General features: G+C 29.3%; 7 protein-coding genes across 7 annotated transcripts; 6 read left to right on the forward strand and 1 right to left on the reverse strand.

Annotated features, from left to right (window-relative positions):
• Positions 1-5,359: 5,359 nt before the first annotated feature.
• Positions 5,360-15,952, forward strand: LOC135958356 (protein takeout-like). The gene is made up of 4 exons (XM_065509263.1): positions 5,360-5,516; positions 14,206-14,443; positions 15,049-15,294; positions 15,366-15,952. Exons 1-4 carry the CDS (start codon positions 5,432-5,434, stop codon positions 15,562-15,564), a joined length of 768 nt encoding a protein of 255 aa, XP_065365335.1. The 5' UTR covers positions 5,360-5,431; the 3' UTR covers positions 15,565-15,952.
• Positions 15,953-27,413: 11,461 nt separating this feature from the next.
• On the forward strand, positions 27,414-58,165 carry LOC135963553 (uncharacterized). Its single transcript, XM_065515469.1, has 9 exons — positions 27,414-27,545; positions 29,099-29,315; positions 29,378-29,517; positions 29,583-29,873; positions 33,951-34,167; positions 34,230-34,345; positions 57,234-57,468; positions 57,538-57,677; positions 57,741-58,165. The coding sequence occupies exons 1-9, from the start codon at positions 27,482-27,484 to the stop codon at positions 58,040-58,042; spliced, it is 1,722 nt and encodes a 573-aa protein (XP_065371541.1). The 5' UTR covers positions 27,414-27,481; the 3' UTR covers positions 58,043-58,165.
• A 14,961-nt stretch (positions 58,166-73,126) lies between these two features.
• Positions 73,127-77,198, forward strand: LOC135958366 (protein takeout-like). The gene is made up of 5 exons (XM_065509273.1): positions 73,127-73,245; positions 73,327-73,410; positions 76,453-76,603; positions 76,663-76,802; positions 76,863-77,198. The coding sequence occupies exons 1-5, from the start codon at positions 73,182-73,184 to the stop codon at positions 77,162-77,164; spliced, it is 741 nt and encodes a 246-aa protein (XP_065365345.1). The 5' UTR covers positions 73,127-73,181; the 3' UTR covers positions 77,165-77,198.
• Positions 77,199-83,616: 6,418 nt separating this feature from the next.
• LOC135963562 (protein takeout-like) lies at positions 83,617-88,584 on the forward strand. The gene is made up of 5 exons (XM_065515482.1): positions 83,617-83,680; positions 83,756-83,839; positions 87,860-88,010; positions 88,075-88,214; positions 88,283-88,584. The coding sequence occupies exons 1-5, from the start codon at positions 83,617-83,619 to the stop codon at positions 88,582-88,584; spliced, it is 741 nt and encodes a 246-aa protein (XP_065371554.1).
• A 614-nt stretch (positions 88,585-89,198) lies between these two features.
• Positions 89,199-102,220, forward strand: LOC135963582 (protein takeout-like). Its single transcript, XM_065515505.1, has 7 exons — positions 89,199-89,208; positions 89,582-89,732; positions 89,816-89,955; positions 90,087-90,389; positions 100,637-100,871; positions 100,934-101,067; positions 101,856-102,220. The coding sequence occupies exons 1-7, from the start codon at positions 89,199-89,201 to the stop codon at positions 102,152-102,154; spliced, it is 1,272 nt and encodes a 423-aa protein (XP_065371577.1). The 3' UTR covers positions 102,155-102,220.
• Positions 102,221-111,699: 9,479 nt separating this feature from the next.
• Positions 111,700-120,193, reverse strand: LOC135963593 (uncharacterized). Its single transcript, XM_065515516.1, has 3 exons — positions 119,538-120,193; positions 119,103-119,479; positions 111,700-112,259 (listed from the first exon to the last, which is right to left on the reverse strand). The coding sequence occupies exons 1-3, from the start codon at positions 120,191-120,193 to the stop codon at positions 111,772-111,774; spliced, it is 1,521 nt and encodes a 506-aa protein (XP_065371588.1). The 3' UTR covers positions 111,700-111,771.
• Positions 120,194-121,992: 1,799 nt separating this feature from the next.
• RpS27 (ribosomal protein S27) lies at positions 121,993-123,066 on the forward strand. Its single transcript, XM_065509284.1, has 3 exons — positions 121,993-122,131; positions 122,616-122,835; positions 122,911-123,066. The coding sequence occupies exons 1-3, from the start codon at positions 122,126-122,128 to the stop codon at positions 122,937-122,939; spliced, it is 255 nt and encodes an 84-aa protein (XP_065365356.1). The 5' UTR covers positions 121,993-122,125; the 3' UTR covers positions 122,940-123,066.
• Positions 123,067-139,180: the final 16,114 nt, after the last annotated feature.

Here is a 139,180-nt window from a genome sequence, read left to right on the forward strand (position 1 = left end):
ATCGTGACAGGATGCCAAATTAGGCCAAAAATAAGTGGACACATTAAGAAGTCTTATGAATGGAAGCCTACTCTTTTATAAACATTCCTTGATGTAAATTTAGGAAATTATAGAGGCCTTTGTAACAAATGATTGGCTTCTTTTGCGGTATATTGCTTGCCATACCAAGAACTTCTGGGGAAAATTTTCTGCTTTTGAGTCCTAAAATTTTCTTCAACATTCCCTCCAGCATCAGCAATATAAAAATTTTGACACAGAAGCTGAGAAAAATCTGCCAGAACATACGTTTCATCATCCATTACGCAGCAGGTATTTTTTTTGTATAAAATTTAACTTCAATTTCCGAGCTCTGTCTTTAGCTTCTAAATTTTTAGCAGAGTTCCTGTCAGGAACTTTTTGAATCTTGTATGTTATTAACCCTGCATTGGCTTTAACTTTTGGTACCAAATAGTCCGAGTACTGAGCTAACCCGACTGCTTTCCTACCGAATGTGTTGGATGTTCTTTTGAAAATGCTTTCAATTTATTGGCTTTAGAAACATCATGTGGACCATTCCTTCTACCTGAACCAGGTTTTCTATCAATGGAAAAGTTCTCCCGATAATGTTTAACAACATTGGAATCAGTTTGACGGCAGACCTTTTATGGTTTGACCAAATTTTTGTAGGACCAAATATTAAATAACACTGTGTGTAATTTTTTGAGTCATGAAAATATAACCATTTACGGACACCACTACGTTATTAAATACAAAAAAAAGACCCGTGTGTCCCAGTTTTGCCCAAAGTCATGCACTTTTTTTATGGGGTCCCAAATATTTGGGGCCTAAGTGTAATTTTTGCAAAAAAGTGATAATATTTTTAGCCTCATATCTTGCAAACAGTTCGGAATTATGATTTACTCTAAGACTTTCGAATTTTTTAATGTTTTTTGCGATTTTGATCTTGAAGATGAAGTTTTTTTGCAATTTGTGTTCTTATGACAAGGGCTACAACTTTGCCTCAGAGAGTAAATCAAAATTCCGAACTGTTTGCACGATATGAGGCTGAAAAAATTATTGCAAAAATTACACCGAGGCCCCAAATCTTTGGGGGACCATTATAATCAGATTAACAACAAATGAACATAATAGCTGACATGATTTACAAAGGTAACTTGATCAAAAAAAAAAATAATAATTGGGTTAAAAGTTTTAACGAAAACCGTGTGTCAATGTTTTTTCGATCTCAGTCCTTAATAATTTCATCTGCGTATATGACTAGGGTGTTTAAAATTCGTTTTCTGTCTAATAAAATACTTCTACTTAACATTTACAGGTACTTTCGATTTTTACGCAAACTGAAATACACGTTTTTTCATACACAAAAACCGAATAACAAAACATTTTATATTATTTTTTTCAAACAGTTTCTAAACGATTTGATAATATTGTCTGTATTGTACGCACAACATATTCATAATGTGCTTAGCACCTTAGAGGTATGAGGTTTCATATAAATTGAACATATTAACAAATTAATTATATGGTTTTTCTACCAGAATTTAACAATTGTTTTAAAAAATATATGTACATTTCAGACGGTTTTTAAAAATGTCAGTCGTGAAACTTCTTCAATATATCACGATAAATATAAATAAATAATTAGAATATGACCACCATTGTATGCTTTTAAATTTAAAAGTAATCAAAAAATATACAAAATTTTTTTTAAAAATCGTGACCACAAATTCTACAAAATTTTTATAAACAGAGCACACATTCTGAGCATGAGCACACAGACAGACTTCTGTGTGGAATACAAAATTGTTCAAAATTTAATGAAATTTAAATATTTTTTTATTTAAATTCATTTGCTTTTGGCTGAACATGCAAGGATCCAAATTGGTGTTTTATTTAAAGTCGCGTGCCATTGAATTTGCACTGAAACAATGAAATTTATGACGATTTTTTTTAATGATTTATGATGGTAATATAATAAAACATTTAGCCAAAAGGTTAATATAACCATTTAACAAAAAAATAAAAAAATCTGTTTAAACGTTTAATTAATGGCAATTTTAATCGTAGAAAACATTAATAATTAAGAGGATACAGTAAGTGGCAATGCAATGAGTACCAGCTACAATTTATTGAAAATAAAATTATACATGGGTTATACTCGTAACTTGCAAAAATAATGGACTCACTCTCATCTTAAAGTATTCCAACCTTATAATCAAACTACAGGTCGTAATTTTTAAAATGACCCAACTATATTTGTAATGAAATTAATAAATGGACATAGCTATCACAAAGAGTGAACAAATGGTTACATAAACCTGCTGCTGATATTTTTGAATATAAATAAAGCATACAATTAAATGGTTCAGGTAGAAGGAATGATCCACATGATGTTTCTAAAGCCAAAAAAATAGAAAGCATTTTCAAAAGAGCTCCGGTAGGAAAGCAGTCCGGTTATCTCAGTACTCGGACTATTTGGTACGAAAAGTTAAAGCCAATGCAGGTTTAAAAATATACAACGCTCAAAGAGTTCTTATCAGAACTCTGCTAAACTATTTAGAGGCCATAGACAGAGCACGGAAATTGAATTAAAATTTTATAAAAAATATACATGCTGCATAATTTCTCAGCTTCCGGGTCAATATTTTTATATTGCTGATGTAGAAAAGTTTAGGACCCAAAAGCAGAAAATGTTCCCAAAAAGTTCTTGGTATGGCAAGTAATATGCAGTTGCGGCAAAAGAAGCAAAACATTTGTTATAAAGGTCTCTATAAATACCGAAATTTATATCAAGGAGTGTTTACAAAAACGGATGTTTTCATTCATAAGACTTCATTATGTCATATTGTCATAATGTCCTAATATTTCACAATGGTTTTTATTGTTTTTCAAGCAAAAAATGTCCTAAAATAATACTACTCTGTATGCTATGTTTATTGTGTTATCGTAACCAACCAGCAGAACCCTGCGCCGAATGCCTAAGCTGCCGAATCGTGATATGCCGAGCTGCCTAATCGTGATATATTAGGACATTATGACAATATGACTGAGACCATATGACGCTTTGTTGGCACAAAATTCGACATTTTCGAAGCAAAAAAAGTTTTGTTGTTTACACTATAATGTTCAATAACTAAGTCAGAATAAATGACAGATATTTACCCTTCAAAATGATATATAAGTTATTAAAACAGATACGCCATATATTACATATCCCGCATTTTTGAGAAATACCAATCGGCTCAGTAGTTTCGGAGTTATAAAACAAATAGTTTCGGAGTTATAATAACAAATTGAAGCAAAAAATATATTTTTTACATGAAAATAGAATTTTTTTTGTTTTAAAAAAATCATAAAAAATCAAAGAAGGTAGCAATTGTTCAGATTTATTGCTTTATCGCAAAGCCGTATATAATAACAAAAAAATGAGATATCAAAGATAAAAATCGATGGATTCATTTCGAATTTATTCACAATTAAGTGAATTCGCTCATTTTCACAAAATTTTACTTTTTTGTTTGATTTACATAAAATTGTGTAGTTAATGTTCTTCTTTCGATTGATTAAATTTTGAAAACTTTTTCCCCATGCTATGTACAAATTTTTACATATATATTGTGTTTTAATGGACTCAGTAGTTTCGGAGTTATAATAACAAATTGAAGCAAAAAATATATTTTTTACGTGAAAACATAAATTTTTTTTTGTTTTAAAAAAATCATGAAAAATCGAAAACTGCAGAAATTGTTTAGATTTATTGCTTTATCACAAAGCCACATGTAATAGGAACAAAATCAGATATCGAGCATAAAAACTGGATTATTTTTGAATTTATTCACAATTAAATGAATTCGAAAAAAAATTAAAAAAATTTGTTCACCAAAAAATATTTTCAATCTTTATCTTAAAGTATACTTTCGTTAAGGGTGTATAAGATTCATCGGGGATAATTTCTGATTTTTACCCCCTTGGATCCCTGCCAGTGTTAATATCATAATCCTCTTCCAGCTCCTAAGAATTTGACCAGATACTGTACTTTTTAAAAACAGCTAAAAAATTGCATGCATTTTGTTTATGTAAACAAATTTGTTCATCTTCTAAATATGTTCTCTTTTAACAAATTATATATATTTAAATATTTGGTGGACTTTGTTCAGCATCTGAATATAAATAATAGTCAATAACTACCGTAAATACTGAAATTAAATTAATAATTATTTTAACAAAAATTCAACATAAAGAATAAAAGAAGAAAAATAAAAACTAAACAAATTTTTGATTTAGAATTCTTTGTGAACATAGTTGGGCTTTAACAATTTACATATAATTTCGTAAATGATCAAACTATTAACTTTTTTTATTAACGAAAAAAGAGCTGCTAACAGGTCCCAAACTAATTTATATGTATGAAAGCGAACTTATGATAATGAACCTGTGAGACTCGATGAAAATGATGACGAAGACAATTTTTGAAATTGATTTTTTTTTTTTTGTTCATTTTGTATTGAAAATATTTTACCGGTAAATAAAAGTGGAGGAATGAATGGGTATGTATGTGTTCATTTTTTTATAAGAATAATAATGCTAATAATATGTTTAACTTTTTTTGTTGTAAAGTCTACCCAGTCAGAATCGAATCGAACAGAACAATAAAAATTTCGAAAAGGAACTGAATAACAAACAAAATATCAAGCGACTGCAAAACACAACGCAGGCGACTACGTCGGCATGACAACTTATGTGTTCATACTACATACTTTCCTACATGCATATATTAACAATGATGACTAAAATAAATAAATAAAATACAACAAATTATAATCAATTTAGCAAAGATTGTACAAAAATAAATAAATAAAAGTTTTATGGAGAAATAAGAGAAGCTAGCAAAAACAACCAAAAACTAGATGAATAGTAAGTAGTAGAGTAGTTACCTACGTAGTAGCAGTTGTAGAATCTTGTACAACATTTTGTAGCTCTAGCTAGAAGTTGTCAATATTAATGATACGTTGTTGACCAAAACAAAACAAAAAAAAAAAGAAGTTTTCGTTTTCTAGCCAAGCTCAACAAAACAAAAAATCGCCAATCGAATAAAGAAAAAAAATATTATAAATGCCAGCGTAGGTCTAGAATTTAATTTCAGTTTAACATTGACATTGGTTCAGACATTGCAAAAATTAAAGAAGAATTTTGTACACTTCAAAAATCCTTCCTCAAAAATCATAACAAAGAGAATTTAATAATAAAAAAAATCTGAATTTTGTTGTATGATAAAATTATAAATAAATAATAGTAAAAATAAACATTTGTATTTGTAGTGAACCAATATTTTTTGACATTTAAAAAAAAACGGTTTAAAAAAAATTGCCTTAAAAAGCAAAAATAACTTAAAAAAGATTGAATTATAATTGGTAAAAAAAAACATTAAAAAATGTCTAATTTCGCGTTTTTGTGTCTCGCAACTATAAGTTGCTGCATGTTCTTCTTTTCAAATACTAAAGCTGCCTCAACATTTCGTAAGTTTTAATTTAATATAATTATTATAATAATAATAAATAACAAACATTTAATAAAATTAAGTTTCAATAATAGAGCTTGAATAAAAAAAAAAAAAACTATTGCATTTTTTCTTTTCAAAAAAAATGTTGCAGTTTCAGCCGTTTGCTCTTTAAACTAATTTTTGCCCTGCTATCTCATTTTGTTGCTATTACATGTGGCTTTGCGATAAAGCAATAAATCTAAACAACTTCTGCTGTTTTCGATTTTTCATGATTTTTTTAAAACAAAAAAAATTATATTTTCACTTAAAAAATATATTTTTTGCTTCAATTTGTTATTATAACTTCGAAACTACTGAGGCGATTAAAACACAATATATATGTGAAAATTTGTCCATAGCATGGGGAAAATGTTTTCAATATTCAATCAATCGAAAGAAGAACATTAATTACTCAATATTATGTAAATCAAACAAAAAAGTTAAATTTTGTGAAAATGAGCGAATTCACTTAATTGTGAATAAATTCGAAAAGAATCAATAAATTTTTATTATCGATATCTAATTTTGTTGCTATTATATGTGGCTTTGCAATAAAGCAATAAATCTAAACAATTTCTGCAGTTTTCGATTTTTCATGATTTTTTTAAAACAAAAAAATTTAATATTTTCACATAAAAATATATTTTTTGCTTCAATTTGTTATTATAACTCCGAAACTACTGAGGCGATTGAAAAGCAATATATATGTGAAAATTTGTTCATAGCATGGGGAAAATGTTTTCAATATTCAATCAATCGAAAGAAGAACATTAATTACTCAATATTATGTAAATCAAACAAAAAAGTTAAATTTTGTGAAAATGAGCGAATTCACTTAATTGTGAATAAATTCGAAAAAAATCAATCGATTTTTATTTTCGATATCTCATTTTGTTGCTATTAAATGCAGTTTTACGACGAAGTAATAAATCTAAATAATTTCTGCTGTTTTCGATTTTTCATGATTTTTTTTAAACAAAAAAATTTAATATTTTCACATAAAAATAAATTTTTTGCTTCAATTTTTTGCTGAGGCGATTAAAATGCAATATATAAACGAATTAAAGGTAAATTTGAACTTTTCTAAGTTTACTTCAATAATATCGAACTAACCCTTTTTGAGTTATCATAAATTATGTGCAGAAACATCTAAAAAAATTCAAAATTTTTAAAAAAATGTTTTTGGTGCTCTTATTTGAGTTTTATGATCTAAGCTTTCACGGTTTTTATTTAAAATAATCTACAAACTCACTTCTATTCTACATAAATAAGACCAAAAACTCTCAGCTTGTTTAAATTAAAAAACAACATTGAAAGGTTTTTCACTTTTGAAATGCTTGGAATTTGAAGAGTATTTCAAACCAACAAAATCAATTGGACATGTCAACTGTCATGCTTGAACAGATAGGAAGATCTAATTGTTTTAAAAAAATAATCTTTGATGTTATTTTTCATGAAGTTATTCACTTTGTGTATATTAGTTAGAATGAATGGTCAAATCAAATTAACAACAATTAATCTTATAAAAAGACTGCAAAGAATTGAAAAGCAAAAAGAAAAAAGAAAAAAATCGGTCAAAAATAAGTTGTTCCTCACTTGGAAATGCCTTTCATTTAATATCCATATTGTCTATTTACATCAGTTTATTTTAATTAATTAGAACTAATTTAAATTAATTAATTCAATTTAAGCTTAATTCCCAAAAATCTTAATATAGAATATAAAAAATGTTTGCAATTCATTCCATAAAACAAATCTCAACAAAATTAAATATTTAGCTTCATTCAAATAGAATTTATAATAAAATTGAACAATGTTTTAACATTTCGTTAATTCAAATCTAATCCAAATTGAATGAAAATATTTTTTCTTTATTCAATTTGTTTTCAACTTGTCTATAGTATATTTGTAATTGAAGACAAATTAAATCATCCTAGGAAAAGCAGTTCCATAAGAACGCATACATATAGCCTGAACTCATTCTAGTTTGGCGTTGCTTTTAAGAACATTTCTAGAACTAGTTCTTCCCTCATTGTTTTTTTATTCAAAATTGTAAAAGTTGGAACCAGTTAAGGACAATTTTCGTTTATTTCATTACATTACAAAAAAAGTATTTTAAAATGCCGTCTTATCAATTTTTGGATCTATGTTCATTCTAATTTGGCATTGGGACTAATGATTATTGTTTGAAATTTTTAACTTCGGAACAAGTTCTATGGAGTTCCTTGGAACGTTTCTGGAAACAGTTCTCTAATCAATGATTTTTGTTTGAAATTGTCACCATCGGAATCGCGATATATAGCTAACACACCTTCTTCAGAACGTTTGTAGAACTAGTTCTTCCATCATTATTTTTCGAATTTGTCATACTTGGAACCAGTTCTGGCAACCAGTTAAGGACAATTTTCGTTTATTTCATTATTTTACAAGAAAAGTATTTAATCTATTTAATGTTTGTTGCTTTCATTTTTATAAATGCCCACGATTAATGCTCTTAAAAAAATATTTTGAAAAAGAATCGATGCAAATTGTTTTCAATAAATAACAAATTTTATTTGCTTAACGTACTTATGCAATTGGATTAATATAACCATCCAAATTCATCGTATGTTCCATTTTTGTTCATCAGTATTAAAGAACAACATTCTTTTAATGTTTTTCCAAAACAAAATTATTTTTTTTATATTTCCCTGAAGTTCTTTCGTAATTAGTTCCTATTAAACTCTATATAATATCTTATGAATCACAAAATTATTCTTCAGAACTTGTTGCGATATTGTTATCAAAGAATCTGAAGAGGTTCTGGTTATAGTCGTTCTAGAACTAGTAATTTTGGAACAAGTTCTAAAACTGTTCCTGGAATTCAATAACTTTTTAAAGCTAATTTGTAATGGATTTGAATTAAAGAATCAGTGCCATATGGAGTTGATTCTATAAAGAATGAGTTGTCAAAGGAATAAATTCAAAACTTTTGAAGTCTGTACTACAGAATTAAGCCTATTAATTAATTCATACTGAATTCTTTAAGGGAATAGTCAAGATTATGTATTAAAACGATATTCATTAATATGAAATTAAGATATAATGGTCTATTCATTTTATAAATTTCCTTTTAATTAGTCAAATAGTTTTGAAGATAACTAATATTAAAAATCAATCGATTTTCTACTCCTAGTTTATTTAATTCTTAACCCCCATTAACAATTAAGTCTTAACCTTTAGTTAGCACTAATCGCAGCATTATTACATTATTTTAGCTACCACTAGCTGTAGTTAAATTTAAATACAATATTTATTATAATTAAATATTAAACAGAAACTCTTTGAAAATCACTTAGTTTTCATATAATTTTTCAGTATTTTTCATATATATTTAGACCAAGTCTAGAATATTTTCTGACAGGCTATTCTAAGGTTTATTTTGAGTCTTTCGTAATTTAGATTTAGATGCTGTTTCGATTATGACATTCGCTGTTTCTAACTTAGTTTTGGATTTTGATTTTTTCTGCACCGTTCTCTTCAATACGCTTTTCATATCCTGTTGAAATTTATTTAAATATACTAATGATGATCACCCCTATCGCGAATCAATATTTCCAATGAAATATTTTCCCTTTTCATTTTTCGATCATCAACTTTGTTCAGGTGAAAAAATTCGCCTTGTTGTGAAATTTTTAAATGGAATTTTGTAAACAATAATCAGCTGTACGAACAAAATTAACTATTGTGAATGAAAAGTTCATGGGAATATCACGATAGCAATTTTCCCTTCGAGGGAAATGGATATTTCATGGGAACAAAATTTCACATAATTATTAATTTTCACTTGTTTAATTCCTGATACAATTAAATCAATTTAGAATCATATTTTGAATTACTGCCTCAAAAACTATAGAACTCATTATTGGCTTTAGGAAATTTTCAAATATTAAAACTAAAAATAAATGTAATTTTTAAATGAGTGACAGAGTAATTAAATTGTGTTCCCAATGAATTGCAATTTTTACATCAATAAATTGATTCCAATTGTCATTTCAAACTTTATTATTAAAATATCGTAATATTTATTAAACAAACATTTTGCGTATGTCTCAGAATTCATATGAATTTTTTAAAAATTCAGATAATTCATGGAAATATTTGTTTGGAATAAATAAATGAACTGTCATTCAGTGAATTAATTATTTATTAGACAAATGTTCTAGGTTTTTTTCTTAATTGATTTTCTCACAATTAAATACTGTTATTAACACAATAAATATTGAAATAATTATAATTAGTTTGAATGCTTTTATTTGTGGGCTATTAAATTTTAAAATACTTAAGTGTTTAGAAAATTAAAAAGCTCATTAACTTGAGATTACTTGAATAAAAGTGGAACTGGTTAAATAAGGTGTAATTTTAATAGTATTAAAATGATTTAAAAAATTTATCTAGTCTAATGTTAAAAAGTTATTTTTGCATCTAATAACCCCCTTAAAATCAAAAACTTCATCTAAAGTTAGCACTAACTATAACTCCCTGATTCAGAAATACGTATGAAAATAAAGTTCGAAATTATTGTATGAAATAGTCAAAACTTATATGAAAACTCAGTGATTTTCTAATAATTTTTCAGGCCTGAATCAGGTCTGTAGTTAAATTTAACTACAAGTTAGTGGTAGCTTAAATAATGTAAAATTTATTCGTGAAAATGTTCAATATTAGTGCTGTGATTAGTGCTAACTAAAGGTTATGACTTTATTGTTAATGGGTGTTAAGAATTAAATAAACTATTGTCTAATTCACAATCGTTGTATGTCATAAACATTTTTCAAACAAAATTTTCGAAACAAAAATAAAAGAATTTACGATATACAACGATTGTGAATTAGACATTTTCTACAAATTGATTATACTACGGTTATTTTAGATATTTAATCTGTTTCATAATTGAATTTCCAATTTTTCTCATGATATTAATACTAATTTACTAATTGTGTTATCTACAAAAATATTTGCAAACTCACAATGACATTTTACTGAATTTTTATGCTTTTAAGCATTTCTTTCTTTCTAACCTTTATAGATTTCGAAATTGCTTTAAATTAGTATGCGCAAATTTCTATTTTAAAATTACAACAATGAAAATTGTTGTTAAAAGATGTGCAAATATTTGCTTTAAACTCAAATAAACGATTTTTTTAACTTTATAGAAATAACTTTGGTAGAAATAAGAAAACGTAGTTATTTTAAAATGAATTTGTTTATATTTTGGACACTCAAATTATTTATGTAAATAAATAAATTATTTGGTAAATTATACACATTTTTTTACTGCTGTTCTTAAAAATTTCAACTCAAAATTTGAGTGGATTTCACAAAAATGTATGCCGCCATTCCTCATCGTTCTGTACAGATTTACATATATGAAATAATTTCGTTTTAAAAAACACCACAGAAGTTTATAATAGGTACATTAAAGGTTTGATGAAAAATATTCTAATTTTATGGTTGTATCATGCAGTGATTGGTTTAACTTCACTTTGAGTAAAAATACTCAACTTTACAACTTCAAAATTGGAAGCATTAACTATAGTCATTCAGTGTAGCGCTTCTAGATTGTTTTTTCCTTCTCTGTATAAACTTTTATATGTCTTTGATTCAGACTAGATTGGGGATATGATCAAAGATATCCTAAGGACTGAAATTCAAACTATTTGGTGTGCAGTTTCTCCTGGTTTCTCTATAGCGTATTCATTATAGATAGCAAAGAATAAAACGGGTCTCACAAAAATGTGTTGAGCTTGATGTTGTTCCCAGAGTGTTATTAAAGATCAGATATCCTGAACAACGTTAAATTATTGTGCTTTCCTAGTAGGTTCGGAAACGAAACTACCGAACTCATCTGTAACGATGATGATGAATATCCTGTACTTGTCTGTCTGATATCAGAGAATCTTTGTACCCCTTAAGCTTTTCCTCCAACTTTCTCTAGAGTTTGGACTCTAGATTGTTAGGTCAGTGATAAATTACGCCACAGTATGGTCATCTTCGTGTTACTTAGTGGAGGAATTGAAAACTAATACCTTAAGTACTGTTATAGCCTGCATTTGGAAAATTATGTACTCCCAGCCATGAAACATAATGCTGAGTTGACAGAGCAGTTCATACTGGGATGTAATCGGAGCTGTCCTCCAAACTATAACATCATACAGTTGGAGCCTAACCGAGGCATGTCAGGAAGCACATTCGCGTGTACGAGAACATACAGATGCATGAGTAGAGTGGAGCTCGACATCCGAGGCATGTTAGAAAGGATATTAATTTGTACGAGAACAAACAGAGATATGAGTGGCGTGGAACGATCGATATAATTCCTTTTTTCCGCAGTCTATAAATTCAGAAACAATTATAAAACTACAAAGGACAAAATCAATAAGATCTAGCTCCAAATATACTTTAAAAAAAGGAAAAGGGAGCACTGTTCTAGAGTAACTGAGTTTGACTTATATTCCTGCCTGGAAGATAGACGGAATCTTTTAAAGAATAATGCCAAGATACTTAACATCTTCATAGAACTCAGATTAGAAACCTATTCCTTTTTGAGAATGAACTTGTAGTCTTTAGGATGAGTGGTTTTCTAAATTATGCCATTCACTGATGCTAAGCTGGTTTTACACAATTATTTTTTCTCTGGCGGAAATCGAACCCGCAACCCTTAGACTGATAGTTCAGCATACTATCATCAAGTCTATCAGGGCATCATTCTGCAAAGTCCTAGCTATTGTTGCACTTCCAATGATATCTCGTATATTTGTCATGCACACTTTTAGTTTGTTCATATTCTAAAGGAGTTCGAAGAAAATTAGTCGTCGTGTAGCAAATTCGACAATTTCTTTAGCACTATTCAACTAAGATGTCTTGAACTATAGTTTTTTTCTATGGAAGCTTCTTCGCATTCTATGGTGGCCACACGATGGGGAGAATCTCCTTCTACCGGCAATACTGGAGATTTGCAAGCTGGCGAATGGGAATCATGTACAGACACAAAAGAATCTAGGCTATCAGCTGTCGAGCGTATGTACAATCCTCAGAGGTCGTTTAAGTAACTCCAAAGATTTTCTTTCGGATATTATAGCCTGCATATCTATGTCTTCCGGGACATTATATTGATGAGCAAACATACGCCTGTCTCCTATGGCTGGTTTCTTTTCTGGCTTTTTGGTTTCTATTTAGGTTTATTTTTCATCATCCAAACTGCGTGCCTAAGTAATGATGCTTCGATCGAGTTTTTTCCAAACTACTTGACTTTCCATCAATGTTCTTATGATGTACTACAGGATCCCTCAATATTTTTATTCATTTCCTGGCTCTATGCTATTTTTTTTTGGTGACTTTATGATCATGTCATTCTCCGATCCTCAAAACTGCGACTGCGACCCTCATCAAATATAAAACTGAATTTTACCAAGGAATTATCAAGATTTCCGGGAGCTTTAGCTATCAAGACATGATCTTCGGCTCTGCTTTTGAATTCGGTTTCTATAATTAGTTTGTCTTCTTCGGTCTTTAGAAGAATTTTTGTCTTCTGGACTTAACATGGTAATAGTTTGCTTCATAGCTTATTCACACAAATTTTGTTGTCTCTCTTTACGCTTGGCTTCTGTTTCTTCCTGGATTTTACTCTTATCCTTGCTTAAACGACGTGTTTCTACAGAATGTGGCCTTTATTTGGGGCTTGTTTTCTTTGCTTTTCCACCATCTTTCTTAATATCATCGGCACTAGTTCTACGTGATTCTGGACGAGATCTTGATAGTCCAGTTTTGATTTTTATACCTGTTTCCCCAAAACCCAAATCTTAACCGGTGCTCTCAATACTGCTGGCTCTTGATACTCCTGGAGGAGTCCAATCTCTAAACTTGTATGTTAAATGGTCTCCAATCTTGAGTTTCATTTCTGATTTATTATACTCTTCACCTTCGTGAGAAGAGTATATATAAGTTTGTTATTCCGTTTGCAATTTCCACAATATAATTTTCCGACCCTATAAAGTATATATATTCTGGATCCTTATATATAGCGGAGTCGATTAAGCCATGTCCGTCTGTCTGTCGAAATCCATTTTCTGAAGACCCCATTTATCTTCGGGATCCAAATCTTCAGACATGCTTTCGAGAAGTTTCCTATTTAAAATCAGCAAAATCGGTCCACAAATGGCTGAGATATGAGGAAAAAACCATGGACAACCTCGATTTTTTACCTATATCTGGATTACTAAGTCATTAATAAAAACAATATGGATATCTAATGATAGATATTTCAAAGACCTTTAAGCTCTGCTTTAAGGTTTACGTTTTCAGAGGATTTCAATACTAAAGAAACTTGATTTTCATTTGAAACACACATTTTTTAACAAATTAATTTAAAAATTTTCAACTAAAAAACTGAAAGAAATATTTGAAAATATTAAGTGTAACCATTACTATTATTCTGATTGTAAACAAACAGTTGTAAGTTTTTTTTTGTTAAATTTGTTCATCTTTTGGAATAAGGAGACAAAGTAACTAAAACCTATATTGTGCAGCGTAACCATTGCTTTTTTTTTATAAATTTATAAACATTTTTGGCAACATTTTTTTTGTGTTAAATGTTTTTTTCTTAATCGGTTTCTTTTTCATTTTAGCCGCTGATATACCACGCTGCCATCCGGGTGATACAGATTGTGTGGTGCGTACCTCTTTAAATTTAATACGTCAACATGCGCGCAATGGTTATCCGGCTGCAGCATTTCCCACTGTTGAACCATTCCATTTGAAACAATTCGATATCTCAGATGGTCGTGGTGGTTCGTTAAGTTTAAAATTAAATTTCCGCGATGTTGATGTTGTGGGCCTGTCTGGTGTGAATTTCGATCGTGCTGTGTAAGTATTTATTTCAATGTATTTTATTTATATTTTTGGGTGGATTTTTTTTTGTTTGTTTTTTTTTGGAATATCAAAGGCGGTTTTTTTTAATATGTGTATGTTTTTGCTTGGGGAACAAAAGTATCACAGTAAATTCCTGCATTCTTAAGATTTTAAGGAATAAGTTAAAGAGTCTGCGGCAGCGTATGGAGCTTGACAACAAAATTTAATTTTAGAATTTTATGTTGGCTTGGGTTGCAAGTAGTTTTTTGTTTTGAAAGATATTAAGAATATAAAATGTGTAAAATAAAAGGCTTCTCTAACTCTTCCTTGTTCAAACCCAAAATATTCAAAAAATTAATGTTTTTTTTCCTAATAAACAAAATAAATTTTTATTTAAAATGAAACCTAGTTAGAAACATAGATAAAATATAAATAGAGCGAAACGTAAAAATAATCACGAGTGTGATTCTCACATTCTCACCATTTCGATTTTGACAACTTAGTTGTTTTTGACAGGAGAGTTTCCGATCTATGGTTAGAAATATCAAGAATAAATGTATTTACTATTAACATTCCATTAAAATTATATATTAATTTTCTTATTTCCATTTTCCTTTCAGTGGTTTCGGAGCTGATCCTTCTACCTCCAAATTTGAAATGTATGGCAGCTTCCCAAAAGTCACCATACGTGGCAAGTACACAGCCGATGGCCGTATTTTAATTCTGCCCATACGCGGTGATGGCAATGCTGACATTACCCTAGAAAATTCTAAATTCTCGGTTAAATTCAAGCCCTCTGTGCATCCCAAAAATGGTAAAACTTATTTGATGGTAGACAAATTGAAAGTGTTGATTGAACCCACAAAGTAAGTTAAACTATTAATAACTAAATGCCATTTATATTTATAATTTTATTTAAATTTTTCTCATTTAACAGAATGACCATACAATTGACCAACTTATTTAATGGCGATCAGGCTTTGGGCGCTCATATGAATCAATTTTTGAATGAAAACTGGTTCGATGTTTGGTCCGAATTGCAGCCCTCTGTCCACGTGGCCATTTCCGAGGTCATGAAAAGTATATTGACGCCCATTTTCAAGAAGTTCGCTTATGAAGACTTGTATGAGAATTAAATTTTATATTAAAAATTTTGTTTAACTTTAAGCTTGTGGAAAAAAAACTGTGAATTTGTTTTTAAGTTAACATTTGTGTGGTTTATTAGTTTTTAAATGATTTTCATTATTATTATTATTTTTTTTGTTAATTTTAAGCGACAATTTATAATTTCCGTATTTGCAAAAAAAAAATTATCAAAATACGGAAATTTGTTTATACTCATTTATAAATAACTCATAATTATCATACCACAATTATATAATTATAATATTAGTATTTTTTTTTTTAGTTTTTTATACATTAATATTAAAAACCATCTGTTGAATAATAAAAATATTGAATACGAAAAGAAAAAGAAATAAATGGTTATCGTTTAACATATTCAAACAAATCAATTTAATATAATTGATGTTTTATGTTTATTTATTTAAAAATATATTTAAATGACTGAAAGGTAAATGATTAAACATAGTTGGTGTGAAAAAAACGGCCAAATTAGATGTTACCCTACAATAAGCAAGTTTAGTTTATTTAACGGTTGAATACGATGTCCACATTATTTTGATTTTCAAGGATTGGGACAGGAAGAACGAGCTTCCAATAACGACACCGAACTGGCTGTGCGATATTGGAAGCTCGTCAATCAGCTGTAGATGGAAGCACTATCATTAGAAAACCCTCATACTTCTAGGACTCTTAACTAAAATTCATGGAAAAATAACTGGTACACAACCAGCTATCATCCTAAATAATAAAAAATAAATGTTGTTTATCAATTCGAAAGATTACGGTAACGTTTATTTGTATAACTTCGGTAATGATATTTTAACAATAAAAGTATCATCAATTTCAATCAGACTTAAATTACACAGGTCAACAAATAAAGAAAACAATTTTGGTGTCAAGATACAGCTAATGGTCTTGTATTAGGTGTTCATTGGCAACAACAATAATGTTTTTTATAGGGTATATTGATTATGTCAGTACGTTTGTAACATATCAAAATATTTGTCGCAGACCCACATTAGTATATGGGAGATTTCATGTCAAGTGAACCAATTTTTAAAATCGATGTCTTCCGATCGGAATGAAATTTGCACCAAGATTAGACCTATTGGATAGTAATTCAGATACAATTTTTCAACAAGATCGGTCAAGAACTCTCTGAGTTGACAAACATGTGTTTTTTCTCATCCATGTAACTTATTACCTATTGTTCTTAGCAAAATATGCCCCAAATAGTTTAGATAGCTATTTCTTCAATCTTTCAAAAAAAAATATTTAAAAATAATAAAAAAAATTGAATATTTTTTTGTACGAAATCAAAAACTTTTTTGACTTTTTTTTCAAAATGGACCCTTTTTTCTTAAAAGAAATCTTTGATATTTTCCTTGAAGACCTATTTGGTTGCTTAGTGGGATGCGAGTTCGATATCTATCAAAATGTTTTGTAACTCAAAACAAGCTATTTTTGACTTTTTTTGCAAAATCAAAAACTTGACATTTTTTTTTCAAAATTAGCCCTTTTTTATTTTTTTTTGCTCAAAAGAAAGCTTAGGTCTTTTCCTTGAAGACCCTTTTAGTCGCTTAGTGGGATGCGAGTGGGATATCTATCAAAATAAATATTTTGTAACTCAAAACATAAAATTTTTGAAATTATTTTGCCCTTTTTAAAATTTTTTTTCGCTCAAAAGAAAGTTTATTCCTTTAAGAGGGTTTTAGTCGCTTAGTGGGATATATATCAAACTAAATGTTTTGTAACTCAAGATATACAATTTTAGATTTTTTTGGCAAAATCAAAAACTTTTTTGATTTTTTTTTTTACAAAATGGGCCCTTTTTTCTATTCCTTTATGAGCTTTTTGGTCTCGTAGTGGGATTCGAGTGGGATATATATCAAAATAAATGTTTTCTAACTCAAGACGTACTATTTTTGAGTTAAAACATTTATTTTGATATATATCCCACTCGAATCCCACTACCATTGGTTCACTTGACATGAAATCCCCCATATATATTGTGGGTCCTCATAAGATTCGAAGACGATCTGGCTACAGTGGTGGCCACCAATTTAAGACAAATACTTGAATTTTTTTCATCAACTGAATTTTAAGTGCGATAGAGCCAAAATAAAAGGACCTCTAAGGGTATGAAATTTATTATTAATGTTTATAGTTTCTGAAAAATGTTTGGAAAAATCGGTAAAACATATATGGACAAAGATATGTGGAAATACGTTGACCCACCTCAGCGAACATCCGCTGTTAATAACATGATATGACCGAAACTTCAGCATTTGTATATAAAACAAAAGCAAATTTTTAAAATGTTTGATATTTTGTTTTTCCTATCCACATACATACATAAATATCACTTTGGTGATGTGATTTACAAAATTAGGGCATAAATCTTCCTATTAGAGATAAGCGATCCCGTGAAGAACGTCGTAACCAGTGAACGTGATTTATAAATCACAGTGACCGTGATCATAATGTTAAGATGTATTCTTTTTAACATCATTTTTAAATTTGCTCTTATGTTAACCAAAAACTATTGTGTGTATGACTTAAAAATGTGGGATTTTTTAAAATTTTTAGCTTTTATTTTGAAACATTTGTACAATATAAATTTGCTATGATCTTTCCCATCTTTCTGGCAACATATGGATTCCGAACCAAAAGAACTGCTCTTCTTTTGAGGCCAAGAACAAATCACGCCAATTTCGTTGTCATGTTGGAATATTACTGTTTCATGTATGACCGCATTCTCGAAGATTTCACTATGCGACAAATAGTAGGGTGAGTAATCGGGTTCTGCCCACCGAGAAATGTTAGATCGGTACTGAGGAACTTCGGTTTCTCAATCCCATCCAGTATGGAACCTGTTGATAGGGATAGAGAGGGCGGTGGTGTATACATTCCTGCGTTCGGAATAAGAATATCCTTTAGACTCCCAAATGGATGCAGCATCCTTCAGGCCGAGCAATTAAATACCTGGTAGGTATTAATACAACATCGAATATGGTCCAGGAATGCCGGACATCCTTAAATGAGATGGCAAGACATTCGACAGTTGTACTCACATGGGTACGTGGACAATGAGGGCAATTTTATTGCAGATCACTTGGCGGGATGACGAAATAGACTTTTTTTGTGGAATTCCGTTGTCAACTTGCAAGGAACTGATACATGACACATATTACGAACTTGCCCAAGCAAGGTGGGGTAATGAATCCACCTGTGCCATTACGAGGATGATATGTCCTGCGTTGGACTGTAAACGCACGTCGTATCTACTTCGACTACAACGAATACTACTCAGCAACATGGTGGCGATGATCACAAGACTTGGGTTACCTTACCACGACTTCTGCAGAAGTTGTCAGAATGAGGAAGAAACCATCCCATGATGGTCTGCGTTAAGCTACGTTTCCGCATACACCGTAATCGGCACCGAAAACGAAATTCCATACATTTGCACCGAAAAAAAGTTCGTTTCAGAACGATTACGGTGTATGCGGAAACGTAGCTTTAGTGGAATTTTAACCTCTTTTCCTCCCATTTCTATATATAGTCAACTCTTGCAAATTTCACTCTTACTCAATCTATAGACTTCCCTTTTCTCCAACTTCTATTTCTCTTTTCTTTCTGTTTTCATTTTCTTCTTCAGGTATCACAAAGGGAACGATTATCACAAGTGAGCTGCACGAGACGAAGGTTTTGGACGGCCGCCTAATTACCATACCATGGTACACAATTGCACTGCTTTTGGGTGAATCCTGCTGCTCGGAAACGTTTTTAAATTGCTGCTTAAGTAACTCCCAATAATTTTGCAAGCTCTTGTTGAGTTTTACAACAATCTTCATGGAGTAATACCTCCAATTCTCAGTCTGTCTGTCTATCCTGGGCGATCTTTGTCTTCCGTATCAAAATCACCACTTTAGAACCGCACAAAGCATCTCTCTTACTTTCAAAGTCGGTAAAAATAATTCGTAAACCGAATTTTTTTCACAAATTCATTCGGCCCAGACGACTACAGCTCTCTTTATTGTTTTAAATTTGTTTGATATTTAAAAAAATAGCTGTGCTTAAGGACAGTTGTGACATAACTTTTTGCAAAGATTCCCTGATCCTATTACAACAGGGAAATATAGTTTTATTTTCAATTTATTTTATTCATTAAAATATATTAAATATAATAATGTGTTTATCAAAACAAAACATCATTTAAATAAATAAACAAATTTGTTTGTTTTTGAAATTAGTCTTAATTTATGTATGTAAATTTCTTTTTTTTACAACTTTGACGTCAATTTGAATGTTTCTTTATTAAAGAATCAAGAAATATACATAAATAATTGAAAGGTTCATCTGAAGCTTAACATTTAAAGCTTTCTCTCTTTTAAAAAATAGTAGCTTTGATTAAGCCCAGATAGATGTCCAAAGCCTAAAATGCTAAATATTAGAATTGACATACCAAACCTGTAACAGTTGATACTCTTTCCTAAAGGAATGCAGAAAATCATACGCCTGAATATATTCACAAATTATTTTCAAACATTAAAGATCAGACATAAAAATAAACAAACAAACAAAGATATGGCTAAAATATTATGATAATAAAATAAATGAAATATTTTATCTATTTTATTATTATGATTCAGTTTGTTATTTAAACAATCAATCATCTTTAATAATTCACTTCGTCATCTTGTACTTGTATAGTAAGCAGAATAGAATTGACTGGTTAAACAGCCAAGTATTTCAGACTCTTCTAAAATCCCACCAACATGATCAATAAGTTTTTGTGAATAGTTTTTAACTACAGATCAAAGTCGTTGAATTAAGAGACACATGCTTTAATTTGGCAAACAATTTGTTGGCATTGATAGCTCGTTGACTTCTTAATAGTCATAAATACTTATTCGAGTATTATTTTGTTTAAGTTTTGCCATATTCTTGTTGAACTCTATTATAGATTTCATTAAATTGTACAAAGTGTTTATTTATATGTATTTATATATTTATTTATTTATATTCATGTATATTCATGTATTTTATTTTACTTTGTTTTGTTTATTTAAATTTCTTTGCTAATTTGTTAAGGAATTCTGAAACCAGAAAAAAAAATTATCATAATTATGATATTTTTTTTGTTTAAATCGATCATCAGCTGGTGTCAAGTTTAAAGAAATTTCTAGAAGCTTTAGATTTAGAAACGGCAGTTGTAGTAGTTTTTTAATGGTAGTTTAAGTTTTAAGCCTGTTTTATTGCTTCTTTTAAATTTTAAATAGAATAAATTACAATATATGTATAATTATTGTGGCACAGTGGGACAAATTGAGAAATAAAATGCCTATTTACAAAAAAGCGAATATTTATCAATCAAAATCTTGTTACTAAAAAGCTTATTCAGAAAGATAAGGAAGGCTATAGCCTTCGAAGTAGTATTGTGAAATTTATGGAATGCTTCTATAACGATAGGTTTGAAACAATGTTTGTATTACAATACATTCAAACATCTTCAAAATTATTGTAAAGTATTGGGTGTATGACTTAAAAATACGGGATTTACAATATATGGCGTATCCTTTGAACGCGTTTTTTGTTCTTAATAACTTTTATGGGCAATTACATATCATCGTACGTGACATTTGTACGCCTATAGAGTGGAATAGATTTTACAAAAATAAGAGTATCTGAAAAATAATTTGGTCTTTATGTCCCATTCAGAGGGTACCATATTTTAAAATAATAAAAAGTTCTTTCGAAACATTGTTGTCCAAAATATTGAGCGAAATAAGGGTATATCGTACGTGACATAAAACGGAACTCATTTTGAGGTACATACATATAGAAATATGCGAAAATTTTCGAATCGTGAGAGGCGTTATGTTTTCTTTTAATTTCTTACACTAAACGAAATATTTTTCCTTAATAATCCGTCATATTTAAATAAAAACAATCTTCGGATGATTTTATAATAAATAAAATTTAATATCGTACGTGACAGATTTTTCTCTCATAATAAAACACTATATATTCTGTAAATATATGTATACAAAAACTAAAAAGTGAATAGAAAATATACATTCGGTTTCAATAAATAATTCTATAATAGCTAATAAACAATCAGAGTCAAATTAATTTCATACTATATGCTAATTGGGAGCTTAGTTTTAACGGCAATTTTAGCCTAAAACATGTCAATTAAATTAAAAAATTAAATATAGTCAGTTTAACCTATTATTTTTGTCAATAAAATGTTGTAATAAGCTCTAAATACTTACACAATATTTTAGTGTTTTCTCCTATTCAAATCATCTTGAAAAAAAGTTTCAAGGGTTTTTGGGTTTTCAGTCGTGGTAGTCATTCTCATGGAATTGCCCATATGTCATTTTGAGGGATACATATCTGATACATATTTATTCTCATTTGGTTATTGAGCATTATAGTATAATCAAACAATTTTTTTTTGCTTTGAAAATGTCGAATTTTGTGTCTCGTCATATGCGGGAAGTTATGCTTTACTTATTTATGTTAGGCTTATGGTGAATGTGTTCCATATGTTTCCATGTTCAGAAGTGGTGATCAAGAATTGGATTCATTACTACATGAAAATCATAAAAATTAAATGATAAAAATCATTGGGAGATACTCAAGCACCAATTTTAAAGCGTTTGATTCATCCAAAAGCAGGCAAATTGGGTACCATACGACTTGAAGACGAAAGACCTTTAAAGACGATTTTGCTTGACCGAAATGATGCTTGAAAACAATAAAAGAAAATCATTTTTGCGATGAAAAATGGATCCATTACGTTTATGAAGCCCGGCCAATCAGAATCAATACTAAAGCCAAAACCATGGCGCTAAGGTAATGAATGCTCTGTATTTGATAAGATCAAAAGCGTGGTACATTTTATGAACTGCTGAAATTTGACCAGAACATCACACGGAACCTGTACCGAACACAACTGATTCGTTTTAAGCGAGCACTGGCCGAAGAAAGCCCAGATGCGGCCAGACATGAAACCGTAATATTCCATATTCCTTAGTATTCTACATGTGACAATTCCTGTTAAAAAGTATTTAGAACAAATTCATCCGGCTCGTTTGCTGTTTAAAATCGGTAAAATCGGTCTACAAATGACTGAGATATAAGGAAAAAACCAGGACAACCTCAATTTTTACCTATATCTGGATTACTAAGTCATTAATATAGACAATATGGATATCTAATGATTGATATTTCAAAGACCTTTGCAACGACGTATATAAGACCATAGTTAGTTGGACCTAAAATGGGTCGAAATCGAAAAAAAAAAATTTTAACTCGAATTTTTTTTTGAAAAAAAATTTTTTTAATATTTAAAAAAAAACAACTAAGAGAGCTATATTCGGCTGTGCCGAATCTTCATCAAATTATACTTTAAAATAAAAATTTTAAATATTTTTAGGAAAACAAAATTTAAATTTTTTTCCAGTTGTTTTTTCGAAATTGTTTTTTAATTTTTTTTTTTAAATTTTAAAATTTTATTTTTAAATTTAATAATTTTTTTTTATTTAAAATTTTTTTTTTTTTTAATATTTAGTGAAAAAAATTTTGGTGAAAAAAAAAATTCGGGTTAAAAAATATTTTTTCCGATTTTGACCCATTGTAGGTCCAACTTACTATGGTCTTATATGTCGTTGCACAGGTCTTTGAAATATCTATCATTAGATATCCATATTGTCTATAATAATGATTTAGTAATCCAGATATGGGTCAAAAATAGGGGTTGTCCTGGTTTTTTCCTTATATCTCAGCCATTTGTGGACCGATTTTCTCGATTTTAAATAGCAACCGAGCCGGAAGAATTTCAGAGATATTGATGTATCATTCGTGTATGTAAGTTATTTGGGGGCTTCAGAAAGTTGATTTCAACACACAGACGGACATGGCTATATCGACTCCGCTATCTATAAAGATTCAGAATATATACACTTTCTGGGGTCGCAAATGAAAAATGTAGAAATTACAGACAAACTTATATATACCCTTGCCACTCATGGTGAAGGGTATAAAAATTTAATTTAAAAAAACAATTCGAAACATTTTTTTTTCCAAAAAATTAAAAAAAAAAATAATTTGTAAAATTCTTGTATACAAATCTTTATGATCAAAGCTTTTAAAATAATTTAAATTGCAATTATAACTTGTAAGATCAAAGTGTTATCAGCATTAATAACCGTGAAAGAAACAATTAGACAGTTTTAAACAACGGTTGTGTCCACCGAAACCGGTTTCTTCAGGCCAAAACTTAATATTAGGACAAAAAATCCATATTCTACCTAATCCGAATTAATTTTTTTTTTATCAGCCTCTGAAATAATTTAATTATCAGAGTTTTAGATTATAGTTCAGCCCACCTTTTACATGAGAGTTATTTTATCAATTCTATCTTGTATCTACTTCATCGTTAATAGAAAAGTGTTCTGTGGGTGATTTTTATTGATATCTATTTGTTTTCTTAAACATTTTACAATTACATATTGTTACCTTAATATATAAAGGTGCTAACTCGTTTTTTTTTGTAAGCCCAGGTTTTCGTTTATTTCGATTAATGGTCAGCTCATATCAAATTTAGCAAAAAAAATCTCGACTTAAAAAAACACGAGTTAGGGCCTTTCTATATTAAGGTAACTTTATGGATCCTTGGTTTTGAGTTATGATATTCTAAATATGTTTCTCCATTAAAATTCGATAATCTAGGTTTTTTTCTTAACAAAAGTTTTGGTATTCGGCCAAACTTTTGCTCGTATACTAGCCATAATCTAAAACGAAATATTCGGTCGAACTCCAACAATTGAACAACTTTATGATATTGAATATCTTTATGATAATCAGTTTAATTAGCTATCTGCAATTATTCTTATTTTAGGTTGCTACTTTTAGCGTTTTTTTTTTCAACAGTTCTAGCGATTTTTAAAGATTTGTCTGATGACTTTAAGTACTTAAAAAATGTTGCACAAAATGTTACACAAATTCGCAACATTTGGTTAGTAGGTTGGGCCTTATTTAGGCTATGTTAATAAAAATTACATTAAAAATAGTTTTGTATATCATTTACTCATATATGTTTAAATATAAAAATTGTTTGACATTGTTAACCTATCATAATTTGCTACCAAAATAAAATCATAAAATTTCATGCAAATCTCAAAATTGTTTACAATAAATTTCAAAAAAATTTCGAGCCTAATAAATCTGTTTACGATAATTTGAATTCCAAAACGCTTAACGGAATAAAAAAACGTGGGTGTAGCCAAGGAGTATTCAAGTTTAAGTTATTAAAATGGGCCCTACAAATGCTACAGGGCAGCGCTATGGGGGCTCAAAGTGGGGTACTTTCGACATGTAATTTTATTAAACATGTGCCATTTCTTTGTTTCCCATCCGATTTCAAATATTTTTATATTTTTGGAAAGCGCTAGGCTAGGTCTGCCGCTAAAACTATTTTTTAAAATTGGCATATTTTTGAATCTAATTGAGATATTGACTTGAAATTTTTTTTAATGTGGATTGTTCCTAATATGTGCAATTCTATTGATATAAATTTTAGTTTTAGAAAGTCAATAAATATGTAATATGTAATAAAATCTTTATTTATTAACAGAACTCAATTAAATTTTCAACGTTTTTTAAATTTATCATTCTACATAACAAAGTATAAAAAACTTGTCAAAAGGTCAAAGGGAATACCACAATTCCTAAAAATTCGAGCGAAAATCCCGAAAATAGTCACCCCTATCACGAATCAATATTTCACATGAAATATGTTCCCATTTCCCATTTTTCGTTCATAAACTTTGTTCACGTGAAAAAATTCCCCATGTTGTGAAATTTTTACATGAAATTTTATAAACAATAAACAGCTGCTACGAACAAAATCAACTATTGTGAATGAAAAGTTTAGGGGAATATCACGATAGCAATTTTCCCTTCGAGGGAAATGAATATTTCATGGGAACATAAATTTCACATGTTTTTCACGGTAGGGGTGAGTATTTTTACAATTTTGCCCATGAGGTCCACATTTCCTTCTAGGCTGGGAAAATACTTTAGGGATAAATAGGAAACACATCAAGGTTTCTAAAGCTGCTTTCCGTTTTCTGATCCCAGCTTTGGGATTTAAATATGTGGCCCAAATTTGAAATTTTTATAAAAAATAGGTCACATTCCGAAAGGCTTAGGAGCGACATATTCGAAAAATAGGATATCTTTTTTATACCATAATGTTCTTTGTAAATATACCTTACAGAAAAACATAAAATTGTTATATGTTCTTAAAGAAAGTTTTTTTTAATAAAAAAAAGAGTTAAGTCACCTTTTCGTCCAAAAAAACAGCAAAAATATACTATTTTCTTAATTTTTAAATTGAAAATCGTTTATTTTTGGATCCATAATTGATATTGCTCTGAAATCTTTTGTATATTATTGGTCCATTAGGTTTAAAAGTACAACCTATATTTTAAAAAAATTGGACAAAGGAATGGCAAAATTTTAAAATTTAAATTTTGAAATGCCTATAACTCGGAAATTATAAGAGATAAATAGCACACACAAGCGATGTTTTTTCAAGATCTAGCCGAGCGCTTTCTCAAAATATAAAATTATTTGAAATCGGATTGGAAACAAAAAAAATGCCACGTGTTTAAAAATTTTACATGTCGAAGGTACCCTAATTTGAGCCACCATAGCGCCGAATACTCATTGGCTATGCCCACGTCCCGATCGGAGGAGCCGTTTCCAAAAAATTTTGATTCTGCCCCACTGTACGCTATAAAGAAAATAATTTTTGAACCGAATCATTACTTGCGATGAAAAATGGTTTCATTACGATAACCCGAAGCGTATGAGGTCGTATGTGAATCCCAACCAGCCGAATCGCCAAATATCCATGCTGCTAAGGTAATACTCTGTATTTGGTGAGAGCAAAAGGGTCCTGTCCCTTTCCTGCTGCTTAAATCTGGCGAGACTATCACAATAATCGCAACATATTCGTTTGAAGCAAGCATTGGCCGCTTCAGACATGAAACCGTAATATTCCATCATGTCAACGCTCGACCACATGTTGCAATACCTGTTAAGAACTATATAGAAAGAAGTGGTTGTGAAGTTTTCCCTCACCCGCCTTATGGTTCAGACCTTGCTCCAACCAACTACTCTTTGTTTTTATCAATGCAGAATGCTCTCTCTGGGATACACTTCACTTCAGAACAGAATATTCGAAATTGGCTTGATTCGTTATTGGCCTCAAAAGATGAGCATTTTTTTTGGCTAGAAATTCGTATGTTGCCAGAAAGATGAGAAAGGGTCATAGCTAACAATGGCCAATGCTTTGAATAAATTTATATTGTAAAAATGTTTAAAAATAAAAGCTAAACATTTTAAAAAATCCCGCATTTACACCAATAAATCAAATTTAAAATGTATTTCTTACAATGCAAAACCCTCTATCTAAAACAACTTAAGTGTAATTTTAAAATTTTTCAGGAAAGCGCAAAATCTGTTGAATTGTTCGATAATTATTTTATTATTTGTCCTTAAATGTTTTGAGATAAATAATAAAGTCCTTCTACAGTTCTAAAGGTCTCCTGAAATATTTAAGAATTACACAAAAGTCCACAGATATATCCCTATAATTTTGTATAAATATTTTTCATCAAAAAATATTGTTATCTTTGATTTTTACGATTTTTGTAATCTGTTGTTTACATTTTGATAGCACTGGCACAATTAATAGCATTATTAAGTATTGATATTGCAATTAAAACGAAATTATTTCAATATAAATAGTTAGAATTAGGTTGCACATAAGAGTAATCTGTGATTTCAAATTGAATAGAAAACACCCAACAAACTGTGTTAAAAATAGTTTTGCAAAAAAAAATAATGTTTAAATCCTATTTATTTATATTATTGTTGTATTTCACAGCGATCGTGTGGTGTAAATTACGTAAGAATGTGTATAGTGATCATATTAAAACTGTTATAAAAATCAGCTCGTAATATGTGAAAGATTTTTGAAGATAATGCAGTTAGTTTATAGTTAAATAGAAAAATAAATAATACAGGTCAACAGCAAAAAAAGGCTTCACTAACCATTATATAGATTTGATGCATTATGGTTACCTAAGTACAAAAATGGTTAATTTTTGAATTCTATGGATAGATTTCTTTTAAATTTTTTTTTCTAAAATTGTGAATTTTTTTAGATGTTTCTCCATATAATTTATGAGAAACAAAGGGTTAGGCCGATATTATTGAAGTAAACTTAGAAAAGTTCACGAGTTTTGTTTTTGTTAAAAATTTTGTTACAATAAAAAAACACATGTACAATTTACACTCAAAGTACACGGTTGTAAGCATATGCAATTTTTTGAAAATGAGTGAATTCACTTAAATGTGTATAAATTCGAAAATAATTCATCGATTTTTATGGTCGATATCTCATTTTGATCGTATTACATATGGCCTTGCGACAAGGCAATTAACCAGAACAATTTCTACAGTTTTCGATTTTTCATTATTTTTTTAAAACAAAAAAATTTTATATTTTCACATAAAAAATATATTTTTTGCTTCAATTTGTTATTATAACTCCAAAACTACTGAGCCGATTGAAACGAAATATATATGTGAAAATTTGTACATAGCATGGGGAAAATGTTTTCAGAATTCAATCAATCGAAAGAAGAACATTAACTACTCAATTTTATGTAAATCACACAAAAAAGTAACATTTTGTGAAAATGAGTGAATTTACTTAATTGTGAATAAATTCAAAAATAATCCATCGATTTTTATGACCGATATCTCATTGTGTTCCTATTACATGTGGCTTTGCGATAAGGCAATAAACCTTAACAATTTCTGCCGTTTTCGATTTTTCATGATTTTTTAAAACCAAAAAATTAGCTATTTTCACATAAAAAATATATTTTTTGCTTCAATTTGTTATTATAACTCCGAAACTACTGAGCCGATTAAAATGCAATATATAAACGAATTTAAGGTTATGTAAATTTAAACTTTTCTCAGTTAATCTTAATAATATCGGACTAACACTTTTTGAGTTATCATAAATTATGTGGAGAAACGTCTAAAAAAAATACACAATTTCACAAAAAAAAATGTAAAAAAAACTTCTCCATAGAATTTAAAATTTGGATCATATTTGTACTTTTGGAACCACAATACATCAAAATTGTGTAGAGGTTGAAAAAGCCTCCAAAATTTTTTTGATATTGTTGCCCTGTGTAATTAATAACAATATTTTTGGCAAAAACTGGAAAAAGAGGAGTTAATAAAAAAATCTGCGAAATATTGCCGAGAAAAAATGAAATTTTCTTTATTACAATCATAAGAGTTTTGGTATACAATAGCGTCTCAAAATACCGATGATCATCAGCACTAACTAGCATATTTTAAGCACCCCTTTAGATTCTTTAATAAATTTTTAAAAAAAAATCTAAATCAAAGAGCTTTAAATTTAACTTTGTTTTACAGCAAACGATATTGAACAATGTCCAGCTGGTGATCATAAATGCATTATCAATAATATCAATCATATTTTCCAAACGAAATTAAATGGCGATGAGGATTTGGGATTGGTTAAGCTTAAACCAATGGATGCTGGAACTTTGGTAATAAATCAGGGCATTGAATTGGTAATTAAAGATACGAAACTTGAGGGAGTGGAAACTGTAAAAGCCATCAAAATAAAGTAAAATTAATTAAAATAAACAAATTATTGTTAAGTTTATTAAAATATTAAAATATTTTCAGAGGATTTGGTTCAAATCCCGAAGGAGTACATGAGATTACTTTCAAATCTCCGGTATTATCCTTATTGGGCGATTACAAAGGAAAGGGCAAAATTCTTATATTCAGCTTGGAGGGTGCAGGCAAAGCTAACTTAACATTGGGTAAGTGAATTTAATTTAAAAAAAAAATAACAATTAAAAAATTAAAACAAAAATTTATATTTCAGTTGAACCCGTTTTTAAACTAACCATCAGCGGTAAATCTTTAACCAAAGATGAGCAAGTTTTTCTGGATGTCACCTCAACTGTATGGGAATTGAAGAATAAAAAAGAATTCATTGTCTATTATAGCAATCTATTTAATGGTGATAAATTTCTAAACGAACAATTTAATGCCTTAATTAAACAAGAATCAGAACTACTGGGTGCTGAGTTTATACCTCCCGTTTTGGAGGCTGTTCAGAAGGAAATTCACAAGGCTGTTAAGAGTGTTTTTAGAAAAATTCCATACAATGAAATATTTAAAATCTCCGAATGAATATATAAAATTGTTAATTTTATTCTAAAAAACAGTAGATGAAAAAAAAAATTGTAATAAATTCTTTAAATTTTAAGAAAAATTGTAATAATAGTCTGTTTTATATTTAAGTAAGAATAACTCCTTATATAACTACTTCCAAAATGCTTTAAACTAAATTTAGGAAATTTTATTTTCAAAAATTTTGAAATAACTACTAATCTCATAATATGTGTAATAACAAGGATTTTCAATTATTCTAGTTTAATTTGAATCGAATAAAAATGTATAATTTTTCATTATTAAAGCGATCAATTAATTTTTTTAATTTCATCGATTAATCGAACGAATAACGAATAAAAAATATTCGAATAATTTACTAAAAAATATTTAAAACCCGAAAATTTCTAATCATTTGTTTGAAGAAAAATACAAAATTAATAAAATAATAAGAACGCACGGCCCGACTCAGCTACTTCTTTATGACTTTTTTTTCCTTTTTTATATTAAAACTTTTAGATTTTGGGAGAAATATTCCACTCCCCCTGTATCCGCACCTAAGCATCTGGAATCTACGCAAACTCTTTAACTGATCCTCATATAATTTGGTCAAGTAATCACCCCTGTTCTTTAATCGAGTGATTTAAAAAACGGGCTATTTTCAGCAACGAATAATTTGCTCGATTTTGTACATTAAAACTGTTTTTTCATTACATAGTTTACTATGTAATCATGAGTTATAGACAACGAATTTGTGCCAAAACAGAAATTTCATCACATTTTCTTAAAAATTGTGTTCTTAATCCGAAATTTATGAAAAATAAATCTAGAAATTAGTTTCTATCAATACTTTCAAGGAAGTTCTTTGTTTTGCATTAAAAATTATTGGATTTTTCATATTACATATGGGCAATTCCATATCATCGTACGTAACATTTGTACGCCAATAGAGTGTAATAGATTTTGCAAAAATAAGAGTAACTGACAAATAATTTGGTCTTTATGTTCCATTCGGAGGGTACTATATTTTAAAATAATAAAAAGTTCTTTCGAAACATTGTTGTCCAAAATATCGAGCGAAATAAAGGTATATCGTACGTGACATAAAACGGAAGTCATTTTGAGGTACATACATGTAGAAATATGAGAAAATTTTCGAATCGTGAGATGCGTTATGTTTTCTTTTAATTTCTTACACAAAACGAAATATGTTTCCTTTATAATCCGTCATATTTAAATAAAAACAATCTTTGGATGATGTTATAATAAATAAAATTTAATATAGTACCTGACAGATTTTTCTCTCATAATAAAATAATATATATTCTGTATATATGTATATGTATACTAAAACTAAAAAAATTAATAGAAAATATACACTCGGTTTCAATAAACAATTTTATAATAGCAAATAAACAATCAGAGTCAAATTCATTATATACTACAAGCTAATTGGGAGCCTAGTTTTAACCGCAATTTTAGCCAATTAAATTAAAAAATATAATATAGTCAGTTTAAACTAATATTTTTGCCAATAAAATGTTGTAATAAGCTCTAAATACTTACACATTGTAATATTTTAGTGTTTTCCTATTCAAATCATCTTGAAAAAAAGTTTCAAGGTTTTTTGGGTTTTCAGTTGTGGTAGTCATTCTCGTGGAATTGCCCATATGTATGTATTTTTCTAATTTATTTTTTAAAATTCTATTGAAAATAAATTTATTCGGTTATTCGATTATTCGACAATTCAATTCATTCGAATAACAATTATTTTTTTTTAATCGACTATTCGAATAACAACCCTAGTAATAACCGATAAGCTCATTAAATAGCCTTTAAATTTTATTCATTCGAATAAAAATTCTTTTTTAATCGATTATTCGAATAACAACCATAGTTATAACCGATAAGCTCATACAAATGCTATAAAATGTCCTTCTAATATTTGTTACACACGTAGTTTTAAACACACGCGAATGTATCAATACGTCTAACGATGTAATTAATTGATTTACATATTTATGGTTATACATTTTCGAATATTCGCTGAATCATTGGCAGAAAGGGTAGTTTAAAAGGTATGAAGTAATATGCTTTATTATTATTACTAGTATAACCCGGTGTACTTCGCTACCCCTACCCTAGTAAAATTAAAAAAATATGAATGGATTTCTGATAAAACCTAACTACATACATACATACATATACAAAATATTGAGAATCTCTCAATTACAGTTCACTTGATATTCGAAAATCACTAACTAATTTGGTATGGGAGATACCCCTCCACTGCTCTGATCCCACCCATTTTTAAACCTTTTATGTAAATATGAAGCTTTACTTTAACTTTCCTTTATAAGGTATGGTTAATTCCTACTAAACTTCGAACAGGAATCAGGAATAAATTCATTTTTAGCTCACCTCCGTAGAATAGTAATAAATTGATTGATACAGAGTTTAAATACTTTTAGAATTATAGTTCTCCAGATATTCAAAATTTATTATTTACTTTGCCCCACGACCACTAATGCAATCCCGACCATTTTCAGCCAATCTATGTAAAATGTTAAGAGAGCTATGCAGACAAAGTTTGAAGAACCTTGCAATTATTACTTTGTATGATAGTTGACTCACCTCCTTTTCCGACCTCTTCCATTTTGGTACCCCAGATATTCGAAAGCTATATTTACTCTGTATAGGAGGTGCTACGCCCTCTAATCTTATTCTGTCCCACTATTCCAATCCCGAAAATTTTCAGTGAAACTATGCAAAATGATAAAAGAGCTATTAAGACAAAATTTTAAAAATCTTGCAATTATAGTTCACAAAATATTTAGAAATAACAATTTACTTTGCATGGGGGGCGACTCACCATTTGTACCCGTACCATTTTTGATTAAACTTCATGCAGTGATAAGAAATTTATTCGTATGAAGTTTGAAAACCGTCACAATAATAGTTCAGCAAATATTATAAAATAACTATTTACTTATGTACAATTACATATTTACCCCCATATGCAGTTTTTAAATTTGTCAAAGGTTTATAAGAACAATTTTGAATGGAAATTTTGTTTTATAAACCTTTGATAAATTTAAAAATTGCTTATGCATATAGGAGTTAGTAAATAAAAAAAAACACCTTCAAAATATGTTTTTTTAAGTGACTTTAAATTACTAAAGTCTTCTTCTTTGTTTTCTATAACAACTCTCACTTAAAACAGAGCGAAATCAATACTGTTTAATTGTTTCTCTTATTTATTTACAACAACAAATTGGACAAACATGCATTGCTTTTTTGTTTACTTTTTAGCTTAAGGTTCACATGTACACGTTTTTGCATATGTGTTAGTAACATCTTTAAACGCTTATAACTCCTAAAAAACTGAACCGATTTCAATAAAATATATATTCTGCACTTCTGTGAATAAATCCCTTTAAAATGGTATATATTTTGCCGAAATTGAATGTATAATGAGAGCGTAAAAGGGGTCTAAAGAAATCGACTTGCCTATTAATATTATGATGATGATGATGATATTGTCTAGCTTTTGGATACTTCTCTACCAGTCATATAACTTGTGCCTGAGTAATAGAGTCCTTTTGTATTGAGTTTTAATATTTTATATAAAGAGCGCCACTAACTTTACATGACGTTGTCATTAAAAGAGGTCAACCATTTCCATGATCTTAGATATTTCTTAAATTTAATCTTAATGTATGTACTTGCCATGTGATTATTATTGTAATACTAATCGTGCAAGAGCTCAAGTTTTCAATATAATTGCCTATCATTTACTTCACAATCATTTACATTTTCAAGTGTTTTCAGACATATACTATTAATAACTCTAACATTTTCCAATCGATTCATCCTTTTGCAGCCAGCTCTAATAACTTCCAAAGATGCGAAACAAATTTTTAGCTATCAATGTGTGTAAAAATTAAATAATTTGTCATCTAACAACTTATTTTATATCCACCATATATAACATTTTTATTACTTAAAATTTAAATTATTTTCTAAAGCATACTTTAGGGCTGCACAAAAAATAATAAATCACCTCTTTGTTTTACAGCAAACGATATTGAACAATGTCCAGCTGGTGATCATAAATGCATAATCAATAATATCAATCATATTTTCCAAATGAAATTAAATGGCTATGAGGAGTTGGGATTAGTTAAGCTAAAACCAATGGATGCTGGAACTTTGGTAATAAATCAGGGCATTGAATTGGTTATTAAAAATATGAAACTTGATGGAGTGGAAACTGTAAAAGCCACCAAAATAAAGTATAATTAATTATAATAAAACAATTATTCTTATGTTTACTAAAATATTACACAATTTTCAGAGGATTTGGTTCAAATCCCGAAGGACTACATGATATTACTTTCAAATTATCGGCCTTATTGTCCTTATTGTACGATTATAAAGGAAAGGACAAAGTTTTTGTATTGTCCTTGGAGGGTGCAAAGCTAACTTAACTGTGAGTAAGTGAACATATACGGCACAGCCGAATCTTGTAAATCCACCATCAATATGTGAAAATGAAATATTTTTCTGATATAGGGGCTATATGGTGGGTAGGGTCAATTATGAACCGATCCTCACAAAAGTTGTTAGAAAGATTTAGGTTCATATAAAACTTGTTTATGTCTAATTTCAAGTCACTTTCTGAGTTGGACCTTGTATGGTGAATACGGCCAAATGTTGCCCGACTTTCGCCATAATTTACTGTTTAATTTCAGAATACTTAGAACTAATTTATGCAAAATTTTTATGAATGCGCAAACAGTATTCCCGGAAGACAATTGAGGAACCGCAGATCAAAAGGTACTCTTTTGAAAATTTATAAATTTTGGGAATTCGATTTTTTCTAGAAGATTTCAACCCAAATATTATAAAAATACCAAAAAATCTATTTGTAAGAAAATCCGAAAAAGTACCTTTTGTTCTTCCTATTATACCCTTCACCTTCGTGAGCAGGGTATATACATATATATGTTTCTCATTCCGTTCGTAATTTCCACAATATAATTTCCCGACCCTATAAAGTATATATATTCTGGATCCTTATAGATAGCGGAGTCGATTAAGCTATGTCCGTCTGTCTGTCTGTTGAAATCAATTTTCTGAAGACCCTAGATATCTTCGGGATCCAAATTCCAAATAATTCTGTCAGACATGCTTTCGAGAAGTTTCCTATTTAAAATCAGCAAAATTGGTCTACAAATGGCTGAGATATGAGGAAAAAACCAGGACAACGTCGATTTGTGACCTATTTTTGACCTATATCTGGATTACTAAGACATTAATATAGACAATATGGATAACTAATGATAGATATTTCAAAGACCTTTGTAACGACGTATATAAGACCATAGTAAGTTGGACATACAATGGGTAAAAATCGGTAAAAATATGTTTTAACCCGAATTTTTTTTTTTTTCACCAAAAAAAAATAAAAAAACTCAAACAATTTTAAAATTTAAAAAAAAATTAAAATTTAAACAATTTTAAAAATCAATTCGAAAAAAACCAAAAATTTTTTTTTAAATTAATTTTAAATTTAAAAAAAATATTAAAATTTTTTTTCCAAAAAATGAAAAAATATTTTAAATTTGTATTTTGAAATATAATTTAGTGAAGGGTATATAATATAGCTCTCTTACGAATATAGCTCCCTTACTTGTTCTTAATATTATTATATTTTTGAGTTCATTATATTTCAAATATATTTCTGCATTGAACTATTAGCAGTGTATTATTTATTACGCATGATTTCAAAACTTCATATTCAAATCTCACAATTTGAATATACTAAACAATTTGTTTTAAGATTGAAAGAAGCTGGCTGTTTTTACATATTATGTTTAGAAACTTATAATACTTAAATAAAAAAAATGCACTCAGACGGATGAAATCATCTCCAATTAATTACTATTGCTTTTAATAGCGATATAAAACATTGTCCATTTCAATTAAACAAGTTTTAATTCGCATCAATAATTTAAACTAGACACACATAAAAACCAAGGCTCCACAAGATTTTTATTGATTTCTTATTAATAAATTTCCCAAGAATCATTATGATAACAATTATCGTTAAAAAAAGCTCTTCATAAAAGCAAATCCAGTATCAATAGTTTAACACTAAGATGGAACTTTATATATTTGTTGCATTATGCGTAATTTAAAACTGATCTAGAGTAAATTAAAAAAAATATTTTAAAGTCAATAAACTTTGGTTGAGTTAATTTTATTGAACAAGAACTGTTGTTAATGTTAATGCATTTTTCTACAGATTGTTCAATATGGCAGCACAGTGGGATGCAACAGATATCATAATAAATATGATTTGTTTAAGCGATTATTTCTTAGGATACGATTTCACAGCCAAAGCAATTTTCTATGTGTGGCAAAAACAGAAAAATGTTTATTTAAAATAGGGAAATTAACATTGCTAGCAGGTCGACTTAAATTTTAACCCCCATATGCATAAACAGTTTATAAATTTTTTTAAAGATTTATAAAGCAAAATTTCCATACAAAATCTGTTTCATAAACCTTTGATAAATTTATAAACTGTTTATGCATATGGGGGTAAGTTTTTAAAGGAATTATTAAGATGCTTAATATTTAAACTTCTAAGAATATTTGTATTTAAAGATTATAATGACATTAATACTAGTTTAGATTTCAAAACCTTTTCTTTTAAAACGAATTACGGATTTTTTAATTTAGTCCGAGTTCTTAAATATTTTAAATTTTGAATTTTGAAAATTTTTACAGGTTTTTAGATTAATTTAGTATTCGAATATTTCCGGGATTGAATAGATTCTTTAAATTTTCTCTGCAAGGGAAAGGGTCAGGAACTCCATTAAAAACGCTTAAATTAATTATATTTTAATAGAAAACCTTGAATTTATCTTAGAAATATATTTATTTTTGTTAATAGGTCATGTTTTTGAAAACTGAAATTACGGTATATAGTTTTCAAAAAGTTTCCATTGTATTGTCACTCACTGTAAGTGTTTTAGATATTTTTTAAAATTTTTCTTTCAATGGAAATATACGTTTCCTATTAGATTGTATAATTAACCAATTATTTCCTTTTGTAGCATGTGAATATGATTTTTATAATTATAAAATAAATGTTAATAATTGCAAGATTTGTTTCCACTGTGTTGACTTAATTTTTTATTTATTTTTTTTGCTTTTTCACTTTTATAACAAAAAAAACATATCAAATTGCTTACTGCCATACAAATTAATGAACTTGAAAACACTGATATGTAGAATCAAATTGAAGGTAATCCAGTTTACAGTTAAACACATGCTGTTGCAAACCACAACAGAGATTCACAAACGTCTTATAATTGTTCCAACAAAATTCCAACTTCAAATAATCATTCATCTTGCAAAAAATAAAACTAGGAATTCCAAATCATATTGACAATTCCTTAGAAGTTCACGACCACGCCTAATTATGCCGAAATAAAAATTCTTCGTGATTAATCTTCGCATTTTGAATAGTAGACCGCACTCGGAAAAAAAGTGGTAATAAATCTGTATCTTCTAAACTACGGATATATTTTTTATACCCATCACCTTCGAGAGAAGGATATATATAAGTTTGTCATTCCGTTTGTAATTTCCACAATATAATTTTCGGACCCTATAAAGTATATATATTCTGGAGTCGATTAAGCCATGTCCGTCTGTCTGTCCGTCTGTCTGTTGAAATCAACTTTCCGAAGCTCCCAATTAACTAACATACACGATTCATACATCAATATCTCCAGAATTCTTCCGGATCGGTTGCTATTTAACATCGAGAAAAATCAGTCCACAAATAGCTGAGATATAAGGAAAAAACCAGGACAACCTCGATTTTTGGCCTATATCTGGATTACTAAATCATTAATATAAACAATAGGGATATCTAATGATAGATATTTCAAAATTTGTATTTTGAAGTATAATTTGGTGAAGGGTATATAAGATTTGGAACATCCGAATATTGCTCTCTTACTTGTTTTTCTATATATTAGGATTATTATACCTGATGTCTTCAATATATACATATATATATATATATATATATATATATATATATATATATATATATATATATATATATATATATATATATATATATATATATATATATAAAAAAATAGCAAACTTTTTTGCCCATTTATAATAGCAAACATTTCTGAACGCTAATCAATATCGGATACTCTGTTCAAAGTGAAGCGTATCCCAGAGAGAGCGTCCTACAATGATCGAAACAATTAGTAGTCGGACAGGGCAAGGTCTGGACTATAAGAAGGCTGAGTCATAACTTCCCAACCACATCATTCTAACTACTTTTTAACAGGTATTGCAACATATGGCCGAGCGTTGCCATGATGGAATATTACGGATTCAATATTACGGCCGCATATTTTGGGAGTTTTTCGGCCAATGTTCGCTTCAAAATAATCAGTTGTGTTGTCTGGTCGGATATCAGCAGCTCCTAATAGATAGGACCCTTTTGCTCCCACCAAATACAGAAAATTACGCCATGGATATTTGGCTTTGGAGTCGATACGGGCCTCACATACGATCTCTTACGCTTCGGTGCAAAAATTATTTTATTTCGGACGTGCACAATAGTCTTTCAAGTTCTCTCGGCTTCAATTCGATGAAACCTGCTGCTCGCAAACGTTTTGAAATTACTGCTTCACAATTCACAATTTTTGTTCTTTATGACAAGGGCTACAACTTTGCTTCAGAGAGTAAATCAAAATTGTTTGCAAAAATGACACCGAGGCACAGTGGTTTCCCTTATATGAACAAACAGTCATAAATCAATATCTCCCAAACTAAAAAAGCGAAAATATGCAAAAACCCGCGGCCACAATATTTTTATACCCTTCACCATGAGTGGCAAGGGTATATATAAGTTTGTCATTCCGTTTGTAATTTCTACATTTTTCATTTGCGACCCCACAAAGTATATATATTCTGAATCGTTATAGATAGCGGAGTCGATATAGCCATGTCCGTCTGTCCGTCTGTGTGTTGAAATCAACTTTCTGAAGCACCCAAATAACTTACATACACGAATGATACATCAATATCTCCGAAATTCTTCCGGCTCGGTTGCTATTTAAAATCGAAAAATCGGTCCACAAATGGCTGAGATATAAGGAAAAAACCAGTACAACCTCGCTTTTTTGACCTATTTTTGACCCATATCTGGATTACTAAATCATTAATATAGACAATATGGATATCTAATGATAGATATTTCAAAGACCTGTGCAACGACGTATATAAGGCCATAGTAAGTTGGACCTACAATGGGTCAAATTCACTAAATATTAAAAAAAAAAATTAAAAACTAAAAAAAAAAATTTTTTTATATTAAAAAAAATATTAAATTTACAAAAAAAAAATTTAAAAACAATTTCGAAAAAACAACTGGAAAAAAAATTAAATTTTGTTTACCTAAAAATATTAAAAATTTTTATTTTAAAGTATATTTTGGTGAAGGGTATATAAAATTCGGCACATCCGAATATAGCTCTCTTACTTGTTTTAATTTAAAGAGGGGAAAAAATCTACAATTTGATGTATAAGAAGTTGTGGGCGGATGAGGTCCAAATATCTAAAAGTCTACGTGAAAAAGTATTTTTTAAAAAACGTGTTTTTTGTAAAGGTCTAAAAAGTATTCTTCAGGGATTTTTTAATGGGTTTATATTTTTGCACCTTTTATTATTTAATTTGGTAGAAAATAAGTTAAAATTTAATGTTTGTATGGTTTTTGGAGAATATCGCGAATAACTTTTTAGATAAACTTATGTTTTCTTTTATTAAGTTTCCTTATATGGTTATATTTCCATGATTAAAAAAATGTTATTAAAGACAAAAAGCGTGTTCGCATGATATGCCATCTCTTGAGAATCGCGCATTTTTAAGTTATACACCCAATATAATGTTTGTCCTTTCCTTTAGGCCCTATCGTGCCAACAACAGACGAACGGACATAGCTAGATCGTCTTAGAATTTTATAAGGACTCTTTTTGGTTGTACAACCAATATTGCGATATGTTACAAACGCAATGACAAAATCATATTTTTGGTAGTTAAAATTTTTCTCCAAGATGTTAAAAAAAAAATAAAAAATATTTTTATTATAGACTCTTTAAATGAATTTTTAAAAAAATATTATTCATTGAAAACAAATAACAAGCTCTTCAATGTTTTGCATAGAAGAGGTGGTCTACTTTAAATTGTAAGAAGATCGTCACAAATTTCATTTTCGGAAAGCTTATGTAATTTTGCAATCGGGAAAGTAATTTAGAAGATACAATAAAAATGTATCACCACAGTGCAGTGACACGAATCGGAGACATCATATTCTATTATTAATTACCATATTTCTACTTTGCATTGGTAGCAATTAAACTGAGTTATTCAAAACAAAAAGTCAGTTTTCAACTTAATTTTTACTCCCAAAATTTTCCACCCTTTACTTATAATTTATTTGTAGTTTTTTTTTTTAAAATTCCCCTTGATTCAAGTTCTAAATATTTAAATGAAAATCTTTTTATATGTTATAACTACTTTGTTATAACAACCTTTGATAATATTCTGTTATAAAAAAACAAATAAATTTTTAATTTCAAAACAATATTCATACCACGGGATTATATGTAAATAATGAATATTTTAATTAAAAAATAGATTTATTTATGAACAAATCTTGCATTAATAACACAGTGCAACAGTGAAAAAAACACAAGATCATGACTATATAGGTTCGACTCTACTACCAAAGTGTAGTAAAACCCTATACTCAGTTTGTCCATTTTGGTGACCAATTTTTTGTTATGGTCCCCCAAAGTTTCTGAAAATCAGTGGGGCCTCTAAAAAAGGTGTCATCAATTTTCGGTTAACAGCTAATTCAGACTTTGTGATACGGCTTAACTTCATATCATAATATTAATAGGCAAGTCGATTTCTTTAGACCCCTTTTACGCTCACATTATACATTCAATTTGGGCAAGAAATATACCATTTTAAAGGGATTTATTCACAGAAGTGCAGAATATATATTTTATTGAAATCGGTTCAGTTTTTTAGGAGTTATAAGCGTTTAAAGATGTTACTAACACATATGCAAAAACGTGTACATGTGAACCTTAAGCTAAAAGGTAAACAAAGCAATGCGTGTTTGTCCAATTTGTTGTTGTAAATAAATAAGAGAAACAATTAAACAGTATTGATTTCGCTCTGTTTTAAGTGAGAGTTGTTATAGAAAACAAAGAAGAAGACTTTAGTAATTTAAAGTCACTTAAACAAATATATTTTGCAGGTGTTTTTTTTATTTTCTAACCTCCATATGCATAAACAATTTTTAAATTTATCAATGATTTATAAAACAAAATTTCCATTCTCCCTGGTTATACCTGATAAATTTTTATCATGATAAACTGGTTGTCTTGATAAAAAAATTATCAGGTATAGTCTCCATTTATTAGTATTATTGCTTCGTTATGATAAAATAGTTAGTGCTTTTGCTTAGACAACTTTGTCTTCGCAACAAATGTCATTTATTGTTATGATGAATATTTGTCAAGTATAGACAGGGGGTTATAAACCTTTGACAAATTTAAAAACTGTTTATGCATATGGGGATAAATATGTAATTGTACATACATAAGTAAATAGTTATTTTATAATATGTGTAGAACTACCTATAATTGTGACGGTTTTCAAACTTCATACGAATCAATTTCTTATCACTGCATGAAGTTTGATCAAAAATGGGACGGGTCGAAACAAATGATGAGTCACCTCCCATACAAAGTAAATTGTTATTTCTAAATATTTTGTGAAATATAATTGGAAGATCGAAATGTTGTCTAAATAGCTCTTTTCACTGATAATCTTCGGGATTGGAATAGTGGGCGTGGCACACCCAATACAAAGTAAATATTTAATTTCGAATATCTGGAGAACTATAATTGTAAAAGTGTTTAAACTTTTTACGAATTAATTTCTTATTACTGTGTGGAGTTTAGCTGAATATAGACGGAATTAGATTAGAGGGCGTAGCACCTCCCATACAGAGTAAATATTGATTTCGAATATCAGGGGAACCAAAATGGAAGGGGCCGGAAAAGGAGGTGAGTCACCTCCCATACAAAGTAATAATTGCAAGGTTCTTCAAACTTTGTCTCCTCTGCTCTCTTACCATTTTAAAAAGATTGGCTGAAAATGGTCGGGATTGCATTAGTGGTCGTGGGACGAAGTAAATAATTAGTTTTGAATATATGGAAAACTATAATTCTAAAAGTATTTAAACTCTGTATCAATCAATTTATTACCATTAAACGGAGGTTAGCTAAAAATTATTACTGATTACTGTTCGAAGTTTTAAAGGAAAGTTAAAGTAAAGCTTGATATTTACATAAAAGGTTTAAAAATGCGAGAGTTCAGAGAAGTGAATTTTCGAATATCAAGTGAACTGCAATTGAGGGATTCTCAATATTTTGTATGTGTAGTTAGGTTTTATCAGAAATCCATTCATATTTTTTTTAATTTTACTAGGGTAGGGGTAGCGAAGTGCACCGGGTTATGCTAGTGACAATAATATAGCTAAGAGTCCGCCAAATAAATTTTGTTAAATTTTTTTTCCCAAAAATTGCTTTTTCGTGCACTTATGTTGAAAAAATATAGGAAGGAACATTTTTTTTTTACTTTTTTTAGAATAACTTCCAGGGTCTCCTAATTTTTCACTAACAATATTTAGCAAAGTTGTAGCTACGGTAAAGTTGAACAACTCTTGAGAACATATCAATGCATTCTGAACGTGTATAGTCACTCTAAATAGCACATAAAGATCACTTTGTACCTTAACAATTTTTGTTTTTACTATTTTTTGACTCTAAAACAAAGATTTTTTGTTAAAATAGTATGATCAAGTCCACACTTCTATGTTGTGCTGTATTATTTACTCGGTTGAGGTGTTCGGAATGGGGATCAGTGAGTGGACCCTCAATGTCACACATCTCTTTTAGTTCAAGAGATATTTAGGTTTAATTTTTTTTTTAAATTTTGCTCGATCTTTTTTTTGTATTTTATATATGATGGGCCTACGAAAGTTCAAAATTTGTTTTTTATATACGACGTATATTTGCGATAAAATTCTAAAGAAAATAAAATCAACCTGATAACAATTATTTCGTCCCTATATAAAGTTACACGCATCCAAAGTTGAAGCATCTTTTTATATATTTCAACTTTGTATGCGTGTGTTTTTTAAGTTTTTTCCCAAAAAATCCCCATATTTTTTCTTTTATAAAAAACTAATTTTCTTCGTGACTATATACACTTTTCTATGATCTGGAAAGAGAAGTTAATGCAAAAACGTATAAAGTAAAATTTAACTAACTTAAGCAGACATTGTAGCCCCCAGCCCTATCCAAACTTGGCCAATTTTGAAACAAAATTTTAGGTTTGAGTAAAAAATTCTAAAAACGCAAAGCACCGATCCTCAAAAACTTCATTTCACTAAAATGTCAATCTACAAGTCATAAGGTTTCCACCGATATCAAAAACTTATATAAAAAGCTTATATTTACTCTTCAGAAGCTTCACATACCATGCCCACTTTCAAAAATGTTAATGTTTTTCATATCTTGCATCAAGCCGGTCTTGCGTGATCAAGATTGGATAAAGTGATGCGCCCGGATCATACCGATAATGATTTGCCCATTCTTCGTTATTCCAGCACAATAGAGAAGTATACACTCGAACATAAATTTTTAACAAAAAATTTTTGTTTTAGAGTCAAAAAATAGTAAAAAAATTAAATTTGTATGCTACAAAGAGATTTTTGACAGCTATTTAGAATGCCTAGATATGTTCGGATTGCATTGATATGTTCACAAGAGTTGTTCAACTTTACCGTAGCTACAACTTTGCTTATTATTGTTATTGAAAAATTAGGAGTCCCAGGAAGTTATTCTAAAAAAAGTAAAAAAAAAAAGTTCTTCCTATATTTTTTCAACAAAAGTTCACGAAAAAGCTATTTTTTGGTAAAAAATTTAAAAAAAAATTATATGGCAAAGTCTGAATTAGCTGTTAACCAAAAACTTATGCCACCTTTTAAGAGGCCCCACTGATTTTCAGAAACTTTGGGGGCCCATAAAAAAAAATCGGTCACCAAAATGGACAAACTGAGTATAGGGTTTTACTACCCTTTGGTAGTAGAGTCGAACCTATACTGTCATGATCTTGTGTTTTTCCAAAAGTCTTCATTTGTTGCATAGTGTAATCAATTAGAAATTATAATTAAATACATTATGTCAATCAGTTTTTGTTCTCAGACATTAGTTTCGTAATAGTTATTTACCGCTCTTAAACTGACATGCATGTAATTAGAATCAAGAATTCAGGGAAAAACCTTAAAGTAATTCTTAGTGAATTACTTTCTAGTCGCTTTACAATTGGAGAGAAATGCTTAGTTAGTTGTTCTTTAGAAGTAATTTATTGTAAAATCTAAATATTTTTTGGCTTTCTTGGAATTTCTTTTGAGCTGGAATTGGATGAATCGGTTGGAAAATATATTATATCGGAGTAAATGAATACACTTATTAATCTTTCCATTGATATATAGAAATTCCTCCCAGATTATGAATAGATTGATTCCATATCAAAATTTAGAAATATTGTATTAGAAAAGCTATCGACGGTAGCTGAAAACTTTAGCCACAATCCAAACTATCATCTTTAATTTAATTTTGTTTAGTTTTCAATATTGTTACATAATAAAAAAAATGTTGGGCCCTAAGCTTTTTTACAACATTCCCTCGGGCATCAGCAACATACAAATATTGACCCGGAAGCTGCGAAAAATTTCCAGATCATTATGCAGCATGTATATTTGTTTATAAAACTTGACTCCAACTCCCGTGCTCTGTCTTTGGCCACTAAATTATTAGCAGCGTTCCTGTCAGGAACTTTTTGAATCTTGAATGTTTTTAAAGCTGCATTGGCTTTAACTTTTCGTAACAAATAGTCCGAGTACTGATGTAATCGGGGTGCTTTCCTACCGGATTTTATTGGCTTTAGAAACATCATGTGGACCATTCCTTCTACCTGAACCAGGTTTTCTATCAACGGACAAGTTCTCCCGATACTGTTTAATAACATTAGAAACAGTTTGACGGCAGACCTTTGATTGTTTGACCAACCTTTTGTAGAACCAAGTTGGGTTTTGTTGAAAATATTTAATAAATTTAGACCTCAACTGGGCGTCCAGAACGTTCGGCATCTTCCGGGCTTTTACGGCCACAACGAAAATCAGTAAACCGCTTATTTATCATTGAAATTGATACTGCAGTTCCCATAGTATTTATCAAGCTGGTTCTTTTCTCAAAATGAGCACACGAAACTCACAACTTTTTGGCAGTCAATCTCAAACAAAATGACGCAGCTTGTTCAAATTTTGACAGGAGTTAACTGACAAATGCCTGTTGACAGGAGCAATGGCAGAATCAAATTAGAAATAAATCTGGCATAGAAATAAATCTGGCATTTCTAAAAGGCTGGTCCGATTGGGATAAAATTTTAAGGACGAAGTTTTAAAGTGGCATATTTTTGAATCTAATTGAGCTATTGACTTGAAAAAAATGAAAGACCAAAAATTCACTTATCTAAACAAAAAAATTATTTCGGAACAAATGTGGATCAAATTGCTCCTAATATTTGCAATCCTATTAAAATTTTGATACAAATTTTAGTTTTAGAAACTCAATAAATATGTAATATGTCATAAAATCTTTATTTGTTAACAAAACTCAATGAAATTTACAATGTTTCTTTAAATTTGTCATTCTAAATAAATAAAAAAAAAGTTGTCAAAAGGTCAAAGGGAATCCCGCAATTCCTAAAAATTGGATCGAAAAATGGTATTTTTTTCAATTTTGCCCATAGGGTCCACATTTCCTTCGGGGCTGGGGAAATAGTTTGAGGTAAATAGGGAACACATCAGGGATTTCAAAGCTGCTTTCCGTTTTCTGATCTCAGCTTTGGGATTTTAGAACATCGGGCCCAAATTTGAAATTTTCATAAAAAATAGGACAATTTCCGAAGGAAGTAGGGACGACTATTCGTAAAGTAGGACATGTTTTTATACCTTTCACCTTCGTGAGAAGGGTATATATAAGTTTGTCATTCCGTTTGTAATTTCCAAACCATAATTTTCCGACCATATAAAGTATATATATATTCTGGATCCTTATAGATAGCGGAGTCGATTAAGCCATGTCTGTCTGTCCGTCTGTTGAAATCAATTTTCTGAAGACCCAATATATCCTCGGGATCCAAATCAATAATTATGTCAGACATGCTTTCGAGAAGTTTCCTATTTAAAATCAGCAAAATCGGTCCACAAATGGCTGAGATATGAGGAAAAAACCAGGACAATCTCGATTTTTGACCTATATCTGGATTACTAAGTCATTAATATAGACAATATGGATATCTAATAGATATTTCAAAGACCTTTGCAACGACGTATTTAAGACCATAGTAAGTTGGTTTATCCCGAATTTTTTTTCACTAAAAAAAAATTAAATAACAAAAATTTTTTTTTTAAATTTAAAAAAAAAAAAATTAAATAACAATTCCAAAAAAAAAAATTTCCTTAAAATGAAAAAAACGACTTTGGAAAAAAAAATTTTCCGTAAAATGAAAAAAAGACTGGAAAAAAAATTAATTTTGTTTTCCAAAAAATGAAAAAGACGACTTATAAACGACGATAATTTGGTGAAGGGTATATAAGATTCGGCACAGCCGAAGGGTCCATTCGTTTGAAAAATAGCCCTATATTTTTAAAAAAGTGGACCAAGGTATGGCCAAATTTAAAGATTTCAATTTCGAAATGCCTATAACTCGGAAATTATATGAGATAAATACACACGCACACGCCAGCAAATTTTTTCAAGATCTCGCTGAGCGCTTTCTAAAAATATAAAAAAATTTAAAATTTTTACATGTCGAAGGTAGCCTACTTTGAGCCTCCATAGCGCCGTCCCTGAAGAATTTACAGGGATCATTTTAATAACTTAAACTCGAATTCTCCTTGTCTACGCCTACTTCAAATGTTATCCCGTTACAGATTTATTTCCACATTTAAAGTGTTAAACTCAATATAACAAGTGGCTACCCCCCAGGAACTAGTTACGTAACTAGTACAGAAGGATCCAAAAGCCAGACAAAATAATAAAGCATATTACTTAACACCTTTTAAACCACCCTTTTTCCTAATGACTCAACGAAAATTCGAAAATGTATGACCATAAATATGTCAATTAATTGAGATAGAATTTTAAATAATTACATTGTCTGTCGTATTGACACATTCACGTGTGTTTAAAACTACGTGTGTAAGCAAATATTTAAAGGCCACTCACTAGTCATTAATGCAACACGTTTTTTTTTTGCCATTTCAATTTAAATCTTCTAATGATTATTGATAAGATACTTGATACTTAATACATAATATTTACTTATAGTTCTTTGATAAATCACAATTATTATTCTCGCCAATCCAGTTTCGTAGTTTATCATTATTATTAAAGCAAATCAAATAAACTTTATTCATAAAGCCATTTGTTTCTAGTATTTAGAAGTTTTTCTACAGTGTGTGTATTCTTAAATTTGTATACATATGTACGTTAAACGTAATAATTTTTCTATAAAAACTCTCGTCAAGTGTTTAACCAAAATTAGTTGCTTAATTAACGTTCTGTTGTTCTACACCAACATAAATAAATAATAAATAAAAATAACTATTTTATTCAGTAGTTAAAGTGTTAATTTTGTATTTATCACTTTTTAATTTTCTATCGGCTGTCGCTTTACAAACATGATTCGCTTTTGTTTAATATTGAGTGTAACGCTTTGTTTAAGTTACGGTGTAAATGCTAAGTTTCGTAAGTTGAAATTGAAAAGAAAAAAAAAAAAATAATTTACAAAATATTACTAAAAATAACAAATGTTTATGAAGGATATTTAAAGTGTATATGGTGACAGTATTGGAAATATTTTCAATCCTCTTTTCATTTTATTCAATATTCTTTTATTTGTGGAAGAAAATTAAAAAAAAAAAAAAAAAACCGAAATAATATTAATTAGTTTTTCGGCCAAACAAAATCGGTTGCGTTCGGTACAGGGTTCCCTGTGATGGTCTGGCCATTTTTCAGCAACTCATAATAGATAGAACCCTTTTGCTGCTACCAAATACAGAGAATTACCTTAGCGCCTGGATATTTGGCTTTGGTGTCGATAACGCTTCGGGTTATCGTAATGGATCCCTTTTTCATCGCAAGTAATGATTCGGTGCAAAAATGATTTTCTTTTCTAGCGTTGAAGCAGCATTTTAGGAAAGCAAAATCGTCGTTCAAGGTCTCTCTGCTTCAATTCGTATGGTACTCAATTTCCTGCTTTTGGATGAATCCTTGATATTTTTGCTTATTGAGTTTGATAACAATCTTCATGGAGTAATGCCTCTAATTCATTTTTGGCTGGCCTGGGCGAACTTTGTCTTCTGTGTCAAAATCACCACTTCTGAATCGCTCAAATTATCTCTCGCACGTTGAAACCGATGAATCACATCCACCATAAGCTTTGGTGAGCAATCGATGTGATTCAGCGGCACTTTTTTTTGTTTGTCATTCTGTTTGTAATTTCCACAATATAATTTTCTGACCCTATAAAGTATATACATTCTGGATCCATATAAATAGCGGAGTCGTCTGTTGAAATCAACTTTCCGAAGCCCCAAAAAACTTACATACACGATTCATACATCAATATCTCCGGAATTCTTCTGGCTCGGTAGAAAACCTCGATTTTTGATCTATATCTGGATTACTAAGTCATAAATATAGACAATATGGATATCTAATGATAGATATTTCAAAGAAATTTGCAACGACGTATAAAAAAATTTTTAACCCGAAAAAAAAGTTTTCACCAAAAGTTTTTTTCGCTAAATATTAAGAAAATAAAATTGAAAAAAAATACCAAAAATAAAATTTTTAATTTAAAAAATTTCCAAATCTTTATACCCTTCACCAAATTATACTTTAGAATAAATTTGTTTAAATTGTCTTAGGTAAACAAAATAATTTTTTTTTTCCAAATTTTTTTTTTTTTTTTTTTAAAAAAATTTCACAATTTTTTTTAATTTAAAAAAAAATTTTGATGAAAAAAAAATTCGGGTTAAAAAATATTTTTCCCGATTTTGACCCCTTGTAGGTCTAACTTACTATAGCTTTATATACATTTGTAATGGACTTTGAAATATCTATCATTAGATATCCATATTGTGTATATCAATGACTTAGTTATCCAGATATAGATCAAAAATAGGCCAAACATCGAGGTTTTCCCGGTTTTTTTTCTTATATCTCGGCCATTTATGAGCCGATTTTAAATAGCAACCGAGCCGGAAAAATTCCCGATATATTGATGTATGAATCATGTATGTAAGTTATTTGGGGGCTACGGAAAGTTGATTTCGATATACAGACGGACAGACGGACATGGTTATATCGTCTTAGCTATGGAATGGGATGGATATTACTTATTTTTAAAATCGTGTATGCCTCGATGTATTAAGGAAGTTATGCTAATTTTAACGGTTACACCTGGAGGTTTACCTGGAAACCGATTTGAAATTAACTGATTTCGAGGATATTTAGTTTGTTCATAAATTGGTTACAAATATTTCTTTAAAAGATATTTCGTAGACTATTTAAAAATTTTGAATTTAATTTCACGATTTTGTAATTTTATATTCCAAAAATACTAAAAATATTTAATTTATTTTACTTCAAGTGGAATAAATACTTATATTATATCATTAAAGTATTTTTTCCCTGTACGCTTAGGTTTTTTCCATTGGGATTATTGCTTAAACTTTACATTTGAAATGATAATTGAGATATTATATTTTTATATATATTAAATAATAAAAATAAAACACACAAAAGTTTTATAATTCACCTGATGTGCATACAAATTGAAGGGCATTCCCCATATACCACATATAAACGATCAAATTTCAAATAAATTTTGGAGAACAAAATTTAAAAAAAAAAATAGTTCTTTATATACATATCTATGTATATGTAATATAAATAATATTTTACAATAAGCAAATTGTTAATACTAAAGTCATAAATTTAAAGATTCTTTAAAATCAACAATTTGATTAGTAGCGAAAAAACAGTTATGAAACCCATTCTAGGCAAACGTCAAATAGTATTTTAAAAACGCACATATTAAATAAACATTTTAGTAATTTTTTTAATAATATTTTTAAATAAAGAAATTTCAATGCAAACCAGCAAATAATGCCGGTTAACCGGTATCAATGACGGAATTATAAAATTAAATTTAAGAATCAGCATCAATCAGCATGATTTTAATAAAATTTCGCTGACATTTGAAATATAACTGCCTCTATAAAAACAATACAATTGTGAATACTCAGCTACATAATTAGCGATTTTAAAAACTTGTTCCTAATGAAAAAAATTAAATGGAAATATGTTAATAAAACCAACAACAATAATAATAAGTCAAGAACTTGACCTAGACCAATTTTTTTTTATAAATAAATAAACAAATTTTAGCAACAACACGAGTAAAGTTAAAATATACAAAGCAAAGTTTCGTAAGAATTAATTCTTAATTCCATTTTCAAAATCAAATTATTATATTATCTCTTAATCATTCCGTTAATGGATAGACTTAATTCCTTAATGCTTAAAATTTTTTGGAATTCATTCCTTTGAGAATTTATTCTTTATAGAATTAATTCCTTATTGAATCATTAAAATTTTCTTAAATTCAAATCTATTACAAAATAGCTTTAAAAATGTATTGAATGATTAAATTTTTCTTGAATTCAAATCTATTACAAAATGGTTTAAGTCAATTTTGTAAATGATTAAATGCAAAACAAAAACAAAACTAAATGAAGAAAAAATAGTTTAATTATGCTCTACACCACCATAGCGCAGTGCACAGTGGGGCTGAATAAAATTTTCAAAACGGCTGTCCGATCAGGATAAAATTTGATGTGAGCGAGTTTAAGTTATTAAAATGGGCCCTACAAATTCTCCTGGGGCGCACAGTGCTTTGTTCAATGGACAAAAATCAAAAACAAGATCATGTCTTTGATGTTAACGAAATTTATATTTTTCAATAGACAACTAAATATCTCATTCGTGTAAAAAATACTTTTTTATAAATATCTCTTTTTGTAGTCACTAGAGGTCGCTAAAGTTAGTATATTTTCAACATAAATTTTATGGAGAAAAATATTTTTTTTTTAAGGTTAACTAAAATCATTGTTAAAAGTTCGTTTTAAAAGATATAAACTCGATATTGACTGCAAATGAAAGAATATGAATGTGGAATTATGGAAAATTACTGTTTTTGTCAAAAAAGGTTTAACAGTTTAATCTGCGCAATTTTTAATAATTAACATTTTTTTTATTGTAAGCCTGAAATTCTAAAACTTTGTTGGAATATTAGTAAAATACGTGTTAATCTATTTCGATTATGTTTTACTATAGAATAGCCATAAGTATTATCTATAAGAAAATGTAATCATGTGTTGTCCTTTCGTATGAAAACTATTAAATTTTTGTTTTTGTTTAAATGTATAAATTACCATTTCGAAAATATTCAATTTGATGGTTTGGGGAAATAGCTCCAGATTTTTGAATTTTTATAAAATAATACCGTTTTTTCTTTTAAATAACTAAGAAATATTGCATTATTTAACAAAAGTAGTTTAATGGCATAAAGTGCATTAATAGGTCTTTATTTGGTTCTTGATGTTGTATGTTTTTTTGCTGAAGTCAAAAAAAAAACCAAAGTTTGATTAAATTTTGAAAAAAAACATGTTAATCAATTTTAATTTTTCTTTAATTTTATCTAATGCCTATCTCTTATTTATTATAATGTGAAATCATTATTTGTCCGTTTTGACTAGAACTTTAAAAAAAAATTGTTTTTGATGGCACCCATAAATAATACATTTTTACCGTAAATGTAAGTAACTCAATAATTGAATATAACCTACATATCCTTATATTGAGATATTAATATGAGCTTCTGATGATATTATGAACACTTAATGTATAATCCAACATCCAGTTTCTAATATTACAGCTGAACCATAAGGCTATCAACATTTGAAAATGTCCGTCCATCCGTCCTTCCGAATTTAGAAAATATATAAAATATTTAAGTATTTTTTTTAAAAAAGGATATATGACAGTTATGTAAATCCTTGCTAGAATTGAAATGTTAATAACTAAATTAAGCTGATATTATAAGAGAACAATAATTTCTGAAAATAAATAATTTTATTCAGGTTTATAGGTTTTTTAAGGAAAAATATGTATGGCAGCCACCCGAATCCTTGCTGCGATTGTAATACAAATTTTCACAAACAGCAATGACTTTATTAAAATGATTATAACCAAATTGGTTCCAAAATAAGAAACGATTTTTACAAATTTAAAAAAAAAAAATTAGATGTTATGCAGGATAATGAAATCTTGATGTCTTGGAATTATGAATATCCTTCCGATAAAATTTTCATAACTTTGCATCTAATATTATAAGAGAACAATAATTTCTGAAAATTAATAATTTTATACAGGTTTATAGGTTTTTTAAGGAAAAGGATGTATGGCAGCCACCCGAATCCGTGGTGCGATTGTAATAAAAATTTTCACAAACAACAATAACTTTATTAAAATGACTATAACCAAATTTTAAAATGTTAGGAGTATAACTGTGAATTTTATTCAAAATTATATGTTCAGGATATATGGGAGGTACCCGTGTCCTTTCACGGATTTTTTCAAGAATTATATTTTTTCTTAATCTTACCAAAAGGTAATATTCCACTAATTTTTATTCGTCTGCAATAACTCCTTCTATTTTTGTCCATTGCCTATATGAAAACAAAGCACTGTGGGGCGGCGCTTTAGAAGTTCAAAGTAGGGTACCTTCGACATGTAAAATTGTTAAACACGTGTAATTTTTTTGTTTCCATCTGATTTCAAAGAATTTTACATTTTTGGAAAGCGCTCGGCTAGATCTTGAAAAAACATGCGTGTATGTCTCTTATAATTTCCGAGTTATAGGCATTTCAGAATTGAAATTTTAAAATGTGGCGTATTCTAAAAATATAGAGCGTATTTTTGGACAGAATTTTGTTAGTTAGACAACTAAATTCATAATAATATACAAAAGATTTCAGAACAATACCAATTATGGATCTAAAAATATTGATAACTTTTGACAATTAAAAATTCATGGAATACTTTATAGAAAAATATGACAAAAAATGTTTTATATTGAATTTTTGCATAGATACAAATTTTTCGAATTGAAATTTAATTTTTATTTATAAATAGTTTTTAATGAAATTTCACAGTTATGTAGATTTTTCTATTTAAAATGGAAAAATAAAAACCAAATTTGAAATTTTTTCCCAAAAAAGTGTTGAAAAATTCCAAAAATGGTAATTTTTAGTTTTTTGGCTATAATATCCATACCAGCGTCGGGGTTATCGGGACTCTTTACACAATAATTAGAAACATATTGAGCCACCTATAATCCGTTACTATATTTTGATATCGGATACGCGATTTGAGAATTTTTGTGCGATAACTTAAAAAGAAAAAAAGTACTTTTTTCCCAAAAAATTTGCGAAAAATCACTGTTTAAAAATTTCTTAAATTCAAATGCATATAACTTTGGACTTAGTCACTATTTTTAAACAATTCTTTTTCCATTTGACACATACATGTGTTGTTAGTCCAATAATGGAAAATCGGGAAATATTTGGATACGCTGTTATCAGAAAACAGGAGTAGGGTGGGTAAAAATATTGAAAATTAAATTTTCAAATGCGAATATCTCTTAAGCTATAATAGATAATTGATAGCTAGGACATTTTTTGTAGTGCTCTATGAGAAGATTCTACATGTATAATGTTTTTGAAATCGGAACTCAAACCAAGAAATAATATCGTTTTAAAAATGTAGCATACCCGAGGTGTCCTACATTGAAGGCTCTTGGTCGCGACCCTGGTGGGCCCATGAGGTCCACGTTCAAAACTTAAACTCGAAAACACTTCGTCTTTGCGCATGTGAAATTTCATTCAAACCAATCTAACCATTTAGAAGTTACAGATTTATTTCCCTCTTTTTTTTCTATACCACTGTGTGTCGCTTACGATAAAATTTGTTTACTGTAAAATATAAACATTGACTTACGATAAAATCTTACCCCCTATATTTTTGATGTTATGAACAATATTGATATTCTGAGAACGCTAAAATATCAGTCGGGCCATAAAATTTTAATTTCTGCAATAAAACAAAAATTTTAAAAATGTCGCTTACGATAATTTGGCGCTAAGGGCTCGATATAACAATTTTATATTTTTCTGTAAGGTATAAAAAACATGTCCTATTTTTCGAATATGTCGCCCCTTTGGAGACTAGGTCCGCTTAAGTGATCCAGATTTTACTTTGCACGCTTATGCATTAAGTTCTGTTTTCGGATCATATAAAAATTGTATGTAGTCCCAAAGAAAATTTTTTAATACACAAGAAAAAATATAAGGACTTTTTCTTGGGAAAAAGCGTAAAAATACGGTTAATTTTACATGATCCAACTTTGGATGCATGTAACTTTTTGTAGGAACGAGACAACTGTTACCAAGTTGCTTTTATTTTATTAAGAATTTTATAGCCAATATAGCTGTTTTTTTAAAAAAAACATATCTAAAAAACCAAAAAAGATCGAGCAAAATTAAAAAAAAAACAAATAAGAGAGCTACATATATTCGGCTGTGCCGAATCTTATATACCCTTCACCAAATTATACTTCAAAATACAAATTTTAAATATTTTAGGTAAACAACATTTATTTTTTTTTTCAAAATTATTTATTTTCTAATTATTTAAAATTTCAATTTTTTTTTTTTTAAATTTAAATTTTTTTTTTTAATTTAAAAAAAAATTTTTTTCCAAGAAAAGTTTTATAAAATCTAAAGAAAAAAATCTTTTAAATTATATTTATTTTATAAAAGATTATTTCAGAAGATCTTACTAAAACCCTAAAAAACTCACACATCGCTCATTTGCTGTAACAACGTCATAATTAAAAAAAGTCGTTTCGAGAAAAATGTCTTTGAATATTTTATGATATTTTACTATTTCTTAAATAAATTTTTACTTATCAAATATACGAGAAAACATGAATTTTAATTTTGATGTATACAACAAAAAAACACTCTCATACAAAAAATAATTCACTTTTTTGAAAACTATATGAAAGATTATAGAACAGCGCATATTTTGTATTACTCAGTTCATAAAATACGGATTTTTTGTTATGACGTTGTTGCAGCAAATAGGCGATACGTTTACAAAAATGATCTCAAATACCTTATTTGCTGTTTTTTATGTTTTTGTACACAAAATTCGTTGTTGTATTCTCAATTTAAAATGAAAATAGAAATTATTCGGTTAATCGAATAATTTTAAATTAACCGATTATTAACCGAATAAATCTAAACCTGGATTAATTATTTGCTCCATTAACCGATTAAACCAGAAACCCGATTAATTGAATACCCTATTAGATATCCATATTGTCTATTAGTAATCCAGATATAGGTCAAAAATCGAGATTGTCCAGGTTTTTTCCTCATATCTCAACCATTTGTGGACCGATTTTGCTGATTTTAAATAGGAAACTATTCGAAAGCATGTCTGACGGAATCATTGAAGATTTGGATCCCGAAGATATCTGAGGTCTTCAGAAAATTGATTTCAACAGACAGACATGGCTTAATCGACTCCATACGGATCCAGAATATATAAAATCGTATAGCAGAAACTCAAGCTACGGAAAATTCTAAGAAAGTTTCCTCAAGAAACCATAGGTCTAAAATCAAATCCTATCTTGCGCATTTAGTCTTTTATCCAATGATATTTCCATACATATTTTATTTAATAATTTTTTTATTGGATAAAAACGAAATGCGCAAGATAGGATTTGATTTTAGACCTATGGTTTCTTGAGGAAACTTTCTTAGAATTTTCCGTAGCTTGCGTTTTTGCTATACGATTTTTTACTTTTTGATCGTCCATACAAATCGACCCGGCCTAATATACATATATGCTTTATAGGGTCGGAAAATTATATTGTGTAAATTACATACGGAATGACAATGGTATTGTTACGAAATTGTACTTGAATTCAAATATAACGATTTTACCGGCTGATTTAAAAGTAGCATAATGCTTTCAAATAACAGTGCTGTAAAGCTGTAACATATCTGTGGGCATTATTAAATAAAAGCTTTCAGTTGATTTGATCGTAAGTTGGCAACGCTGTATTCGATTTCGAATATTCAGTTAAAGAACATTGTAGAAAGTACACCACAGATGGCGTATGTATTAGAAACCTCTAGACAGTTAAAGAGCTTTCTAGATGGTAATGCAGTGTTATAAATAGTAGCAGTGGTTGCAGTCGTTAGTGAGTTTATCAGAGACGCTTTTCGAATAAACATCAACTTAGTGACTTAAAGTGTGTTGTGTTTTGCAAGTAAATTCGTGTACATTATAAATTGTGTCTGTAATTCTGAGAATTTATAAACGTGTATAAAAAAACAATTTTGTTGTTGTTGTACATTTTAAAGAAATAAAAAGTTGTTACAATTTTCAAACTACTAAACGGCTTTTATTTGCAATCAAAAGTATCCGGTTTATTTAAAGGAAATAAACCAAACGTTTTGAAAAGGTTAAAACGTAACAGTATAAATAAATAAATCTAAATATCTCTTGAACTTAAAGAAATACATACATGTTATTGTAGATCTTTTCAAATTTCATCTCATTAGGATCATAAATGAGACCCGAGATGACCAACTTTCAGAGGTCAAAGACTGGTCTCCATTACCTCTAGGAAGCTGAACAACTGTAAATCAACTCGAAAACACCTCAGCTCAAACAATGTGCTTTCATACAGGGTGATTTTACAGTCAAGCCTAAGTTTTGAATGCCTGACGACTAACCAATGCAAACTAGACGCTTTAATATTTAAGAAGTCCAGTCTTTGGAATAATACTTTACAACGTGCTTAATTTACTTTACTATACTATCTTACTTATATAACTTTAAAACTAGTAAAAATTTTGTTTTTAATAAATTACGATTTTCTTTTAATTTTCTTACAGCCGAAGATCCCAAACCCTGCAAATATGGTGATAGCGAATGTTTAACCAAAACCATTGAGTATTTTCTACATGAAAAAAATCAAGGTGATAAATCGATAAACTTGGTGAAAATTGATCCATTGGAAGTGAAAAAGATCTCTATGAAACAAGGTGCAGAAAGTCCAGTTAATATTGATTTGACATTTACAAATAGCAACATATACGGACTTTCCAATGCCAAAGTTACTAAAGTCAAGTAAGTGCCGATATTTTAAAGTATTTGAAAATTTTACTAATTATAACCATATATTTTTTAATTTAACAGGGGATTTGGCAAAGACATGACACAAAAACATGAAATTACTTTAAAATGTGAACAACTTGATCTAGTGGGGGACTACAATATTAAAGGCAGAATTTTAGTGTTGCCCATAACTGGTACAGGCAAGAGTAACATAACAATGCGTAAGTTAAATTTGCTAAGTTTTTAAATAAAATGTAAACTAATAATATTTTCATAAATTCCAGTCAATGTCGAGCTCATTATGAAATTCACGGCCACCCCCATGGAAAAAGATGGCGCCACTTATATGAAAATCAATAAATTTCAATTGCAACCTGAACCCAAAGATATGATTTTCAAAATCGATAACTTGTTTAATGGCGACAAAGCATTGGGCGACAATATGAACTTGTTTTTGAATGAGAATTGGTCTGATATTTATAAGGAGATAAGTGGTTCGATTGGTTCAGCATTTGGTAAAATATTCCAAAGTGTAATAGGTCATGTTTTCACCAAATATCCATATGATCAATTTTTAATTGAATAAGTATTTCACTCAAACGCTATGACGTTGAGATAATTGTTTTATTTTTTAGAATTGTTTTTATATTAGAATTAAGTATTTGCAAATATGTAATTAGAATTAGCTGTGATGTATGAAACTAAAAAGAAAACTATCATTGAATTTAATAATAAATATACATATAATTGTATATATTTTTCAAATTAATTGTACACATTTTACAAATTAGTTAATAGCAAGTAAAAATGGTTTTTATTAAATGGGGAAAAAATGTTACACCTAAATTAATTGCAATTAAGGAATTTCTTGGAAAAAATGGGGAGAAATTATTACTAGTGTCATAAATGTAGCAGAAATAATCATAAAATTCAGATTTCAGAATAAATTTATAAATATTGTTACGAAATTGTACTTGAATTCAAATATAACGATTTTAAGGGCTGATTTAAAAGTAGCATAATGCTTTCAAATAACAGTGCTGTAATAACAAACTGTGGGCATTATTAACATTGAATAAAAGCTTTCAGTTGACCATTGATCGTAAGTATGGCAACGCTGTTTGCTGCGACCGTATATTCGAATTCGAATATTCAGCTAAAGAACATTATAGAAAGTACACCACAGATGGCGTATGTATTAGAAAGATCTCGACAGTTAAAGAGCAATCTAGAGTGCAGATGGCAGTGTTATAAATAGTGGCAGAGGTTTCAGTCGTTAGTGAGTTTATCAGAGACGCTATTTGAATAAACATCAACTGAGTGCCTTATTTTTGTGCTGTATTTTTCAAGTGAATTCGTATACATTATAAAGTGCCTGCATTTCTGAGAATTTATAAACGTGTATAAAAAAAACATTGAGCGACTATTTAATTCTGTTGTTGTACATTTGAATAAATAAAGAGTTGTCCATTTTCAAACTACTAAACGGCTTTTATTTGCAATCAAAAGTATCCGGTTTATTTAAAGGAAATAAACAAACGTTTGGAAAAGGTTAAAATGTAACAATATACTTACACAGAAAAAACTATTTCTTAAACCGTTTCAATTCAATAATTTTTGAATTTAAAGTTCAACCAATAACGAAAATTGTATATTCAGTTGTCAAAATTATCAAATTCAAAACTCAAAATTCAATAGAAAATATCAGAAAATTTTGATTTTGATTTAATTATGAAATAATTGAAACCAGTTCAATATGGGATGAATGTTTCAATTGAAATATAATTTTTTCTGTGTACGTACGAACAGTTTTCTGTGTTGCTCAGTTCATATACCACAATTGGATGAGTTCGTCTGGAAGAACATTTATTACGTCAAAATCGGTATTAGGAACTAGTTCGCCAACTTCATAAGAACACTCACCAAGAGGAAGAATCGAATTTTTTTGGAAATAATTCTGGCATTTTTAAACGGCTGGTCCGATCGGAATGAAATTCGACATGGGCATAGCCAAGGAGTATATTTAAGTTATTAAAATGAGCTCTACAACTACTCCAGGGGCGGCGCTATGGGTGTTCAAAATATGGTGCATTCGGCATGTAACATTTTTATCGCTCGGCTAGGTCTTGAAAAAAACATGTTCGAGTGTGCTATAATTTCCGAGTTATAGCATTCCAAAATTTAAATTTTAAAATTTTGCCATACCTTGGTCCGCTTTTATAAAAATATAGGGCGTACTTTTTTTTGTTAGTTAGACAACTAAATTACCAATAATATACAAAAGATTTCAGAGCAATATCATTTATGAATCCAAAGATAAACGATTTTCAATTTAAAAATTCAAAAAATAGTAAATTTTTGCTGTTTTTTGGGCGAAAAGGTGACTTTTTTATTAAAAAAAAACTTTCTTTTAGAACATATGTATAACAATTTTATGTTTTTCTGTAAGGTATCTTTACGGAAAACATTTTGGTATAAAAAATTTGTTCTATTTTTCGAATATGTCGGCCTTACGCCCTTCGGAAATTGACCTATTTTTTTATAAAAATTTCCACTTTGGGCAATATGTTCTAAAATCCCAAAGCTGGGATCAGAGAACGGAAAGCAGCTTTGGAAACCATGATATTTTCCCTATTTATCCCCAAAGCATTTTACCCGCCCAAAGGAAAAGTGGGTCCTATGGGTAAAATTGGGATTTTCGCTTAAATTCTTGAGGAATTGCGGGATTCCTTTTAAAAAGTTTTTTTTACACTTTGTTATTTAGAATGATAAATTTAAAAAAAAAACTTTGAAAATGTCATTGAGTTTTGTTAACAAATAAAGATTTTATTGCATATTTATTGAGTTGCTAAAACTAAAATTTGTATCAAAAGTAATTTGAATCACATTTATTCCAAACAAATTTGTTTAGATAAGTTAATTTTTGGTCTTACAAAAAAAAAAAAATCAATTCCATATCTCAATCAGATTCAAAAATATGCCACTTTAAAACTCGTCCTTCAAAAATATTCGGTCCAAAAGTACGGATTTGTAGGGCCCATTTTCAGTCGCTTAGAAATGCCAGATTTATTTCCAAAAAATTTTAATTCTGCCCCACTGTGCATTGTAATATCGATATAACAGTGAAATATAAAACACAATCACTTGAATTTGATACACTGCTATGATCGTAACTCAAAAGGATTTAAGTAGCTCTTGTAATCTTTAAGAAAACGAATCTCTTGAATCTCTTTCCTTTAAATAAAATTCAAATTTACACAACAACGCTTTAAATAGTCTTTACATCTCTTTATACAAACAGACATTTATAATTAACAATAATACACACACTTAAATTTACAGCGCCTATGATCAACTAACCACCAACTGCAAGCGCTGCCACTATTTATACACAGTGCCATCTACCTTCCAGTAGCTTCATGAAAGTTATATTTCTACAATGATCCACTCAAAAGCTTTTATTCAATGTTGTATGTTTCATAGGTATGTTAATAATATCCAGAGATATGTTAATAATGTCCACAGTAATATGTTAACTGCTTAAACAATTCCAACCGAGAGTTAGATTTGTTGTATCTATTTGGTGAGAACAAAGTAGATAATTAATTATTTGTTACACGAAATGTAACAAATAAAATTCAGTTTTATATTGATTAGTAGCTATCCAAAGAAATTGGAGTGTACTTACTTATTTGTTGTGCAATTCTAAATGAGAATAAAAAGGGGAGATTTTTGTAGAATTCAATGTAATTGTGTTTTATTTTTATTGTGGTTTGTTGAAATGTTTGTTGTTTTATTTAATATAAATGTTTGTTTTTGTATAAATGTATGGTTTTAAATTCAATGTTTTTTGTTTATAAACTTTTTTTTATTTAATATAAATGTTCGTAAATGTTTTTTTTGTTTAATATAAACTATGATTTTTTGTGTATTTATATATGTATAAATGTTTGTTTTGTTGATGTTGAGTTTTGGTTGGAGTTTCTGTTGATTTATTTGTTCGTTGTTAATCGACGACTGGACTTTTGTTCTTCGTTACCGCGTAAGCCCGGCTTGAGCCGGTTTTACACGGCTGCTGAATTAGTGGCCGATGCCACTCAGTCGAGGTCGATCAGAGGGTTGTCACCCTCATTTGAGGATCGATCCTCGACACTGCTATTAATCGGCCGGTAAACAACATTGTCCACAATTAGAAGTCTCCAGAAATAGAAATGTTGAGAAACATGATGCAATAATGAATAATTAATCCAGCTATGGATTACTTACTCATGGGATGCGAATACATTTCTAAATTTGGAACATTGCTGTTTAACACTTTTTTGAGATCATTTCAATAAAACCTATTCCCACGATCCTATTGCAAGTTTGGCCTAATGGTCCAAATATCCAATAGACATGATTTCTAATGGAACGACTATGAATGAAACACAGGTTTTTGGATAAAAAATTATTTTATTTTTAAGCATATCATCCTTTGGCTCTATTACTTTGGCCTGTGTTTCTCAAATTTAGTTATTCCATCCAAAAAATAAGATTTATTAAGGTCAACCAAATAGGTACTTTTTGTGAGATTATTTCATCGTTGGAGTAAAATCTGATTCCGCCGAGCCATGATGCAGCTGTTAAAATGTTGACAAGAATTAACTGACAGATGCCTGATGAGCTCTTAGTTAAGAGGAGGGAAATTAAAAAAGTCACGGACTTATTGACCCGCCGTAAGAATTAGAAAAGGATAAAGAATGGAGGTTTACAGCAAGCAAGAACAAGCAAGCATTAAAATCGAACCTATTCCTAATAGCTTGGTAGATCTGCTCTATGGTTACCTGGTTGCCTTCAACAACCAAAAGTTATCTTAATATAGTAGGCACAATCTTTATAATAGAGCGGGTAAAGTGGCCGATATTAATTGGAATTTTTTTTAAGAAGGAATTTTTCCAAGATTGCTGCCATATTATTGTCTCCAACAGTCGAGAATTTTAAAATCCAGTTGTCTGGTCTATCATGTATCAGAGACAACATGTGAGTGATGTTTATACCAAAGGCTTGTGGCAAGTCTGAACAACTACCAAAATCCTACAGTCAAAGTCCTATCAGTCTTAGCTCGATTTTCCAGAAGACAATGGAGAAACAACTAGACAGTTACATTATTCAATACATTGTTTTCAGTTTGCTTATCAAAGTTAATCGATAATGATCTAGTTGCTTATTGTTTTGCATTTAAGAATTCTAGAAATCTTTAAGAATGACCCTAGTATTGCAGTATCACCATATTACATATTTTGCTGTTACGCAGGAACTTTGGAAAAGAGCGATTTGAGAATACTTAGTAGATTATTTACCGGACATTGTTGTATTAGATATAACCAATTTACTTTACAAAATAGTGCAGATTGTGCGAGCTGCACGATGAGACCTCTGATTACGTGCTTTATGACAGCCCAATGTTGGCGATCAGCAAAGTGAAATGGCTTGGTAGGGCCTTAGGGGCCACTGGTGATGTTTTCGTTTTTTTACATAACATAATAATTAGCTTCATATGTAGCCTACCTAAACCTGTCCTGATGAAGATAAGGTCTGCACAAACGATTCTATGGGCCACAGAACTTGAAGCAACACTTGAAGCCTCAACAAAAAAAATAAATTGATTAATAGTTCCATGGTGTTCATGGAAACAAAATCGGTGAACTGGTTTACTGCTTCGATCACTCAAAGTTGTTACAATTTTTCTTTGAAATACTTTCTAAAATAGTTTTGACAAACAACATCCTATCATGGCGTTGTTATCATAATTTTGAAAATTTTCCAAATTTTTGGAAAAATTTAAGATCACACTACATTTAAAGTTAATTTAAAAGAGTACTCTTTACAAAAGATACACTGGTATTATTTATAACTTTGTTATGGAAATTAACCCCAGAAAAACCCTACAAAACAAAACAATTAAAATACTTATTTTAATTAAATAATTAAATAAACATCCATTATTTTGCAATTTATTTGTATACCCTGCACTACCAAAGCTGTAGATTGTTATAATTGTAATTCCAAAGGAATTAGAATCACTTGGGTTTAGCAGGAGCGGAATAAGCTCCTAAACTTTTAAGGAAGCCGTACAAAATAATTGACGCACATCAATGTAAATTATTACTTACATATTCGCAACTGATGCCGGCTATCAAATGGTCAACTTGTCCGACTATATTTTCTTAATTGTTATTATTTTCTCACATCATAAAACCTGTAACAAACCCTAATTATAAAAAAAAATAACAAAACACCTCAAGAATATTGTTGATCTATTAATCGTTTAGCAAACAGTGAAAAACATTAGTTTATTATTGTTGTAATCTGATAGATTGTGAATAGATAATTATTTATTTATTAATTAATTATTTAGTGTGCGGAATTATTAGAAAAATGTTGTTTTTTATGTAGTGCAAAACATTGTTAAAATTCGAGAGTCGCATGATAAGTCACTTAAATTCTGCAAATGATTTCCCAACTATTTCAAATAACTAAGAATTTATGATCTATAATGCCCAATATATGTATAAATTTCTTCTGGTTACTCACTTTCCGGGTTCATTGCCATTTAATTCAACTCTGAATTGTATATGGTTACTAGGGTGACCGGATCTCACAAATATGTTGGACCCCACAAAACGATTCCCCTTTCCAGATATTGAGATAGCCGAAATTTGAGCTCGATTAAACGACGCACAGTGGTATGGGAAAAAAAGATGGAAATAAATCTATAACTTCTAAACCCTTAGTCCAATTTGAATGAAATTTCACATACGCAAAGAAGAACTGTTGTCGTGTTTTTAAGTTTTGAATTTGGACCTAATGACCCCACAATGAGCGGGACCAAGGGTCCCTAAAGTAGGACACCTCGGGTATGTTCAATTTTAAAAATGATCCTATTTATTCGTTTGTGTTCCGATTTTAAAAAACTTACATATATAGAATCGAGCACTACATAAAACCTCGTCGTAGCTATCAATTATCTTTTATAGCTTAGGTGATATTGGCATTTGAAAATTAAATTTTCAAAATTTTTACCCACCCTACCCAGTTTTTTGATGACCGCGGTTCCAAAAATGTCCCGATTTTCTCCACTTTTTTTCACAGGATTAACAACAGATGTATATATGAAATAAAGAAAGAATTGGTTAAAAATCACGGCTGAGTCCAAAGCTACATGCATTTGAATTTAACACATTGACTGCCAAGGCACTTTCACCAAATAAGATGCTGGGGGCCATAGCATTTTCTTTGCGTAATCTCTTCGAAAACGTCAATATTGGAATTTAGGCTACTGTCAGTAATATTTACTACTTAGAAACCGATTTTTTATAAAGAGGGTCTTACGAAATGGCGAAAAGGATTTTTTTATGGGATACTGAGTTAGAAAAAATACTCAGTACAAGTTCAGAAAGTTATGAAGAATGTGAAGATTACAGTTTTGATGAGGAACTTCCAGACAACATCGAAAAAATTCTTAAAATCCAGCACTATTGTCTGACATGGCTAGAGAGAATAAAAGTCGTGTCAGACATATGTGACCAACGTGGCGTAAACCGCATAGTGCGGTGTCACACACATGTGTCCGACGTGGCATTCAATGTGTTAAAAAATAAAAAAAATGCGATTTTTCGCTATTTTTTTGGGGAAAAAGTACTTTTATTCTTTATAAGTTATCTAAAAAATTTCTAAGATGATGTATAATGAATTTGTACTTTTTGAAAAGCTAACTTTACATCAAATATTTTAAATGAAAAAGCAATTTATATTTACCGAGGGGACCAGGTAAAACGCCTATTTTTTCTGTAAAATTCAACTTTAGGGAAAAAAATTCTCAAATCGCATAGACGATATCAAAATATTGTAACCGATTTCAGATGGCCCAATATGTTCTTAATTATTTTGTAAAGGGTTCCGATAACCCCGCCCCTAGTATGGATATTATAGCCAAAAAACGAAAAAATCCCATTTTTGGAATTTTTCAATACTTTATTGGGAATTGCGGGATTCCTGATTACAAATTTCAAAATATGTTTTTATTTTTCCATTTTCAATAAAAAAATCTATATAAGTATAAAATTTCATTAAAAAATATTCATAAATAAAAATTTTATTTCAATTTGAAAAATTTGTATCTATGCAAAATTCAATAAAAAGCATTTTTTGTCATATTTTTCAAAAAAGTATTCCATGAATTTGTTAATTGTCCAAAGTTATATACATTATTAGAAAGTAGACAAAATCCTCTATCCATTGATATATAACATGTCTACCTTGTGTTTTTTACGTGGCAAATTAATTAGGAAAAACCTAACAACTCGCTGAGAATTTACCTTTTTGGAAAATTTTAAGTTAATTTAAAGGAGTACCTAGTCTTTACAAACGATACACTGGAATTATTTATAAATTTGTTATGGAAATCCACCCGATCAAAATCATACAAAACAAAACAAATCAAAACAATTAAAATAGATATTTTTATTTACTAATTAAATAAACATCCATTATTTTTTAATTTATTGTTATACCCTACACTATCGAAGCTGCACATCCTTATGTTTGTAAAAAAAACTGTCTTAAACTATTTCTTTTAAATAAATATAATTAATTATTCCAATCGGACTAGAATCACTTGGGTAAACCGATGGATTAATTGACAGTATGCAAAAAAATTCTAAAAAAATATTAGCAGTTTGGGTTTGGTAAAAACAGCTTCAATAAGTTTGGTCCAAGGTTGGCTACCGATTCGAAATGGTAACGGTTTTTTACATAATATGGTTAACGATATTTGAGCGGTATTTTTCATTAACAGCATTTTATAATATTTCGATTAAGGTAAACCGTTATTATCTTTATTATAAACTCTTGCAGATTTCAAAAAACTTTATTTTTGAAAAAAAAAAAAATATTTTTAAGTTTAAAATAATTCCAGAAAAACGGTGTTTAGTGGTAACGTAACTTTGCGGTAACGGAAGACAACCTTAACTTTGTCTAAAAGTCTCTTCTCGAAATAGAGCTCCTTAATATTTAAGGCAAGCGTATCAAAATAAAAGCGGGCCATCTATGTAAATTATTACTACACAGAGAAAACAGATTCGTAATAGCAATAGAAAATCAGTGGATAAAGCAGAATTTCGGTTGAAGCAATCACACTTTTGTTACCACTTCTAAAATTTTGTATTCAGAACTGTAAAATTCGGTTGCTATTACGAATCTGTTTTCTCTGTGTACATATTCGTAACTAATGCAGGGTAACAAATGATCGACTTGTTCTTTTATTTTACTTATTATTATTTTCTCGCATCATAAAACCTGTAGTAAACCCTAATTATAAACAAAATAACAAAACACCTTAAGAATATTGTTGATCTATTCATCGTTTAGCAAACAGCGAAACATTAGTTTATTATAGTTATAATCTGACAGATTGCGGATAGATAATTATTTATTAGTGGCAACTAATAACGCTGTTTTTTATGTATTACAAAATATTGTTAAAATACGAGAGTCGCATGATAAGTCTCTTAAATTCTTCTAATGATTTCGCAACTAACTATTTCAAATAACTACGAATTTGTTATCTACTATGCCTAATCTATATATACACACCGTTACAAAAGTATACATACGATCGACTTATTGGGCTTTTTTTTAAACATATATATATTTAAAAATACAAGGCCTGACTCTTTCATTCACTGACTCATCAGTGAGTGGGTGAGTGAGTGAATGAATGAGTCAGGCCTTGTATTTTTATATAATAGATAGTATGTATACTTTTGTAACGGTGTGTATATATAGTATATATTATATACATATAAAGAAAAGGACGAAGACAATGTCCCACTCATGTTGCTGACCCGATTTTCTTCATTTTCTCCACAAAATTTTTATTCAATTAGATGCTTTTGAATTTCGACCTTATCTTATATAGAAATGAAATGGTCCATGTATGTAATGGCATCACGTGAGAACGGCTGGAGCGATTTGGCTGATTTTTTTTATTCGATTCGACATGTTCAGGAGATGGTTTGTAAAAAAAAATTTAAAAAAAATTTAAAAAATTCCTGTAATAAAAAAGCAGTACAAATTTATATTTTATTTGCAAATAAATTAGATCAGGCAGGTGCATGTAGGTTGGAGAAACTTGAAGAACTAACATTAGTAAATGCTACCGGCCAAAGCCGGGGCGGTCAACTAGTAGAATATAAATAAAGCGTCATATGCGGGAAATTTTTCTTTACTTCTTTAATTTGAAAAAATGTGCCGTAAGTACACCGATTGCTCAACAAAAATTATGGTGAATATGTTTCATTGGTTTCAACGTGCTGGAGATGGTTTGTTCGGTTTAGAAGTGGTAATTTTGACACGGAGGACAAATATCGCCCAGGCCAGCCAAATTAATTGAAGACCAGGAATTGGAGGCATTACTCCATGATTATTGTTGTGAAACTCAACAAGAGCATGCAAAATCATAATAGATAGGACCCTTTTGCTCCCACCAAATACAGAGCGTCATGGATATTTGGCATCATTACTTGCAATGAAAAATGGATCGACTGCAATAAACCGAAGCGTAAGAGATCGTATGTGAAGCCTGAGCAACCAGCCGAATCAATGCCAAAGCCAAATATCCATGGCGCTAAGGTAACGCTCTGTATTTGATGGGAGCAAAAGGGTCCTATCTATTAAGAGCTGCTGAAATCTGATCCAACCATCACATGGAACTTGTACCGAATGACACTTATTCGTTCGAAGCGAGCATTTATCGAAAAACGACCAGAATATGCGGCCAGACATGAAACCGTAATATTTCTATAATGAAAACGCTTTATACAATACGTGTTAAAAACTAATTAGAATGAAATGGTTGGGAAGTTTTGCCTCACCTGCCTTATAGTCTAGACATTGCGCCGCCCGACTACTAATTCTTTCGATCGATGCAGAACTCTCTCTCAGGAATACGCTTCACTTTGGAAAAGAAAATCCGATATTGGCTTGATTCGTTCTTGGCCTCAAAGTATGAGCAGTTACTTTGGTTCGGAATCCATACATATGTTGCCAAAAAGATGGGAAAAGGTCATACCTAACAATGGCCAATACTTTGAATAAATTTATATTGTACAAATGTTTCAAAATAAAAGCTAAAAACCCGAATTTTTAAGTAATACACCCAATATAAATTACTATAATGATCGCAAAAGCTGTAGCATATCGTGAAAAAACAGAGTCCTGTATAAAAGACCGCTTCAAATACATGTTGAAGTTATGCTTAATACATGTTGTAGTTTGCCAACTAGGGAACGAATCATCATTGCAGCGGAGGAAGTGTATAAATGACTATAATGCCAGCATTTGTTCAAAAAGCTGTAGCAAGTTATGTAATAAAGGTAGTTAGCAAGTATAATCCGGCTCACTTCCATATCCCTAGTTTGCCAACTAATATAATCCGATAGAGCCGTTGGCTGGACAAAAACGAATTGCACAGCATGAAGAGGACAGATAAGGACTTTCACCGACTCTTCCTCATCATGACATGATTTATTTTCCTCGTGGACCATATGGTGTAAGTAGTTTCCGTTCTAAATATAACTTACAGACTGAGGGAGGAACTCCAAAAACCATTTCATTAATAAACATTCGGCCTTCATAAACCTACCTAGATGTCGTATAGACATCCGTTAGTGATTTAATTGCTGACTGATTATCGGTTCATATCCTAATATTCTTACAACTTTTTCTGTATTACATCAGCTAATGCCCGGTCTTTTAATGGCCGGCAGGCAACTCGAATTTCAACCTCTTTCGAAAAGCCAACACCTAAACAAGTGAATTTCAATGACACAAATCACAAAAATATTCTGCATACTCGAATCCATCCGTGTCACAGTAGTCAACATTCACAGGAACACTCGTCATACATACCAATAAAATCGCACGGCTATTATCTCCGGTTTTTATGCTCCTTCATTACTGAGCCTGACCGCCGTATTTAGAGCCAAACATACTGGTTTAATGTTAAGTCAAACAGTGCTTACGAGAAGCTGACTCCTCAGCAACTCGCTGTTACTATTTATACACACCGAGTCATCTTCTAGTAAATTCCAGTATTATCTATTTCTAAAATGATCGCCCAGAGCTTTTAAGGCTGATTTGCAGTTAATCAACATTGTTTATAATTAAAAGTTTCAAACGATGGAAATATTGATAAACATGATGATTGTTGCAATCAGCAGTTACAGATTGTTAAATTCAAATTGATAATACGAATTCGTAACAATATGTTATCCTGTACTTCCTCTAGAAGAGTACATCGTCCATTTTGCCATCATTCAATGCTGCTGTAGTAACTCAGTACATTTAGTGAAGTCTATAAGCAGCAGTTTCCCAAATACAGCCACTACGACCATATTCTTACATCAGAGAGTTAATTGCAACGTTCCTAAGAAAAGCCCCTCCTATGTCTAAAGATAGGGTCACATATGGCAAATATTTGCTCAAAAAAGTGTAACCAAATTAGTTTGACGTGTTTACTCTTACAAGTGTTCTGTAAGATCAAACATCATCAAATAAAATAAAACTAAATTTTTTGTTTTAAATCATCCTAAGTTTTTCAAATAAATAAAAGAATTCAAATGTATTTTATTTAGTGGTTACGTCTTTTTCGACAAATATTTGTCATGTGTGACCCTACCTTAAGTATGATTTTTCCACGTCTTCTACGAGGAATGCAGTGCAGTCTCTATAGATTTCTCTTTCATTAATGTAGCAGTGTTGGGAGCCAGAAAGTCGGTACGGATCTATTGACGAACGAATAACAACATCAATTATCCTTTTCATGATTTTCAAGAGCAAAGGCGACAGTTATAAAAAGGGTTGTTATCATCTGATACTTGAATTGAATTACCATACTTTTCAAAAAAAAGTAATTGTCCAAATCCGGTTTATTTTCTGAAAAGTTATTTTGGCAATTTGGACTATATATAAATGTTAAAATCACATCACTGATCCACAGTAACTATACCCTTCCTGAAAGTGAGAGAAACCTTGTGGTGGTGCATAGATTTAAAAGCTCAAACAATAGATCAATTTAATATTCGCTTTTGAAAAAACAATTATTCATAAAAGTTCATATTTTGGAAGAAACTTTAATAGAATTGGAAAAGAAAGTATTGTAATAAAAAAAAAATACCATGAAGTATCCGCTTGAATTTTCACTCACTTAGGACCATATACGCTTAATTTCATATCCATTATTATAGAAAATTCAAAAAGTACCATTAGAATATATAAAAAGTACCAAAAAGCAGCCACTTGTGGATTCCCACCCACTCGGGCCCATGTAAGCTTTATTTCATGTTTCTATGTTCATTGGTGAAGAAATTACAAAAACTACCATTCGAATAAAGAAAAAGTACCAAAAAGTCTCCCCCTAGAATTCTCACTCACTTAGTACCATATATGCTTAATTTCATGTTTCTAAGTCCATTGTAATAGAAAATTCAAAAAGTACCATTAGAAGAATGAAAAAGTACCTATAGTTCAGTTCTCACATTTTGGTACCTAAATATAATCCCTTATTTCTAACACTAACTTCACTCAGATACATATCAGCTATCTTTAATGTCGATAAGTGAAATAATTTAAAATATTAAAAAGGTACCATTAGGAGAAAAGTATCAAAGTACCTTTTCCTCCTTGAACACCCCTCAAGTTTGAAATTTAAAAATATTCCATTTTGCAAAAGTTGTTTATGCTACAGACATGTCTCAATCGATTAAAATCTGTGTTAATGTGCCCAATAATAAATGTGTTTTAAAAAAAGTACCAAACTGTTTACCCGGATTTGGCCTAAAATACACCATGGCACTCGAGTTCCAAATAACAACCTGTTAGTTAATTTTTGTATGAATCCAGGAACCAATGTTAAAAAAATTATCAAAATCGGCTTAATAATTTGCAATAAAATGTATTTTACCGATTTTATCCCCTTTTTGGTACCTTTTTTATCCCCATTGCGGTGGTAACATATTACTAAAATAATTTTCTGGATCATGGTGGGAGCTCATAAATATTCGAATGTGTATTTCAAATTTTAGAAAAACATATTTTATGAAAAAGTACCAAAAATAAACACAATTTTTATCCCTTAAAGGTTCGAATTTCCAAAAAGTACCAAACTTATATTTTTTATTTTTTGATAAGTAAAGAATACGATTTAAATTTTGTTTCTATGTTTATTGGTTTAAAAGATACATAGGGTGCCAAAAAAGTACTAAAATACAGTTTTTACCCATTTTCTCCCCTAAAAGGTTCGAATTTCGAAAAAGTACGAAACACCTGTCAGCTTATTTTTTAAATGGAGTAACAAGCAATTTCAAGTTTTTTTGTATCTTTATTAGTTTTGAAGATATAAGATTACCGGATTTACCCGTTTTTACCCTTTTTATCCCCTAAATGTTCGAATTTCCAAAAATACCTTCTTAGTGGATCGTTTTGGGGAGGGTGGAACCCACAGTTAAAATTTCATGATTCTAGCTTCAGTCGTTTGGGCTGTGGGATGATGAATCAGTCAGTAACGTTACTCTTTTATATATACATAAAGACCAGCATCATTTTTTACGCCATTTTAAAGCCAAATATATTGTCCCTAAAATGGTGACTCGATTAGTTCAGGAGTTATAAAGAACAATGTTAATAAAAGTACGTTTTTTCATATAAATTAATTTTAATATGAATTTAGGTGTCCTCATACCGCGTTCTTTGTTAATTTTTTAACATCGCGATCTTTGATATTTTGACCTTTAACCTTTTGGAAGTAAACTATTTTATTCACACCATTTTAAGGACAATATGGTAAATCCGACTGCTGTCCGCTTTCACATGGATCTTCCCTACTACGTCATTCGATTTGAAATAATTTCACTTAATAATTTTACTTATTAAATATGTTAATATTGATCTATAATTTTGCAAATATGTACTTAAATTTGTATCCTCGTATAACAATGTTTTCCAAGTTTTAATTATTTTATTATTCGGTTCATTTTACAAATATGTCTATGTATCATTTGATCAATTATAAACGATGTTAGTTACAAGTTGCTTTTTAAAAATAAACAAAAACATACACTGAAATACAACTATAACGAACTTCCTTAGTGTCTCTACAAATAACACGATATTATTTATTTTAATATCTTTATCTTTCTTTCTCAGTTGAAATTGGTTCAAACGCCAGACCCAACGCTCTGGAAAGACCCGAGTCTCAATTTTCCCCAGGAAAAAACTATCGACAACTTTGGAACAGTTACAACAAAACCTTTAAAGGATCTCGAAAATTTTTTTCTGTTTCAGAAAACTTTGTTAATCATGGGATTTTTGAAAACATTATCAATTCACTATAAACATATTTGACTGTTCCTCTGAATCTCAGCTGTTTCTTGTAATATGCCAGTTTTATTTATGTAAGTAAATTGTTAGAACTGTTTATTAATTAACTAAAAGGTACGAGTACATCACAGTAATATTGTATATTTATATTTAGATGTCAGTGGATTAAAACCATGATATCAATACGCAAATTGTAAAGGTTAGTCTCTTAATTCTCAATTATGAAAACTATATAAGAGCGGAAATTGTTAGTAGTTAGTTTAGTTTGCTGCAAAAGGGAAACGCTAAGTACTGCATTTGAAATTAAAATGTCTTGGAATATAGTTATAATTCTAGTGATCACAATATGTTTGAGTGTTAACGCAGAATTTCGTAAGTTGCGGCTAAAAGTTCGGAAATAAATTTTGAAATAAGTGATAATGTAAAAAAATCTATTTTTCCTATTCTATTAAGCTAATGATCCTAAACCCTGTAAATATGGAGATGGGGAATGTGTTAGAGATGTAATAAATGTTCTGCTTAAAGATAATATACAAGGTAGGTAAAAAGCTAATGGTGCAAAAATATGTGATCATTAGATCATTAACAGAAGACCGATCCTGACAAAGCAAAGAAAATAGTGTTAAAAAATCATTCTCAGGATCGAAAATCAACTGAAAAGCAGAGTTTTTTCAAAAAGTGCAAATTGTAGACTTTTAAAATGAAAACACGTTAAATCTTATATAGTCTTTATCAACGTATACTTTAAGATAAAGATTGAAAAAAATTGTAAGTGAAAAAACAAAATTTAATGAAAACAGAACTTAAGATAATCTATATATATAAAAGAGTAACGTTACTGACTGTCTGACTGAAGCTAGAATCATGAAATTTTAACTGTGGGTTCCTCCCTCCCCAAAACGATCCGATAAGAAGGGATTTTTGGAATTTTTTTTTTTTTAAAAAAAAGAGAAGTAACACTCAGGCAATTAATATGCCTATATATAATTGTGTTACTTTCTTTGGAAAGGGGATAGAGAGTAGAAGAAAAGGTGGTGAAAGGAGAAGAAAAGCTTTTTAATTGACAAATCTGCAATTGCGCGTTATGTTTATTATTAGTGCTGGTTGCAGCGCCTGTGGTGGTGAGATGGCGCATTAGTCAAGCCAACAACCTTTATTTAATTATTTTACTTCGGTGGCGTTTTAGTGTTAAACCACCGTGTTATACCACCATTTAAAAAATAAGCTGACAGGTGTTTCGTACTTTTTCGAAATTCGAAACATTTAGGGGAGAAAACGGGTAAAAACTGTATTTTGGTACTTTTTTTGCACCCTATGTATCTTTTAAACCAATAAACATAGAAACAAATTTTAAATCGTATTCTTTAATTATCAAAAAATAAAAAATATAAGTTTGGTACTTTTTGGAAATTCGAACCCTTAAGGGATAAAAATTGTGTTTATTTTTGGTACTTTTTCATAAAATATGTTTTTCTAAAATCTGACATAGACATACGAATATTTTATTATGATCTCCCACCACGATACAGAAATTTATTTGAATAAAATTTTACCAAAGCAATGGGGATAAAAAAAGGTACCAAAAAGGGGATAAAATCGGGAAAATACATTTTTTTTGAAATTATTAAGCCAATTTTGATAATTTTTTTAACATTGGTTCCTGGATTCATACAAAAATTAACTAACATGGTGTTATTTGGAACTCGAGTACCAAGGTGTATATTGGGCCAAATCCGGGTAAACAGTTTGGTACTTTTTTTAAAACATATTTTTTCATGTGCACATTAACACAAATTTTAATATTTTGAGACATGTCTGTAGCATAAACAATTTTGGCAAAATGGAATATTTTTAAAGTTCGAACTTGAGGGGTGTTCGAGGAAGAAAAAGGAAATTGGTACTTTTCTCCTAACGGTACTTTTTTAATATTTTAAATTATTTCACTTATCGACATTAAAGTTAGCTGATTTGTATCTGAGTGAAGTTTGTGTTAGGCATAGGGTACAATATTTAGGTACCAAAATGTGAGAACTGAACTATAGATACTTTTTTGTTCTTCTAATGGTACTTTTTGAATTTTATATGACAATGGACTTAGAAACATGAAATTAAGCATATATGGTCCTAAGTGAGTGTGAATTTTAGGGGTAGACTTTTTGGTACTTTTTCTTTAATCGAATGGTAGTTTTTGTAATTTCTTCACCAATGAACCTAGAAACATGAAATAAAGCTTACATGGACCCGAGTGGGTGGGAATCCACACGTGGCTGCTTTTTGCTACTTTTTCTATATTGTAGCGGTACTTTTTGAATTTTCTGTAATAATGGATATAAAATTATGAAATTAATCGTATATGTTCTAAAGTGAGTGAGAATTCTAGGAATAGACTTTTTGGTACTTTTTCTTTATTCGAATGGTACTTTTGTAATTTCTTCATTAATTAACCTAAAACCATGAAATTAAGCTTATATGGGAGTGAATGGAAACCACAAGTAGTGGCTTTTTGGTACTTTTTATATATTATAATGGTACTTTTTGAATTTTCTGTAACAATGGACATAGAAATATGAAATTAGGCGTCTATGGTCCCAAGTGAGTGAAAATTCAAGGCCATACTTCTTGGTACTTTTTCTTTGTTCTCATATGTACTTGTACATATGTACACTTGTAATGGACCTAGCGTTTCCAAAAAACCGAAGAATTTCAAAACCGCGGTTTCGTTTTTTTTTGGGTTTTGTGATAATTTTAAATATTAATTGTTATAGAAACAAAATTAGTTGATAATATAGGAAAGGCTATACAAATTTAAAATTCAAACTTGACGGGTTATGGTTTAGTGAATGCGAATTCAAAAGAGATAATCAATGGTACTATTTGTTTATTGCAATGTTACTTTTTTAATATTTTATAATAATAAACCTAAAAATTTAAAATTAGGCACACATGATTCTGAATGAATTTGAATTCACAAAAGGTGACTTTAGTGGTAACTTTCTTTTGCATTTTCTATAATAATGGACCTAGAAATATGAAATTATACATTTACAATTAGATTCACAAAGGGAGACTTTATTCCAAAAATTTTCGTTTTTCGATTTTTTCCGAAAATCCACCCATTAAAGATTTTATAGTTGCTTTCGTTACCTTTTTGGGTAACGCCAGTAACTGCCAGTACATAAGTTTCATTCGAGTTTCGAGTTCGGTTTTAACAGCAACCACGTTTTCAAGCCCTAAAACCGAAAACGTAAACCGACAATTATAATTCGGTTTTTACTTTTAAACTATTTTCATTAGCAAAATTTAGAAAAATTTAGAAACTACCAGTATATATATTTCATTTGAGTTTCCAGTTCGGTTTTAACCGAACTAAATATGATATATGAGCGGATTATTTATCGAAATAAACGAAAACCTGGACTTACAAAAAAACACGAGTTAGGGACTTTCTATATTAAGGTAACGATATATTGATATATTGAGAATTTTGGAATTTTTTAAAAAAGATAAAATATTTATCTTTTATACAGATTTATATATGTATGTATTTTACTAATATTTGTCTCTCTTTTTTAACTCTAGGCGATGCTTCAATAAATCTGCCATCACTTAATCCATTGAAATTCAATAGCACCCGCATTCAACAAGGTGAAGATAGTCCAGTTAATTTAGATCTACTGTTAATAAATAGTAATATGCATGGACTCGAAACAGTTAAAGCCATTAAAGTCAAGTAAGTCGAGAATATCTATCCACAAATTATTAACTTTACTAAACGAAATTTTTTAACAGGGGTTTTGGCAAAGACTTAACCAAAAAACATAGTCTTGTTTTTCACACCGATTATTTGAGTGCAGTCGGAGACTATGAAATTAGTGGAAAAATTTTGATACTGCCCATAAAGGGTAGTGGTAAATCCAATATATCTATGGGTAGGTGAACTTGTTGGGTTATTATAATATGTATTTCTAATACCTTGCATTTTTTCCTAGTTGATGTCGATATATTTATGAATTTCATGGGTACTCCTGTTGAGAAAGATGGTGCAACATATATGCATATCGAGGTCCTAAACGTGGATACGGTACCCAAAAAGATGGTTTATAATGTGCAAAATTTATTTAATGGCGACAAGGCATTGGGCGATAATATGAATTTATTTTTAAATGAGAATTGGCAAGAAATCTATAATGAAGTACGAGGTTCTTTAAACAAAGCATATGGTGATGTTTTTAAGGGTATCATTAATGCGGTTTTTAGTAAATATCCTTATGAGAAATATTTCACCGAATGAATACAATGATTTGTAGTAAAATAATAAAAGCCTTAAGTCAACATATTTTGAATATTTGTTGTTTTTTTTTTGCATAAGAGATAACCGAGCAAGAACCCTTCAAGCTGTGGAAAGATCCAAACGTAATGTTAAGGTTCCCAAATTAAATTTAGTTCTAAACGTTTTAGTAAGACTTAGGTTTTAGGTGCTAAATTCCCTATTTAATTATTGATAAACTGAGGAACTGATTGATAAGCTGTATTTCCTATGCGCATTTCACTGGTAGCTTAGGCCAGATCATCAGGAAACCTGAAGCCCAAAAGGTTTAAATAAAACTATAGAGTGAATGAGAATTACACACACTCAATCTTTATTTTATAAAAATATCAAATTTTCTACTACTACAATTGGTTGGTTTGTAAGTCCATGATTTAACCTTGCCCCCATACAAATGTCCCCTCCGGAATATTTTTATATGTTTGAGCAGTCATATTTATGCTGATTACGCGGAAATCCGGATCAAATTCTGCACAAATTAGTACTAGGTACTTAGAAATTGTACTGTAAAAAATGGCGAAAATCAGGCAACATTTGTCCCTAGCAGGGGCCGTAACGGTTATAAGATATATCAAAAGAATTCCTTTATAACAGTTATTTTGTAACTTTAAAAATAAAAATTCTTCTAAAACAGTTATTTTCAACGAAAAAATAAATGTTCGGATGAAACTGTTAAAAAGGGAGTTTTAATTTGCTTTTATAAAATAAAACTCATTTGAGGAGTTTTATTTTCCCATCATAAAATAAAACTCATTCAAATCATAAGGAGTTTTATTTTTCCCGTCAGAAAATAAAACTCGTTTTATTGAAATTAACCAGGAACCTTAAGGGTTATAAGTAATATCAAAAAAGTTATTTTGTGACTTTAAAAATAAAAATAAAAAAAAAAACTCTAAAACAGTTATTTTTCAACGTAAAAATAAAAGTTCGCACGAAACTCTTAAAAAAAAGAGTTTTAAATAGCCGCCATTAAAAAACCTCATTTGAGGAGTTTTATTTTCCCCGTCAGAAAAAAAATTCATTTGATGAGTTTTATTTTTTCCGTCATAAAATAGAAGTAATTTGAGGATTTTTATTTTCCCGTCACAAAATAAAACTAATTTTATGTAAATTGATACCTAAAGCTTGCCGCTTGTCAGATTATTACAATTTGTAAAGCCCCTTGCATTGCAATTGAATAATTTTTCATTAAAATAAAATCAAGTGGAATTTTAATTTCTTATTTTTTGATTCCTATTATCAAATTGTTGTTTTTTTTTTCTTAAACAAATAAATTTCTACAAACATTATATCAGATAGACTCAATAAAGAAAGATACTGGAAACGAAAAGAGTTTTATTTTCTGACGGAAAAAATAAAACTCCTCAAATGACTTTTTTTTGATTCAAAATTTTCTGGATATCCATTACAATTTGTAAAGCATATTGCATTGCAATGGAATAAATCGTCATTAAAATAAAAACAAGTGGGATTTTAATTCGTTATTGCTTGATTCCTATGATTAAATTGTTGTTGTTTTTTTTTTAAACAAATAAATTTGTACACAAATTAAGAAAGATACTGAAAAAAAATAAATGAGTTTTATTTTCTAACGGGAAACAATAAAACTCCTCAAATGAGTTTTATTTTCTGACGGGAAAAATAAAACTCCTCAAATGAGTTTTATTTTAGAAGGGAAAAATAAAACTCCTCAAATGAGTTTTTTTATGACGGCTAATTAAAATCTCTTTTCAAAAGTTTCAACTGTGGAGTTGATATCGTTTTTTTAATATTCTGAAAGAGAACTTCAATACGAATCTATTGGTATATGACATAATAGGTTTACGTTGACTCTAACATGAAGAGTTTTTGAGTTTAAACTGGTCCCTATTCCTCATACGTTTTTTGGATAGAAAGATAACAATTAAATGGCAAATCAATTCCAATAAATATGTTTATTACAATTAGTAAAGAAATTTTAAAAAATGTGTGTGACTTTTTTAATTTTTAATGATAATCATGGAATTTTGTTTAAACAAAGTAGGGTGCACTTCACTTTAAAAGTTTATTATTATTACTTTATGAAATTAGTTCTTATCAAATGTGTAAAAATATTAAAAATTTTCAAAATCTTTGAGAAAAATTTAAAACAATTCAGCTTAATTTTTCGATAAATCAAATAAAATTTCAAAATTAAAACTTAAAAATTAATTAAAGTACATGGTGTTTTTTGGGGGCGGAAAACATTAAATTGGCAACACTGTTTTCTCTGACAGCAGATTTGGCAGTTCGCAGTTTGGTTTGCAATTTATCATGAATATATTCACGCCAAAGCAATGTTTGCAAATTGTTCAAATTTATTTTGAAAGTCATGGTTCAATTCTACAAACACATCGGGTATTATGTGTATTTTATGGTGCTCATAGTCGTCCATCAGAGCGATGCACAGTGGTATAGAAAAAAAGAGGGAAATAAATCTGTAACTTCTAAACGGTTAGTGTGATTATATGCGCAAAGAGGTTGTCGAGTTTAAGTTTTGAATTTGGACCTCATTTTTTTAGATAACTTAAAAAGAAAAAAGTAATTTTTTTTAAAGAACTAGCGAAAAATCGACTTTTTTAATTTTTTAAATTCAAATGCATATAACTTTGGGCTCAGTCATGAGCTTAGTCTAATAAAAGAAAATTGGAGAAAGTCGGGAAATACTTGGACCCGCTGTTATAAAAAACAAGTAAGAGAGCTATATTCGGCTGTGCGGAATCTTATATACCCTTCACCAAATTATACTCAAAAATATTTTGTTTTAAATACTTTTATTTAACAAAATTAAAAATTTTTAATTTTTTTTAAATTGTTTTTAAATTTTTTTTTCCAAATTGTTTTTAAATTGTTTTTAAAAAAAAGTTGTTTACAATTTTTTTTTTAATTTTTAAAAATTTTTTTTTTTGGAAAAATTATTTATGAGAAAAAAAATTTTGATGAAAAAAAATTCGAGTTAAAAATTATTTTTCCCGATTTTGACCTATTGTAGGTCCAACTTACTATAGCCTTATATACATACATCGTTGCAATGGACTTTGAAATATCTATCATTAGATATCCATATTGTCTATATTAAAGACTTAGGCCCGTTTTCTCAATGTATCGACAAACTGCCTGTTACTAAATGTCGACATAAATTTATTAGGCCGATAAACTGTCCGTTAACAATTTTGTTTTTCTCAATATACCGACAAAAAAGATTATTTTCAGTTGGCAATACCTCTCAAAATATATGTGAAAGTTGTTGTCAATTGACAACATGTTTACATAAATCAGATGTTTAACGTGGCCATCGACAGCCGGAATCTTTTGAAATATTCATTATCCTCCATGTCTGCCAGGTAGTTATGCCTGGCATGATAAAATTTTTCAGCATTCACTTGGAACTCATTAGTGTTTATAAAAAACCGACTTTTTAAAAAACCGGTTTGTCGGTTAACCGAAAATTGGCCTTTTTTAAAAAACCGGTTTTTCGGTTAACCGACGTCGAAAAAACCGGTTAAACCGGTTAACCGTCATATATATGTAGAAAACATCAAATGTCCAATAAAGTATATACAGTTTTAAAATGTGTAGTTTTTAGCAGTCAGGAATGGTTAATATTAAATAACTATGAATATACAAAAGTGCTAAGTTCATTTTATTTTGAAAAAATTTCTAAATTATCAAATGGAATTGAGTATATATATGTTACTAACTATATAATATTTGTTTTAGTAATTAGTTTATTCATTAAATTTCAACCAAAAAATGTAAATCAATTTTTAATTAAATATTTGATAATTTTGAAATTTATTATCACCACGACTTTCTGATGTGAAACAGAAAATGTTACAAGTCCCAAAAAAGGACCTATAAGATACAAACGCACTTCTTCTCAGCTGTGCTTATTTGTCATTATAAATCGTACGAAATATGTAAGTAATAAAACTCCATTATCAGATTTCATATTTAAAATTATGGATTTTAAACGTGTTTTGGCTCTCCTGTAATACTTCTGAAAAGGACTTTGTACACTAAGCTAACACAATGATTAATAAAATAAAATTTTAAGAACAAAACACACTAATGAATTCATATTGATTGAAAGTATTTATGCATATCAAATTCAACTTAACGTTTGGTAAAAGCATCACTATTATTACATCATTATTAAGATTTGGCATAACTTCTAGAATTATGCGGAATTAATTTTTAATTGTTTCATTATGTGCAATTTATTCTGAAAAAGTTTTTAAGTAAACTCATCGTCCTCTACTATTTAGAATCATTGTAATTCTTAAAAATATCAATCTAAATAGGTTTGTATTGTAAATCTGCAGTTTAGGTTTCAAATCAGACCAATAATGTGTATACAATGAATATTAAAAATGAACAAAAACGTTAGATTTATCAATTTTAATCCCAAATTTTAAAAACCGGTTAACCGAGTGATAAAAACCGGATAAACCGGTTAACCGAAAATCAACATTTTAAATTAACCGGTTCGCAAAAAACCGAGATTTCGAAGAAAAACCGGTTTTTCGGTTAACCGGTTAACCGGTTTATAAACACTAGAACTCATGTTATTCGTGTTCATCATCCATCAAATTAATGTTAATTACTCTATTAAACTTTTTTTTTATAAAATCTATTTAATTTCGTTTACAAAAACACAAACACATACAAACTATGAACAGCAGTCAGCTGATTGAATTTATCTGTACGATAAATAAATAATTGGCAGATGAGGTCGGGTTAGCTTTGCGACAGAATAGAAGCAAATGAGACATTAAGAAAACCAAATTTCTTTAATCTGCAGTTTTTCGTTGGGAAAAAAGATAATCACCTAATGAGAAAACGGCCCTTAGTAATCCATATATAGGTCAAAAATAGGCCAAAAATCGAGGTTGTCACGGTTTTTTCCGTATATCTCAACTATTTATGGGCCGATTTTGTCGATTTTAAATAGCTACCGAGCCGGAAGAATTTATATATTATATATATTATTTATATATTATTGCAACTCATGGTGAAGGATATAAAAAATATTGAAAATTTAATTTTCAAATGCGAATATCTCCTAAGTTATAAAAGATAATTGATAGCTTTTAAAGTTCTCAACGAAGACAGACGAAGAAATGGGATCGTTTGAACATACCCGAGCTGTCCCAATTTGCGGACCCCTGACCACACCATTGGTTGGCCCAAGCGGCTAAAATTCAATCGGACTAAGGGTTTAGAAGTTACAGATTTATTTTCCTCTTTTTTTTCTATACCACTGTGCGCCATTAGATTATTTTCTCTGGTGAAATGTAAAGTCCCAGGTCTAGGCAGAAAAGATAGCTCACGAATATTTGATGCGTTATAGTGTGTGAAAGGGTGAAATTTTTTCAGTGTGCGCTGCTTAGGATTGCTTCTCACAATGATTCAACTCAATTAACTAAACGTTTTTTCTAAAAAACATCTACTTTTATATATTCAACAGTAAGTATCAAAAATTTATAATAAGTTGATTAGCATCGTCATTTCCAGATATTATTTAATTACTTAAATAATAACGTTCGTAATTGTTGATAAAATAATTTATATTTAATTATTTTATAGACTTATATCTCTTAAAAGAATGAAATCAATATTATTTTAATACTTTATTTCCAACACCGAAAATGATCAAACAAAGTATACATTTTCTTGATCCTTATGAAATTCTATGTTGATTAAGCCGTCTATGTAAAACACCCTCACGTCCAAAATACACAAACAAAATAAGCAGGATTTCCAAATTATTTTTCCTAAGCAGTTTGGTATTGAAAATCAGCAAACAGTAGAACCAGTGTTGATTTGATCTTGTGAAAATCCCATTAAACTCTTGTAAATAATGTCTTTGAGATTAAAATAAAAACAAATTGAAGGAAAACAAATATTTTAATTCAATTCGGATTAGATTAGATTTGAATTAACAAATATGAAATCATTCAATGGTTGAATGAATTCTATTGTGAATTAATTAAACAATGAATGAATTCTATTCAAATAATACCCTTTGCATGAAGCTAACTAATTACGATTTTCGGAATAGATCGAAGATCTAAAGTGATATATAATAATAAAGCGATGTTTGTTTTAAAATTTAATAGTTTTCACCAAACATTTTCATTGTTGGCAATACAGTTTATTCTTAATATTTTTAAAATTTCCCCTAGATCTAATTGTTTTAAAATGATTGTAACAACAATTACTATGTATATGTAATATTGACATATGACACATTTAAATGTCGATATCAATTAATATTCAAACTGTCAATTCTTGACACTAAATACTCTATAATGAATATATAAAAGAAGTTATTCTTTAGCACTCAGTTTAGTTTATTGCAAACGGAAACGCGGAGAATTACCATTGAAATCAAAATGAATTTAAAAATAGTTGCGGTTCTAGTAATTTCAGTGTGTTTAAGTATTAATGCTGAATTTCGTAAGTTGTGAAAAGGATTCGGAAAAGGACTTGTAAATTAAGTGTAAATATAAATTTTTGTTTTCACATTTTAAGCTGACGAACCTAAACCTTGCAAATATGGAGATACGGAATGCATTATTACAACAATTAATTTTTTGTTTAAGGAAAAATCGAAAGGTGGGTGTTTAGTCTAAAGAAATAATCAAAAAAAAATTATTGATATATTAATGTATACTAACAAAAGTCCGGGGACTTATAATAATTTGTGTACAAAGTGAAAATTTATTGCCAATAGACAGACCGAAAGACCGACATAACTAAATGGAGAAAGAAAGTTGACATTCAGAAAATACCAATTGATATTGAGAAAATCAAATTAATATTGAGAAAATACAAAATGAAATCAAAAAATCCCAATTAATGTTGAAAAATAAAAAAATTTTAAATCAGAAGAGCAAATTAATATTGAGAAAGACAAACAGAAATTGAGAACTCCAAATTGATATCGAAACAATTAAGAAAGCTGTATTCGGCTGTGCCGAATTTTATATACCCTTCACCAAATTATACTTCAAAATAAAAATTTTAAATATTTTTAGGTAAACAAAATTTTTTTTTTCCAGTGGTTTTTTTCATTTTTTGGAAATTTTTTTTTTGTGAATTGTTATTTTAATTTATTAAATTTTTAAATTTTAATTTTTTTAAATTTAAAAAAAAAATTTTAGTTTTTTAAATATTTTTTTGAGTGAAAAAAAATCGGGTTAAAAAATATTTTTTACGATTTTGACCCACTGTAGGTCTAACTTACTATGGTCTTATATACATCGTTGCAAAAGTCTTTGAAATATCTATCATTAGATATCCATATTGTCTATATTAATGACTTGGTAATCCAGATATAGGTCCTGGTTTTTTCCTCATATCTCAGCCATTTGTGGGCCGATTTTGCTGATTTTAAATAGGCAACTTCTCGAAAGCATGTCTGACAAAATTATTGAAGATTTGTATTGAAGATTGATTACAACAAATAGACGGACAGACGGACATGGCTTAATCGACTCCGCTATCTATAAGTATCCAGAATATATATACTTTATAGGGTCGGAAAATTATATTTTGGAAATTACATATGGAATGACAAACTTTTATATACCCTTCTCACGAAGGTTAAGGGTTTAAAAATAAACGAGTTGAACGAGTTCTAAGGACTATTGCGATACTGATTATAGACGCTGAGGTCTAAATCCTCTAAGGCACTTTTTACTATTTGAAACTGGTTACCAGTTGATTTTATGGAGAAATGTCTCTCAATTCTGCTGTGAGACTGAATGCTGGCTATTCGTGGTCTGGTAAGGTCCTTGGGCACTCGAAGATACTGAATTACTATTTACTATGGGCATATAGATAGTAATATCGATTACTGCATCGCAAAACCTTATTTTGATATGCATTTTCATATAATAATCCCGAACAGGGGGATATATGGCAGCGCGAATTCTTCCCCCTGACGATGTAATACGCGTATAAGCTGATGACTAGAATTTGATTTGATGTTTTTTGAACTTGACTTTCTCTAAAAAATGTTTAAAGCTCCAAAACAAATGCAGAAGATTCATACAACAAAAAAGATTTAACCCAAATAGACCAATAACATGTTCATTATTCAAATTATACCAAAAACTCGTGAATGTTCAGGGCTGTCACCGAATTCTATTCCGATCGAAAGTGGAATTATTTTAGGATTTAAATATGTAGCTTTTTCCCAAAGAGTAAAACGAAAATGTTTGGAATAAAACCAACTTCGGTTAAATTGAATATTGTTTAATATTATTGGGTTTCTTCAAGTTTTAATTAACATCTTTACTTAATTTTTGATTTAATAAGCAAAATATTGACAATTCAAAATTAAAAAAAAAAAATATATCTTTTGCTAATTAACAGAATTAATTGGAATCTAACGAAGGTAGAACAAAATCTAATTTAAATGACAAATTGTGACAGGTTGGTATATAACAAAAATTAGGAATCAGTTTAGTATTCAGTTTATTTCTTTATATTCAATTGTTATTGGATTTTTTTTTACTTAAATTTTAAAACCAAAGAAATTTTTTAGATTTTTGAAGAAGTCTACATTATTAAAATTTAATAATTTGTTCTATGCGGGAATTCCCGAGATCCCGGGAAATTTCAAAAATTATACCGAATTCCCGGGAATAGAAAAAGTGCGGGAAAAGAAAAACTCTACTGATGACTCTAAAAGGGGTAATAGGGTCGGTGAAGGTTTCTTTATTGAGATATTTGGGACAAAATCCTACTTTAGGCTACCTAACTTCCGTACTGCTCTTCAGGCGGAATCAGATGAGTTGGTCAAAAGCGGTGCGATAATGGATGAGGAGGCGATCGACCCCTTTCCTAATATTTCTCTTGTTAAATGCAAAATCGTTGTACAGCATAAACTATATGAGACTTTACAAAACGAGATCGACTTGGCCCGTATATGATGTCGGCAGGACGAATCTACTCATGAAATTCCGTCGTCAGCAAATAAGACTAATAGAAAACTGTATAATTGGGACACATTCTAGAAGACTGGGCATACGGCACAACGACTACTGTATAAGCTGTCATAATGAATAAGAGCTGGAGACTGTGTCTCGCCTATTTTGCCAATACCCGGCTCTGAAAAACTTGAGGTAACGTATCCTAGGAATTTCATTCCTATCGTGTTTGGATAAGCTATCAAGTATGAATCTAAGACGAATCCACTCCTTCATCCGAGAATCAGCTTGGTTCACCTCAGAGACAACGGTCGTATTAAAAATACCCTGCTGTTTACCCATTGGGTATCACAATGGGTCAGTTTTGAATGGACCCAAGTGAGCAGCTTGATGGCTGCCCATGAACCTAACCTATTTAAATAGTATGTATTCATCGTTGAATGAAATCATAATGGAATTAATTCAAAACAGAATTCATTCATTCTTTAAATTTTTGTTAATTCAAATCTTATACAAATTGAATTAATATATTTTTTTCTTCATTCAGTTTTGTTGTCGTCTAGCTTTTAGTATTTTGCAAAATAAATTGATAAAAATTAACTTTTCGTAATAGATTTGAACTGAAGAAAAATCAAATCATTCAATACATTTTTAAAGCTGTTTTGTAATGGATTTGAATTCCAGAAAAGTTTAATCATTAAATATGGAATTAAATCTATAAAAAATAAATTCTCAAAGGAATGAATTCAATAAAGAGAAAACAGATTCGTGATAGCAACCGAATTTGTTGCCAATCGAATGATTCGGTTACACACATAGCATTTTTCGGTTCTATCAACAGAAAGTCAGTTGACAAAGAAGAATTTCGGTTATAGCAACCAAACTTTTGTTACCCCTATTAAAATTTTGTAGCCACAACTATAAAAATCGGTCACGAAGGTAAAATCATTCGATTGGCAATAAATTCGGTTGCTATCATGAATCTGTTTTCTCTGTGTATAAATTAATTCAGTAACGGAATATTTAAGATATAAAATTTATTTTATTTTGAAAATGGAATTAATAACACTGTCCAACAGCATTTTTGGAACAGAATAGCGACCCTATAATTCTGAAAGGGCATTATCTAAAAAACTAAAAAAATATCGAACAAAATTAAAAAAAATAAATAAATAAACCTAAATAACTCTTGATTTAAAAGTGATAATCTATATATGTATTTATATTTTTGTAGATCTTCTCTAGGACTATTTATATTTTAAATATCAGCTCATTCGGATTTTTTGATTTTTATTTAAAAAATGTGAGACCCAAGGTGGCGTGTAATTTTGCTAATTAAGCGTAAATTACTTTAATTACAACTTTGGTGACCCCCACTGAAATATTCCGGCAACAATTTTTGAATCCTTAAATGTACTTTTTGAAAGGACTTTTTTTTGATTTCCTCAAAAAAAGGGTCAAATTGACCCCTAAAGAGAGTAGCTAGAGGGTTAAATTATCCCCATAAAATTCCACGATATAACTCTGACCATAAGATATAATGCTCCCTTCGATAAAAAAAATGTAAACTTTGATCAACTGCACAAAAAAAATTCAGACCAGCTGGACTATCAGTTTATTCTACAACTTTTATTATAAAACTTTGGGTTTAATTTTATTTATTTAAATTTTGTAACCTTCTACTTTTGATCATTCTTAGGCGACGACTCCATGAATTTGCCACAACTTAATCCCTTGAAATTCGATGAGGTACACATGCAACAAGGAGAAGAAAGTCCAGTTACTATGGATCTGTTATTAAAAAATAACAATATGTATGGACTAGATACAGCCAAAGCCGTTAAAATCAAGTAAAATATTAACAAACAAAATATCAAAAACTTATAAGCTGTACTAAATTCAATTTTTCCACAGGGGGTTTGGCAAGGATTTAACCAAAAAACATAGTCTTATCATACATGCCGACTATCTGAGTGTAATTGGTGACTATGATATTAATGGCAAAATTTTAATACTGCCCATAAAGGGTAGTGGTAAATCGAATATAACTATGGGTAAACTTTTTGAATTACATAATTAAAATCTACAAAAGATTTATTACTTTCCCATATTTCCCTTACAGTTGATGTCGATCTAATAATGAACTTTTTGGGTACACCCCTCGAAAAAGATGGAGCTACGTATATGAATATTGAGAAACTGAATGTGGATGCAGAACCCAAGGGCATGCTGTATAAAGTGGAGAATCTATTTAATGGCGATCAGGCATTAGGCGATAATATGAATTTGTTTTTAAATGAAAATTGGCAAGAAATTTACACTGAAGTACGTGCTTCATTGAGTAAAGCATATGGTGAAATTTTTAAGGAAGTCATCAGTGCTGTTTTTAGTAAATATCCTTATGATAAATATTTCACCGAATAAAAATATCTAATGTGGTAATTTGTTAGCAAAATAAGGAATTAAAATATTTAATAAATACACATACATATTTATAGCAGCATATTTTTTTAAAAAAAATGTTTTTTATGGACTTTTAATTCTGACTACAATAGGCCGACTCACAAAAAAAATTTGTATTTTGTTACCCCCCTTAAAATAAACCTTGTCTTGTTTTAGGATGTCTTTCTAGTGAGCTGGACCGTTATCAAAAAACGTTTTTTTTTTTAGTTTTTTTTTGAAAATACAGTACACTCGCGATAATATGAACTAATTAAAACCAGGCCAGTTCACTTTTACAAGAATTTTCGATTCTTTCATCAAAATTTTTAATCACTTTTTGGCAAAATAGCGGCTCTATTTCGTTAATCACATCACGGATTTTGAGTTTTAAGGCTGCAATAGACTCCTCCGTATAGACTCTGTCCTTAACATAGCACCTCAACAAAATAATCGAGTGGTGTTAAATCACACGATCTGGCTGGCCACTTAACAGCTGATTTTGCAATAAATTGATCGGCTCAATGTAGGGTACCTTCGACATATAAATTTTTAAACACGTGCCATTTTTTTGTTTCCCATCCGATTTCAAAGATGGGATGGGCTTGCGTGTGCTATTTTGCTCATCTAATTTTCGAGTTATATGCATTTAAAAATTTAAATTTTAAAATTTGGCCACATCTTGGCCCGCTTTTTTAAAAATATAGGGCGTAATTTCGGACTGAATGGATTCAAAATTAGACAACTAAATTAGCAATAATATACAAAAGATTTGAGGTCAATATCTATTATGGATCCAAAAATAAACGATTTTCAATTTAAATATTCAAAAAATTGTAGTTTTTTGCTGTTTTTTGTTATATTTTATTCAACACAAGTCATTAGTTCTGACTAAAGATGTTAATCGGAACTGATTTTTGAAAATCCCGGGGATCGGGATTTGGTAAAGAATCCTGAAATCCCGACCCTTTAATCTTTTTAGGTGACGGTTTTATCAATTTACCCAAAATTGATCCTTTAAACGTGCCTTTATTAAACATACAGCCAGGTCCTGAGAGTCCTGTAAATATTGATTTGATACTGAAAAACAATTTACTAACTGGTTTAAAAGATGCCAAGGCTATAAGTGTAAGGTAGGTTTAATTGATTTCATAAATGATTCTGAAACGTAATTTTTGTGACTGATATTAATTAATCTTTATTTCTATTCCTGCAGTGGCTTCGAAAGGGACATGTCCAAAAAACACGAAATAATTTTACAAATTCCACAAGTTCATATGACGGGCGATTATAACGTTAAAGGTCAAGTTATTGCGCTACCAGTTGAAGGCAATGGAAAACATGAGATTACTTTGAGTAAGTAGAACCAGTACAGAGTCAAGGAATGAGTAAAATATAATAACAAGAGTAAATAAAGTGGATAAAATTGGCAATATTTTAAATCAAGCTTTTTTTAATACGTAACAAATTAAACTAATCTATTTCAGACGATATCAACGTGATTCTACACTTCACCGGTACTCCCTATGTCAAAAATGGTCGCACCTATATGAAAATAGATGACCTAACTGTCGGTCTTACACCAAAAAAGGTCGTATTCAATTTTGATAATTTATTCCATGGAGACAAGGTTTTGACCGAAAATGTAAATAATTTCGTTAATGAGAATTGGTTGGAAATTTTCACCGAAATTCGCAGCTCACTTATTAATGGCCTGTCACCAGTTTTGCAGAAAATTGTCAATGATGTCTTCTCGAAATTACCCTATGAAGAGTTTTTTGCTAAACCATAAATTGTTATTCAAGTTCTATAAAATTATTAAATAAATACATATGTATATCCATACAGTTTACTTTATATAAGCAATTAAACAAAAAATGTGTTTTGAATATTTCAATTACTTGGAAAAATATATGTATTAAAAAATAAATTGTGAACTGAAAATATTCATACTGTTTTCAAATCCTATTCCATCTCACAAAGAATTGCGTAGAATTGAATATGGCGCGGTTCCAGGTCAAACATTTGAAAGGGGGGTGTGTTCAAATTAAAATTTGTTATACATATTTTTTTACTTTTTTATATGAAAACTTTTCGGTTTTTTTAGGAGTGTGTGAATTCGTATTTCACCCCCTCTGGATCCGCCCCTGACTTGAATTAACCTGCATCAACACGTACATACATGCATGTTTTATGACTGCAATGTTGTAACTACTTGTTGTTCAAATTCATTATAAAAAAAATCCAATGAACAGCTAATTTAATGACCAATTAACAACAGGTGGAATACATACATATATGAATCAACCACAATAAGTTCAATGTACAAATAATGCAATGCGTTCTTAATTTAATTAGTAAACAGAATGCGTGCTACAGTTGGTTTCATAAGTAAATAAATTTGGACTATATTCAATTGAATTTCTTCAAATTGTAATGACAAGTAAACAATTCTGTACAGTATTTAAGAACATTTAACATCCTAAATACCAGTATCTATTTGCGTAGAAAAATATGTGAGGCAAGCAATTTGGAACCATATTGGGGCATAACAGTGGAGCCGTCGCACAGTGGTATGAGAAAAAAAAAGAGGGAAATAAATCTGTAACTTCTAAACCCTTCAATTTAAATTTCATATGCGCAAAGAGGAAGTGTTGTCGAGTTTAAGTTTTGAACTCGGACATCATGACCCCACCACGAGCGGGACCAGGGGTCCCTAAAGTAGGACACCTCGGGTATGTTCAATTTTAAAAATGATCATATTTCTTCGTTTGTGTTCCGATTTCAAAAAACTTACACATATAGAATCTTCTCATCGAGCACTACATAAAACCTCATCGTAGCTATCAATTATCTTTTATAGCTTAGGAGATATTCGCATTTGAAAATTAAATTTTCAACATTTTTACCCACTCTACTCCAGTTTTTTGATGACCGCGGTTCCAAATATTTCTCGATTTTCTCCACTTTGTTTATAGGATTAACCACAAATGTATATATCAAATAAAGAAAGAATTGGTTAAAAATCACGACTGAATCCAAAGTTACATGCATTTGAATTAAAAAAAATAAAAAAAGCGGTTTTTCGCTATTTTTTGGGGAAAAAAGTACTTTTATTCTTTTTAAGTTATCTAAAAAAATTCTAAGAGGATGTATAATGAATTTGTACTTTTTGAAAAGCTAACTTTACATCAAATATTTTAAATGAAAAAAAAAATTATAATTTTTGATACCGAGGGGACCAGGTCCATTCAGAAAATGCCTATTTTTTATGTAAAATTCAACTTTAGAGCAAAAATTCTCAAATCGCATATTCGATATCAAATTATAATAATCTTTTTTAGATGGCCCAATATGTTCTTAATTATTTTGTAAAGGGTTCCGATAGCCCCGCCCCTAGTATGGATATTAATTATAGCCAAAAAACGAAAAAATCCTATTTTTGGAATTTTTCAATACTTTTTTGGGAATTGCGGGATTCCTGATTACAAATTTCAAAATTTGTTTTCATTTATCCATTTTTAATAAAAAAATCTATATATGTAAGTGTAAAATTTCATTACAAAATATTCATAAATAAAAATTTTATTTCAATTTGAAAAATTTGTATCTATGACAAAAGCATTTTTTGTCATATTTTTCAAAAAAGTATTCCATGAATTTGTTAATTGTCAAAAGTTATATACATTATTGAAAAGTAGACAAAATCCTGTATCTATTGATATATAACATGTCTACCTTATGTTTTTTACGTGGCAAATTAATTAGGGAAAACTTAACAACTCGCAGATAATTTACCTAACATAGAAATTCATAAAAAAGTTGCCTACATAACAACATTTTTATGAATGTAAATAACAGTGCTAGGTTAATTCTCAGCGAGTTGTTAAGTTTTCCCTAATTTATTTGCCACGTAAAAAACATAAGGTAGACATATTATATATCAATGGATAGAGGATTTTGTCTACTTTTCAAACATTTTTTCGATTTGAAATAAAATTTTTATTTATGAATAGTTTTTAATGAAATTTCACAGTTATGTAAATTTTTCTATTTAAAATGGAAAAATAAAAACGAGTTTTGACATTTATTATCAGCAATCCCGCAATTCCCAAAAAAATGTTGAAAAATCCCAAAAATGGAAATTTGTTGGCTATAATATCCATACCAGGGTCGGAGTTATCGGAACCCTTTACAAAATAATTAAAAGCATATTGGGCCATCTAAAATCGGTTACTAGATTTTGATATCGAATATGCGATTTGAGAATTTTTTCCCTAAAGTTTAATTTTACATAAAAAATAGATGTTTTTTGTTACCCGGTCCCCTCGGTAACAAAAATTTTTAAATTTGTTTTTATTTAAAATATTTAATGAAAACTTAGCATTCAGAATATATAAATTCCTTATACATCCTCTTAGAATTTTTTTGCGATAACTTAAAAAGAAAAAAAAGTTATTTTTTCCCAAAAAATTAGCGAAAAATCGACTTTTTAAATTTTTTAAATTCGAATGGACTTAGTCATTATTTTTAAACAATTCCTTTTCTATTTGAGAGATACATATGTTATAAGAGATAATTGATAGCAACGACTAGGTCTTTTGTAGCGCTCGAAGATTTTATATGTGTAATTTTTTTGAAATCGGAACATAAACGAAGAAATAGGATCGTTTTAAAAATGTAACATACCCGAGGTGTCCTACTTTGAGGACCCTTGGTCGCGCGGTCCACGTGGGCTAATGAGGTCCACGTTCAGAACTTAAACTCGACAACACTTCTTCTTTGCATATGTGAAATTTTATTCAAACCAATCTAACCATTTAAAAGTTACAGATTTATTTCCCTCTTTTTTCTATACCACTATGTGTCGCTTACGATAAAATTCGTTTACTGTAAAATGTAAACATTGACTTACGATAAAATCTTACCCCCTATAATTTTTAAGTTATTTACAATTTTGATATTCTGAGAACGCTAAAACATCAATTGGTCCATAAATTTTAATTTTTGCAATAACAAAAATGTTAGAAAATGTCGCTTACGATAATGTGGCGCTAAGGGCTCGATATGTTCAAGCATACTCCCCAAATAAGTAGAGCAAAAGATCCCGCATATGACGCTTTTTTGGCACAAAATTTGATTATTAGCGAAATAAATAGTTTTTTGTGCTCCTGAAAACTTATGTTTTCTAAGATAGAGGATTTTGAATATAGTCCCTCGATATAATGCAAAAAAACTGTTTTTTTTTTAAATTTATACCACAAATGTGGACTTGTTTGCTGAATATTTTACCATCAAAAACTAATTTTCATGAAAATATATAGATATATAACCTCAATCACCACTTTTGTTGGTTAAATACCGATATCTTTTAAAAATTATTTACCTATTTTAAAAGAACAATAAAAAAAATTAACTAGAATAACTCAAAAAACAGAAATCGTTACAAGTCTAAAAGGGCAATCCCAACAAATGTGATGTCACATTTAAATGTATAAATATTTATATTTAATCTAATAAAAAGTAGTAAGATCGTTCTTAGAGATCAGTGTTAGATTTCGTTTTTAAAAATGTCTCGTTTTACAAAACATAGTCGTAGAGTGGAATGCTAAAATCAAACATTTTGCATAATGTGGCGAATAATTAAATGTCGTTGACCTATTGATAATTGCTATTAATCCACAAAAGTTTTTGGTAGCAGACAAACTCAAACTTAACAAGTAAGAGTGTTGTATTCGGCTGTGCCGAATCTTGTATACCCACCCTCAATATGTGGCAATAAAATATGATATGGAGGTTATATGGGCGTTATTATGGACCGATTCTTACAAAAGTTGGTAGAGACAATTAGGATCATATAAAACTTGTTTATGTCCAATTTCATCACAATATTAATTATTATAAGACAATTATGAATGTTCAAGTCATTTTCTAAAGGGTATCTTGTATGGGCACTAGGGACAAATGTTGCCCGATTTTCAACATACTTTACAGTATAATTTCAGAGTCTTTTTAACAGACAGACAGACAAACGGACGGACATAGCTAGATCGTCATATAATACTATGAGGACCCTAATGTAGGTCTGCGAATACTTTAATGTGTTACAAACGGAATGACAAAATCAATATACCCCCATCTTTTTATGGTGGGTATCAAAAAAGATGTGAGAACGATGATTAAGTGTGTGTATATAAATGTTTAAAATAAAAAAAAAAACTAGGCACAACCACTATTAATTTTAAATTTAAAATAATTTTTGCGTATTTTTTGTTGTTTTTAAATAAATAATATTAAAGTATGGACCGATTTGTAAGTGTAGATGAATAACAGTAGCAAATTCTAATTTGAAAAATGGTGATTTAAAATAAATGGCTGTGAAGTGACTGACTGATTTGGCTAAACTTTGGCCACCTCAACTTAAAAATAACACAGGTCAACAAATAAAGAAAAAAATTTTGGTGCCGAGATAACGTTAGTGGTTTTGTAATGTTTAAATTTGTTTTTCCTAAGTGTAGCTTTGGATCTATTGGCTGTCATAAGTAAATTCGTGTGCCCATTTCGTAATCTTATTTGTATTTATATTAGAGTTCGTTTGGTGACCAGCATCACTGCATCACCCCTATCGCGAATCTATATTTCACATGAAAAGTGTTCTCTTTTCCCATTTTTCGTTCACCAACTTTCTTCACGTGAAAAAATTTCCCAACATGGAAAATTTTTAGATGGAATTTTGTAAACAATAAACATCTGTTAAGAACAAAATCGACTATTGTGAATGATAAGTTCATGGGAATATCACGATAGCAATTTTCCCTTCGAGGGAAATAGATACTTCATGGAAACATAAATTTCACATGTTTTTCCGATAGGGGTGCATTAGTTTTTCGGGTATCCATTTTTTTTGAAAGGTTTTTGCGTAAATAAGAATAATGGCGTCTTTTTCAGTCCTTGACGCGGATTTTGAGCTCATTTTTCTGTAGAGCAAAAACGGTTGAACAGTTGGCGCAAATCTCATAAAAAAATGATTTGAAGAGGCATTTTAAGCTTAGCAAACGTTACCAATATTTCCTTTCTATGACAAACCATTAAAAAAACTGTTGCGGGTTTTTGGAACTTTTTTAAGATCCATTAAAAAAAAGGACGCCATTATTTTTATTTACTCAATAACCCGCAAATCAAATTTTTGAAATTAACTCTAATCTATATATATATAAAAACAACTGTAAACTTTGATGTCAACACTAAATGCGGAAACTGGTCGACAAAAAGGGTACGTTGGGGATGGGCTGTAAATTGTTTATATGAAGTTTGTACGAAATCGGCTCAGTGGTTCCGGAGATATGGCATTTAGATTTTCCTATATATTCCCATATAAATATCAATAAAATGCCCTGCATTTTCCATATTAAGAAATTCGGTTTTTCTAATTTTTCGATTTATCTAAAATCGGAAAACGATTTGAATTTTTTTTTAAATGTTCGCATAGCCCAACTTAGGTTTTTACTGAAAGATTAATTGACTAAGATCCCTTTTTTTCGATATATATACAGTTCCAGGTTTCCCCTATTTATTTTTCACCAACGCATTAGATAGCATTTACACAGTCCATCCAAGAAACGATGAGTGTTTCTATTTGCCAACTATAAATGGAGAATTGTGTGACACGTATAAATAAACATGTCAACGCTTGCTTTCGTCAAATGATCATCAAATACGAACATTGTTTTCGATAATTATCTCAACATGCTTCCCATTAAACCGACTGATTTATGGAGAACATTTGAGGACATGTACTTGATGATGATGATGATGCTTTGACAACAAAAATATGCATACGACACTCTTATAAAAGTTGTGAAATATGGAACTGGAGGGATTTTTTTTACGCTCCCGGTAGAACTGGAAAAACTTTTTTGATCGCGTTGATTTTGGCAACGATATGTTCGGAGAATGATATTGCACTTGCTTCATCAGGAATAACAGCTACGTTGTTGGAAGGCTGTCGAACTGCTCGTTCAGCACTCAAGTTGCCAGTGAATATCCAACATGCAAGATTTCCAAGAACACAGCGATGTCCAACATTTTGCAGCAAAACAAACTAATCATTTGGAATGGGTCATAACCAGGGAAACCAGAAATATGCTCTAAAAAAAGCGTTTTAAGCGCTTTAAATATGCAGTAAAAACATTAAAATATGCTCTTAAAATTTAAAAAATATGCTCTTAAAAAAACAAACTTTTACATAATTTTTAACCAAAAAATATACTTTTATTTAAAAAAAAATCAATACAATTCATTTCTGAAAAGGTAAAGTAACATAAAATAAACAAAAATAACATGAACTAAATAAAACAAGTATAACAAAAAAATACAACATAAAAACTATAGGAACTTAAGCTATGAAAATGCCTCGAGAGGTATTCTTTGATGATATTTCATATAAATATAAAGTAACTTTTTCAATTAAGGTTATTATTGCAATAAATTACAAAATATTGACTTAAATTTTCAAATAAAAATCGTTGTCTATTGGATCTGAAAACATTTTTATACATAGAACATTTTCTTTCGACATCAACTGATGTTATAGGAGCAAATTTAAAAGACAATATTTCATTAACACTTAGAATAGATTAGTTTGAATTAGAACTAAAATTTGATATTTAGATGGCGCTATTATAAAAATAGTGCTTATTTTATATTAAAACAAGTAAGAGAGCTATATTCGGTTTTGCCGAATCTTATATACCCTTCACCAAATTATACTTCAAAATAAAAAATTTAAATAGGTGAACAAAAAATTTTTTTTTTAGTTTTTTCATTTTTTGGAAAAAAATTTTTGATTTGTTTTTTTTTTAAATTTAAAAAAAAAATTTTTTGTTTTTTAAATTTTTTTTTGGTGAAAAGCCATCTATTTTTCAATTTTGAATTTTAAACGAAGGAAGTAAAAACCTGTAACACAACAGCGAAAACTAAGTAAGACAAAACTTGTTTTTGATAAACTCAAAATATGCTATTAAACAGTAAAATATGCTCTAAAAACGCAAAAATATGACATAAATATGCTCTTAAAACAAATATATGCAAAAATATGCATTTAAGGGTAAAATATGCAAAAATATGCACTAACAAATCGATGCCAAAATTCTTAAATAGTTCTGAAACGTGTAAATATCTTATACATGTGCTCATTAGACTCACCAGAAAAAACATGCATTTGCATATTTTGGTTTCCCTGGTCATAACAAATCGCTGGAGGCATTAGGCAAAACGTTGCGAGATTTACGAAACAAGGAATCTGTTGGCAGGTGATTTTCGCAAAACAATGCAATTGAATGTTAAGATTCAAAGTGAAATTGATGACGTACAAATCCGTGGATTCCGTTACTTCCCAATATGATGTCGTCAACTATCCAACCTAGTTTTTAAACTCGCTGGACTTACCCGGATTACCACCTAACACTCTCCAACTGAAAGTCGGATCGGTAATCATGTTACGAAACATTAACCAACCACATCGTTGTAATTGATAATTGCTATTTTTGTGTTGTTAAATTACATGGTATGAATAAAAGGAAAATGACATATCTTGATTTAGACGTTTTACCATCTATTATGAATCAATATCTATCAGATTTGTGGGGCACTGAGATGGCGAAAGTTTTTTAGAATGAAGATGATAGCGAGAATAAAAAAAGAGGGAATTAAATCTGTAACTTCTAAACCCTTACTCCGATTTGAATGAAATTTCACATGCGCAGAGGTGAAGTGTAGTCGAGTTTAAGTTTTGAATTTGGACCTCATGAGCCCACCAGGAGCGGGACCAGGGGTTCCCAAAGTAGGACACCTCGGGTATATTCAATTTTTAAAATGATTAAAATGAAGAAATCGTCTGCGTTCCGATTTTAAAAAAATTACACATATGAATCTCCTCGTCGAGCACTACATAAAACCTCGTCGTAGCTATCAATTATCTCTTATAGCTTAGGAGATATTCGCATTTGAAAATTTAATTTTCAACATTTTTACACACCCTACTCCAGTTTTTTGGTGACCAAATATTTCCAAATATTCCCCGATTTTATCCATTTTTCTTTTATAGGATTAACAATAGATGTATATATCAAATAAAGAAAGAAGTGTTTAAAAATCATGACTGAGTCCAAAGTTACATGCATTTGAATTTAAAAAAATTAAAAAAAGGCGATTTTTCGCAAATTTTAGGGGAAAAAAGTACTTTAATTCTTTTTAAGTTATCTAAAAAATTTCTAAGAGGATGTATAATGAATTTGTACTTTTTGAAAAGCTTACTTTACGTCAAATATTTTAAATGAAAAAAAAAATTATACTTTTTGATACCTAGGGTACCAGGTCCATTCAAAAAATGCATATTTCTTATGTAAAATTTATCTTTAGGGCAAAAATTCTCAAATCGCATACTCGATATCAAAATATAGTAACCTATTTTAGATGGCCCAATATGTTCTTAATCATTTTGTAAAGGGTTCCGATAACCCCGCCAAAAACCGAAAAAATACCATTTTTGGAATTTGTCAATACTTTTTTTGGGAATTGCGGGATTCCTGATTATTAATTTCAAAATTTGTTTTTATTTTTCCATTTTCAATAAAAAAATCTATATACATAAGTGTAAAATTTCATTAAAAAATATTCATAAATCAAAATTTTATTTCAATTTGAAAAATGTGTACATATCTATGCAAAAACTCAATAAAAAGCATTTTATGTCATATTTTTCAAAAAAGTATTCCATGAACTTATTAATTGTCAAAAGTTATATACATTTGATCCATTGATATATAACATGTCTACCTTATGTTTTTTACGTGTCAAATAAATTAGGGAAAACTTAACAACTCGCAGATAATTTACCTAACATAGAAATTCATAAAAAAGCATGTTGCCTACATGTTGCCATATTTGTGAATGTAAATAACAGTGCTAGGTAAATTCTCAGCGAGTTGTTAATTCAAATCGGCGTAAGGGTTTAGAAGTTACAGATTTATTTCCCTCTTTTTTTATTCTCATACCACTGTGCGACGTTAACGAAAGACAACAATTTCATACATTCAACGTGTGATTTAGAAGCAGTGGCTTGGAAATTTTTGTTTGCAGTTGTGAATAATATGTTAGAAAATCAGAAGGCTGAAAATTACGAGGAATTAGTTATAGATCCTTTAATTAGCATTAAAAATCTTGGATATAATATGAGCACAGTCATTTAGACAAGTTTCCTGGAAGTCTTGGATCGTATAGCGAAGTTTCCATCAAGTGATGGAAGATAGATACCAAGGTCGCTGGGATGAACATATGATGGCAGATTACGGTGGAGTATTAGCATTGAAAAATTAAGTATACAGTTAGAATCAGGGTATCGAATATACTTTTAGTTTTTGCGTCACCAAAATGTTTGTAGACCTGTGTAATAAATATTAATATAATCACAAAACTTTAGTATAATACTAAAGTCATCTTCTTCCAAAAAAAAAATAAAAAAAAAAAACAATATAAAACTACAACAATAATATTTATATTTAATTACAAATTATGAGATTGAATACAGTTGTCAATTTTTAAGAAAAAAACAAACACTAGAGATGATATGGAACAAGAAATGCAAAAAAAAAAAAGTTAACACAACTTCATATACATACAGGTTTTAGTGGGTATTTTGAATTAAAACAAAATATATATATACAAATAAATACATTTAAATGAATAACATTTTAAATAAACAATAAAAAAGCTAAAAAAAAAATATACAGATCAGAATCTACTGGATTGCGGCTCAAGTATAAAAGGAAGTTAACAGAATAATAATTAATTCAATACTAAAGCAGGAGTGAAGTGATTCGAATACCGGGGAAATTTTTCTAAACAATTTCGGAAATGAATAAATTACTGACTTGTATTTTAGCTTTCAGCATTACCGCTGTCTTGGGAGATTTTCGTGAGTTTTAAAAGAAAAGAAAAAAAAGTGCTTTAAATCAAAAATTCTACTTAATTACAACAGCTGGCGGTGTGACCAGATGTCATCGTGGTGATAATGCTTGTTTTACCCAGAGCGCACAGGAAGTTTTGCATAAATACCCTGGGGGTTTGCGTGATTTGGATTTATTGCCTTTTGATCCCTTACGTGTTAATAGTTTGACACTGGAAAGAAATCCCTCAAGTCCTGTTAATATCGAATTGAAATTCAAAGAACTTGATTTGTTTGGCCTAAAAACAGCTCAAGTGAAAGCTGTGAAGTGAGTAAAAAGCCTGGACTGTAGAATATTTTTAGAAATTAATTGGCAATTATAATTTTTAGGGGTTTTACTTTCGAAGGACGCAGTGAATTGGAAGCTGTAGTACCGGAATTCGTTTTGAAAGGAAAATATAATGCCGATGGACGTGTATTAATCTTGCCCATTGTGGGAAGTGGAAATTCAATAATCAGTTGCAGTAAGTAGAACTTTAAAATATAAGTAGAAATATTGCACTAAAGAAAGTCAACTCAAAATTTAAAAATTTTCAGTAGAGGCAAAAAAAAAATACAGTTTTTTTAAAATAAATTACAATGAAAGTTGTAGACGGATAAAAATGTATTTTTTGGCGAAAGAGTAGAGAAAATGATGTAAGATTCGATTTCTTGCAAAAAGTGAATTTTAAATTATTTTGAGTTGTCTCTCTTTAGAGGAACCAGTGCGATATTTGAACGAGGCAAGGTTATTGAAAATAAAAAAATAGATTGAAAGTGAAATTGATGGGTCTATAATGGATGACAAACGAGCTAACGTAGCGTTGTCAGTTTCGAAAATGGTATTACAGATGGCTACTGGCAACCATCATTTACTGTTGCCAAATTGACAACCAGAAATTTGTGGTTGCCCTCTGGCAACGCAACTGAAGTTCAGTTGCCATCCATAATCGACCCTTTAGTTTCCAAAATTGATTAAATGTGTGCTACTTTTATAACTAAGTCTGCTTTTACACACAGCAAGCTCTTCGATTCTCTTTTAAACTTGCTCGTCTGTTTACACACAGCAAGTCTGTGTACAATTTGAATTGAAGAGACTTGCCAGTACAAGCAAGTGTGTACCCCTCTTCTTTCTTCTTGCCACTCTTTCCAATAAACTCCGACTTGCGGCAAGAAAACTTGCCCTGTGTAAAAGCAGACTAACATAGTTATTATATAAGAATATTTGTTAAGAATAAAACAATAATTATTTTTCGATTTATTACTTTTCCAGAAAACCTCCAACTAAAATACTCCTTCGATTTGAAGCCTGTGGAGAAAAACGGCAAAGTTTTCGCCGCATTGGAACATGTTAAATTGGAATTCAAACCGGAACTTGTTCAATTCCATTTCGAGAATCTATTCAATGGCGACAAAGCTTTGGGTGATAATATGAACAAATTCTTAAATGAAAATTGGCGTGATATTTATAATGAATTGGAACCTGGCTTTGCCAAGTCCTTGAGTTTGGTGGCCAAACAAATGATTAATAATATTTTGGCTAAACATCCCTACGATGTATTATTTGCCTAAACTTACTTAATGGTTATTTGTTTAAAGTTTTAACTTTTATTAATAAATTTGTTACAATAAAATTAAGTGTTGCTAATAAGTTTCAATTATTAACCAAATGTTAGGTTGTGATAAACACTTCAAATACCATTTGAGTTTGGAGGATATCAGAATAGGCTTCAAAAAAATCTGGAAAATATGTTGTTGTTGTTGTAGCAGCAGTGATTGCTGAGTTGACAGCCCTTGGCCGAGTGAACTCGGGTCATTCCGGTGTGTAGAACCGGCTGTCGTGGGAATGTGGAAAATATGTACATCAATATGGTTGTTTTTCCAGTTTTCAATACTAAATTATCTTTATTTGTTACATAAAATGAAATTCCATGACAAAAAAGGTTTTGCCTTCAATAGCCTGACATACTGACTGACAAAATTTGATGGTTTCATAGGGACCTAAGTTTCATAAGGATCTAAAATATATGGGGTCTACCTACATATAATATTCGATGTGTTTTGGGGAAAAAAAACATTAATATAATCAGCCCAATTATGAATAAAAAATTCCGCGGGAGTTTGTTCCCCGGGAGTTTTTTCTCATTGAAATTGAATAGGAAAAATGAGAAAAGGGAAAAAACTCCCGCGGAATTTTTATTCATAATTGGGCTGAATATTCTCTATAAAGAAATTATAATCGAAGAAATATGCATATTTATGCAAGGTCCAGCAAAAGCTTTCTTTTAAGCAAAAAGCTTGAAAACAAATTCATGGAAATCCACTATACATAAGTATTACCGTAGTAGTTCTTTTAAGCTTCCAAATCAAGTTAAAATGTGGCATAAATAAGTTCCTACAACAATTTGATTTCCTCTCCGAAATTTCCCGAATTCCATTCCGCCAAAGAATGTGAACTAGTCCACACCGGATATCTAAACACCAACCCAATTCGAAGCAATGATTGAAAAAGTGGACCAACTGCGTAGCGAGTTGTAGTTCGTAGCTTCAAAATCTCAGCACTACAATTACACAACATAAGCCGACCAACCCAAAGTACATGTTCTGTCCGTCAGTGCGTAATTAAAATAAATGGGCCAGTTCGGAAATGCATCAATCTCAGCTCGCGAAGATCCTCGTTTTTCATCACATACCTGAATAATATTAACTAGTCACATCGAAACTACATCTAGAACCAATTCCGAAGAACAATATTGTGATTCTTAAGAAATTATATACAACCCAATTATGAATAAAAAATTCCGCGGGAGTTTGTTCCCCGGGAGTTTTTTCTCATTGAAATTGAATAGGAAAAATGAGAAAAGGGAAAAAACTCCCGCGGAATTTTTATTCATAATTGGGCTGATAGATATTAATAGGACCTAGTTATTCAGAACTAGTTAAGCTGGGTTTCCGCATACACCGTAATCGGCGCCGATAACGAAAACTGAAACTGAAAAACGTTGGTGTTCGTCACCTTCTCGTTTCTGAATTGTTTTCGTTTCATAAAACAGAAACGAAATTATTTTTTAATTTTGGATGTCGCACATTAAATATAATTTCATTATTTTTGACAAAATCTATTATTTTTTCCTCTTCCAATAAAGAAAATTTATTTTTTTATTCATTTTGATTTTCTTTAAATTTGAAATAAAAAATAATTAAAATAATTTCGTTCCTTCAGCACCGAAAACAACCTACTTGAAGTTGTTTTCGTTCCGGCCCCAAATGACAGGGACCGAATTACCGCATTCGATATCGATTAAAATTTATCGTAATTTTCTTATTTGAGATTATGGCATTCGATATCGAGCGAGAAATTTAGTACATTTTATCATAATTTCGATATCGAAATCATTTTTCGATACGATAGCTCATTCGATAACGAATGCGGTAATTTGGCCCCAGATTTTTCGTTACAGATCGATGCCGTTTCGTTCCCAATTTTCGTTGCCGATTTCTGAAACAAACTTTTTTTCGGTGCAAATGTATGGAATTTCGTTTTCGGTGGCGATTACGGTGTATGCGGAAACGTAGCTTTTCACATTGTTTCTAGACTAGTTTTATAGAACATAAACTACTTCCATTATTTATTGGTCAACAAAAAAAAATATAATCCTGGAAGAAAAATGCAATATACAAAATTGTTCTTTAATAAAAATTAAACATTTCACGTTTTTGGTCGAAATTGCAATAGATATTTAAAAAAAAACTGAAATTTTGTGTTTATTGAAATGTCGATTCATTTTCATAATAGTTTTTAAGAGAATTCATCGTGGGGATTTGTAAAAACGAATGCAACAAACATTTACTAGATCTAAAAATCGATAGCCAGCATTTTAAAATATTTTTTTTCTTTTGGAAGAACTAGTTCTAAAATCGTTCTTAAGATGATGTAGGTATATATTCACCCCTATTATGTATGTCGTTGTCACTTCGAGTCGACATCGACATCACGTCGACGCTAAATCGGTATTTACTAACAATGTTGTGTTGATGTCGACTTGTTATCGATAATTTAAAAGAAATAATTATCATCCCTATGCATTTCCTGACAGCTGTTGATTTTTATTTATTATTCTATAAAAAATGCCTTTTTCTATTGGATTCCAGTGAAACAAAGAAATCCTTAAGCTTCAATGTAATGAAAAGAAGCTATGATTTGAATATTTCGAACACCGGCTTCGCTAGTAAATATATCATATGCAGCCGGCACTCGGCCGGGCGAAATAATTTTTTACACTATGGTAGTACGTGGCAGGACAAACTTTTTTTATTTTGTTTACAATAGATAACTTCGCTAAAAGCAACATTTTTAAGTGATTTGAAAAGTGTCAATAGAATTGACTTAAGCCGGAGTTCATCCCTATCATGTTTAAAATTAATTGAAATAAAAAAATAAATAATTTTCAGTCAATGTCGACTTTAACGCGCCTTAGAAAATTGCAAATTGCTGTCAATAGTTAACAATTGTTATCGATATTGACTTCGCAAATACCATTTTTGTGCCGTCGACGTGACTTAATGTCGACAACGACATACATAATAGGGGTGATTGCCTTCGTAGAACTAGTTTCGAGGGTGACAATTTCAAACAAAATTCATTGATTAGATAACTGGTTCCAGCAATTATTTTCTTTTATAGTATTCAAGACATACAAAATCATCTTTCAAGAGTATCAGCTTCAATTCGTATGGTACTCAATTTCCCTACTTTTGGATGAATACTGTTGCTTGTAAACGTCATGTATCATGTTGAAACAGTATTGGATAGATCTTTCAAATACTTTTAATTTGATACAAAATTTGTAAACAATAAATATATGGAAGCAAGGGCCAGAAAAGAAAACGCCATACATCATTGGTCTAACACTATCTTATAACAATCGGCATACAAATAAACAGTGTGAGTCTGTCCAAATCCTTATTCATTTCAATGAAAACAAATTATTAAGAAAAATTTGGTGCGTAAAGCTGGGTTTCCGAACATCTTTTCGGTGCAAATGTATGGAATTTCGTTTTCGGTGCCGATTACGGTGTATGCGGAAACGTAGGTTAAATTTGCTGTATTTAATGGGAAATAAAAAATGATAAAATTACATCATGTGGTCCGACTCGACATATACAATCAAAATCGAAAAAGTATGGAATTTCAAGTTCTTTTGTTTGGATGTAGTGGATTTTACACATTTAAAACAATTTAGTTGTTGTTTAAAGGATACGGTTTCCTACATTTAAGTTCTGTAATGGTTTTCGAAGAGCATTTAAAATCTAAGAATATAACACTCTAACTTATTATAAAAATTATGGATTGATTTTGTCATTCCGTTTGAAACATATCGAAGTATTAAAAGTTTATACATATATTCTTGGTCCTCATAAGATTAAAAGACGATCTAGCTATGTCCGTCCGTCTGTTGAAAACACGATAGGACTGAAAGAAAGGAGCTATATCCGTCCATGATTTCTCATACAAATGTCCTCCCGAAATATTGTTTGAGCGATCCTGATAAAAAATGCACAAATTAGTTCTCTGAAATTATTCTTTAAAATATGACGAAAATCGGGCAACATTTGTCCCTAGTCCCCAAACAATGCCCCTCTCAAAAAATAACTTAATTGTCTTACAATGATTAATATTGTTATGAAATTGAACATAAACAAGTTCTATATGAACCTAAATCTTTTCACAAACTTTTGTGAGGATCGGTTTATTAGGCCTGTCACAGAGTTCCATTTCGATCGAAAGTAGAATTAATTTTGAGTATGTTGCTTCTTCAGAAAAAGTAAAACGAAAATTTCTTTCGGAATGAAACCGCTTTCAGTTTTCAAAGTGGAATTGATATTTCATTGTATCAGCCCAATTATGAATAAAAATTCCCCGGGAGTTTTTCCCCTTTTCTCATTTTTCCTATTCAAATTCAATGGGAAAAAACTTCCGGGGAACAAACTCCAGCGGAAGTTTTTATTCATAATTGGGCTGTATGTATTTGTTTTTCTCAATCAATTTCTGTACCAAAAACTTCTCTTTTAAAAAAACGCTGTCAAATTAATATCGGAAATACAGAATTATTAAATATTTTTGGAATTAAAAAATTACACGGAATCTGAAGAACCTAAAACGAAATCGATCGGAATAAAAACTACGGAAATGAAACCATTCCGTACAAAATGGGTGACAGGCCTGTATAATTGACCCTATCCCCAATATAACCCCATACCAGACAAATATTATATTGCCACATATTGATGGTGGGTACAAAAGAGTCGTCATATATCACTCTTTACTTATTTTACACCTATTTTAACTTCAACACACTTTAATGGAGAAACAATAAAATAAAAAAAACAGATATATTTAAGACAAACTTAGATATTTAATTAACAAAGCAATGCAAATTATCAAATTCATTAACAAATCAAAAATAATAAAAACAAAAAATAATATTACAGTACAATATATAAAATATTACAATCCAATAATAAGCATGTAATGCAAGTAATAATAAAAGTAAATATATAAAACTTAAAACGAAAATAATAGCAAATAATTAAAAATGATTATAAAATTATTTCCATGCATTACAAACAAAGTTTAAAAAACAGAGCAAAAATTATTACAATTAAATCTTACAAATATATACAATTACAATTAGAATTAAATTTAAAAAAAAAAAAAAAACTTATTAAATAACACTCACACTCTTAATGAAATTGCAACATGAGGTGGTAATTAATCATCAAACTCATATGATAATAAAACTAAAGGCAAATACACTCATAAAACAATTTTAAATAAATAAAAAAGCAGTAATATTTAATGTGTAAACTAAGTATTTTTTGAATTGTTAATTATTATTCAGAAGTATATCTTTGTAATATAAGTTTATTATCCTCAAAGGAATTTTTATATTACGGTTTGAAATACATAAATAAAAAAGATAATAATAGTTGACATAGCAACAAAATAATTCATAGTAAAAATTAATTATTTAAACAAATTTTTAAAAACATTTGATGAAAAATGAAAAATTTATTTTGTTTACAAATATTTTATAACTATTCATAAGGCGCCAAATATACTAGTGTTTATTTTATAAATCTTAAATTCAATTTCTTTCAAAACAAGTTTATTCATCACGTCAATTAGTTGCTTCAAAATCGAGTCTACCCAGCCAATTTAGTTTAGACTAGACCAATCAATTCATTTTTATTAATTATTTAATTTCAAATTTGTCTAATTAGCTTATTTAAACACTACTTGTACATATGAAATTCTTAATATCTCTATAGATTAATAAATTGTTTTCACACAAAACTTGAAATTTAAAAAAAGTTGTTTGTTTTTTGACCAATTTTTAAAATAAACTAGTTATTCTGAGTGTTAAGATTTGATTAGAACAAATCTATTAGAAATATACTTTGGGTGGATGTAGTTTGTTTTTAGCAGATGTGATTTAAACCAGCAAAATATTGTGAACTCTAAATTCAAGAATTTTTATAAAAAAATATTTTTTTTAAGACAAAATTAAAGAAGTTTTCTAAATATATGGAATCAAAAATGTAATAACTGTTGTTATAAACGTTTATGTACATTGTAGAAACGTTTTTGAAGTTAAACATATTGAATTCAATGAAAGTTTTATTTAAAAACTAAAAACTGCAGCTTACATTCTTATCTAACCTAAACAATTTTTGTTTTCATCTTAAAAACATTTGTTTTTATTTAAAGTTAAACATTTCTTAGCTAAATTTAAAATATTTACCCCAATTATGAAAAAAAAAATCAATTTTTTTCCTTTTCCCATTTTACCTGTTCAAATTCAATGTTGAAAATGGGAAAAAAAACTCACTCGGATTTTTTATTCATAATTGGGCTTATTGAATCAAAATAAGAGTGAGGTTACTGTGTATTTCGATTCCAATGAAAACACTTTCCAATTTCTTTGTATTTAACATTTAAATTCGAATATTTTAAATTCAGAATTGAGTTAAAGAGAAGTTTGTTTCCTAGCAAGGGTAGAAAATATGTTATATTTTTTGATACAATGCATTAAAAAAAGTACGATTTAAATAAGAATATTGTTTATGTGGAACATTATTATTCGTAGTATATTTGCTAAATTATATTAGAAATAATCATTTGAAAGACAATTTTACAGTTTTGAATAGTAATAAACTCTCTGTTTTGGTACAATTAACAAACTGTTGATTTTGTTAAATAATTGTTGCTTATTTTTATCATTAGCCATTATTTTTATTAATAATACAAAAAGGTTTTCCAGATATTAGACAATTTTTTCCTACAAAGCGTAAAAGGCCTGCTTTGTCATAATTTTCACTCTTGCAAAATTTGTTCAAGGGTAGTAAATCACAGTGCCATATATTTTATTGTTGTGGTCTTGCTAAACTGGCCGTGTTTGCAAGTGTAGTTTACCATGAAGATTTCGCTAATAATAAAACCCTAATTTTAATATTTTCATTAGAAATATATTGATATTGGATTGAATATGTATTAATTGGAATGACTTCCTATTTTGCTGTCGCCAGTACCCAAAATTCATTACTATTAAATATATTGTTTTCACCAATATCCACTCCTCAACTTTATGCTATAATCACTCATTAAAAATTTACGTTTAGCATGTTTGTGGAGTTATTATTTTAAAATTAAAGTTTTCCCTTCATCGAGTTGTGCTTCTGGCAATTGTAATGTCCAAACTTCAGTTAATCAGGCATTTTCATATTTAGCCACATTGTAGTATTGCCGGTAACATATTTTTGGAACTAAGGATCAGGTAAAGCAATCCTAAACCCTCCCTAAACTTGACTTCATTGATAGGTTATTACGTAAAGTTGAAAAGGTTCTTTGTGTAAATAATCCAAAGGTTGGTGGTATTCCAATCAACTAATTTTTAGATAAAATGTCTAATAATGTATTCCTACACACTCGCTAAACTTAAATTCATTGATAGGTTATAGCCTAAAGTTGAAGGGTACATTTCTGTAAAGCATCCATTTAAATATAATGACTTTTGGTTGGTGGCCACACCTATAGGATAAGGGTATTCCAATCAACTAATTTCAACTAATTTTTAAATCAATATCCATCCGCTTTATGGTTGAAAGTTTTTAATTAAGGTTTGATTCTTATGTTTGAATCAAATTAAAGTTATTTATAATTCTGTTCATTTCTTATTTTATTTAAACCGCTTAAATATTATTTTTTAGACATGGAAAATATATAAAAGTAGTTGGCCCTATTTCAAAATATTAGATTTGATGAATAACAAAATTTACTACGAATTGTTAAAATTTGTTCAAATTATTCGAATGTTTGCAATGATTTTCAATAAATAGTTGCAATAATGCCTTTAAATACTGCAATATTAATGTATATATGAATCCTATATCATTCATATATACATTAATATTGCAGTATTTAAAGGCTCCGTAACTCCATAAACGAAACTGTTCGAATTTGTTTGTTAAATACATTGTAAGTCAAAAGCGTTTCCTTTCGAATCGAATTACACAGTCGTTCTTATGGTTATTAGTGTTTTGATAAATGAGTGTATTTTACTTCAAATTTTATTTATTTAAATTGCAAGTCAGCATTTAATTAAATTTGACAACTAAACAAGAGAATTTGTTTTCTTTTTATGCCACTTATAAAGTTTTAATTAAATTTGAATGCTGGAGTACTCAAAATTAATTCAATTATATTTCAATTATTATTTATTGAAGTTAATATAAGCACAAATTGTTATTTTTTAATTATTTTTTTTTTAATTTGAATACAAATTGTTTAATAAGTTCAATTTGTTTCTTTATATTTAAACAGAATTTATTTAATTGAATAACTTGTTTTTTTTTAATTATTTAAAATTATTAAACTTGTTTTAAATATTTTAATAACACAGATTTTAAACAATTTTAATAATTAGAAATTGTTTGATTTAAAGTGGAATTTGATCAGTTTGATAAATAAAATAAACTCAGTGCCATGAAAAAATATTTAAAGAAGTAATAAATTCAAATTAAAGTCTTTGAATATAATTAGAAAGTCTAACTATTTTATAAAAACTAAAACACATTCTTTTAATCAACCAGGACAAAATGGTTAGTTTTTCGAACTATAAGTACAGACTAATTTAAAAACTATTTTGAGTGTTAAGACTTGAAACTGTGTTTAGAAAATTATTAAGAAAACATATTCAAAATATTAAAAACAAAACAAATACATACATAAATCTAATATAAAACATAAACTGACTACTAAAATCAGCATAAATAAACTTAAAAATAAAATCTTAAATAATACCAAGTTTCAAAAACAAATTTTAAATTAGAAACAAATAAAATTTACAATTAAGCATACATGAAATTAAAAGCTAAAATACTGTTAAATAATAAAAGAAACATGTAATAATTAAGCATAGGTAAATAAAATTTAAACAATTTTTGTTAAATTCCTAAAAAAAATTTACAAAATTCTTTAAATAATTAAACAAAAAGTGTTTATAATAAGAATTATAAAATTATATATGTATATGAAAATTTGAAATAATATAAATATTATGCAATTAAAATAAGTTGAATTTTGTGTATAAATTGATAAATAAAAATAAATTTAAATAATTAATAATGTAATTCACATCACTGTTTTTTTACCCTAGCGAAAATAAAACTTTAGCACAATCACAACAGAAATAGGAATTATTTACGTTGTTTTAGTGATTGTGCGAAAGTGCCAAATTTCGCCAGGGTAAAAAAACGCTGACCTGAATTACCTAAATATGTATATAATACAATTTAAAAAAAAAAATGGAAAAATTTTATGTAAAATAATAAAAATATTTAATAAAATAATTTTAGAAAAATCTCTAAAAGCTAAAATAAAGTGAAAATTATATCTTTGAATAAGACAAATAAATGTGAATAGTAAAAATACAATTAAAAAGATTTAAAATCTAAAATCTTAAAAAAAGTTAAAATTTATATTAAAATCTAAAAGAAATAAATGTAAACCAATATATTATATATTAATAAACAAAACACCACAAAAGACAAAAAAAAATATTTAATTTCTATTTAATTAAATCATTAAACAAAAAATTAAACAATAAAATAAGCTCAGTCATCACATTTTAACCAATATAAAAAACTGGATGACGATTATGGCTATTAGCAGACGCCGCTCTTCTGATCTGATCTGGCTTATAAACATTAAAAATATTGTTATTCTTATTTGTATTTTCGTTTAATAGCGGTGGTTTCACATTCACTTCTGCTTCTTTATTATTAATATTATTGTTATTAATCAATTTCGTTGGAGAATTAAGGGTGGTGATAATTTCTGGTTTTGTTGTTTGTGTATTTAAACTAGCTGTTGAAATTGTTGATGTTGCTGTAATTGTTGTTGTATTGCACAATTGTAAAATTTCATTAATCACACCAATTTTTGAATTTTCTTTATTATCGTTAACATTATTAATTGGTTGGATTGCGGCGGCTGCCTGAACATCTCCACGATATTTAACACCAATATACCAATCAAATGCCACAATACGAATATGAACTTCACGTATTTGTCGATTTATATGTTCTAATAATAATGACAGGCGTTCGGCTTGTGCTACAAAAAAATGTTGTATGATATTTTGTTGTTTGTTTTTTTGATTTGTTAGAATTAGTATTACACTTAATAATTGTAAAATACAATATTTTAATTGACAATGCTATGTTAATTATATACAGTTTAATAAATAGCAACAAGTTTAAGGAAATGTTATTGTACTAGAGGTTAATGAGATCATAGACAAAAGTGCATTTTTTAATTTTATAAGAATTTGTTCAAATATAGATCGGAAACTAGCCAGTCAAACACCTAACTCAGTTAACCTTAGTAGAGAGAATGTATTAGTAAACAAAACCATAGATAAATACACAGAGATCGAAAACTAAACTCCACTGCCAAAGACCTAACTCAGTTGTTAAAAACCTTAGTAGTGAGAATGTATTAGTAAACAAAACTATTTGAAAAAAAATATTTTAATGAATTTTATTGTTTGAATTTTTTTATAGTTTCCGCTCATTCTCTATCGTTCAAATCAATTTTGAGTGTGATTGTTGTGTTTACTTTCACAACTTAAGTTGTGAAAATAATAGTCTAAATTTTATAACTAAAAAAAAATTCTTTAAATATAAACAGTAGATCTTTTGTATAAAACGTGTCGGTGATTAACACGAACATCAAATATATTGTTATTCATTCAACTTGATTCGTTGTCTTATTATTACACCCAGTAAAGAAAGACTTTAAGTGTCATTTAACAGTTTATTACTAGTAATTTGAAAAACATTATTTTTTTTTTAATTTTAAACAATTAAGCTAAGTTCACAATGGCAAAGAAACTCCACTCTGCACTCCAATAAAAAAAATGTTAACTGTTCAAAATACAGAGTGAAATTTTGATAAAATTATTAAACATTAAAACAAAAAAATTTAATTTCATTATTTTAAAAATATCTCTGTCCCAAACATCCTCCTCCAGCAGTGCAGTCCACACATTGACTCTTAATTTAAAAAAATAATAAGCTTAATTTTTGTCAAAATGTATTATTTCAAAATGTTTAATTTGATTATTTTTCACGATTAGACGTATTTTGATTTTGGAAAAAAGAGTTTAGCATGTTAGTTTGAATATTGTTTAGATGTAAAATAATATTTTTATAAAAAATGTTGACAACTATTAAGATATTTGCAAAAAACAAAATAAAGTCAAGTTTAAAATTTAAACTTAAATATCTTTTAAAGTATAATAGATAACTTAAGAGAAGTAAACATGATTTTCTTTATTATTCTATTTGCTTTATAACGAAAATTAACTTAATATCTATCCGTATTTGTACGAGCTCTATAAAGCTATGCAAACTTTTATTTTAATTTATATTCGATTTTTAATTTACCATAAATTAAAAAAAAAAAATTGAAATGTAATTTTATTTAAGAATTGGAGTTTATTTTTTTTGTAATTTTTATCTGAACTGACACAAAAATTAAATAATGAAGTAAAATAAAAGTCAATACCATGATAAAAATATAGAAGGTAGTTTCAATCAAAATTTTTTTTTTAAAATAAGGTTTTTTGAAGTTTCCTTTTTTTGCAAGCATTATAAAAAGCGTTGCCACACTCCAAAAAATGATTATGATTTTCGAGAATTTTTTTACAAAAAATGTGTAATTTAATTTATTATTTAAATAAAAATGTATTATGTTGTGTTGGGAGTTATTGATTCAATTCCTAACGTTCGATTACTTATTAAAACACGTTGACTATTTTTATATATATGCATTTTCTTCATTTTTTTTATTACTATGTAAATATTTTATATCTTTTAAATGGAGGTTTAATTATAAGAGACAAGTAGCACACGGAAGAATGTAGTTTCAAGATCTAGCCGAGCACTCTCAGAAAATATAAAAAGTCTTTGAAATCGGATGGAAAAAAAATCGCACGCGTTTAACAAATTTACATGTCGAAGGTGCCCTACTTTGGGTCCCATAGCGCCGCCATTGAAGTATTTGTGGGGTTCATTTTCAAATCTTAAACTCGAATATTCCTTGGGTACGCCGTTTAGAAATACGAGATTTATTTTCAAATAATTTCGATTCTACTCCAGTGTGCATAGTTAATGGATTATGATCGGTAATAATCGGTGATATATGTATATCCCAAAATATGTTTACATAATAAATAGTATTTTGAAGTTACCTTGTGTTCATTGGGACAGCATTCATATCCAATCTCACACGCTTTGTTTTAACTGAAATATTACTTTTAACTAAATGGTCGGAGCACAACATTGGCTGTTTTGGCAAATCTTCTTCGCAAGTTTTACATATATCCATAAAATGTTGTTGTTGTTGGGTAAATATTTTTTCTATTTTTTTTAATAATTTTCAAATGAATGAAAATTATGTATTCCCAAAGGGAAAATTTGAAATTGATATGGCATTACTATTTTAACGAAAATGTCAAAATCCTTATGCATGTCAGACGTAGAATTTTAATAAATAAAGAGAGAATGAAACTATCTTCTATTTTTCTATTATGAGTCAATACCATGATGTAATAAGTAAGGTGAGAGCGTTTCGACAACAAACACAATATTTCTTGCTGACAAGTGCATATGGTTTGTCAAAATTGAATTTGTCAAATAAAAAATAAACAAATTTTATTTTGGCATCTTTTAGATTTTTTTAATGGGATGTTTATTTTTTAATTTCAATTTTATTGATACTCACCTGATTATTTTTTATCTTTTATTTATTATTTTTATTAACGTTGATTTTAGCAAAATTTTGCTTCAAAATGTTGCTTTACAGAATTAAAGAGATTTTAATTTTTGTTGGAATTTTTAAATTTATTATTTTTTATTATTACAGTTACCAATGTAAACACAAAGCTTTTGTTATTTTTGCATATTAACTAAAAAACGGCCGTTATTTAAATTATATTTGAAAAAGAACAACGGTTTAATAGTGCTTTATCCAAATTTCATTATATGAAATCTTTTTATTCACATTTTCATTCATGTTTTTCGGATTTAAAAATTTTTTTCTTTGAAAATAAAATTTATTATTTTTTCAAAATAAATTCAGTTTGACAAAACCCACGCATTTTCAAAATGGATAAACAAAAATCAGCTGTGTTGTTGATTTCACCTTACTTAGTGCATCCTGGTCAATGAATTCATTAAAATTTTAATTTAATAACACTGTACAACACCAAAAAAAATTACAAGGATTTAGAGCGTTAACATATTCTACAAAAAAATTGACCGCAACATTTTGCATAAATTTGTTGAATACATTTTATACCTAAAATTTTCTTTAAAATAAAATTCTTAATAAATTCGAAATTAACCCTAGGCTCTCTTTTGTTAAGTCTTATTTCTGACTTTCTGGTTGAATTCTCCGTTTTGGTGTATTCAGGGACTTATAGTAAAATTTGACGGATAATATTTTTGCGGAACTATCCCTATTTTAATGGTGTTTTTTGCTCTTTTTTTAAAATAAGGACAAAAAAGACCCACGCTATGAGGATTTAGAGGGTTAACATATTCTACAAAAATGTTCTCCGTAACATTTTACAAAAATTTGCTGAACACATTTTATACTTAAAATGTAAGGATCACATGGTTTCTTATGCCGATTAACAATAAGAATGTACCAGAGTTGGGAAACTTTAACCTCCCCTCAAATGAAATTCAGATGTAAAATTTCAAAACGCCGATACACGTGTCTTTTTTTTTAAACCAATTTTCTGAAGACCCCAGATATCTTTGGTATGCAAATCTTCAACAATTCTGTCAGACATGCTTTCGAGAAGTTTCCTATTTAAAATCAGCATAATCGGGCTGAGATATAAGGAAAAAACCAGGACATCCTCGATTTTCGTCCTATTTTTGACCTATATCTGGATTACTAAGTCATTAATATAGGCAATATGGATATCTAATGATAGATATTTCAAAGACCTAAGTAAGTTGGACCTACAATGGGTCAAAATCGGAAAAAAATATTTTTTAACCCGATTTTTTTTTCACCAAAAAAAAAAAAATTTTAAAATTTAAAAAAAAAAAAATTTACAAAAAATTAAAAAAAACAACTTTAAAAAAAAAATCGTATTTACCTAAAAATATTTAAAGTTCGCATTTTGAAGTATAATTTAGTGAAGGGTATAGAAGATTCGGCACAGCCGAATATAGCTCTCTTACTTGTTTTTTTTATAATTTTTATCTGAACCAAAAAGTGAATTAAAAAATTAATTACAATGAAAGTCAATAACAAAATGAATTCATTAACATTTTAATTCAATTTTAAATTCAATTCATATATTTTGAGCAAACTGAATGAATGCATTCAAGAATTTTTAATTCATGATGTATTTCCATGTATTTTGATAAAATAATTTTACAATTTGTACGTGTTGTTGAACGCTATATCCGTCCATGGTGATTTGGCAAAGCAAATAGAATAAATGACAGCCAGATGTAGCTTCAAACAAAATGATCGCTATCAACAGTCATTGTTCAAAAGGGCCTATTTGAAGGAAGACCCTTTAGAAAAATTCAAAAAGTAACATTGAAATTAGAAAAAGTACATCTAAATCCAACTTTTCTGGATTGTAACTCATTTAGGATCATATGTGTTTAATTTAATAGTTCATTATTATAGAAAATAACAAAATTACGATTTTAATATTTATGTTACCATAAAATCTCCCCCTTGGATTATTATTGACTCTCAATGTGCTTAATTTCATATTTCTAGATCCATTATTATAGCAAATTCAAAAAGTACCATATATGAACAAAAAAATAACACTAGTTCTCTTCCTATCCTTGATTCTTATATCTTACGTATCAGCTAATTTATGTCGGTAAGTTGAATAATTTAAAATAATAAAAAAAAAATACCATTGGGAGAAAAAGTACCAATTTACCTCTAAACCCGAACAACCGTCAATTTTGAAATTCTAAATAATACATTTTATTAAAAAAAATAACAAAAATAAGTACAATTTTAACCCTTCAGGGCTCGAATATATTATTGATTAGTACCAAACACTTGTTAGATATTTTATTTAATGGAGTGACATACTTTTTAAATTTGTTGGTATCTATATTAATTTAGAATTTCCAATGAATTTGAATAGGAATTTCCCATTTTTTCTATTCAAATTCAATGTTAAAAATAAGAAAAGGGAAAAAACTCCTAGGGAATTTTTTTTCATAATTGGGCTGATAATGTTGTACAAAGGGTACTCCCCAAACGTTACAATTTCCTAAAATACCTTCTTTGTGGATCTACTTTGGGAGAGGAGAACTATAGTTCCTGTCTCTTCCTTTTGGCGGTTGCCCCGGGCGATGTTGAAACTGTCTCACTCAATCAGTAAAGTTTCTCATTATATGCATATTTTAATCATATGTTATGTTTACACTGATCTACTTTTCTTATTCGAAATATTGACTATCAGTAATATACCACCTTAAGAAATTATTATTTTTACGACGCCTAAAACTATACTTTTAATAATAGCGGAAAATTAAATATTTTGTTTTCATTCATAATAGCTTTTACAAAATTCAACCAATTAAAAGAAATTAAAATTTTAAATATAAAATTTCTATGCATTCAGGGTTGTCACAGAATTTTACGAAAGTGAAACTAATCGTTCCAAATCGTAATGTTTTAAATTACAAAAATAAAATTTTTCACATAACCCTACTTTCAATTACGTTATATATATAGTTTGTATCGAAATTGTTACGAAAATTAAGTTTATTAAAAATCTTCAAAAAATTTGTTTTTAATCATAAATTAAAAAAAAAGTCAGGTAAAAAAGTATGGTCGGTCAAGCCCGACCATATAATACCCTACACCAAGTAAATGAGCAAAAACATTTTTCTTTTAAAATATCAATAATTTATATTCGAGTGATTTTTGGAATTGGGCCTTATATGGGAGCTATGACCAATTATGGGCCGATCACCATGAAATTAGGTCGTGTGATTTATGTCTATATGAAAGTTATTTATGGAGAATTTTGTGTGTATACGAGATTTATGCACGCAAAAGTGATTTTTGGAAGCGGGTCTGTATGGAAGCTATGACTAATTATGGACCGATCGTAACAAAATTTGGTGACATGAATTTCGTATATATAAAACTTATTTGGAGCGAAATTTGTGGAGATACATATATAAATTCAGCCAGTTTCAATAGGCTTGGTCCTTGGGACGAAAAAGTTATATGTACCAAATTTGATTGAAATATCTTCAAAATTGCGACCTGAACTTTGCGCACAAGGATTACATGGACAGCCAGCCAACCAACCAACCAGCCAGCCGGACATAGTTTAATCGACTCAGAAAGTGATTCTAGGTGGGTGTTAGACCAATATTTTTGGGCGTTACAAACATCTGCACAAACGCATTATACCCACTATAGTGGTGTAGGGTATAAAAATATGATAATTTCAAAATTGGTACCTATAACTCAAAATGTAATAATGAACAAGGACAGTTTAAAGGAATGGTACAAATACATATAATTCAAATCTTAGGATGAAGATGATTTAAAACAAATTCCAGGAGTCAATGTAATACTACACAGTGACAATGTAAAATTAATGTTGGTATTTTACATATCTACAATTATAAAAAAATATGGCGAATTTAGCAAAAAGCTTTTAATTTGTGATATAGTTTGTCAGTAAATGTTTAGTTTAAAAATAATATTTAGTGAAAAATGCTCCTCAAGCATAAAAATTAATATTATATTCTCTTAATAATTAAAGTATAGATGTTTCAAAGAGAAACTACGTTAGTTAGTCCCAATTCTAGGAAGTTAATTTAACACATTTTCTAATACAGATTAAAAAATAAATATAAAATTTTCTCCACTTACCTTTAACTTTTTCTTTTAAAAACTGTCCACGCTTATGTTCCATTTCAATTAATTTATACATTTCCAATTGATTCAGGTATTGACGCAAATTACCCAAATAGTATTCGCATTCTGCATCCATTTTAAGATCAAACCCTTTGTTGGCAGCCAAAAGGCGCTGCATGTCACAAATGAATATGGTTAACTTGCGACAGGCCTGTTTCACTTGATTCTGAACATTTAGAGTAGAAGACATGGTCGATTTGGTATCGGATGGAGCAAATGTTTCAACATATTGACTGTCTTCGTTCGTCTCATATGATGGTGGCTTCTCAGCGACGGCACGATGTAAATCGCGTAAAAGATCAAAAATATAATGAACAATCGAGGTTTCTTTGCTGGAAATGTCAGTAATTATTAGATGCTATATTGTGTGTGACAAGTGTTTAAACTTACCCACTACTTTCGAAATCGAACACAGATAAGTCTACCTTAATTTGTTCGTTTTCCGTAGTTGTATTTTGAACTTTTTGGTTAAAATGCTTATGAGCGTATCTTGGTGCTTTACGATAAGCTCCATTGCTACCTAAAGAAGAACATGAGTTAGAGAACTTCTTTCCATTTTCCTCATTGGAACGTAAGTAATGAAATTCATAAGTAGGTGAACTGGAGGTGTTTGTGTATAGAGCCTGTGATGACGCAAGACTGGAATGATTTATATGCTTTTCAGCACTCAAGTAATTTGTGGGCGTATAACATGTTTGAGTGGCTGCAAAGTTGTTGAAAGAGTTATTTACACAAGCCATTGGCTGCTGAAGTGTCGGATAGTAATTGAGGTTATGTTTCATATATTGCATTCCGTTGGTTGCATATGGATGCGGCTGGCCATGGAATGTTCTTTTGGAATAAGTAGGAACTTGAAAATTACTTTGCAATACAGGCGTAGTTATTGCAGATGGTGGCACTGACGTCGTAGTCTTTGAAAATTCATGAATTATTCCAATCTCTTGTTCGCCAGTAACAATCAAATCATTTAGTTCTTTCGAAATGTTTTCCATGTTCAACTGCAACATATCCGGCGCTGCATTGGTATTATAATCAAAAGAAGACATGTCCTTGGCAGCCACTAAAATTTTAAAGTTTTACAAATAAGTTTGAAGGTTTTTTTATAAATAAAATCTAAATTGCTTTAATTTTTCCAACATTTTCTTTGTCTTCTACATATATATAAACTTATTATAAGTTTTTAATAAATTCTTACCTTTGGTTAATGTAAATTCCCTTTAAATTAGTTTATCCTTTTTAAAACTACGTGTGAATAGACAAATTTTTCTACAAGACTGAATGGCGGTTTTTCTTTTTAATTTAAAACTACTACTTTTTTTCAACCGTGTATTTAACATTTGTTCTGGCAATGCTGTTATAACATTAGAATGTTATGTTAACATTTGCTTTTGATTATGCACGAAGTTGGCTGCAGTTTGTTTTCATGTTGTAGAGGTTTTGGGCTGCCAGATTAGATAAAATGTATAAAAACGCTACAATGTTTAACATTAAAATTTTAGTGGAAGTAATACAGATTTATGATGAATTCAACAAGTTTAACAGTCGTTAACAATGTTAATTGTTTAAAAATGTGATATTACGAGAAGAGGATTTAAAATATAAATATTTTTTTTTTTAAAATGTTATTTAAAAAAAAAACTTGTACATCTCAACCTGTAATAAATTTAAAAACAAGACAAAAATAAAAAATTTTATCCCTTAAATGTTTACCTTAAATTTTACATTTTATTATAAGCGGATTCTAGCCAAGTTTGAAATACTATTTGAGAATTGATCTAGGGCATTTGTCTAAATTACGACGGCAAATCATTGCTTACATGGAAAACAAAAAAATTATTCATTTGTTTTTGTTTTCAATACAAATAAAATATTAAACCAGCTCCAGAATTTGTAGGTGTTGCATTCTTCGCATTTTAAAATTAATAAAAATTTTCGATACCCGTTTGTTAATACTTGGTACACATATTCTTTATGGTCATACAAAATTTTAAGTTTCTCAAACATTTTAAATTCTCTTTGAGGTGTCTTTTATCAAGGTTTGAAGATCAAATTTTATATAACAATGGTGTAAAATCGCTCAAGGCCAAATGCATATAACTTGTTAACCGCTTATCCCATTTTTACAATATTGGTATCATCTATTTATGTAGTTTTTTTAATTATTAATACATTCTCACCACTTAGGTTTTTGACAAGTGGGTTAGGTTTTTGACAACTGAGAGTTTACGATATATATGTGATACTTATCATAAAAGTTGAAAACATTTTTCATCGACAATATTTTGCGATGTATTGTAATATAAAGTCCTATTCTCTTTAACGCTAATAAATCTTTCGTATCGACATAGAAGGACCAGTTCATAATTGAATATAGAATACTTCCCTAAATCACCTTAACTACCATGAATCTCTAATAAATGATGAATCTCTAATAAAAAAGTTTGTTAATTAATTTGTTAATTAATAACTAAATTGTTTAAACAAAGAAATTATTACATAAAATCAAATGTTTAAATAAATTATTAAATAAACACATTTTGAAATTAATTTATTAAAAAATTAACAAATCTTATGAAATTGTTAAGTTAAAATCATCTGGCAACGTTTAAAAATTTCATCATGCTACCAACCGGGTACTTCTGAAAATTAATTAATTCAGGTATATATTTTATTAAAAACAAACAACAAAACTAATAAAATATTAATTGAAATAAACTACCTAAACTATATTTAATATATTCATAGCTTTTAAAGTTACTAAATTCTAAATTAAATGTCAATTTTAATTAATTTTAATAATTATTAATAAACAATTACATGAATTACCCTGCAGTTTTTAGTTAAATACAACACTGCCGGCTACTCGGCTCAAGATGTCGCTGTTAAACGTTAGTAGAACTGTCATGAATATAAACTACATCTAACTTCACGCGTCCATTTTTTACTTCCTTTTCCGTGTTAGCTGTGAAAGAATAAACATGCCGGTGGGTGAAAATTTTATGAAAAAACTCAAAAAACTAATGAAAAAATTGCAAAATCGTGTTGAAAATGTGTGAAAAATGTTTACGAATGTTGTGCAAACAAAAAAAATGTTAAAGAAATATCGAAAATCGGAAAAAAGTGCAAAAATTAAGCAAAAACCCCAGTGAACGTGTAAAATTCATTAAGAAATGAGTAAAAGAGAGGGAATATACACATGGCTTGTGAAATGTCATTAAAGTTTGACAAAATGAAAATAAAAAAAAAAAATGTGACCAGACAATTTCATGAATTTGTGTAATTTGTGAAGTTTAATTAAAAGTTAATTGTTAAAATAGAAAAAAAGCATTTAGCACATAACCTCGAAATACAAATTTTGCAATTTTTTTTGTTAGAGTAATAGTTTTTTATTTATTTCAATGACTGCATTAAGGTGTGTTTTATTTGTGTTGACTAAAAATAATGTGTATTATTTATTGTTTCTTTTAGCTAGCCAAAGATTTATTGCATCCTTTGCCCGCTCAAGAAAAGCGTAAGCACAAGTTGAAGCGCTTGGTGCAACACCCTAACTCCTACTTCATGGATGTTAAGTGCCCCGGCTGCTACAGAATCACCACCGTCTTCAGCCACGCTCAAGGCGTTGTTGTATGTGCGGGATGTGCTACCATCTTGTGCCAGCCAACCGGTGGCCGTGCTAAGCTCACAGAAGGTGTGTTTTTTAATTTGTTATTGTAATCTATTGCAACATTTACTAATTCTTATTTAATCTTTTAATCCTTTATAGGTTGCTCTTTCAGAAGGAAGCCTCAATAAATGTGATGTTTTAGTTTGCTGCCTCATCATAATTTTTTCAAATTTAATTTTTTAACAACCAGAAAAAACAAAAAAAACAATAAAAACTTTTTCGTTCTGAAAAGATAAGAAAGTATCAATCAACTAATTTCTCTATGTATGCCTTGATTTGATGATACAACGTTGGATTCGTTTGTTCGTATTGTATTTGTGATATGAAAAAGGATCCCTCTTCTAATAAGGATAAACCAAGTTTGAAAAAAATATTGTGGTTCTATAGCTTCTAATTCCAATGTATTTATTTAATGAATGAATGGACTATGTTCATTTTTTTTATATGGAATACACGCAAATGAAGTTTACTTTATAAAATATTTCTGAAATGTTTTAATTTTATATGGTTCAAACTGAAAAAATAGCTAATGTACAAATTACTATCTTAAATTAGAAGTTGTATCTTGTTGAATGCACGTGTATTACAAAACACTATTTTATTTTAGCGAATGCAAAAAGTATTTAGCAAACTAGATAGTTTTGAGTTAGAATTAGGTATTGATACATTTTAATACATGTTTTAATCATATATTTTGGTTTTTCCATTTGAACCTATTAACTTTAGGCTTTATTCATAATCAATTTTTAAATTTACAAATTTTGATTTATAAATTTAAAAATTGATTAGGAATAAGTGGGTTATTATTGTTTAATTTATTTCTCGTAAACAATTAAAAATGTTAGGTTTGCTAAATCTAGATAATTTATTTAATACTGAATAGATGTTTCAAAGCTTTATTTTTATGATTTTAGAAATGATTAGAAAATAGTGTAAGATTCAGCTCCTTTTAGCTCTAGTTGCCATTCACAGTCCTTGAAATATTCAGCACAAATAAGTTTGGGTTACGGCTACAATTTATATACCCTCTACTAATACTGAAAATGAATCCGTTCAAAGAAACAAAAATTAGGAAATTAAATGTAGATAGAGAATATTTTTATTCGATAAGTTGATATTTTATAATCAGCCTAATTATGAATAGAAAATTCCGCTGGAGTTTGTTCTCCGGGAGTTTTTTTCACATTGAATTTGAATAGGAAAAATGAGAAAAGGGAAAAAACTCCCGCGGAATTTTTATTCATAATTGGGCTGAATATGAAATTATAGAAAAGCAGTAACGATATTTGAAAGTAAGGGTATATGCAATTATTTCGGTAGTTGACCTTGAATTTTTTTCTCGCATGAACAAAAAATAGTACTTGACCAAGTAAAATCCTTGAATTACATCGGTCGGCAGAGACTAGCACCGACAAAATTTAAAAACCGAATAAAAAAATTCGGATTGAAAAATAAAAAAAATTAAAAAGAAAATGTAAATAAATTTGAACAACGGCTAGGTTTAACTAGCTCTGTGAGGGGCCCAAAAGTTGTCGCGGTAAAAAAATAATTTTTTAATTTAATATTTTAAGTGATAAATTAATAGCTTTAGGGTGAACAAATATTTTTCAACTCTATTACAATCAGGCATTTCGATTGATTTCATATTCAGCCCAATTATGAATACAAATTCCCCTTGAGTTTTTCCCCTTTTCTCATTTTTCCTATTCAAATTCAATGGAAAAAAACTCCCGCGGAATTTTTTATTCATAATTGGGCTGATTAAATTTTTGTTTCATTCCGTATAATTTTTATAACAAAAAAACAACAAAATAAGCAATTCTCCATTTGTGTACCTTAATGTGAAAATTTAAATTCAATAAATCCCCTTTTAAACCAATTCGAATTTGAAACCATAGATAATAGACATAGAACGGAAACTCTCCTGTCAAAGACCTAACTCAGTTGTCAAAAACCTAAGTGATGAGAATGTATTAGTAGAAAAAACTATGTGAAAACAAAAACAACACTCGTGTGTATGATTATTTTGAATAATTATTTTGTTTGAGTTTTTTTCTAGTTTCCGTCTATGTTTCTCTATGTTTGAAACTAATATGACAAAACGATTCAAACAAACACATCATACCTTTTGTTGTTTTCAAATCGTTTTTGCATCTAAATCGTTTCTAATTGTATTTCAGAAATTTTCAATTTAATTTCAGAAATTTCTAATTATATTTCAGTAATTTCCAGTTATATTTCAGAATGCTCCAATTGTATATCAGAATTTTTAATTTATACAAGTTTCTAATTGTATTTCAGAATTTTCCAATTCTTTTTCAGAAATTTCTGTTTGTACCTATTTCCGAATTTTCTATTTGTATTTCAGAAATTTCTATTGATATTGCTATTGCATTTTCTGAAAAACAAATGGACATTTCTGAAATACAAATGGAAATTTCTTAAATAGGTATAATTAGAAATTTCAGAAAAAGAAATGGAAAATCTGAAATATAATTGAAATATTCAGAAATTCAATTAGAAAATTTTGAAAAAAATTGGAAATTTCTGAAATTCAATTGGAATTTTCTGAAATATAATTAGAAACTTCAGAAATACAATTGGAAATGGTGTAGTAAAAGTATTTAGTAAAATAAAGCGCTCTGGAGACGCAACACTCATCTTTCGAGGCCGAATCCATTTCTGCTTCACTCTCTAAATAAGTCACATTATCATCTTCATTTATTTCTTCTTGGTCTACAATTTCAGGCGACTTTTTCCCTCGGTATCTGTAAGTTGGACCTACAATGTGTCAAAATCGGCAAAAATATTTTTTAACCCGATTTTTTATTCCACCAAAAAAAAAAAAATTTTGTCATAAATTTTCAATAATAAATCTAAAAACTCCAAAAAAATTTAAAAAACAGTTTTGAAAAAAATTTTGGACCTACAATGGGACGAAATCAGGAAACAATTTTTTAACAATTTTGAAAAAAAAATTCTTGCAATTTTGTTTACATAAAAATTATTAAAACTTTTATTTGAAAGTACAATTTGGTGAAGGGTATATAAGATTCGGCACATACGAATATACATAGCTCTATTGTTTATACTGCGAAATTTTCCTTTATCCATTAAATCTGCAAACTTCAAAGTTTTTGAAGGGACCCCATGATTGTAGTATAAAGTTTGTAAAGAGCCTGCTATTATATTGGATGTGCTCCAGAAAAATGTGCTGGGCAAAAAAAGTATCTTGTTTTTCGCGTATTTACATATTAAACTATAAACGGTTTCACCATTTTCACGTACTGGTGTACAATCTACAATGATACCAAAATTCTTAGTCATTTCCACTTCAGTAGAATTATGTTGTAATACTTTATCTTGAATCAAGATTATAATTTCACTTCCAGGATGAACATAACGTTTTAAATGTTCAGATAAATATGAAGCTCAATATATTGAACATATACGTTCAGAATGTCCTCGTAATGGCAATCCTTTTATTGCGAGTGATTTAACAAATGCAACTATTGGGAGAATTCCAAATTGAATGTATGCAATGCAACCTTAAAAAGTCGAGCGATTCTTAACGCAACCGTGTAAACTTTGATAATGTTTCATATCGCAACATTTGATGAAAAAGTAAAAACAGGCAGTATGATAAGTTTATTTTAAATTTTAACTACGCGTTTGCATGCTTTGTCTTGATAAAGTTATGACTGCATTGCATACATACATACATTTTGGAATTCACCCATTCTGTATAAAATTTGTTTAATTAAACGTTGGTCAAAACGGCCTGCTGCTTGAGCTTTAAGCAGCAGTCAAGGCCGCATTATACCCAACACACCATAGTGGGGAGGCCAATATTAGACCATAGCCCCCATATAAGTTGGGGGCTATGGGGGCACTTCCTAAAATCACTTAAATAATTGCAAATTCTACTAAATAACCTTTAGGGCCCATAAATGGGCATAGATCCCACTTCCGAAAACCTACATAAATATCGATATCAACCCATAATTTTACACATATCTGTCATATTTATCTATCAAAAATTTTATGTTAATGTTATTTTTATACCCTGTAATTTCTACATTTTTCATTTGCGACACCACAAAGTATATATATTCTGGATCGTTATAGATAGACAAGTCGATATAGCGATGTCCGTCTGTATGTTGAAATCAAATTACCGTAGCCCCTAAATAACTTATATACATGATTCATACATCTATATGTCGTGAATTCTTCCGGCTCGGTTGCTATTTTAAATCGACAAAATCGGCCCACAATTGGCTTAGATATAAGGAAAAAACCAGGAAAACCTCGATTTTTGGCCTATTTTTTATCTCTATCTGGATTACTTAGTCATTAATATAGACAATATGGATATCTAATGATAGATATTTTAAAGTCCATTGCAACGATGTATATAAAGCTATAGTAAGTTGGACCTACAATGGGTCAAAATCGAGAAAAATATTTTTTAACCCGAATTTTTTTTCCATCAAACATTTTTTTTGTCGTAAATTATTTTTCCAAAAAAAAAATTTTTTTAAAAATTAAAAAAAAGATTGGAAAAAATTAAAAAACAATTTCGAAAAGAAAAAATTTAAAAAAACTTTTTTATAAAACAATTTCGAAAAAAAAATAAATTTTGTTTACATAAAAATATTAAAAAAAAATTATTTTTAAGTATAGTTTGGTGAAGGCTATCTAAGATTCGGCACATCCGAATATAGCTCTCTTGTTTCATCCAAACATCGTATTACTGGATTTTGTGAATATCGGTCCATATTCGGCACAGCTGAATATTGTTTTCTAAATTGTTATTTCTTAATAATACTGCGGATGTATTTTTATTTAAAATGCATTTTTTGTTTCTAAAATCTTTACTTTCTTTGGAATTGGAAAAAAACGTTATTTTGTCCAATATGTTTTAACTGATGCTGTACATTCTGATTTGAAACCAAATCGATTTATGAATTTTTCCAGATTTAACTTAGCCGGACCTTTTAACCAATATACTATTGATTATTTTATAATTTTTAGGGGGTTTGGCTGAATTTAATATTAAAAAAATTCCCGGGAATATTACGTAACGAACAGATGTTTTTATTTATTGCCGGGAAATTAGGACCCTAGTGTGGGCATAAGCTATGGCATTGTCGCATATAGCACTCTAAATTTTGTTTTCCAAGTGCTCTGAGACCGACAAAGGTCTCGAGAATTTTTAATAACAATAATGCTATAATACCTAACCGTGCAGTCTAGTTAGTATTGAGCTTGTCTATCAGTAAGGGGGTTGCGGTTTCGATTCCTGCCAGATAATTTGTTTTAAATATACCCTAACTTAGTATATAATATTACAAATAACTTGACAAACACTGTATACTTATAAAATTCAGTGCAATATTGTAGTAACTCTAAACTTGTTAGACATTATTTTAAATTGATAAAATTTAAACTTCGTTTCATTGAAAATGTTCACAAATTCCAAAGATGATATAATTCTAATGTCATGATGACAATATAACATTTCTTTTTAATTTTCTATTTTTTTGTATGTATTTTTTATTTCAACAATTTTGTTTTTCTTGGTATAATAATTTCTAAAATGCATTTCATAGTTTCAGCCACAAAAGTACTACTACAACTCACTCTCTCATGCAAATAAACAAACAAACTTGTAATAATAATTTTATTATGCAAGCAACAAACAGCTAAAAAGAACTACAACTAATTCACTCTTCCATGGAGACAGACACACACAAATCCTAAAAACAACATCACCCACCCGGGATGAAAGAGATGGTGGATTGTAATGTATTGGTACAATTCATAACTGCAAAATATTATAGTACGCAATGATTTGTTTAGTACTTAACTATTACTATGGAATTTCGAATTGCATTTCAGAAATTTCTAATAGAAATACAAATGGAAAATTCTGAAATACATTTAGAAAGTTCTGAAATCCAATTAGAAACTTCTTCTGTTCTAAAATGAAGCGTATTCCAGAGATAGCATTCTGTATCGATCGAAACAAATGGTAGTCGGACAGGGCAAAGTCTGGACTATAAGGCGGGTTAGGTAAAACTTCCAAAATAGTTTTTAACAGGTATTGCAAAATGTGACCTGGCGTTGTCGATACCTATATAAATTAAACATTTATGACCGATAAAGTCCAATTTCTGGAGGACATTTGTATGGGGGCTATGTGAAATAATGGACCGATTTCAACCGGTTTCAATAGGATTCGTTCTTGGGCCGAAAAAATACATATGCCAAACTTGATCGAAATATCTTAAAAATTGCCACTTGTACTTTGTGTACAAGGTTTAGATCTGCACAAACGCATAATACCCTCCCGACGAAGGGTATACAAAAATTCCCATGAATGAACATATTTTTCGTTATTTCCCGGTCCAGTACCCGGAAACGTCCGGAACCCTGAACTAAATGTTAAACAAGTACATAACAAAGAACTTATGCTGATCCACAGTGGAGCAGAATCAAATTTTTTTGGAAAAAGTGCGATATTTTTGAAGGACGGAGGTTTAATGTGGCATATTTTTGAATCTAATTGAGATACATATTGACTTGAAATTTTGTTTTGTAAAACCAAAAATTATCTCATCTAAACAAAAACAAATATAGTTCAGAATAAATGTGGATCAAATAGTTCCTAATATTTGCAATCACCCTTATCGTGGTTGGCGTAAACGTCTTACGCCTACGACAGTTTAGTAATAGATTAAAGAAACAGTTTGCATTTTATTTTTAATCTAGTACGAAACTGTCATAGGCGTAAGACGTTTACGCCAACCACGATAAGGGTGAATCCTATTAAAATTTTGATGCAAATTTTAGTTTTAGAAACTCAATAAATATGTAATATGTATTAAAATCTTTACTTAGACCCCTTTCTCACTAGGCAATTTAGTTGCGCAAGTCTCTTGTGTTTGTAGATGGCAGAGGTAATGTCGGGTTAAGGAGAAGAAAATTTTACATGCTGTTTTGTTGTTGGGCAAGAGACTTGCGCAACTAAATTGCCTAGTGTGAAAGGGGTCTTATTAACAAAACGCAATGAAATTTTCAACGTTTTTTAAATTTATCATTATAAATAACAAAGTGTAAAAAAACTTGAAAAAAGGTCAAACGGAATCCCGCTATTCCTAGAAATTAGAGCGAAAATCCTAAAAATGGTAATTTTTACAATTTTGCCCATACGGTCCACATTTCCTTCGGGGATGGGAAAATACTATGGGGATAAATAGGGCACGCATCTAGGTTTCCATATCTGCTTTTCGTGTTCTGATCCCAGCTTAGCGATTTTAGAACATGTGGCCCAAATTTTTATAATAAATCGAAATTTTATACCAAAATGTTCTCTAAAAAACATAAAATTGTAATATGTTCTTAAAGATAGTTTTATTTTAATAAAAAACCGCAAAAATCTTAAATTTTTGGAATTTTTAAATTGAATATCGTTTATTTTTGGATCAATAATTGATATTGCTCTGAAATCTTTTGTATGTTATTGGTAATTTAGTTGTCTAACTAACAAAAACATTTTAGTGGACCAAGGTATGGCAAAATTTTAAATTTCAATTTTGTAGTGCCTATAACTCGGAATAAATAGATAAATAGCACACGCAAGTACACACGCCGCCCCTGGAGCATTTGTAGGGTTCATTTCCTTCGGACCAGCCGTATAGAAATGCCAGATTTATTTCCAACAAATTTTGATTAAGCCCCACTCAAATGCATTCAAATGCACAAAAATACAATATCCTCTAGGTTACCAATTATTAAAAATTTTGGCTTTGGGAGAATCTATATCAAAATGGACAGAAAACTGCTATTTTCGGATTTGTTATCTTCGATTTTTATGAAATTTACCACACATACCGTTCCAAAGGGTTTTTCAAATCAATGACTTTTTCATCGGAAACCCATTTCATTTCAAAAATTTCGCCACAATATATTTGACTTTAAAATGGAGTCAAAAATTATGCTGGTCGTTGAGTAGTTTCAAAGTTATGGGCAATTATGTGTATATAATTTTAGACAATTTTAACAAATTTTTCAATTTTCAAATCGCGATAGTTTTACATCGGAATAAGTTTCGATTGAAAAAGTCACTGTTATGAGGAACATATTGGATATATTTGCCCAATTCACAATTGGTGTCGTTGCGTTGTATCATTGTATGTCGTAATTTTTTTATTAATACTTTGTTTTTGTTTCGAAAAATTTGTTTGAAAAATATTTATGACATACAATGCTACAACACTACGACATCAATTGTGAATTGGGCAATTATGTATGTGGTAAATTTCATTAAAATCAGAGATGCTAAATCCGATTGCTATCCGCTTTCACATGGATCCTCCCCTTTGTTAAAGTTTTATCACTGAAAACTGTTAATCTATCTTCTATATAAATAAAAATCAAATGTCGTTCGTTGGTAATTGCATCAGTAGAGAACAGCCGGACCGATTTAGACAAATTTTTTTTTAAAATGTTGGTCATAGCCCAACTTAGGTTTTTACGGAATGAAAAATTGACCACGCCCATTTTTACGCCCACTTTTTTCGATTTATCTAAAACTGGAAAACGGCTACATCGATTTGGCTAATTTTTTGTTTAAGTGATCATAGTAATCCTATTTAAGTTTTTACTGAAAGAAAAAATACATAGTCCGCAAAAGTTTTTACATAAATAAAAATTGTTCACGTCCACATTGTCCAAGACCAAAATTCGATTACTTATATAAAAACTAACAATAGCTTAAATCGCTAATAACTTGGCCAATAAACGTTTAATAAAGAAAAGGAGCTCGATCTGTGATCACTCATATTTCTGACCAAAAATCGATTTTTTTATAAGAACTCAAAATATCTTAATTCGATAATAACTTGGCCAATAAACATTTAATAAAGAAAAGGAGCTCGATCTGTGATGACTCATATTTCTGACCAAAAATCCATTTTTTGGTAAAAACTCAAAATATCTAAATTCGCTAATAACTTAGCCTTTTTAACTATTTTTACCCTTTTCAAACCGTTTCTCACAAATTCACAAATCGAACACAAGCATTTTTTAACTTGGACAGGACAACGTCTGTCGGGTCAGCTAGTTTATGTATATTTTTGAATAGATTTGAACAATTAATGAATTATTTTTGTGGAAAACGTTTCAATATTTAATTCAAAAATCCTGCAACAATTATAGCTGAACTTTCGTTGACACTAAGTATTAGTACTTTTCATATCCCATTTCTAATATCCATCATCTCCCACACCAGTGAAATTACAAACAAATTCAGTTATTTTATTTGTAGTTGTATGTATTTTAAATCTTAATATACTGTATGGACTGGTGTGAGTATAAGAAATGTTATAGTTTTATGGACAGCTTTGGGGTACGAGTAATATATTTATAATGTTTACTATATATTTCATATACATACACACATAAATACAAATATATATTTGTATATATGGATGTTTGTGTGTATGTATGTATGTGCATGTAGTAGTATAATGTATTAGTATTATAAGAACGTTTTGGTCATGTGCCAATTTCCGGTTTTTCGTCTGTTGCATTTTTTGTTCCGACTTTAGTGGCAACCAAATGAAATTGTAGGTGAGGATACAAACGATGTTACAGTGTGTATGAGATGTTTCAAAAATAATAAAATTATAGAAAAGTGTACACATGTAGTATTATGAAAAAGAAAGTAATTAATTGAAATTTTATAATCAAAGTGCAAAAATCGTATGTTCCAATTCGCAACGTGTTGGTTCTGTTGCTCCAGCATTCGTAAACACGCTCTGCTACAAAAACATCACATGCTTTAAGGCGCAAATTAATATGAAATATTTATTTGTCACTCCTAAAAGTATGCATGCAATTTTTACTCCCACTCAGTGTTGTCATATTAAGCGATTTTTCCTCAACTGTGGGATTTTTGATAAAATCAAACAAATTTGTGAATAAATTGATATAGTGGATGTTTTATGCTTATATCTTTGCAAACTTAGTTGGACTATAGCTTATATATATTGATGTATCAATCTTGCATATAAGTTACTTGGGGCTTCTGACCGGATAATGTCTACCTACGAAATGTGGAGGAAACTCAAATGCATCTGTATTAGGGATTCTGGTATTTATTTCTTTCATGATTAATATAAATTATTTATGTAAATGTGAGACAATCAAGGTTGCCAATTTAGCCATTTTCCGGCTAGATCTTGCGATTTGACTTTCATTTAGCCATAAAAAAATGGCTAGATTTAATCTAGCCGGAAGATTTAGCCATTTTATTTTGTCCTAGCCATTTTTATTTTAAACTTTTCTTGAAATTTTTTAAAAAATATACCAATATTTTTAATCAAATGACAAATAAATAGTATTTTTTAAAAAATTCTTACGTAGTGGATTTGATGAGAACAGACTGCGTAATTGTTTCCAAAGCAAACACAGCAGTCATATTCAAAAATCAATTTTGCATTTGGATCCAATTTTGTTTATAAGTGCCCAGAAATTTGTTTAATTTATCAATTTATATTGATATTACAATTTTTAATCTGCTAAGAAATGTAATATTTTATATACATACTAGTGAAGTCGATCTCACTAAATAAAAAGATAATATGGAACAAATCAAGATCCCCGTAACAGTTTATATTTTCATAATTTTTTTTCCGTTAATATTCTGTATTGCCGGCCTTCGGCCGGGTGAAGGGGCTTTTAACTCTGGGGTGTATCGAACACCGGCTTCGCTAAAATCACTTTTTCTATATATCAAAATTTTCTTAAGTACTGTCATATAAAATCAAAAAGGAATTTTTGGTTCACAATATTAATAAACTGTACCATATTATATATCATTTTAAAGGTATTGTGAAGCACTATTCAATGATACCCATAACGATCAGTTTGTTTTCCAAATATATGAGAAATGTACTATTATATGTATTGACTTTAAATTCATATAACTCTTAAACTAAGAGAGAGCAGGCAAAAATATGTGTGTATGAGATGTTTCAAAAATAATAAAATTATAGAAAAGTGTACACATGTAGTATTATGAAAAAGAAAGTAATTAATTGAAATTTTATAATCAAAGTGCAAAAATCGTATGTTCCAATTCGCAACGTGTTGGTTCTGTTGCTCCAGCATTCGTAAACACGCTCTGCTACAAAAACATCACATGCTTTAAGGCGCAAATTAATATGAAATATTTATTTGTCACTCCTAAAAGTATGCATGCAATTTTTACTCCCACTCAGTGTTGTCATATTAAGCGATTTTTCCTCAACTGTGGGATTTTTGATAAAATCAAACAAATTTGTGAATAAATTGATATAGTGGATGTTTTATGCTTATATCTTTGCAAACTTAGTTGGACTATAGCTTATATATATTGATGTATCAATCTTGCATATAAGTTACTTGGGGCTTCTGACCGGATAATGTCTACCTACGAAATGTGGAGGAAACTCAAATGCATCTGTATTAGGGATTCTGGTATTTATTTCTTTCATGATTAATATAAATTATTTATGTAAATGTGAGACAATCAAGGTTGCCAATTTAGCCATTTTCCGGCTAGATCTTGCGATTTGACTTTCATTTAGCCATAAAAAAATGGCTAGATTTAATCTAGCCGGAAGATTTAGCCATTTTATTTTGTCCTAGCCATTTTTATTTTAAACTTTTCTTGAAATTTTTTAAAAAATATACCAATATTTTTAATCAAATGACAAATAAATAGTATTTTTTAAAAAATTCTTACGTAGTGGATTTGATGAGAACAGACTGCGTAATTGTTTCCAAAGCAAACACAGCAGTCATATTCAAAAATCAATTTTGCATTTGGATCCAATTTTGTTTATAAGTGCCCAGAAATTTGTTTAATTTATCAATTTATATTGATATTACAATTTTTAATCTGCTAAGAAATGTAATATTTTATATACATACTAGTGAAGTCGATCTCACTAAATAAAAAGATAATATGGAACAAATCAAGATCCCCGTAACAGTTTATATTTTCATAATTTTTTTTCCGTTAATATTCTGTATTGCCGGCCTTCGGCCGGGTGAAGGGGCTTTTAACTCTGGGGTGTATCGAACACCGGCTTCGCTAAAATCACTTTTTCTATATATCAAAATTTTCTTAAGTACTGTCATATAAAATCAAAAAGGAATTTTTGGTTCACAATATTAATAAACTGTACCATATTATATATCATTTTAAAGGTATTGTGAAGCACTATTCAATGATACCCATAACGATCAGTTTGTTTTCCAAATATATGAGAAATGTACTATTATATGTATTGACTTTAAATTCATATAACTCTTAAACTAAGAGAGAGCAGGCAAAAATATTAATGTTTTTGTGCTTCTAATTATGAGAGCTATCAACACCAAAGAAATTATAAAAATGCAAGCTGTTTCGCTGATCTTGATTTATACCGACAATATTTATGAATTTGTATTCAGTCATTTTGGGTTTTAGCCATTTCTAGCCATTTTTAATTCTAAATCTAGCCATTTTCTGAGCTAAAGAGTTGACAACCTTGGAGACAATAAGTCAAAGGGTCTCTTAATTCGCTTTTATTAATATACCAATTTCATGGACTCTTTTTGCACACCACTGTACTTATGTTTGTTTGCATGTGTATCTGTCTGCACTAGTATAAATAACGGACATACAACTAACATAAGACTTTTATAGAATGCATACAAGAATAAGAAGCAAAACAAAAAACAAAAAAAAAGAAGTAAAATACATGAAAAATAACAACATCACGAAACTGTAGGAAACGGAAACCAAACCCTAACAGTTTTTTGGTGGATTGGTCTTGCATGAAAATGTTGACGCGGCGCGATGCTTGTTGGCTTTAAAACTAAAGAGCTACTAACTGTTGTTTAGTTGACATACATACAAAATATAAAATATAAAAATTCTTTTCTTCATTCCTTAGTTTCCGTCTATGGTACTCTTTTCTGTGTTTTGTTTTTACAGTATTGAGTTTTGCAAGAAATAACAAAATGAAATAAAAAGAAATTTCTTATTTATATATAAAATACATCAAAAAAACAAAAAAAAAAAACTACAAGAAAAACAAGTGTAGGAGAGCTATTATATGGCATTGCATTTACAACAACTCTTATGGTTGATAACTAGCCAGGGATGGCAAATTAAATTTATGCTCGGTATCAAAATAATATTGTATAATACCATACACCAAGTATATGAGTATTAAGGTGTATGGAAAAATTGAAAACTCATCTGTTTCAAAAACGAAGGGCAGTTTTGTGTAGCTTAGTATAAAAAAAATGATGACAAAAGTTTGAGATCGATTGGTTAAAAATTGGCGTCCCGCACGAGGGTTAAAGTTCGTGAGAACATTTACAAGGGGAAAAAATGCTATTTTTTCAGTTTTTGTAAAAATTATCCCATTAAATAATTACTTTTGCAATTTAATTTAAAAGAATCGAAATGTGTACGTAATTGCCCTTGTAATGAGATATAAAAGACAAAAATTGGTTAAAAAATTTTAAAGTTATTAAAAATTCCTCAGGCCATTAACGTGTCTCAGGCCTCTAGAACAAGAAATGTATACACAAAATTAACATATTAAAAAAAATATTAAAATAAAAGCACATTTTTACTTAAAATATATCTGTATTTATTTGTATATGAGTTTTTGGCTTCGTAGGATATCGCTAACCTATTCGCAGGTATTACCAAACAAATTAAATTTTTTTAACGGCAGTTTCAAAACTCCATTTTCAAATTGTTAAAAATTTTATTAAACAAATTTCAGAAGTTTTTGATCTTCACACAGGGATTTATTATGAATATAATAGGGAATAAAAATATGCATAAAAGATGTCCATACCTCCTACAGTTTTTCCGTACCTGCGACTTAAATTTTGCGATTTTCGCCCATATTTTGGCTAATGATACCAATTTCCTTACTGTTACGAATTTTAAGTAAAACCTATACCAATAATAAAACCTATATACCGAACCTATAAGTAAAACCTATACAGAATATAATAAAGGCCAGATAATTTTAAATATACTCTGAACGTTTTACAAAAACCGGACAACTTTAACACTTAAATCGTGAAGGTTAAAGGTAAAATTTTGCAATATTTGGAATTTCTAAATGAATGATAGAGAAATATTATATATTTTTGTGCCGATTTTAATGAAAGTTGCTAAAAATATACCTTAAGAGGTTATATTTACAATAACAGTGAAAAATGGTAAATAAACCTTAAGTGTACTAGGGGTCAAAATGAACCTCAATTTGACTGTGTTTTTCGTGATTTTAAAAGTTAATGGGCCATTTGGATCCTAACTGCTCTTAAGGGTTAATTTAAATTTTTGCACTGTTATTGTAAATCTAAGATCTTAAGGCATATTTTTCGACATTTTCTTTAAAATCGGCACAAAAATATATAATATTTCTCTATCATTCATTTAGAAATTCCAAATATTGTAAAATTTTACATTTAACCTTCACGATTTAAGGGTAACATAGTCCGTTTTTAGTAAAGCTTTCAGAGTATACACTGTTATACACAAGATTTTTTTTATAGGAAAACTGTTATACATATTATTTTCTATAGATAATACTGAATATTTTCTATATTATACTGATTTTTACACTGAAGATTTTAAGAGAAAAATTCACAATATTTTCTATAGAAAATACTGTTACAATGATGTTATATAAACAATTTTTTTAAGATATTCTAAGTCTATATAAATTAGTTCTGTTACATAAAATACTTAAATTTATTTGAAAGTATCATATGAGTCGCGGGAGTACTACAGTACTTTTGAATATGAAATAATATCAAAATAAAAGTTCCATCCCTGTAACTAGCATTTTTGTTGTTTCTTCTGTTGGTTGTAGGGGAGTATGTCGTCTGTGTGTGTATGTGAATAAGTGCAGTCAAGTTGGTATGAACAGTATTGGTCTGTGGTAAAAGGATTCTAAGATGATCTGGAAGTGTGCGGTCATCTGTCAATGAGTCCATGTAAAATTCGTAGTTAACATTAGAACAAAATGCTTATTGTTTTCGAATTTTTTTTTAAAGCTTTAACAGAATTCTGTTTAAGATTTAAAAAATTAATAGGTTTCAAAATATTATGATAGTTTGTGGGTCGAAATCTATACATTGCGCTTAAACGCTTAATTAGTCAAACAGATTTGGAGCGTATCATTATCAGCTAGCTGTTTGTAAGTTATCAGTCATTATGCCGTTCATAAGAACCTAAATAAAACAGATTTCTATTATAAGATGTACAGTGGGGTCGATCCGTAAGAAGTGTTAATAAATCAATATCTTCTAAACTAGTGGCCCGATTGCAAAATGATGTACCAACAAATCGTCAAGCATTTGCCGAAAAACGACCAGAATAGGCGGTCAGACATGAATCTGAAATATTCCATCCTCGCCATATGTTGCAATAACTGTTAAAAAGTATTTAGAATGATGTTTTTGGGAAGTTTTGCCTCAACCGCTTTATAGTCCACACCGTGGCCCGTCCGACTACTATTTGTTTCGATCGATTCAGAACGCTCTCTCTGGGATACGCTTTACTTTGGAACAGAGTTTTCGATATTGGCTTGATTCGTTCTTGGCCGGAATCGATATGTTGCCAGAAAGATGGCAAAAGGTCATAGCTAACAAATGTTTTAAAATAAAAGCTAAAAATTTTAAAAAATTCCGCATTTTTAAGTCATACACCCAAACATAAAAGCCTGAAATTTCACGATTTAGTGAAGAAAAATTTTAAATTCAAACGGGTTATGACATCGTAATAAAATATGGAAGTTGTATAGATCGAAAGGTCTCAGCGTCTGTCCCTATGTTAAGGGTGGCAGTACAATGTAGTTCTGTCAGTCCGAATGTTTTTGGTAAAAACGAAAAACCGGGAAGCGTATGACTCATATTGAGCGGAATCCTGGTCTGTGACTCATATGGTAGAGGTGTAAACTGCCAAACCTCCCGCCATGAAATGTCACATAAAGAAGACGGCCTTGGTCGAGGGTGCTAAAATCTACAAGGGTAACGTGAGTACTCGGGCGTGCCATTGGAGCTACTGTGACTGCGACGAACCAAACGAATACCCCGGGTCTGGTAGTCGGTGATGTTACTGGGGTAAACAAACCTTACAAAACTGGCCAGACAGGAAAGATTGACTTTGGACGACACACAGTGGTATGAGAATAAAAAAAGAGGGAAATAAATCTGTAACTTCTAAACCCTTACGCCGATTTGAATGAAATTTCACATGCACAAAGAGGAAGTGTAGTCGAGTTTAAGTTTTGAA

The sequence above is a fragment of the Calliphora vicina genome, chromosome 1 (assembly GCF_958450345.1).
Source record: "Calliphora vicina chromosome 1, idCalVici1.1, whole genome shotgun sequence".
In the NCBI taxonomy this organism is placed as follows: domain Eukaryota; kingdom Metazoa; phylum Arthropoda; class Insecta; order Diptera; family Calliphoridae; genus Calliphora; species Calliphora vicina.

Bases quoted from the DNA above. Each gene is read 5' to 3' on its own strand.
- LOC135958356 (XM_065509263.1), top strand. From the start codon at position 5,432: ATGTCTAATTTCGCGTTTTTGTGTCTCGCAACTATAAGTTGCTGCATG. The intron at 5,517-14,205 runs GTAAGTTTTAAT...TTTTCATTTTAG, and splicing joins TAAAGCTGCCTCAACATTTC to CCGCTGATATACCACGCTGC. The intron at 14,444-15,048 runs GTAAGTATTTAT...TTTTCCTTTCAG, and splicing joins GTGAATTTCGATCGTGCTGT to TGGTTTCGGAGCTGATCCTT.
- LOC135963553 (XM_065515469.1), top strand. From the start codon at position 27,482: ATGTTTAAATCCTATTTATTTATATTATTGTTGTATTTCACAGCGATC. The intron at 29,874-33,950 runs TATTTAAAATCT...TTTGTTTTACAG, and splicing joins AAAAATTCCATACAATGAAA to CAAACGATATTGAACAATGT. The intron at 34,168-34,229 runs GTATAATTAATT...CACAATTTTCAG, and splicing joins GTAAAAGCCACCAAAATAAA to AGGATTTGGTTCAAATCCCG.
- LOC135958366 (XM_065509273.1), top strand. From the start codon at position 73,182: ATGTCTTGGAATATAGTTATAATTCTAGTGATCACAATATGTTTGAGT. The intron at 73,411-76,452 runs GTAGGTAAAAAG...TTTTAACTCTAG, and splicing joins GCTTAAAGATAATATACAAG to GCGATGCTTCAATAAATCTG. The intron at 76,803-76,862 runs GTAGGTGAACTT...ATTTTTTCCTAG, and splicing joins TAAATCCAATATATCTATGG to TTGATGTCGATATATTTATG.
- LOC135963562 (XM_065515482.1), top strand. From the start codon at position 83,617: ATGAATTTAAAAATAGTTGCGGTTCTAGTAATTTCAGTGTGTTTAAGT. The intron at 83,681-83,755 runs GTAAGTTGTGAA...TCACATTTTAAG, and splicing joins AAGTATTAATGCTGAATTTC to CTGACGAACCTAAACCTTGC. The intron at 88,011-88,074 runs GTAAAATATTAA...ATTTTTCCACAG, and splicing joins GCCAAAGCCGTTAAAATCAA to GGGGTTTGGCAAGGATTTAA.
- LOC135963582 (XM_065515505.1), top strand. The intron at 89,733-89,815 runs GTAGGTTTAATT...CTATTCCTGCAG, and splicing joins GCCAAGGCTATAAGTGTAAG to TGGCTTCGAAAGGGACATGT. The intron at 100,872-100,933 runs GTGAGTAAAAAG...TATAATTTTTAG, and splicing joins GCTCAAGTGAAAGCTGTGAA to GGGTTTTACTTTCGAAGGAC.
- LOC135963593 (XM_065515516.1), bottom strand. From the start codon at position 120,193: ATGTCTTCTTTTGATTATAATACCAATGCAGCGCCGGATATGTTGCAG. The intron at 119,480-119,537 runs GTAAGTTTAAAC...TGACATTTCCAG, and splicing joins TTCGATTTCGAAAGTAGTGG to CAAAGAAACCTCGATTGTTC. The intron at 112,260-119,102 runs GTAAGTGGAGAA...ATTTTTTTGTAG, and splicing joins TTTAAAAGAAAAAGTTAAAG to CACAAGCCGAACGCCTGTCA.
- RpS27 (XM_065509284.1), top strand. The intron at 122,836-122,910 runs GTGTGTTTTTTA...AATCCTTTATAG, and splicing joins CCGTGCTAAGCTCACAGAAG to GTTGCTCTTTCAGAAGGAAG.